The 142,462-nt window shown below is 41.8% G+C and overlaps 3 protein-coding genes and 1 long non-coding RNA gene across 8 annotated transcripts; 3 read left to right on the plus strand and 1 right to left on the minus strand.

The window, feature by feature from the left end:
* Window positions 1-26,113: 26,113 nt before the first annotated feature.
* PLCG2 (phospholipase C gamma 2) lies at window positions 26,114-81,612 on the plus strand. Its single transcript, XM_021541225.2, has 33 exons — window positions 26,114-26,182; window positions 29,700-29,933; window positions 42,158-42,298; window positions 44,869-44,962; window positions 46,068-46,115; window positions 48,511-48,595; window positions 49,355-49,438; window positions 50,783-50,826; window positions 51,908-51,980; window positions 52,860-52,961; window positions 53,115-53,233; window positions 54,118-54,203; window positions 55,091-55,211; window positions 56,132-56,300; window positions 58,124-58,228; window positions 58,453-58,542; window positions 59,066-59,244; window positions 59,622-59,822; window positions 61,089-61,208; window positions 62,242-62,422; window positions 63,623-63,691; window positions 64,813-64,922; window positions 65,715-65,811; window positions 66,780-66,846; window positions 67,100-67,257; window positions 69,872-69,974; window positions 70,907-71,116; window positions 71,707-71,852; window positions 72,869-72,983; window positions 74,173-74,340; window positions 74,654-74,742; window positions 78,073-78,257; window positions 79,062-81,612. The coding sequence occupies exons 2-33, from the start codon at window positions 29,738-29,740 to the stop codon at window positions 79,102-79,104; spliced, it is 3,798 nt and encodes a 1,265-aa protein (XP_021396900.2). The 5' UTR covers window positions 26,114-26,182; window positions 29,700-29,737; the 3' UTR covers window positions 79,105-81,612.
* A 4,279-nt stretch (window positions 81,613-85,891) lies between these two features.
* On the minus strand, window positions 85,892-89,961 carry SDR42E1 (short chain dehydrogenase/reductase family 42E, member 1). Of its 3 annotated transcripts, none has more exons than XM_021541227.2 (3): window positions 89,940-89,961; window positions 88,290-88,391; window positions 85,892-87,084 (listed from the first exon to the last, which is right to left on the minus strand). In XM_021541227.2, exons 2-3 carry the CDS (start codon window positions 88,355-88,357, stop codon window positions 85,977-85,979), a joined length of 1,176 nt encoding a protein of 391 aa, XP_021396902.2. In that variant the 5' UTR covers window positions 88,358-88,391; window positions 89,940-89,961; the 3' UTR covers window positions 85,892-85,976. The 3 variants fall into 3 exon arrangements, with proteins under 3 accessions (XP_021396902.2, XP_077642504.1, XP_031361722.2); XM_077786378.1 differs by lacking the exon at window positions 89,940-89,961 and adding an exon at window positions 88,537-88,805; XM_031505862.2 differs by lacking the exon at window positions 89,940-89,961 and having other exon boundaries at window positions 88,290-88,513.
* LOC110476353 (uncharacterized) lies at window positions 88,086-98,224 on the plus strand. 3 transcript variants are annotated; one of them, XR_004148787.2, is made up of 4 exons: window positions 91,326-91,384; window positions 92,150-92,228; window positions 97,162-97,226; window positions 97,466-98,224. It is a non-coding gene; the product is annotated as an uncharacterized LOC110476353 (long non-coding RNA). The 3 variants fall into 3 exon arrangements; XR_002466398.2 differs by lacking the exons at window positions 91,326-91,384; window positions 92,150-92,228 and adding an exon at window positions 88,086-88,235; XR_013340764.1 differs by lacking the exons at window positions 91,326-91,384; window positions 92,150-92,228 and adding an exon at window positions 88,346-88,405.
* Window positions 98,225-110,175: 11,951 nt separating this feature from the next.
* On the plus strand, window positions 110,176-122,236 carry HSD17B2 (hydroxysteroid 17-beta dehydrogenase 2). Its single transcript, XM_021541045.2, has 5 exons — window positions 110,176-110,428; window positions 115,415-115,627; window positions 115,954-116,139; window positions 118,626-118,763; window positions 120,169-122,236. Exons 1-5 carry the CDS (start codon window positions 110,176-110,178, stop codon window positions 120,516-120,518), a joined length of 1,140 nt encoding a protein of 379 aa, XP_021396720.2. The 3' UTR covers window positions 120,519-122,236.
* The last annotated feature ends 20,226 nt before the right edge of the window (window positions 122,237-142,462 follow it).

Raw genomic sequence — 142,462 nt, forward strand, 5'->3', positions numbered from 1 at the left:
ACCTTGTTGATGTAAATATCTTTTTCCTGTCAATCTCTACAAAGATCCAAACGCAGTTCTGTGTAGAAGAGCAGAGCTCCCAGTTTGTGTTCAGACCATTAAATTGGTCTCAGCACCTAAACTCACCAGTTAGCTTCACAGATCTGGTGGTTGATATAGTAACCAGTTTCTTGTTAAATTTTCTTCCAGCTGGGATAGGATATCAAACATTAATCCTTTAATTCTTATGCAGCATACATTTGAAGTTGAGTTGTTCACAGTAGATACTGAGATACTTTTAAATCATAGCAGGTTCTCCCATCCAGAATCTCCCTTTTTAAATAAGCCTTTGCTGTGAAATCCCTGCCTTTGCATTAAATTACAAAAAAGTTCTTTTAAAAAGTGAAGTTTGCTTTGAATATGAGGTCAGAGACCCACTGACAGTCTCACTTTAATAGAAGCATTGCTGCTGTCTTTGGTATGCACTGTACATCCTTATATTGAAATGCTGAAACCTTGGCTTAGGGACACTTTTCTTTCTATATTTTACCTATAATGATGATATTAAAGATAATTAATGTTAGTGACTCATTTGCCAGGTGCTTTATGATCTTGGGGCTAGGTTTGTTATTTACTGCTGCAGAGGATGAGATTGTGATCCCTGAAGGTTGCAAAAACACATTTATCAAGAACACTTCAAATTTCAGTTTGGGCCAGAATGTTAGAAACACACAATATGTGGTTGATTGTTGTTTATGAAAGAGGAAAGGTATTGTAAACCTGTCTGTTGACTAGGGCTTTATGTTCTCTGATTTTGTTTTACCAGCTGTCTCCCTTCCATGTCTCCAGGCCTGACAGATGGGATGAGCAGTGGCAGGGCTGGGGGAGCATCCCTGTGCCTGGATGGGGCCCATCAAGATCCCCCTCATGGTAAGGAAAAGCTCTGCACGATGGCCTAGCATAGGAGCAGGATTTGTCCATTGTAGCAACAAAAAAATAAATCTGAGCTTTATAAAAATCCCAGCTACAGCTGGAACAAACCTCCCTGTGACCTGGGGGAAGGGCTGTGTGAGGGGCAGCAGGGACAGCTGAGCTCAGACACAGCATTGCTCCTGCCCTCACTGAGGTGAAATTCTTGTTTTAACATTGCAGTGAACTCGGTAGAGTATTTTTGGCTGGAACAGTCTGACCCAGACTTCTGCAACAGTCCACTATTAACTGATAAGTTAAAGGAGGCTCTGGGGGAATTGTGGATGTGGCTAACGGGATGAAATCCATCCCTGGAACAGACCCTGGCAGAGGGATGAGTCTCCTTGCTCAAGCCTGGTAAAGATGCCAGGTCCTGCTCTTTTCCTTTTCTTCAGAAAATATGCTGGGTGTCATTGTCAGAGGGATTTTGGTTTAGAGCTCGAGAGAACCTCCCCTGAGCACTGAGGGCAAAGCTCCACTGCACAGCCAGAGCAGTGCGTGGCTGTCAGATGCTCCCACAGGATCACAGGCTTCATGGAGAGGTGGAATTCCCTCTTTGGGGGTCTGTGTGGCTCCTCCTGACCCGAGAGTGAGTGGTGGTGGCTCTGCCTTAGTGCCTGTGACAGTGAGCTTGTGTTCCTGCACAGTGAGAGCTGCAGGACCCCAGAGTGCCAAGCCTCTGCCCAGGTCACCTCCTTCATATTTGAGAGCTTCCAAGTCACCTTGCTTGGATAATCCTCTCAATTTATGAGGACAGGGAAAATGGGTCAGTGCCCAGTCCTGATGGGTGTTTCCAAAATGCAGCCCCATCCCACTGCTACCAGTGAGGGGCTCCCCAGTATCCCCAAATGACGTGAGGAGGGTCTGGGCTAGTGGGCGTCCCTGGATGTTTTGGCAGACCCAGCACCAGGGTCATCTCCTGTGAGAAACTCTCAAATAAATAAATAAAAACCCCAAATCAGGGTGGGGGAAGAAAAAGAGAAAAAAGTTGCAGTTAAGGTTGAGGCTGCTGCAGAGCTGATGACATCAATGTTTCCATGGTGACAAAATCTTCACTTAGGTATGGTGAGTGCCCTGAGCTTGCGGCTGCCAAGGAAACCCGCCCGAGCTCCAGCACCAGCCACTGCGGTCCTGGGCCTGCCTCCCCCTCCTCCTCCTCCTCCTTCTCCTCTTCCCCCTGCCCTGCTGCCCAAGGGCTCTGAGCTGCACCCTGCTCCCTGTCCCGTGTGCAAGTTAGTTGGTGAAATTGTCCATTTTTTGCCCCACTGCCGTGCCAGCTCCTCCTGGGAATGATGAGGGAGAGCTGCCATCACAGGGACATGGGGACATGGTGGATCTGTGGCTGTCCATTGCCACACTACAAGTCACCTGCTGTCCACTGATGGGCTCCAACCTCTTCATGGTGGCCAAACAGCTCTTGGCTCCCTGCAGCTCATGAGTGAAGTTGCTTTGGGTTTTGGGGTCTGGTTTGGGCTGACACTGTGCTCAGGGAGCCCAGCCTGGTGTGGGGACCCTTCCTGTCCTGGGACATGGTGCGGTGTGGCCTCAAGGCAGCAAGTGGCTGGAGCAGGTGGGTGGATATTTTACATTCCTCCATGTCTTAAAATGCAGCATGAAACAAACCCATCTGTGGCCGCTCCTTTGCTGGGAGGTTATCCCAGCACAGCATGGGTTGGGTCTGGGTAGTTTTTTTTTCCTATGATTCAGGTTAAAATCCTTTGAGTACCCACAGCATCAGAGACCACCCCCAAGGAGAATTAGGGAAATTCATGACATGACAACAGTGTTTATCCTCCCCCACCATCACGTTTTCCCTCCTCTTCATTAGTACAAATGGGAAGCTTCTCCTGAAGTTTGGTTATTCTCTAGAAATACACTGGATTCAGACAAAAGCAGTCATTAGTCACCAGGGTGAATTCAGGGCTAACAAGCAGTGAGTGAAGTGATGAAAAATAATTGGCAAGAGGTTTGGGTCTGAATAAAGTCCTGATTTAAGTGCTGTGCTCAGCTGAAGCCATGCCATAGTTGGCCAAGAGTGGGCACCCTGACCAGTGCTCCCACAGCAGTCCTGACAGCCCAGAAGGATCCCACAGGCCTCTCCACGTGGTGGCAGGCAGGCTGGAGACTGGTGGCCGAGGGATCTGTCCTGCTGTAAATTCATCTCCAGTGAAAAAGTATGACCCAAATCCCACGAAAGCTGATGGAAAATGTTCTTTTCTAGCTCATTTTAGGACAGATCCCAGTGATTAAAGAGCAGTCTGGGAATCTTTGGGTTTGTGTTAAGTGGGTATTGAGTACAGGCCTAAAGGCTGCAGTGATGGATTGTGTCACATGGTGCCACGGCATCACTCCACGTGTGACCATGGCCATCCCTGTGCCACCCCACCAGGGACTGTCTCCTTGCCTGTCTGCACTCTGAGGTACAGCTCTGGCTTTGATCTCAGAAGTTGGGGGTTTGGGTTTTGGTCAAGCTGTTGTTATTTCAGAAAAAGAAAGCAAAAAAAAAGCAGCAATGTGTTTAAAAGAGGAACATCTGGCATGTGAGGCACTGCTGGCGCTCAGGCTCCGGGGTCTGTGATCCATCAGGCTCCGAGCCACGCCGTGGCTGAGCCCAGCCAGTTGCTGGGAAGGAAAGGAAAAGGGCAAAGCAGAGCTGCCAAATTCCAATGGCACGAGGCAGCCAGCCTGGTGCTCCCACCCAGAGCACTGAGGCAGCAGTAGAGAAGGTGACCAGGGATGACAATCTCCCCATGCCACTTTTATTCTGGGGGGAAAAGGCACAATTTACCAGGAGGCAGAACTGTGGGCCTAGGAAAGCCCAACCTGGTGCTTGAGTTTTTAAAGGAAGTCCAGCAGTTTCGCAGTGAAATGGCTTAATTTTATCCCACAGCTGTGGTAGGAGCAAAGGCGATTAACAAATAGCAAATCTCTTGAGAAAATGAAGGATTTTTTAGGCCTGAATTTTTGAGAGTCATTATCAATTTATTGATATCCTTTCAAAGTAGTTATGAATTTTACACAGTACCAGACCTCCACTACCCGATTTCTGGTCACAGGAGAGGAGTGTAGTCAAAGGGAAATGACTCACAGCTGCCTGTGGCTAAATTAATGAGATATTTATCTGGAAATATTCTTGTCAGTGGCTTTTCCTTGTATTTTGAGTCAGGACAACAGCATGGAAAACATCACAGAGATAGTGGCGTCCTCAATGTGGTGGATGCAGGGACAGGAGGATCAGCTCTGGTAAGTGGAGAATCAGAGGACTGATGGGGTGTAAGGCAAAGAAAACCTTGTCTGAATGTTCCAGCTGACTTGCTACAGTAAGCAGCCCATGATAACCCCACAAATGGTATTTAATGAGGACAGAAGGGAGAAAGGAGATGATGAGGAAAACCTGAAATCAGCTGTGAGACCTTGGGATGGGACTTGTCCTTTTTTAAAATTTTTTCTTTGCCCATCCCTAGAAAGCTCTTTCACACCCTGCATCATCTTTCCTGCAAGCAGCAGCTCTTCCAGGAGATTTAAATAGATGTGCAAGAGAATTCCTTCCCCTGCCTGCGCCGGGGGTTACCCCGCGCGTCATCTTCCCGGAGAGGAAGAGCAGTGGCCGTGTGAGCAGGGAGCTGAGCTCTCTGGAGTGCTTCAAAGCCCTGCTCTGCCAACCAGATTATTGATCAAGAGGAAACGTTGGCGTTTCAGAAGCTTCCCCAAAAAGGCACGGAGCCTACTCGGCTCCTGTGCGTCACTGGGGGTTTTTTTATCCACGGATTTTCCGGCGTGTTGAACGCAGCCGGGTCGTCCAGGAGGGACCCTGGCAGAATCTCCCTGCTGAGTGACTCACGCTCGCACATCATGGGAATATGGGTTGACTTCAACATACTGCACTTTTCAACTCTGATTCATGCCACCCCAAGAGAGTAAATAAGGCAACTCCACACACATCTCAGCTGTGACGAGCTGCCTTCCCACTGAAAAGGTGTCAGGATGAATGACACTGCCAGGGAATGGTGTCACCTATAGCTTAGCCAGCAGTTTCCCAAATGGGACAAAATGTCTCTTTGCAGTGCCCTTCAGCCCAGGGTACCTGCCCTCTTGCATGTTGCAGGAGATCTTTACTAAACCAAAGATGCTGAACTAAATCCAGTGAGTTTTTGGCAGGTTTTCTAAAGCCTGGGGACATTTATTAGCAATCTGGTGTTGTCACTTTTCAGGCAGATCATTTCTCTGCAGATCACTTCAGAGGGGTGGCTTAAAAAAGCAGAGAGCTTCACTCGGCTGGATGATTCCCAAATTCAGGGTAAGCCAGGTCACTGCTGCAGAAGGTGTTACGTGATGTGTTTAGCACCACAGAGACAAAAATTATTTTTTAACACGATCTAAATGAATTATGTATCTGAAATCAGTTGTTTGGGGAAAAACTCCAACTGTCGTTACTGGTACCTGAATGTGGTGAGTCACCAAATTACATCCTTGAGTTGGGGAAATGGGGAGCTGAATAAATGGATGTCTAGTTGCCTGTTAAGCCAGTGAAGCAATCCAGCTAAAGCATCTCCTGTACCAGTCAGATGATTTCTTCAGTACATTTTCATTCCAATCCTGGCTTGCAGCTTTGCCAGGATAGCCCAAGGAAAGTGCCCAGGTGCTCTTTACAGCTCCTGTTCAGCCTCTGCAGGGAGCAGCAGCCCCTGGGTCAGGTCTGGCAGCTCCCTTCAGCACATGGCTTTGCAAACCCAGTGACTCAGCAGGAATATCTTGGCAGAAATCATCAAAAGAAGGAAGCCTTAGCCATCTCCTGATAGCAGATTGTGGATTTGTGCTTTTTATTTAGCCTGATCTGTCACTGAGACTGTGTAGCTGTCAGTGTGTGCCTGGAGGGAGCTGGATTACAGGTGATTTTTCTGATTGCAGGTTGCTGATGTGAAGAAGTGAATGTGTTCTTTGGCAGGTTAGCCAAACGGAGGGGCAGAAGCTAATAATGAATAAGCATTAAGTGAATTGGGGGCTTAATTCCCAGCAAATGCCAGCTCCTCCTGTTCTTTTCTCCCTTAGGCTTTAGTAAAAATCTCAGTCTTATCCTGAAAACTGCAAGAGAGAAATATCCCCAGCAGCACAATTAGTGCATGCTATGCCACCTCTTGCAGTGCTGTAATATTGTCTTTCTTTCAAAGTAAATAAAGAAAGAAAGGACCCCCCCTCATTTGATTACATGTTCTGTTCTTTCCTCCAGCCCTGTCAACGTGAAGCACAGGGATTGCCTAATCTGCTCTCATTATTTAATTACGTGACTGCACTGGCTGCTGGCCGTAACCCATCAGGACTGGCACCACATTCCTGCTCAGCCTCCAGGCACCTCCAGCTCCAGTGGGTTGGGGAAGTGTCCTCACATTCTCTGCCTGTCGGGTGTGTGAGTGGGCAGCCAGCACAGACTAAGGCCGTGGCTTGGATCCAGCTGAGGAGTGAAGCGCTGGGTCCCCAGCATCCAGCCCTGTGGTCCCCAGGGGACATCAGCCAAGCCCTCGAGGAGGAGGCAAGTGGAGGCATTGGGTGTCCACACCCTTCCTGGCATGCCCACTCCCCGGGTGTGCCAGTGGGATTTGTGTGGTGGTGTTGTCCTCGTGCTCCCAGGATTCCTGCTGGTCCCAGGGTGTGCCAGGGCTTGGTTCAGCTGCAGGGCACTGGCAGCTCCTGGTGGGAGCTGAGCCCCAGCCCTGGCACGAGCCCTCCTCTGGCCATCCAATCTCTCCTGCTCTCAGGGGACAGCTGCAGCCTGCTTAGGTCTGGGAGTGGTGTCTTAATCCAGCTACTTAAAAAACCACGTAAAAAAGTCCTTCTGCTAAAATGCTGCTGTAGGAAGGACAGAGGAGCCCAGCTGCATCGCTCAGCATCATGGATGAGAGTTGAGCTTCAGTGATGTTATACCAGATTAATTTATCCTCTCACCCTTAGTTAAAATGTCTGCATACCTGGTCTCTAAATCACTGTTTTCATTATCTTGTTATTTATCTCTCTCCCTCACAGCGCTATTAAAGTCCTGGGATTAAGAACATAAAATTTGTCTCCAAGACAGAGTCTGTGCCCTCTGCTGTTAACAGTTTACCCATGGGAGGCCCTCAGCAGTGTAGCTGTGTGGGCCAGATAGAGAAATAAGGAGAACTTGGTCCCCCCATCTTGAGCCTTGAGGCACATGGTGCTTTTCTTCCTCTGCCACTGTCAGGCAGCATCTTCTGTATGAGGTTGGTGTAGCTGTGGGAGATGGACCCTGGCAGAGTGATAAAGGTTTGATGGCACTAAGAAAGGGCCCCTTCTATCACTAGCTTTGCACAAGCCCTTTGGTTCTTTACAGTTTTCATTAGGTGAGCAGCTGTAGAGGCACAGGGTGATGGATTTTCCACTGTCAGTCCCCTTTGCCTGTGTTTGAGCAGCTTTGCCTTGGGGGATGGAACTTGTGGGGCTCCTGCACTGAGGCCAAATTCTTCCAGCACTGGGATGGTAACACATATGTGGTAGACCTATGGAAAAAAAAAGGATTTCAACTGAAATTTGGTGTTAGAGTTTCTTAGGCTTTGAGCATCCCCACCTAGATTCACAGGGCACTGAAGGATGAGGCGCCTGTTTTCCTCTGTTCTCATTTCATTTTGCTTCCTTTGGTCCCCATCATAGCAGCACTTGGGCCCAGGCCCAGCACTTAGCAGCAGTAACACAGGAATTGATTTCAGCAGAAGCAGACAATTTCCTAAATTATTAATGTTAATAGTGGACAAACCACAGGACACAAGCAAAAATATACAGAACAAAGAGCTGAAGAAAAGCAAGAGGATGGCAGCCGAAATCATCAGGGTGGTGAGAGACGGAACAGGGATAGACAGAGATATGTCCTGCATAACTGGGACCAAAATGGAGCACACACAGAGCAGGTTTTGGGAAAATCCACCCCTTGGAGAGATTCCCAATTGCTATGGATACATGCACTGTGATTATCAGGGTTTTATAACAAGCAGCTCACACGCAGAAATGATGAAAAAATCTGTGCCCCATGCCTGTATTAGAAACATGCCGGGGGGCAGGGGAGACTCCTGTGTTGTCCCCATCCTGTGCCCTGCCTCCGGGTGGTCCCTGAGGTTGCCCAGTCCCTGTGGCACAGGGTAGCTCATTGCCAGCCTGCCTGGCATGCCCTAGTTGTGCTTCTCAGAACCCCTCTGTGTTTTCAGCTGATTTGCTTTGACATCAGCAGCCGGCAAGAAGTTCTCTGTGTCGGGGTGCGTGGGAGTGCTATGTGACACCTTAATCATGCTAAACAGGAACACACATTCAGATTTCCTCGGCATTTCAAAGAAATGTGATTTCCTTTGTGCTGCAAAGAAAGAGTTGACTTGATTGCGACTCTCTGTGGAGATCAGCTCTGGTGCCTGCGAATTAGGGTGCCAGGATCTCATTCTGGGAAAGAAAGGGAGATAAAACACACCAGGTTTTTAGTTGCAACTATTAGGGTTAAATTTCTTGCTGGTAACTGGAGTTCATTTTGAGGAGACCTGTTTAGTTTAATTGGCCAATGAATCAAGAAATCAGATTTTGTTAAAAAATTAAAATTTGTATACAAAGTACCATGTCATATTGAAACATACTGAAATATCATACTGAATCCCAACTTTGGAAACAGTTATTAGTCGTTTAGCATGGGCATGGGAAACTAATGCAAAGTCCAAATGAGTGATTCACTTCTTAACTTATTTCTCCTTATATGGGTGACAAATATTTAAAATCTCAGTGAAGACTCAACCAGGGATGAATATAAATGAGTACAGATATAAGTGAGCATTTGCTGACCCAGATGAAATGAAATAATGGTAGGGAGGAATCATGAGACACCTGCTAGCACAGGGCCCACTGAAGAGTGATGGTGGTGATTTTATAACTGGTGTTTTTTGTGCTGTGTGGCAAGGCCATTGGGAAAGCTGGATGTGCTGGTGTGTTCATTCTGCTGACAGCCTCACTTGCTCAGCTTTGCTCATCTGGATGCACAGGACTGCTTGGATGCTCAGCATGAAAATGCTTTTCTTTTTTTGTGATTTAAGAGATAACCTTAAACACAGTATATTTGGTAAACTACCACTCATGGTAATAAGCAAAACTCCTGTTGGATCTGATAAATGAATTTGAATAATTATGCTCAATTTAGCAAAACATTGTGTTCCTGCTGGATATATTCCCAAAGCATGGACTGAAATGTACTGCCCAGGAACCCCTGTCAGGGGCACTGAGGTTTGCTGCGGCGTTCACCAGACACATGGTAATTGTTGCTACCCAAATGTTTCAGTTTTCAGCACCAAATTAACTGTTTCCTAACCCTATTCACATAGCATGCAAAAAAGTAGGTCACTCAAGGCAGCAGGTATTGCTGGGTGAAAATCCACTTCTGCACGTTCACAGTTCAGCAGCTCCTCTAGAGGAAGGATCACATCTGCTGTCACCAGGCTCCTTCCCCAGCTGCTGCCTCCAAAGAGCAGTGACGTGCATTCCTCTCCCCAGTGTAATGTGAGGCTGCTTTTCCTTCCCAGGTGGGCTGCTCTGAGACAGGGAATGTCCCCTTCCATCTTCAGTGGCAATGATCTTCCTGTTTTAATTGAGAGCTAATAATAATCTCAATTTACTCTCTGAATCGGGGTCTGGATTTCCAGTGTCAGACTAGAAAATGTCATCTCTGCTCAAGGGGAAGCTGGAAGGAGGATGAATTTCTCTTCCCATGCCTTGGTCTCCTGTTCCTCTGTGATGTTGCAAAAGCCAGGAGCTGCCCAGTATCAGGATAAGCCCTGCTCCCTGTGGCTGCCAAGGACTGCTGGGCTGCATGGTGATGTCCAGGGACAGCAGGGGAGTCCCCATAGAGGTGGCCCAGGAGCTGGCTGCTGGTGGAGCATCACTGGCTTAAAAGCAGGACAGAACAGAGTGGCAGAAGCAGGGTGGGCTTGATCTGTGAGTCTCTAAAGAGGAGTTCAGCATTGGATTGACAACACTGGATGTTTGTCCACCACGAGCTGCTCTTTCCCACGGTGCTCAGGGATTCTCCTCAGGGGGATTAAGGCAGTTTGCATGATCAGTTCTTGGCACCCAACCCCTAATAATTTGTGTTGTGACTCCTGCCTGCTGGGCTGGGGTTACCTGCCCTGCTCATCTGCAGGAAAGCAGACCCAGGCAGAACCTTTCTGCAGCTCCCTCACTGCATTGCCACACGGTCCCACACCCAAATGGGTTTCTCTCACCTCGTGCTCTTGCTGTATTTAAGTCTCCACATTTTGTGCCTGGCTGCTGGCCTGGGAGGCTGGAGGCAGACCTGTGATCAGACCACTAGCAAACAGCAAAGGGTTCTCAGTCCCTCAGTTACAGCACATCCACTTGCAGTGTGGTACGAGTTGGAAGGCAGCCACTGCTCCTTCTCCCTGGGTGGAGCAAGGGGTTCTCCCCCATCCATTTGTCAAATCAATGTTGTTTTAGAGCTAGGGTTAAGCAGTCACACAGAATTACCTGTGTAAAAATACAGTGCAGGGAACGTTAGCTAAGCTTCACTTAGATCACTGCAGATGTGTTATTTTGGGACACATTCATACTGTGCAGTCCTTATTCAGATGAAACTGCAATTGACGTAATTTTTTCCATAATGTTGCTTTTATTTGAAATCATATCTATACATCTTGTACAAATCAAACTAATAACAAGCATTTCCATGTCAGAGTCTACTTATGGATTCATTTTGGAATTTAGTTTATAGACATGATTTGACTTCAGTGGGATTTATGTCCCTAAAAGGACTGCAGCAACAGGGAACAAATGCTAGAAAGTGGCTTTTTGTCTATAATTCAACATATTTGTTTGTGGAACCCTGAACAGTGTTCTAATCTTCCATTTGAAAACTGCCTTGTCACCTCTTGATTTACAGTATTTTCCTTTGCCTTGCCTCTCTACGACTCAGTATTTCTTACAAGGCAGATATTGTCAAATCTCTTTCTTGAAACATATAATAACCACCTTTTGTATCAAACAGGCATATAAATTACTCAGCTTATATGACAGAACAGAAAATAAAGAGTTGAGTATCTGGCAGAGATGCTGAAGAGTGATGTTATTATAACCTTACTGTGAAATATTTGCCAGCAGAAAGTTACATATCAGTGAGGTAATCAACGACAATATTCCCTTTGTTACAGCAAATACCAGAAAAGATTATTGTAGGATGTATTTCCAGATAAATCACTACTCTCTTATTGGGATGTTCAGTAGCCATCCTTGTGCATCACAGATGGTATTCAGAGCTTAAGTAGACCCCAGGCAATGAAAGACACATGATCACAGGGGTTGCCTATCAATGTTACAGATTATTATTCAGATCTTCTTGGGAATTTTCCCAAGGTGTTTGTTTCTAAGTGGGAAATAATGTACCTGCAGAATTAATATCTCACAGATTTTCAAATTTTCCTTAATGAAAATTATACCAGGAATGGAACAGCTATTTCATTGGAGAATGGTCCAGATGAAACCAAATCACAGTGCTTGGCTTGGAGCAGTTTCAAACAACCCATCCTTGCCTGAGCTGCTGAAAGATGTATGGGATTTACATTTGGATGCTTTGTCCCTCCAGTTCCTGCAAACAGGCTTGGCTCATCTTCTGGCTGAAGAAGGGCATCCACTCTGGCAGCCACCATGTCCCTGGGCAAAGAGGTGCAAGGAAGCAGAATGTACCCTTGTAGGAAAAGCTGAAGGTTTCAGTTGATGGGGGGAAAGATTCTAGGATGGAGAGGCAGTTTAGTGAAAAGGATGATCCATGTATCAGCCTCTCCATGCCCTGCCTGTGACTCTAACTGCTCGGCCCTCTTTAATCTCTGAGCCGAGGGGACTGTGCAAGGGCAATCAGGACAGCCCAACACAGACACGGAAGAGAAGCCCAAAGCATTGTCCTTGGTGCCTGACTATCCTGAAGCAGCCCTATTACCGGGGGATGGTGGGAATGGCCAGCCCTCCCCCAAACATCACCTGCAGCACCCGATCAATAACGAGCACCATTACCGTCAGCGCTTTCTGCTTGATTTATCGCTGCTTGTAAACATCAGCTGACTTTGGATGAAGCCTTAGGATCAACCTGGCTGAAGTGGAAGGAAAAAAGAGCTAAAAGCCTTTGGTCGCCGTTTATTTGGGCCGGGATTTGGTGCACGGCTTCACCTCTCGGTGACTGCGCGACAGGGCTGGGGTTTGGCCCCGCAGGGTGGGAATGACAGCGTTTGCTTCGCTGAGTGTCACCAAATCAAACAGACTTGGATTTGGAAATCAGAGCCAGGTGCAGCCAGGTTAAGGGGTGAAAATCTCTCAGAGGCTTTGGCTGCTCTGTATCCTCTCCCCTCTCTGCACTGTAGGTGGGTGAGTATCCTGGAATCAGCTTGGAAAAGCCCTCTAAAATCCTCGAGTCCAAACATTAGCCCAGCACTGCCAAGCCCACCACTTCACCTTGTCCCCAAGAGCCACAGCTGCACATCTTTAAATCCCTTCAGGGCTGGTGACTCCATCGCAGAAGTTTAAAAGCGTTATCATCTCAAGAGAGGCTTATTCATGGTCCGATCCCGCGGCCACGGGTTGCTCTGGGGCTCGGCGGGGTCCGTGCGAGGCAGGGCGGGGCAGCGGAGCCGCTCACGCTGCCGGCCCGCGAGCTCTGCTGCCCTCGCACGGCGCGGCTGCGGGAGGAACCGAGCCGCGCACTGCCGCCAGTGACCGCCGCAGCTCGGCAAGGGCTGATGGGCATACCGCTGAAAATCGATCGCTGCTGGGCTTTGTCTCATTCAAAGCCGTGTTCAATAATAAACCTGAGCTTTTCTAGAAACGGTCTTGAAATACAGACCTAACAAGCCAAGCCATCAATCTGCACGTGGCCAGGCAGGGAGTCCTTGTCTGCTCTTTGGTAAGTGGTTTTTTAATTTATAATGCCATTTTGTTCTTCACTAATGCTCTCCCATCCAAGGTTATCAGGAAGCTAATCAGCTAGACTTCCCAAGAACAAATCATTACCTAGCAAAACTACTCATCCTGAAGAGCAAACACAGCCTTGAGCCCTGCCTTGAATATGTATTAAAGAAGGCTGTTCCAACCTGATGGTAAGAATAAAAATTACTTTTGCATTAGGGTCTTCTTACTGCTGTTACTAGGAACAATTGTATTTTATAAAAGTATCAAATTATAGCTCTAGCTGTCAAGAAAGTCTGAATAGACTCTGCTTCTCAGCTCTGAGAAACTCCAGTGCTCCAAATTTCTCATATCCAGTACCATTTTTAGCTATAAATTTGTAAACTCTTACTTTCATTTTATTTAAGCTTAATTTTAATACAAGACTGTTCTTACTGTTCACTCTCTGTGGGCAAATCCCACGGTGATATCTGCAGTGTGATGCACACCTGTGTGCCTGCTCTCGTGGCAGTTTCCAAACACCAAGTAAGCTCGTTGTACAAGGGGCAGTAACTACAGCACACAAAAGACTAAACGTGCTGTCCCATGGGATGTGTGCCATATGTAAATATGGGTCACAAGTGCAAGGGCAGATTTGAGAAGATAAACTGCTAAACTGGCCTATCTCTGGGAGAAAGTCAGGCTGGCAGACTGAAACAGCTGAGCTAATAGCTAAACTGATCTTTAATCCATCTTTGCTGTAAACTATCTAGAAAGAGATCACCAGGCACTAGGTAGCCTGCGTGGATAAGGTAAATTATAAAACCTGAGAAAAGTCATTGGGAAGCTGGAAGAAATTATTAAATTTTGAAACATCAAAACTACTGAAATTTTATAATTGTATCCAGTGAAAGGCATATGGCTGTTGATGTGTGGAGGTGACTTTGCTGATGCAGTTAGATTTAGTTGCTCACTTATGAGTCCCCTTTGAAGGAGACCGGTTGAAAAGACCCAGTGGGCAGAGGCACTTAGGAGCAAAGCCAGAAACTTGTACAATTTCACTGAGCAACATTTCTCCTAAATGAGTCCTGAGCTGCTAATACTGGATGTGGGCAGTGAGTGGCATTGTGGTATCACAGAAGAAGCAGCAGAGCACCAAACTAAGAGGATTAGACACAGCAGAGGGACAGATAAGAGGCTGAGGAGGGGTAATTCTCAAGATGGGGATCCTACCTGTCTTTAGTGCCCTGTTCATATGCCCAACACGTGATAAGTTTTATACACTGCAGCTTATGGAAATTAGTACCATTGACCAGTGAATCTTGTGCTGTTCCTTCATCTCTGCCCTGCAGCTCCCAGAGATAAGGAAAACAGGCATCTCTTCTCTCTCTGTGGACTGATGTGTCTCCTGCATGGCTTGTAGAAATGCACTGCACAGCAACAGATCCTAGTGAAGGAAACACCTGGTACCTTTGGACTCACTGAACCATCACTAGCTTGGGAGGATGGCATAAATGGTCCTAGAAGAATGCACACAAACCCTGGTATGAATACCAAAGCAAGTGCCAGAGTAGCATGGATGATATTTTAATGTCCCGGGAAAGGAGAATTTTAGGAATCTGAACCATGCAAAGATGCTTGCTGGTGTTCCTGGGTCACTGGCTTGAAACCACAGCAGCCAGGAGCTCCTGGAAGGTTTTCTGAGGGCTTCAGGCAGGAGGAGTGGAATGGGAACTGGAGCAAGTTTCCTGACTGAGAGACTCACAGTCCACACACCACGGCGTTCTAGCTTGAGGAAGTGTAGTAAAAGGATATATAATGTAACATATATAAATAGGAATATTACTTTGGCAGTCTCCTTCTGTGTTATATTCTCAGTAGCAGCACCTATAAGTCATCTGTTCTATTATCTGTAAGGACAGGATAGGGCCAGTATTGTTTTAAAATTCAGTTTATCATGCTAATTCCAAACCTCAGTGCTGTAATATTGACTTTCTTTTTATTACATAATCCTTTGCCTTTGGGAAAGGAGTATAGAAGGTGTTAAAGTTGCCATCAACAACTGCCGCTTTAAAATATATTTCTTTTTTACCTACATAATTGTATCATATGGTAGCTGAATAAATAGAGGTATGAATAAATATGGTTGGCATAATGGCCTCAGAATTACAAATATTTTTATTCAGTGCTACATTCATGCAGATTTAATTTTTAAGTATAACAAGATAACTTCTGATAGCACAGATTCCGTTTGGAGTAAAGCAATAGCAATGTTAGTTGTAATGATAATGCTGCATTGGTAGTGGGGCCTTGTTGATAAATAGTGTACCACAAATACTGTATCAAAAACACTGCCTCCTGTATTTCTGATGCAAAATCTCAGCAAAGTGAAGTATCTTCCTCTCCATTTTGCAGCTGGGGAAGGTGAGGCACGGAGTGACTTGCCTGAAGTCCCCAAGGAGCAGCTGCAGGGCTGGGGAGAGCAGAGTGTGGCTGCAATCCCAGCAGGAAGCGTGTCCTGCCATGCAAACCCCGGGCTGGGCAGAGCTGCTGCTGCCATGCAGGGATCTGGTAAGGGATTGGGGAGCTCCCATTGCAACGAGATGTTCTGATCCCTTGAAAAAGGCTCAGTGTTTTGGAGTGCTGCTGCTCTCTCAGGATGCTGTGCAGTGCTTTCTGCAGAAAGTCGTCCCTGTCCCCTTGGTGACATCAACCTCCACCATATTTGCAGTCCAAACAATCTGAGGGCAAACAAGGAAGGAAAACAAGCAGCCAACTGCTTCCCATTGAGTTCAAGGGTTTCTCCTGGTTGCTTTGCCAGAGGTTTTTTTAGCCCAGCTCTGGCTTCTGCCTGCAGTGATGTGAACGAGCAAAGGAGCCAGGACTGCTCTCATGAGTGCAGGTGGCCCAGCCATGGCCACACAACAGCAGCAGCTCAGGTGGAGAGGTTTGAGATGTGACCTGGTGCTACAAAACCACAGCACAGCCTCGCTGATGTCCTCTGGTTTATGATTCTGCTCTTTGTTCTCAAGGGCCTGCAACAAACCCTACAGAACAAAGAGGATCTGTTTGCTGTGTTTGGGATTTTAGGGCGTCTTTTTGAACAAATTGTTGCAAATAAGCTGCTAAAAATGTGTCTGTAATTTCTTTAAAAAGGCATTTCCTGTGAATCAGCTGGGATTGTCACTCTGCCAGGGCTCTCTTCTCAACTGCAGTAACCCAACCTTGTATTTGGTACAAGAAGTATGGCCATTTCTTCCTTGTTTTTTTCTCAATTAAAACATACCCAGAAAGACTGTTGGTTTCCTTCAGTCAGAGGGAAGACTAATTAAAAAACATATTTATTATGGTGGTAGGACCAGCCTATCCCTCAAACATTCATCTTTCCTTTTAACAGTAAAAATGAAAAGGAGGTAGTATTGAACTAACATGGTGCAGGGGTTCCACAGACACTGAATAGCAACTGCAGGTTTTTTCCCTCTTCAACTGATCCAAATTTTTCTGCAGTGCCTGATTTTTGATAAAGTGATTAAAAACTGTTTTTGATCAAGCCTAGGAAGGCAGCAAATTTTTTCTCAGTACACACATAAATAACGCCATGATGTCTGAAGGTCTAAAAAATATCTGTAAAACATATGTCAGCAAGAAATAGGATTTCCAAGGCAGCTCTGCTTTCAACTTTTCTGCTGGAATGTTTAAACACAAATTATTAGTGTGGATTTTTTAAATCATCATGGTGGTTTTCAAAAAAAACTCCTGCTTGGAGATTCTTTTTGTGTTTGCAAAATGCTTTTTTTTTTTTTTTTTTTTTTAAGTGAATAATTGACAAATTTCTTACTCTATTCTTTTATTTTTCTTTTTTTCTTTTTTTTTTTGCCACATCAGCTGAGATATACCTTAATGTATTTTAAGTTGTTCATAGATGTCTTGGCACAACAGATTTTTCCTTTGGTCTTTGTCAACACAAGAATCAGTTGTTTGCTGGCTGGTCGGATTTTTCATTAACGAATTTCAAAACACACAGTGCTTTCCTTAATTACAGAGTCTCTATTTTCAGCTTCCTCATCAGAAGGCAGATGTAACCGTGTAACATGCAGATTGAATTCCAGGTATTTCAGCCAGCTATGCTGTTCAAGGACTACTCTTGTGACTTTCTGAGTGGTTCTGTTACATTAATTTTCCATGCCCATTTACAGCAGAAAGATGATCAGCTTGTTTACTGCTAATAAGTAACGACCATGAAAGGCCAAATTAAAAGCAGTTTTGTAACTTAAAGATGTGTATCTCCAGCTGATCCTCTATTTTCCACTACCTGCAGTAGTCACAGTGTCAGTTTTGGATTTGTGTTTTCAGATTTCTTTCTTATCTACATTGGCCGAGCTGGGGCAGAGATGGCAAGAGGCAAAGAAGGACAGCAGAAGCAGGGACTGCCTTTTTCCACAGCAAGTGCTGGATGAACATGTGTGTGAAACTTCATCATGAAACCATTTATGCCTCAGCTCTTCACCGGTGGGAATCGAGTTAATAATCTCTCATTGTCTTCCTGTCCTCCTTCTGCTGTTATCTGTGCTACAATCCAAAGGAGCACTGGTCTTAGCTATTTAGCATTTCTGTAATAACTGCAGCCACAGATGCAAAGTATTCCACTTAAAGTGACATTCTTCAGAGTGAAACATGATGTTGATACCTCAGCTAGCTGTAGGTGAACTCAAAGTTTGCATTTTTTAGCCAAAAAAAGTTTTCTTGAATGCTTTTTCTCTCTGAGAGAACCACAAAACAAAAATGTCTGTCTTTTAAATTCTCAGCCCCACACTTCCTCACTGACCCAATCTGAACCACTGTTGCTCTGCACACATTATTTCCTCTCTTTGAAAAGAAAAAAAAGTAGCCACGGTCTGGCAACACCTTGCATTTCCATTGACCTTATTTCTCATCTTTTAGGGTAGCAAGCTTCTCTTGACAGGAAGGGAGCTAAAAGCAGAGCAGGGTAGAGGTGGACATGGGGTTGGAGACATCACCTTCTGCAGCCCTGCCCTTTCTGATTCTGCTGACTGATCTCCCTGACATCAAAGCACCTCACTGGTGTCCACTGTAGTAGGAGGCTGGAAACATTTTGTTATATTCTTTCTGTTGCATCAAGGATGTTCTTTTTCTGCCTTTTTGTCCGGCAATTTTCTTAGCAAAGCTTCCTGCTGCAGCATTGCTACTATTGCAGTGCCTGCTGCTAAAACCTGGCTGTTGTCATGCTGCAAAAATCATCAAAAATCAACCTTAGCTCTTGTTTTTGCTGTGTGACTGAGCCTCTCCTGCCACAGCAGTGGCCAAGGTCTTCTCAGGCTGCAGAAGATGTCTGTCAGCAAGTCAGCAGCTCTGGGTGTTCCCTCCATCTGTGCTGCCAGACCAGGGGAAAGCTCCTGACTGGCACTTAATGGGAGCAGGATTTTCTTACTTTTCCTTAGAGGTCCTATAAGGAAACTCTTCTCCAGTTATATCCCTGCATGGCTTTTTATTTTTAGTTTTCTGTGTTTTCTTTTTTGTCAAATAGTGTCATGTTTTGATTTCTTTTCATAAAAGATCTCAAAAAATGAGCTCTGTTTTGCCATATTCCAACTCTGCTTTGATATAAATGTTTGTGTTGCATTTCAAGCTGTTAAAATTGTATTTATTTCTAAATAGATTTATCTACAGAACTAATGATAAATTCTGATTACTATTTTCATATAAATAAATTGAAAACTGGTATTATTCAACTTCAATGTCCACTATTAATAAAATTAATGCCAATTATCAGTTGCTAACAAAGTGAACCATCTCCTAATGTATTTCCCTCCAGGATAACAAACCAGGATTTCTTTTCTGGTCTAACTTTTAAATTCTAGGTTCCATGCTTAAACCATTTTCTCCTGACAGCAGGTGACTGAACACGAGCTGAATGTTTGCATATCTATTATAAATGCCTATCTCGAAACAGATGTGAATTTTTTCAGTTCTCAGGGTTTTGGTTTTTTTGCTTCCTAAGGATTAAAGATATTTGATATTTTCCTAAAGTCTCAATGAGCAGAGTCCCTGAGACTTTTAATGTTTGTAAAAAAAGTAATTTATAAGCCCCTTGAATGCAGACAAAAACTTAAAACAGGAAAAAAAAGGGCATCCAAAAGTTTAGAAACAAGAAGGCAAAGAATTTGAAATTTGCCCAAGACAACCAGAAACTGTTAGAATTGCTGATCTCAGATGGGGGCATCAACACGTTGCCATGATGCAAGGGAGTGTGAAAAAGGCCCAGCCCATGCCGGTGTTACAAGAGGAGAGAGTCCTGCTGGCTGGATGGGAAATGTTTCAGAATCAGTGGTCCACTTTTTTCTTAGAACTTCTTTTGCTTTTATTTTTCTTCCCCTGCTAGCAGCAGCCATGACAACATCTGTCCTTGCGAAGAAGTGAATGCCATCGAAGGTGACAACTTCTTTTCTCTTAAATTTTAAATTAGCTAAAAGGCACAGGCTGTTGAAAACTTGATTAGAGATTTTTGTATGCTCAAGGGGTTTTAACAGTGTGCTTTTACCCAGGTGGAGTCAGGGTACAAAGAGGAGGAAACTTCTGTTTGATGCTGCCTCACTAATCTCAGCAGTGCATCACTCATTATTCTGCACAGGATTAAAGGTTAGCTCTCTATTACTGCCTTTGAGGCTCAGCAGGGCAAAAGTGGGGTTAAATAATTCCCCACGTGTGGCAGAAAGGTTCTGGAGAGAACACAGTTGGGTTTAAATTACCTGGCAGAGCCTTCAGTGTTCCAGCCTTTGTCTTCTCTCCTGTAGAATATTCTGTAGCTCAGCTCCAGGATAAAAAGACTTTCTTAATCATAAAGGAAATTTAAATTTTTTTTTTTTTTTTTTTTTTTTTTGAAAGAGAGGGTGCTATTTGAAAATTACTAGCCCAGTCTAAGGGAAAGAGAAGAAACAATTTTTGTATGTGTGCGTGACATTTTTGCAATCATTACAAGCACACTTAAGTCTTGGATGCTCAGCTAAAGTTAACCACGATATTTTTAATTGTAGATCAGGCCAAATAAGCACTTGTAAATTCACTTTGCTAGGTTCTTTATTCTAGACATTGTCTCCTGTTAAATGAAGAGTGTGGTAGAAATTATCCACAGAAAGAAAGTTGGTTGTTTTTTGTTGTTTTTTCTCTGTAGAATTAAAATCTTGTGTCTCTTTTTAAAGCATCTCAGAGAGTGTCTAAATTCAGATTCTCAGTCAAATGTTAGTGATTGATGTTTACAAACATATGGTGTAGTTTCTGAGTTTTTCACAAATACAATCTTTGGAGATGTGAAAGGATTATTTTTTAATATGATAAGTGAAATAATAGGATTCTATCTATATTCATTTTTATACACACACACACACACATACACACACACGTATCTATCTGAGATCAGCAGCCATATGAGGTTGTTGATATCTGCCTGAAAAATTGTTCTTGCTCCTCTAAACCAAGGCTCTTATGAAGCTACAAAGGTAAATTTGCTCCTCAGGATACTCAGAAATCTCTTATTAAAGATCATGGTTGTAGATCACCCTGTACCAGCTCCTACCTCGATCTGTTGGCACACAGGATCTCTGTTGGCACACAGGATCTCTAACACTGCTTGTTGAAAAGATGCTTATCACAAAAAGTGGAACAGAAGGTTTTGACCCTTTTACGTGAGTCACTCAGTTATGACTACAGTGCAGAAAGATAACAGCAGTTGCAGGAGTGATTTGCATTCTATACAAATATGCTGATCCTGGAGATATAACCAGATGGATGCTTTTCCAAGGCACAGGCATCTGGGAGGTGTATCCCTGTAGAGTATCTCTCATTCTATCCCTATTCAGAAAACATCACTCAAGGATATCATTAATTGTTCAATCATATTTTGATTTTAGTGGCATTTTGACACGTGTTTTTACATGACAACATGCTTATCTGCATTAGGACCAGTGTGCTCTTGCCATCCCCAGAGAATTCTTGTGCTTTGATTAACTAGAGGGCTTTTCTAAACTTTTCTGATGTAGCATGTGTCAGATTAAAGCTGATCTATGCATGAGTGAGCACAGATGCAAGGAACTTCTCCTCCCTTCCTGTGTGCCCTGAGGGAAGGCCTTGCACAATAATAAATCCCTGCAATCAGCCATGTAGAAAGTAGAGAAAGACCTGGCCTATCTCTATTTTATGATCCCAGAAAAGCTTCCACCGGCAGTAGCGAGAGCAATGTTAAGAAGGATTCAGCAGAATGGTCGGAAAAAGGAAAATGACCATGGAGAGAAAGAAGCCTCGGTGGTGTTCTGCTCACACTGAGTCCCCCTGGGACAGGCTCAGAGCTGAAGGCTGAGGTCAGCCCTGCTCCTTGTGCCCAGCCTGCCTGAAGATCCCTTTCCTAAACCTCTCCAGGCTTACAGGGATAATGAGTGAGGGCAGGAGGCTGAACAGATGGTAACAGAGCCTTTTCTCTCCTCAACTCACCCGTGGTGCTACTCTGTAGTGGGAAAAAAATGAAAGGCTGAAAGTTACCTGGGGGGAGAACTGGACTGTTTCTTGCTGAGTTACAACTCACTTAATTTGAAACTATTGTCAAATTGTGTTTTTTTTCAGTCCTTCCCACTCAAAAGCATATTATTTTTATGAAAGATTTTAATGTAATTGGCTTAAAAAGCACAGGAGAAAAATGTCTCTGGTTCCCTGCAGAGTCTTGTGCAGTTTTCCTTTTCTGCTGAGGCCTTGTAACAATGGTATCAACTCGTTGATAGTACTGGTAATGAGCTGCTGGCATTTTATCACTGTGGATGTAGTGACTGCAATATATTCATCTGAAGGTGGGATTGCAGGCCCTTTTTAAACGTACTGGTGTTTTCTGTGGTCAAAGCTGTCTCAAGGTGCTGAGTAAATAACTCGTTAGTGTGTGTCTAAAAAAATGCTCTTTGACACTTATTTCAAATATTTTCACATGTGTTTTTTAAAAGGTTTTTATTGAGCATCCCAAACCACACAGCAGAGTTTTCACTTGACTGAGACTTTTGAAAGTATAACTCTGACAAATGAAAAGGTTTCTTCTGGCACAACGAGCTTTGCTATGAGGAAATGCCATTCCAAAGTCAGGACATTAGGATAAAACCTGGAAGCAATGTTCTGCCCAAGGCATGTAACTGCTGTGAGATCTTTGGCAAACCTCCTCACCCTCTGGGCCTGGTGCCTTTGAAAATGTGATATAATGATTTCCATTATTTTTTAAAATTGTTTTGACATCTACAAATGCAAATTGTTACAGAAATTGTAAGGGACAGCACTGTATTTTGTGTATGAGGCCAGTGGGCAGAAACTCCTCAGAAGATTTTTTAAATGCAGATCTTGCAAATAAGAGACAGGGTAACTGAACTGAGGAGTAGCTCAGCTTTTGAGGACTCAGATAAACATTTCAGCAGGCAACAGGCCAGCCACTTATAAGTACAACCTCCCTTCCTTCATGTCAGCTTTTTTGCTAGTGACCTTAGTAGTTTAAGTCAATATTTACTTTAAATATTATGATTAAGTGACAATAATTTACCAAGATTAAAATGCAACTCTGATAAGAATGGAGCCAAGTATACACTAAAACACTTTCTACAAGAGATTGTCTTCAAGGAGCCTGAGTTCTGTTATGCTGAGAAGATGTGCTGGGGGTGTTGGACCTCTCTGTCACACTCTGTGATGGTGTTGAAGGTGGATCTGTAAAACTCACTATTTTAATTGTGCTACTACAGCTGGACATTGCTCTCAAAGGTCAGCTTCATGCTGCAAAGGTCCTTTGAGCCAGTAAAGATGATCAAGGCTTCCCAGAGTAGCTGAAGCTATTGCCATGAGGAACTCAGGTGGCAGAGGACTGCTTTGGGGACATCCTTCCCCTCCTCCCTCCATACTACAGCAGTTGTTGCTACTCAGCCTTAAGTATGAGAGTTCTCTTGACAGGTTTAAAATCAGCTTGAGTCCTGCAGATGAAAAGTTCATAAAGGCAAACCTTAAAAATTAAGTTTTCTTTATGAAACATGTGGTTATAGTTTTGCAGCTCTAACCAGAAAATCTAGCTGAGCTAACATACATCCTGCTAAGGAGTGCAGAGACTCTGGTGGTTAGTAAATCCTTTGGCTACAAAATGTCTGTGGCAGTCTCTAAACTATTTGTTCCTCCTGCCTAATCACTCTTTAACATTTTTTACAATTGATGGGGTAAAGATTTTCAACATCTGTCTTCTGCACAAAAGCTGTTTTTTCTTTGTATCTCCTGTGAGGAAGTGGCACCAGTTTTGTGACCATTATTTATTATATCCACGAGACTGCCTAGCCAGTCCTGTGCTTCTCTTTCATGCCTTGCTTTATTCTTCAGGGGAAGCAATCAACACTTCATTCCCAAATATAAGACAGGGTTGAACTTTTCAATGCTGTAATTAAGAGAGTGTTAGCATGAACACTATAAATTCCCTTTCTGAGGGATTTATGACCAAAATATAAAACTATACTCCTAGTTGAAAAACTCGCTTTTCAGTATAAATAGTGATATTTTAACAATTTAAGGGGTCTTTAAAAATTTTAGGAAGGAAGTTAAACTGAAAAGAAAAAAGAATAAAGGAAGGAAGGAAGATTTTATTCTAGTGGTTAACCTTCTTCTTTTTAAACACACAGGCTTTGCTGGGGCAGATTCTACAACTCAGAGACCTAATTTTCCCACACCTGTTGTCAGCATATATTTCCTCAGAGAAAAAAAGCTCTACAGGCTTTTTTTTTTTCCTACAAAAAGGGACTGGAGATGTCACCTGATAATTATCTGTGACTATGAGATCCATAATCCTTACAGGTAATTATGTTGTCTGCCTGGAAGTTCTCACTTTTGAGGTTTGGTAGTTGGACAGCAGAGCTGCTGATTCTGATAATAACTCAAATCTGTTGGGATTGTGTGGAAGTCTGAATATTCTTATTTTGGGTGTAGTGAATGTGCTGAGTAACAGCTGGTGTTTGTAAGAGTTACTCTTTTATTGTTTTGGGTTTAAGGATTCCTTGCTCCATCTGAGATTTTGTTACATCCAACAATTTACAGGATTCAGTGTTATGACTCTCTTCAACATACATATTTTCTCTGGCTATATAATGAATCTTCAGCTTTAAGAGCATTTTATCAGGTAAGATTAAGGTCATACAAGAAATGCTGGGAATGGGCAGGTTTTTTTGTCCTTCCAAAACACCAATGAGGCACAACCACAAGTATGTTCAGACCTAAGTTTATCTTTGCAGCAGTGTTTTAACTTCTGCAGCACAGCTTTAAATACCATAAAGATGAGCAGCTCTGTGCCTGTGTGGCTTCTGGGTTGTTCAAGGGTGGTTCCTGTGCTGAAGCTGTGCCATATGACTGGTGAGGAGGCTGTTGGTACCTGTCCAAGCGAAGCAGAACCAGGAGGGGCTGCTGGGGCTGGTATTTGCTGGAACTTGGATTCACTCTCAATGGACCCAGATGACTCCTGGATCTGACAGCTGACATGAAGTGAATACTGCCATCTCCTGCTTGCTAAATGCCCAGGATCACCTGCACCCTTCAGCTCTCTGGTGTGGATGAATGTTTGGCTATTAACTTCTGCAGCTGGGGAAATTGGCTGCTTGGTTCTTGCTTTTTGCCACTGCTCACATAATTTCAAAGGCAGCTTCAACATGAAACATTGAAGACTTTAAAAATGAAGAGCTAAAAATAATGTATGGCAGAGACACCATGGTGTGATTAATACATATTCTTCTATTCTCACTAATTTACTGCCATGGTTCCTGTTAGATGCTGTTCTGTGATTTGTAATGGAGTTGCACGTTATAAATAGAGAAACTTTTCCCAGGTTAGACTTCTGGAAAGATGTGAAAAATATTCACAGAATAGCAAACAGTGATAAGATTGCAATGATCATCTTTTTGTTTTGCATTTGAAATGAACCACACCTTTCCCAGGTATTGGGTTTCTTCCTTTTGTGGTGATATATTTTGAGTGTGTTCTTTAGTTCTTTTTTGATAGGTCATACTTATTTGAAACCCTTTGGTACTTTTGAGCATGATAAAAGCTTGTTAGTTTGATTTGGGAAGAGCTTCCCAAATTGCTCCTACACAAGAGCTGGACACACTTGACATTTTCTTCTCCTTCTGTGTAGGGAGAAGAAGCTAGGGAATATTTTTGGTGGCATTTGGTGCAGAACATCATTGCCAATATCATTTTGTTTCAGTAGTTTCTGCAAGTATAGGGTGAAAATATCAATGTTTGATTACTATTCAACTATTTATAATGCTGACTAAAATTATGGAAAACTTTTTTCCCTCTCAACAGAGTAAATTAATCTGTTAAAAGACCTATGCTTTTCACTCCCTTGTGCCAGTCACCAGTATTGGAGGGAGAGGAGATGAAGAATTATCTCCATGAAACTTAACATCAGTGTTTGGGAATCAGCATTTGGAATACAGGACCTGCCATTGTAACATGGCACAGCCCTTTCAGAAATGACCAAGATCTTCCCTCAAAATGCTGTGGCATCCCTAGCTTTGGTCTCTGGGCATTTGTTTTGGTGTCTGCTGAACTGGCATGACTTGCTCCCTTTGATGACCTTGTCTTCATGCCTGTGGGTGTAGGAATTTCCCCCAGATTTATCAAATTGGTCTGGGGCAAGACCGATACATCAAGGAATGGTTGTACCAGGGCTTGACCTGCAAGCAGGGTGTCCTCCTACCACTATTCTTCTGAGTCCCAGTCTGGGAAACACTTTTAGCACTGCCACTCCTAAACTGACGTGCGATACAATCGTAGCGGATCACTGGGAGTCAGTTTTAACTTGACTTTGAGATCATTTCAGCGACAGTGAATCCGCCCAGCCTTTTCCTACGGCTCAACCACCCTCCTCAGACGAGCAGAACCCCAGCTCCGAGCGGCGGGACAGCCGCCCTGGCGGAGGGGACCGCGCCTCAGGGGGCCCTGCGGGACAGCGGCAGCCGGGGGCCCGGACAGCAGCCCCGGGACGGGCAGAGGGACGGGGCGAGGAGTCCCAGCAGTCCCGGCCCCGCTTCGGCGCTGCGGAGGGCGCGGGAGGGCAGGGCCGGTGCCCGAGGGCTGAGGGCAGCCCCCGGGGCAGCCACGGGCGCGCGGGCGGCCGCGGGGCCAGGTGGCGCCGCCCCTTCCCGGTGACGGCAGAAGCGGAGCCGAGAGGCGCCGCGGGAGCAGCGGGACGGCAGGGACGGCAGGGCAGGGACGGCAGCGCCCTGCCGCCGCACGGAGCCCCGCGGCCGCGCAGGTGAGGGCGGCCCCGCGGCAGCAGCAGCAGGTGCCGCGGGGCTGGGGCGGAGCGGCGAGTCCGGGTGAGGGAGGCTCGGGGAGGGCAGGCGGGGGATGCGCGGGTCGGGCTGCGGCGGAGGGTGAGGGACAGTCGTGCCAGTCGCGCTTGGGCTGGAGGAGGGGACGAGGGGCTCCCTGAGGCGGCCCCGCCGCAGCCCGGGGTGAGGGAGAGGAAGGAAGGAAGCCTCGGCGGTGCCCGAGGGCAGCGCGGCTCTGCCCGGTGAGGGCCCGGCCTGCCCGGGCAGGTGGCACCGTCTGACCGCTCCCCTGCTCGCCCCGCCGGGCCGCAGCTGCAGCACAAGGGCTGTGCATCCATTGTTAATAATTATCACTGCTGTGGTACTGCGCTGCTGTCACTGGTGCCCGTCCGGCTGGCGAGGTGATGTCCTAAACCCAAAGGAAGAGCTCCTGGCAGAGGATGCAACAAAACTTTTGCAATGGCCAGAGCACATGGGAAAATTTAGAAATTGACTGGAGACAAACTTTGGACTGCACTTCTTGGTTAACTTTCTGTGTCTGGAAAGCACCTGCTGTGTCATGTTGGTAAAATTATAACAGACCCATCAGTGGTTATCTGAGCTATTCTTTGCTAGCTGCTGTGTTTATAGCTTTCCTTTTCTAGATTTTCCTCTCTGTGTTATCATGAAGAGAGTTATGAACTGTACACTGATCTTTTGCCAAGAAGGGTTTGCTTGTTAAAGTCTGAAGTAAATGAAGTAAAACTAAGTAGACAGGGTAGATTAAATAAATTTGGATTTTTTGGTGGGTTTTTTTTTTAATGTCTGTGTTCACTTGGTTACTTGCTTTGTGTCTTTTAGACTTTTTAGTTTGAATTAGTCAGGCTTTTCAATTAAAACCTATCAGAACAGGTATTAAACAGTAACAAATCATCCAAGTTTTGCATATGGTACAGGACACCTTCAAAATTTACCTCCTGTAGTTCCTACAGTCAAAGGGAAAGTGTCATGGCTTTGTCTAAGCTGAAGCTTGTGGCATATTTTGATGATTATTAACTCGCTTGCTGAGTCCTGTAAGTGATGCTGGATCTTTCCAAGTAAGGCTTCAGTAACTTTTCAGCAGAAGATCAGTGATGCTTCTGTTCCACACAGCATCTCGTAGTTCACACTCTGCTGGGTTAGAGGCATCCAGGTAGCAGCTGATGAAGGTCATCACAGAATTCTGCTGCATGAATGGGTAGAAAGGCTGTTAATTCAAATAGCTGTGCAGTGATGGGTGTCAGGAAGGCTGAGGGGCACCTGTGGGTGAGTGTAAGACAGCTCCTGGTGTGTGAAGGTCTAAAGCCAAGGACTTCTGTTAGTTCTTTTACTATTAGGCAGCTTCATGTGATGTTACTCTTAAAGTGGAGCAGGTAGCCAAAACAGTCTCTAGGAGTGGCCAGTTAGATTGATCATATATTGCAATATTCTTTCCACCTTAAGTCAAAAAGTTGGCTTGTGATTTAGAAGTTAGATTAAATCCACTGTTGTCTCTGGTTTGGGGAGAAAGAACTCCTTTAAAAGGGGAAGTCCAGTCTATTATATTCAGTAGAAACGGTTTAAGAAGCCACCTCTGAGAGGCAGTTCCTTTGTACTAAGGGAGTTACTAAGGGAGTTATCTCTCAGAAAACCTACTGTGTTGCCCTTTATTAAACAGCTGTATTTAGAAACTTCTTTTCGTGTTTTTCTGAATCATATTTCATTTAACAGCTGTACTTTGTACTGTAAAAGGCAGAGCTGATGTATGTTTTTGCCGCGCAACTCCACATGTTTTTTTATCATCTCTTGAAAAACTATACTAATTTAAAAGTTCAGTTTTCTGTTATTCAGTGTAGCACTGCACAAATGCTTAATCCTTGTCACAGATCACAGCATATTTGTTTTATTATGATTCTTAATGAAAAGAGCAAAGTGAGAAGACAGGGTTTCTATTATTTTTTTGTTAGAAAACAGACACTGTTCAAAGATTTTAATTTCATTTTTTATTTTTCTCTCCTTTCATTTCTTATCTTAACAAGTCATTGTAGCAAGATGACCGTGGATGTTTTTTTAGGTGTAGGCCTGGCATAATTTAAATGATTACTTGATTATCTTCAGGTAGTCTAAAAGGATCAGTTACATTATGGCTAAAAGTAAACAATAAATCTGCTGTTAGAGTATTTCCAAGTTGTTCACTCCCTCCCAGCTATAGGATTGGGGTACATAAATTTTTTAAATAGTATAAGGGAAGAATACTCCATTTTTTTCTTTACTGTAATAAGACAATATAAAACACCAGATTATGTGTATGTTTTGTAAACTATGGAGTGGTTCCTGCTGTAGAGCACTTCAAGCTCACGGTTGGCAGTGTAGAGGTAAGAAAGGACTTCCGTGGCTTCTCTGTTAACTTGCAAAAAAAAAAAAAAAGTGTTTATTTGAAGTGGTAGAATTCAAGAAGGGATTGGAAAGATTGCACCGGACAGCTTCAAAGTCAGGACGATTGCTCCTAAAGCAGCTGTGACACGATGGTAAAAGGCAATTGAGCGCTGCTAGTGAGAGGGAGCAGCAAAGAGGAGTCAGGAGACAGCGACACGGGGTGAGGGGGCCAGGGCTGGCAGAAGTCACGAAGGGGAAGCGAGAAGTGCCACGGTCGAATTAGCCATGAACACGGAAACTGAAACTGCTTGTGATGGAGAGCAGTGACCTGAGGAGAGAGGAAGAGAAGCAGAGGAGACGCCGTGGCTGGGGGCAGCATGCACAGAGCTGCTTTAAACGTGTCCTGCTCAGGGACCGGGTAAGGGGGATGGCTGGGAGCTGTGTGGCAGCAATCCCTGCGACTTGTGTGACAGTGATACTATGGGTGACAGAGCAGGTTGCAGACCATCCTGTTTGTAAGTAATCTCACTGAGGAGTAATCAGGCTTGTAATTAGCTGTTTGATGCAGTAATCTGGGAGACCAGAGAGCACAGAAACTTGCTAATATTTGTGAGATTTGCTCTGAACACATCTTTCTTTTGGCTGGTTTGTTCCAAGATGTGTCCCAAGTGTATGCACACAAATATCTGCCACCCAACATGTGGGTGAGAAAAGGCAGACTGTGTAGGAGAAACCGAGCCATGAAGTTTTAAAAGTGCAAAAACTGATGTTTAGATGTTGCCAGCACTTCAATGTTTGTATTACTCATGTTTTCCCTTCATTACAGTTCTCAAAAGGACAGTTACCTGCTTTACATTCTTATGTAGATCTCATCTAATTCTAATACAGTGCAAGAGTTTACACACGCTGATGTTGCTGGAACTGCCCTCTGTGAAGACTGTTTGTATCTCCTTTCAGGATAAACCAGCAAGAGTTAATGTTGGCCAGGTACCTGCCTTGCATTTGCATGGGCAGGAGTCTGTGTTAGGTATCTAACTACATTAAATGTGATCTTTAAAGAAATCAAAATGCTGTTTTAAATATTGAATTTTCTCCCTTTTCTTCCTTATATTTTTTTCTCATCAGGACACTGAAGACCATAAAAGTTTGATTATAAAGAAAAGATGCCCAGAAAGACTATAGACTATGGAGTGCTGCCTGAGTATGAGAAAAGCCAGATCAAAAGGACCTTGGAATTGGGAACTGTTATGACAATATTCAGTCTTAAGAAGAGCAGCCCAGAAAGGAGGACTATTCAAGTCATAATGGAAACCAGACAGGTAGCATGGAGCAAGACAGCTGACAAGATTGAAGGTTTCTGTGAGTATTTGCAATGTGCACCTGAACTTGGAGTTACTAATAAATTGATGTACTTGTCAAATATTAATTTAACACATCTTTTGTTAATATTATGAAGATTTTGGCTGACAGAGTTTATTTATGCTGAGAATATTTTGAATTGTTGTAATGTAGACAAAGAATCTCCTGCAGCTCATTATTTAGGTATTTAACACTACTTAAATATGATTAATATGCTTTTATCCTTAGCTTTGTTCTTGAAGCTTTCATCTTTGAATATGATGGTGTTTGTGTTCTCTGAATTGACAGATTGTTTTCCATCATTGTGTCATATAAATTCAAGTGAGTAATTAAAAAAAAAAAAAAAGAACAAACCAACCAAACACCTTCAAATACAAGGAAACTGAATTCACATTTTGGTATTCTTGGGCAATTTGCTGTCTCAAGATGGAAGTCATTATTTAGAACCATTATTGGAAAGTACCAATGGCTTAGGAGGATGAAGCTGTGAGATATGAGGTGGTTTCAATGCCCTGAGTTGGTATTGTCTCTTTAGTTGATATTGGAATTGACTAAACCCATTATTTCTAACAAGGTCAGGAAAGAGAAGGGGTGTATAAAGCTAGATAGGGCTGCAAAAACTAGAATAGAAGAATAAAGTGAGACTAATCCTCAGTTTTTATGAACATAACTGATGCCAAAAAAGCTCAGCTTGGGCTTTCTGTGATTTGTGCAGATCAGCGTGGTGTAATGTAATTATAGTGCTTGCATAGGACTGTATGGTAACTTTTTAAAGTTATTGTGAGCATGATTTTACTCTACAGCTGCTAAGTAGAGTTTGTTCTCAGTAAAGGAACAGAATAGTTTGTCTGAAATACCAGAATCATTTATTGGTCTGTTGATGTGTGGATTTTTAGGAGGTTTTGATCTTTTTTGGTAAATACACTGTGATTTTTAAGTTACTTTGATCTGTAAGGTGGCAAAGACAGGCACTGAGAATTTGCATGATTTTGGGTTTGTGTGAGCAGTTTCTTTTCATGCTCCTGACTTACAAGTATTAAATCTCTGCTTCTGTTTCCATTGATTCCTGTCTCATTCCTTGTGGAGACTGGAACTGCAAATTGAAATGTGATATAGTGGAAATAAAAGACTGGTTGTCTGGGAGGATGTTTTTATCATTGGTGGTGAAAATATTGTCATATTCAGTATTCTGGGGTAAAGCAAATAGGTCTGGACAGCCAATTAACAGGTACTCTGGATTATAATCTTTTATTGCCCCAGTTTCTTACTTGACAAATGAGGGTAATTATCCTTTCCTATAATGATGTGTGTGAATGCAAGTACAAGTGTATTGCTGGTACTGTGCCAAAAAAGAAGTCCTTGGAGGGCATGTAGAATTCAGTTATGAGAGCACTGCTTGAATATTGTTTAGCAAATAAAGCCTGGGGTTTACACACAGAGCAATAACATTAAAACATAGCAGAAAATGACCACACAGTGAGGGAAGGAGACCTCAGAGTCCTCTGGCCAAACCAATCTCTGACCGTGTGTAAGTCTTGCCGTAGCCATTTGCACAGAGGGGACAAATTTAAAGCTGAACAGGCTGTGCATTCCAGATGTTGGGGTCAACTTTTTCAGTCTTGTCTTGTAATCACCTTTTATCAAAGCTTTCTGTGGCTGGTATGTGTTTGTGGTAATAAATTAACTAGTTTGCTCCGTGCATGGATTTTAATGCTTTTAAAAGAAGGTGAATATTGTAATTTGACACTTAAACCTGGGTGATCCAGCAGGGTAATGACTTTCTTCCAGACCCACAGGCTATAACAGGGAATATAGCTCCAGACCTGTGACTTACCCAAAAGCCATCTGCCTCTCCACAAAAATTGTAGCACTGTAGCAGTTTTTGAAATTGAGCAACACTTCAGTGACACATATAACGCTGGGAGCTTTAGGTCTGAAAATATGTCCTAGTCTAAAGCATAGATATGCAAAATACTGTTTCATTGGCTTAAAAAGCAATGAATCTGCCCCAACAAGGTGTATTTTATAGGTATTGTTCCAGAACATGATGTGAACAGTTGTTCTGAGTCACCATGAACTGTATCTGGTCTACTAGAAATGAAAGTCACTGCAGTTTTAGCTTGCTGACAGTGTTTTTGCTGAAGAGGAAGGAAGTATTTTATTTAGTTAGTTATTTGTATGTTGCTGTTGCTTCTTTTGGCTGAGACTCAGGCTCTCTTTTTGCTTGAAAAGTGGAAAAATGCTGTATTTGAAGCTTTGCTATTTGAGAATTGAACGGAGTAACCTCTTGAATATAGATGTATGTATGAATGTACCCAAAAATATGCTGGTGGATTGTGTTGACTTTGTGACAAATAAAACCCACAGTTTTGTTTCTTGATTTTTTAAAAATGGTTGAGGGCAGAGAATTATCATCTCAGGTATTATAATATATTAATACACTTATGTTGTACAAAATCTAATATTCATGACGTGTTCTTAATGGTTGCTGTTTGCGTGTGTGTCAGTCCAAAAACAATTAATATTCAGTACAAGTGGGAAAGTTAAGATGGTTTCCTGTTCCGTGTGTGCTATTTTAACTCAAGTTTGGCAACTGCTCTTTACAGAAGGCAGAAAACTCAATGTTTGCATCTGCTATGGGTTTGTGTTTCTAAATCAGATAGTGAGGAGAGTTCTTTAACTTTGGGACACAAAATTAGGCTGCCAATAGATAGCAAAGATGAAGTACAGCTTTTATACTTTATTTTAATACTCTTCCTTTGGAGATCAAGAAAAAATGTTTTGTCTTTTTTTCTCTCCCCTTAACTGCCCTCTGTAGTGTTGGGAGTTTTGGATGTCATAGTGCTGATTTTCTTGCTGATGGACTGTAAATGTTTGAAGAACACTCAATTCCTTTAAGCCAGAGTTGATTGTAATTATTACAATGACCTTTTTCAAGTTTAGTTAATATTATTTTGGAAATGATTTAAGTAAAGCCTCACAATAACAAAAAGGCAGCTACTCTTATTCTGGAATAAATTGACTGTAACAGGGGAGAGATATAGGATTAGCTATACTTACATAAATATTTACACAACCCCATGGGCCCAAAAGTGGCACTACTGTGTATTTTAAATTGCATTGCTCATAAAAGGCCCCTTTTGTTGAAAACCTGCCAGCATATCTGTTTAGAATAGAGTGAAAGAGTTGCTAAAATTAAGGCTATTTCCTGCTCGGTGCAGATATGTTTTTCTGGATGAGAAACTTCAGAAAGCTCTTCTTAGATCCAGGTCTTTGGTGTGGTAAGAAGTGAGGATTTACAAAGGCTAGGAAATCTGGTTTAAACAAGCCTTGTCTTCATTGTGTGGTTCAGATCACAGTGTCCAAGTACTGGAGATTTTACACTGAACTTCTGAGAGACTTTTACCATGTACAAAAGGAATTTCTAACATAAAGGGACTGGGGAGAAACCTCTGCATTTGCCCCTAAATGAAAGAGCACAGGTTGGTTGTGTCCTTTAGAGAAGGATATACTATTTCAGCAGTAGATCTAGAGGCACTGTATTTCTGACTGTGCACAACATAAATTTGAGGCGATGTTTTCACAGCCCAATATTGAACAGTTAAATTCCAAGTTAAGCTCCATCACCTTTCTACCCAGATAGGCATTTGAGGTAATGAACTTATTTTTGCTTGAGAGAAGGCAAGTTTGGTTTTCTTGTACAGAGGGATTTGATTTGCTTGTTTAATTTGTCATGGACCCTTTTCCTGCAGAAACAAATCCCTGGATTCTGGGTGGGTAACAGTGAGGCTGCCAGCGTGTTCTGTTGCAGTGTTGCCTCCTTATGATTCTGCTGTGTATTTTTATTGTTTAACCTTTCTGCTGTGTATTTTTATTGTGTGTTTAACCTTTACAACTCTGTGTGGGTCTGGAGGGGTGCCCTGGGTCACACAAACCCGAGGCAGGTTCTGCCCACGTCAGACTGTCCCAGGGGGTGTTGTGACCCTGGGACACCAGTGACAGGCAGAGGGGAAGGGAGAGGTGGCCAAGGGAGGACAGGATTTGCCAGGACTCTGCTGAGACACACAGCTGTGTGTGGCTGACACCTGGGGTTTGCTACCTCAGAGGACAATCCAGAGCTCCCAAATAAGGCCTCCCAAATTGTGGTACAGCATTTATATGCACATGAATAAATTAAGCCCCGAAGTTAGGATATTTAAGCTTGTAGAGCAAGCAGGTGGCCAAGGTGTAAATCTCCAGGAAGCTGATCAATTATGGGCATTCCATTATTTTTCAGATGCAAAGTGCTTTCAGGACTATTATTAAGGGAAAGTTCATGGTGACTAGAGTTGGATTAGTCACTGGAAAATGTGTTTCTGCATATTCTTCCAAGAATCCCTTGAGTGAAGGGATGATTCACAGCGAGGAGAATTTATACTCTCAGCAATCTGTGGTGCCATCCTTGAATGTGGAAGTGTGTGGTTCTCTGTAATTCAAGCATGCTCATTTCAAGGAAGATTCTATTTGAGGCCAGAGGATGATTTCTCTGTTTTTCAATATCTAGGATTTTTTAAAATGTGGTGACCTGCTTTTGTAAAATTATATAAACCATATTTTAATAGCTTATTTTTTTTTTAAAGAAAGATCACCTTTTCATGTTTTTTTTCATGTTCATTATTTATGACTCCATAATAAAAATATCTAGTAACAATTTAGTTTTGCAAACTCATTACAAGAAATATGTTTAAAGCATTAGAGGGCCACATTTAGAAAAAGTTATGTAATATATCAGCTGTGAAACTGCTCTTCTGTATGCAGAGTGAGAGGTCTGGGTGTAGATAAGGTAGGAAGGGAAATGTTAGTGTTAATTTATTCTGAAAACTTTCTCAGAGGATGAAGTACCTGGATTGAGGAATGGCAGAGATGCAAACATCATATCAATATTATTGCAGAATGATGAATAAAAGCTATACTTAAATAGAAGCTTTTGATGCTCGTGACACACCACTGTACAACAATAGCAGCCATTTCTATTTTCTGCAGCCCAGACCTTTATTAATGCAATAGGACTATCTTGTATCTTTTTTCCATTTATAACAGGCACCTGTGTTTGACAATGCATAACATGTTATTTTAGAATTAATGTGAGCTGCTCATTTCGCATTGTCTCACTGCTCTAGTTTAATGGGTAATATTTTCCCAGAGTTTGTAGGAAAAACATGACCACTTTTAAATAAATGTGGCATCCCAAAGTCATTTAGCATTGCTGATTATTCATTTAAACTACTGGAAAGAATTATCAAGTGTTAAGTTCACTTAAGACTTTCTTCCCTGCTGAAAAGGGGAGATTTTATAGAATCTGTCCTCTAGAACATGATTTAAAAACCCAGACATAAAACAAAGTTGAATAGTAATGTTTCACAGGTAAAGGGTGTGTGAAAACTAAAATCAGACTTAGTAAATTCATGTTAGAAGTCGAATTAGAACCTGTGGGAGCTGCTCTGCTTTTTCTCAGTCTGTAAGATTGTCCTGTGCTTTCAGACTTTTTACACTGCCAAGCAGGAATCACTAGTTTCTGCCAAATGTTGCACCTGGATATTTAATGATCAAAGCTCATTACAGGAGCCATGCATCTGTAGTAGAGTCATGTAGATACCAGGTCAGGCCACATTCAGCTGACAGGGTGAGGGGAAAAGCAGGGATCTGGAGTTTAATTTAATGGCAACCTTCTGTGTGTTGCCACAGGCAGTGCTGTTCTACCTAACAAGGGTTAGGGTTTTCTATATTTGTTTTATTTTGTGAATTTTATCCAGCAGCGTCTTTGCCTTGAAATTAAATTTTGATAATGTTGCTTTAAAAATCTTTGCTAAAATGACCGCCAAATAGAGCAAATTTTTGTGCTGTGCATCCTTTTGGCTGTCAGATCCATTGGGGAGCTTCAAAAGCTGACACCTAAGAGTGTGTTCATGCATGTGGCTCATGTTCTTAAGCACTGAGTTTTTTTCTATGTGCTAAACAGGTGAGTCATTTATATAGTAGAATTATTAATATCATTATAAATTTGTTCTGTGGTGGAAAACTTTTTTTTTTTTCCCATTGGAGAAGATGGTATAAACATTTACAGATTTCTACCTCTCTGGGAGAAGTGATGAACATCTATATATTATGGTGAGGAGTGTGAAATGATGCTTAATTTGGCTTGAATACTGGACTTGATCTTGCTAACTTCTAGTAGGGACCTTTGTTTTCCTTATTGCTAGCAGAATTTTTATCTAAAATTTCAGACAAAGTAATAAATAAACTGTTTCAGACTTAAAGTAGTAAATAAACTTAACGCAGATCGAAAACCCTGAGTCTCTATTTTGTCATTCGATTTCTGTTAAAGAACAATATGTCATTACAAAGTGAATCCACTTCTTGCTGTTTATGGAGTAGCTTCACAAAGGAACACTAAAATTCACCTTTTTTGGTGTGTTTTGAAATGGCTGTATTTCAGTTGTTAGCCAGGGGATCTTTGTGTAAGTCTTCAGCTGAGTACATGAAGCTTGGTTTCTGTGGTCAAATGAAAAAATGAACATGTGTAGCCTCTAGCTCCTTTCAAATAATGTCTTCCCTTTAGCAGCTCAGTTCTGCAATGTCTGATGCTAACTTACAACGACCAGACTTCCTGTCATGGCCAGCCAGCAAAACGGGGATGGAATGAACTGCACAGACCTCAGCACCCCTAAACTGGTTGATCAAAGTGAGTGTGAGATGTAGGTACTCCATCCTTTTCCCAAAGTCAGGTTTATATGCCAACATTTTTGTTTTGTATTGTTTCATGGAGCAGAGTGTAAACTTTTATGAGAACATAAGTAAATTTTACCCTATTTTTTTGCCATTTTGTGGAGGTGCCCTTTAATTTTTAATATGAAAGTAGTAGCCAGGTGTACAGCCCGTGAATTCAGAGCTCAAACTGAGAAGCACTGTAACATGGTGCTGTACTGAGCAATCCAGTGAGGAGTTATTGATTTAGTAGTAATTTGTTGTTACTGTATATGCCAGCTCTGTGTGACCTGATTATGTAAAGCCCTGTGGGTTTAAAAGGTGCACTTCTCTAAACCTTATGTCAATCACTCAGCTAAACCCCAGAGGACCCCTTGGAAAGGTACTCACGGGTGCTTTCTCAAGGTGCACCACACTGTCTCTCGGGTTTCATCCTTGTAACTGTGTTTTCACAAGTTTTGTGGCTTATCTGTAATGACTTCCTTGTGCCTCTGAATGTCTCAGTAGACATCTCTGTTTATATGGGCTGAATTACTTTCCCTGCCACATCTGGACTGCCATGCTGCAGGATATTTCTGCTTTCTTGTGACTTTGTCCTCCGAGAGAAGTCTCACCTTGTTCCCTCTAGAGTCACATACGATTTGTTTCATTGCTACTCTGAAAAAAAGAAGCAGTTAAAACACACCTTGGGTAGTTAATATTTAATTCTGCAGAAGTGAGAGCAGAGGCATTGTCCTCTCTAACCACCATGAAGTACATTTGCAAAAGGATACTAAAGGCTTTCTTCATTCACTGGGCACTCATTTGCACACAGCCTCTGTTGCAGTTGGCAGTTTCTGCCTTTCTAAAATGGAATCTACTTTGGAATATTTTGTGATGGAAATATTTGGGAAAAAATATCTGGTTCTGAGTGCGGAATGTTGCTAAACATATATACACATGAAAATGCAATTTTGTTCATAGAGAGAATGGCTAACCCATGTCTTGGTGCACACAGCTTGGGTGATCAGAGTCCATCATCTTCTTCAAAACATTGCCAGTAGTTTCCCTTAAGCCTTCTTGAGACTTCCTGAAATAATGCTCACAGCATGATTTCTGACTGTAAGCCTCCTCTGAAACTCTCTGTAGGCTTTTCCTTTTCCTTCATTAAGTACATGACTGAGTTTTGAGCTGAGCACCATTTGTGGCCACAGACGCTGAAAGATTCTGGGGACTCTGGGTTTTGAATCAGGAGTGTTACCTTACAGAACTCTAGTCCATAAGGGCAGACTCAGGTAAACTTTTACACTGTTAATGTAGACTTTTCTATCAAGGGTACCTCGTGGTTGGGTTGACAGCCTCTAAGGTTTTTTGACCCATGCATTTAAATGCAATGAGCCTGATGCTGCAGCCTAACATGACCTGACTTGACCAAAGGTGTTCTTGCAAACTCGCCTTCCTCCAGTGAACTTAGATGGGCACTTCAGCTCACAGAAGGTGCTCTGCTGGTGGCACTGGCTGGTTTTCAGCAGGGTCTGCTCCCTTACCCACCTGTGTGTTCAGGTGCTGGATTGTTGTGTTCCCACCCAGAGGTGGGAGATAGAGGCAGAACTTCTCTCTTCAAATATCAGTGCAGCACAGTATTGTGTATAACAATGTAGTGCTTTTTTCAGAGTTCTCTTGACATAGTTTTCTACCTTTGGTTATCTTGTATCATATCTTCCCTTCAGCTTGCACAGCACCTGCTGTAGTGAAATGCAGGTTCTGTTTTACCATCTACCTCCAAGTGTGGCTGAAGGAAATGTAACAGGAATTTGTACCTGCAAGTGTGTGACTGAACATGATCGCTGCTGCTGGGTTATTTAAATGGAGATCAGTGGAGGTGTTGAGGATCAAAAGTTTATTGTTAAGTTCATGGCAGTAAAGAGCTCTGTCAGGTGCCCTGGAAGGCACTTACAATTAATCTGTGCAGTATTAGGAAAGTATCTATGTAATAGTGTGAGGATCCATTGAATTCACTGATTTGCCAAACAACACAGCAGCAGGAGCTGAAGTTCGGCAGCTTCAGACTCTGAACTGCCTCGAAACGTATATCCAGATCAGAGCCTGGGACAGCGTGGTAATTGAAGGTGCCTTGGAGTCTGGTCTTAAAGAACCACTTGAGGGAGTTGTCAGAATCAATCCGTGACTGATGAGGCTGCTAAGGAGATCCTTTCAACCTGGGGAAATAGTCACATAAAGGAATAGATGAACTGTAAACTAATTTTGGGTTTTAGAGTGGCACTAGACTTTTATAAACTGTTTGGCTGGGGACTGGCTGTGCTGGGGGAGTGCTCTCCTTGTCTTGCTGGATGTGAGTCAATTACAGGGCATACTTTGATTCACGTTTCCTTAGGAAATGTTTTAATCTTTCTTCACCTTTCTTGTGGAAATTGAACCTGCAAGTGTATTGGATTTGATTTGACATGGCAAGGTGCATCTGTCCAGGTCTGTGCTTTTTTTGCATGTATCAGACCCCAGGAATATGTCTGTGAAGCCAGGGCAGGATATGGCTCTGCAATTTGCATGTTGGATTGAGAAGGAGGAAAGCTCCAGTACTTCAGGGCAGTGCAAAGATAGTGTGTCTGAAGTGCTGTGCCTGCAGTTCTGGCATAGGTATGAAATTCCATTTTAATTGTTCAGTGACAGATTGTGCTGGTAAAAATGTTCACAGTAACTGCGTAACAGCTACGTTGGTACAGTTGATTTACTAATCTGAGTCTGAAACGTGTTGCAGCTTTCCTGGCCTGCTCCTTTCTCAGTATAGTTGGAATCAGCCATTTGCAGTTACTGGGCATCACGTGGAGGGTGCCAGGGGACTCCAGATTATCTGTGGAGAATGCAGGGTTTAGTGCAAGACCAGAATTAATGCTTGGTGTTCATATTTCTCTTTTCTTCCTTTGATTCTCTACATTGGCTTTTCTTTCAATAGTGTAGACTAACACATCCTAACCAAAACTATGAAATGTCATTAAAATACATACAGGTAGTTTCTGTTCGTTTTCTGCAACTATAATGTGTATTACATCTTTATTTCTGTAAAAATTTAAAGAATGTTTAATAAGACTTGTGTTTTGTACCTGTTTAATTTATTTTATAAGGAAACATAATGATATCTTGCCCAAATTCTGTAGGATATGCAGAATATGTTCCCTGAAAATAATAGAGATGTTAAATTTTGAATTTAAGTTTTTTAATATAAATATTTCTTTCTCGTTTCTTTCACCCAATTTTGTTCTCTTGCTGAACCATTTCTCTATTTACTGAATGTTTAGCAATCAGGCTATAGTGAAGCCCTTTCTGAAAAACCAGTTGGAGGAGCAACAATATGTCTGTGCATACAAAAATCCTTGTGCCAGTATGTACATACACATAGGTTTGTGCAGGAGAAGGGGATGCTGGGGGTTGAAAGGCTGTAGTGCAAGGAGAAGGACTGTAGTGAGTGTGTGTAACTGAGGGGAGACATTGGGTAAGTTTGTGTGTTTATTTCAAGGTCAGCGTGTGAGGTAAGAGCCCCTGGAAATGACAACAGCAATGCAGCTTGTGAAATCTCTTTTATCACTGTTTCTAGTTTGTACTTTTAGAGGGCCTTTTGTTGTGTTGTTCATGTGTGTGGATTTAAAGGAGTCTGAGAAGAAAGGTATGATTCACTTTGAAGTTAAAACAGTGTTTTTCAGCAGGGATTTGTTGGGTGAAGGGAAAGCAGATGAGGTGACTGGGGTTGCACTTGCCAGTGACTGGAATGAGGCAGCATGGTGTGCAGTCCCATGCCATTTACTGCAGCCATGCAACCTCCTCCCCTCTCCATCTGGGTACTTTCTATCTCTGCATTCTGATTCTTCTCTGTCAATATTAATGTAAATTTGTGGCACAAGATCAACTTTTTTAGATGGTGACATTTAGGATGGTAATTTGGATACATCTTTAGGGATCCAAGTGAGACTTTGAATGGTAAGAGTATCAGAGTCATCATTAGGAGCTTTTGGTTCTTTTTAATTTATAGGCACAATGTGAATTTATTTTTGAAACATCCAAATTTAGGAGTCTTCACCAATCAGATATGCAGATCTTAGGAGATGTTTTCGTAGTTTGAGAGGGACGCTGAGACATTAAAACTTCTACCTTGAGAATAATGATGCTTGGAAAAATGCATTTAAGAAAGATGCTTGTATCCTATGATTAGTTTGGGTTAACCTTTGAGGTCTCATTTTCACAGTGTAAGTTGTTTAATGACTGTGAGAAAGGAGTGTCTAGTAGAAATTTGACCTGGGATACTTGGCAGAGAATAAGAAGTTCCTCCATGATCAAGATTTTGCTGATGAACTTCCTTGCTTGTCTGTCCATGCTGGCATCATAGAAATGCAGCATTACACAGGTGGAAGCTTTGCTCAGCTCACCCATGTCTGGCAGCAGAGCTGCTGTTTCATTATGTTGTTAAAGGTCTTCTGTTACTGATGAGGTGCTCATTTAAAAGAAGGGGTTTATATTGTGGCATTCTTAAATGCATGGGCAGAAACTCTCAGCTGTTTTCCTTGGATCTTGCTAGGTCTGATAAACACATTTCAAAAGCAGCCATGAAATTTTTTTCTTCACTCTTCGTCATATAGCTCGTAAGTCAAGACTGTCCAGAAGTGGGAAGAGCTGTTTATTTCTCTGGTCAACAGGCAGAGCAAAACCACTTCCTCAATTTTCTAATAAGTATCTTATCTTGAGAACACACATATTTCTATTTCAGTGCTGTCTCCCTCCTGTTCTGCAGGCCTTGTAGCCTGGGTTTGAAAAAAGGGAGAGTGTGTGCTTGTGCAGGGTTCCCATTCTGCTGTGCTCCAGTGCATACCTGTGTTCTCTGGAGAGCTGCAAGGTCAAATGATACAACTATGAGGCTATGTTAAATAACACACATCTCTCTGGAGCTGGCCATCACAAAACTCACCAACATTTTAATTATTAAGCTTGATTTTCTGTTTATATTCCTGCTTCAGATATTTTTTTGAAAGTACCAGTGACTGTACTAGCTGACAAGGTTAGATGGCTATGTAAGATATATGTGGATGGCTTAGGTGGGTAAACTAGAATTGTATCTTTTGTTTTTTGTTTCTGAACAGTTGTCATGGCAATTGGAAAATTACTTGATTAGAGTTAATGCCATTACTTGATTAGAGTTAATGACATTTGTGAAAGGGCCATGTGTATGCACCTTGTCCATGGAAAATCAGTGATAATGAAAGAATAAAAATATGACAGATTATTTTTCTTCTTCTACTTTTCTACTATTGTCTGTCACTATTTATTTGTGGATTTATGGATTGAAAGCTGGCACAATTTGCATTTCTTTTCCAATACAGATCTGCATATATATATATATATATGTAGCTATTTCATATGTGTGTGCATACTTTGAGTTATCCAACTTACCATTTCAGTCTCTCCAGCTGTACTGACTGAATGTTGTTTCCTTTCAGTGGATCTGATGGAAATAAAAGAAATTCGCCCAGGAAAGAATTCAAAGGACTTTGAACGTTGCAAAGCAAGGCACAGAGAAGAACACTGCTTTACTGTTTTTTATGGTACCCAGTTTGTCCTCAACACCTTAAGTTTAGCAGGTACTTTTATCTTCTTTCTTTCTTCTTTAAGGTTACTGATTGAACAAGTCAAACACATTGATGGAACAGGAATGCACAGAATACTATGGTTTTAACTTCTGCAGTTTAGAAGTGCACCAGATGCTTAAAATCTGGAGCCAGACCTTTTACTCAACCCTTCTTGACTGTGACCTGCTGCATTTAGAATGTTTCACTTTCAAGTGGTGTGTTGTGCAAGTATCATTTCTGATTTTTCTAGCACGATAGACTTTTGCTGGTTAAATAACTCCAGTAAGGTTTTCAGCACTGAAGGCAGAGATAACATTGCCTCTTTAAAGACAGCTACTCAGTGTATCCAGAATATTGTCCTAACACTTCTAGTCTGGCCAAAGTGAATTTGGATGTAATAGCCATAAAAAGTTGCACTGCAGCTGTATCACAGAAATTTTCCTGTTGACTATAAGCAATTGCAGACTAATTTTGAAAAATGAAGTTTTAGTTTGGGTTATTTGTGTGCATGTCATCTGATAATACTAAACCTCTTCTAAATAAGTACTAGGGGACCATAAATAAAATTGGAAAGTGATTAATTTAAAAAGAAGAGATCTATGTGAAACAAAGGGAATTTGTACCTATAGAAAGGGTCGGAACAATTTTTATTACAGGCAAGATTATCTAGGTCACAAACCCAAAGATTTTGAAATTAAAAGAGATATAAGTTTTTACAGTATAGGCTGAATACAATTTCTAACTGGTGGAATTTACAAGGAGATTTCTTTTCTAAAAAGTTTGTAATGGGTTGTTGGTTTAGAACCATACAGACAATTTATTTGGAGTAGTAGTTTTCTCTGTCCTGAGCAGGAACATGCTTACCCATTTAAATCTTTAACTTAATTGCAAAATCTTAACGTGGGAAAAGGGGAATGCTTTGTAAGTGTTTAAATACTGACAACTTTTACTTTTTATTATTTATGGGATGAATTTCTTATAGATTGCAGTATTAGAATACCAGTTTTTTGCAGTCATATGCTTTTGAAATGAAAGACTAATCCTTTCTTAGAGGTTTTTAAATAAGTTTTACCATTGTTGACTGAAGTCTGTGGAAAATTTTGAGTAAATGGCTGTGCTTACGTGCCACTGTGCCAGGGACTTCATCTTGATTTCCTCTGACAGCCCCTCCAGTCCCTCCCCCATGGCAGTTCTCAAAACAGGCCACTGCCAATACTTTGAAAACACTTGGTACCATGAGCTGTTGCTGTAATGCTGAACTGCAGAACAACATGATATAACTTTCAGTTAAGGGGAAATCCTTTTCCTTGTGGAAGGGATTTGTAATGGTTTCTTAAAACAATATAAAAGAATTGTTCCTTGTAGGGAATGGTAGCTACCATTAGGGGTGGAATTGTCTTGGGAGAAGAAGTGATTTGGCAGTGGTAGTGGGTGTTCTGTCTGAAATGGTAACTAACTGAAAAACATTTCAATGGGGAGTTGAGGCTGAGCTCCAGCTTCATCCTTGGGGGATAAAGTATTGTTTCAAAGTATGTTTAAATAAAATGTAATCTTCACCTTTTTAGAAACTTGTTTGCTTTGAAGGCTGATAAAAGATTTCAGCTCCTGAGTGAAAATAATTTTTCGGAGCTGGTTTAATTGAAGAATGCCTTCATGCCATTTCAGAGCCAGCCTGCTAAATCAAATGGACCTTGCCCAGCTGAGGGCTGTAAAGATCACATCTCATGCAAGGTTATTGCAGTTTAGCTGGTATTTCCTAGGGAAAGCTGAGCTGCCCAGCAAGCAGTTCCTCATCTTGCTTCTGTTTGGTTGAAGAATTACTAAATATAATAATGATAAGTGATGAGGACTCTTCTGGTTTGGGAAATGGAAAGGCAAACTAAATTTTAAACAAAACAAAGCAGCGATATACTAATTTAAATAGCAGGGAGGAAGATGTACCTGGCTTCTAGCTAGGCCACATAAAGAATTTGATACCTTTTTTTGACTTGTATTAAAATGTTTTGTATATGCTACACCATTTTTGTACATGGCTCCCTTACTGTTTATCTTGCAGAAATTTAGTCTGGAACAATCTGTGTTGAGAGGCATAGTTAAGATAAAATAGTAGGTGATTATGTCAAAAGCCAGTATATTACAATTTTATTGTAGGTTGCTGGGAATATAATGAACCAGCTTTATGCTATAGCAGTACTGAGTTCTTTTTCCCTGTGTCCTTCAAATTGCTCTGATCTGGGTCCTGGGCTTTTGCTGCTTTGGAGACAGAAGATAAGAAAATTGATTTTGATTGTGCTACCAAAGGAGCTCAGCAGTAGTTTTATAGTGCTTTTGCTGAAATACTGAAACTCTCCTACTCTGATAAAAGTCTTCTAGAAGCAGGTATTTTTTGTCAGAGCTTACCTACCCCCAAATTTATGCTGTTTTTATTAGCTTTATTAGTAGCAACATGAAGCTATGCAATAAGATTTATCAAAGACGGTTAGTCAGCAGCTTTGTGTACTAGGTTTTATCTAGACAAGCTATATCTTGGTTTTGTGTTGATTTTGTTTTGATATTTACCATAGCATATTATTTTTTTTCAGCTGACTCTAAAGATGATACTGATAAATGGTTGTGTGGCTTAAATATCTTGTATCAAGAGGTCATGAGTGCTCCCACACCTGCAATCACAGAGAGGTATGTGGACATATTTTCACTTTGTGAGAATGGGAATTGAAAGAGGAAAATCTGAATGAAATTTTTAAGGTGGTTCTAAACAAGAACACTTTTCTGTTAGTGTATGACACTGAAACCTCTTATGGAAATTCTCAATGTCTATTTTGCTACGTAGGTGCTCTGGAGTCACACTCTGCTTCATACACTAATGTGAACTTGCAATTCACCTTGTTCTCTGCACCCAAAACAAAGTCTCTACATGAGGTCACAAGAGCAGCAGGTGTTTGTGTGTTGGCTTCTTGGGAAATTCAAAAGTCAGTCATAGGAAGGTGAAACTGCACCTCTGTCCTTTAGAGGATATTGTGTGTGAAACTACCCAGGCTCAGATTGCCAGTTCTGTGGCCAAGGTTTCAGTAATGTCTCCATACCCCATTGCTTTCCATCACTGCTGGCATTTTTGTTTGTGACCACTGCTGTTAGTGAAGATACTCTGCTCCCTGACCAAGTTGTTGACACTGGTGTTGTCAAGCAAGAATAATTCCTGTTGAGGCTCAAGATCAGCTTAGCAGTGCATTCATCTTTTAGATCAAAACTGAATGTATTTATTTACTATTGTGCAACTAAAAGTATTTTACTGTGCATCTAATGCTGACATGCACTGTAATGAGATTTTTTTTTTTTAAATTCTCGAAATCCCTCTCCCTTCCCTCTAGGTTTTAATTTTTAAGCATCTGACAGATATTTGAGCCAACAGCTCGAAGATAAATCTGGCAGAAATCATTGACTTTATGGAGTTAATCCAGTTTAGATTAGCTGAAGTTTTGGCTCTTTTATCCTCTTACTTTTTTACAGCTTCTGGTTACTCATTCTTTTCTGTCCTGCCCACCCTTCCCCTTCCTGTGTTGTTTACGTGACTTTAAAATGTAGCAAAGTACGTGTTTACAAATGTGGTTAAAAAAAATTGGCTGGATCCTTGAATGCTGCACTGGTAATGTTTTTGCTTTGCTAAAAGAGATGAATCGTAAGACCTTTAAGTATTTCTATTGAGTTTTGTCTATAGATTTTGAAATTTCATTGGCTGTATATTCTTTATAATTCTTAGATTTTTTTCTTCCTCTTTTACAAGCTGGCTGAGAAAGCAGATCTATTCTGTTGAACAAACTAGAAAAAATAGGTAAGAAGCTCTGTCCTTTTTCAGATGTTTTTAGTGATTTCTTGCTGCAGATTCTAACATGGAATGAAAAGAAATAAATAATTCATTGTCCAAAATGTGGAGTATGAGATCCCTGAAAATGGCATTTGCTCTTGCTTTAGCATCTTGAGTTTTGCCTTTTGCTAAATACCATGTGTTCATAGCATTCCCTCAGGTTTATGTACATGGTATAACAAGAAAACAAATGATGACAGCTAAGCATTTTAAATTTTAGCCCAGAATTTCTTTTCCAGAATGAGCAAGGTGTTATTGTAGAGACTGAGCTCGGCTGGCAACTGCCTGGCCATGGGCTTGTCTCTGCCTTGTATTTGAGCAGATCAAAGCCAAAGAATCACCTCTGACCTGGTGCTTCACATCTGAAAGAGGTCCCAGGGGTTCTAGCTCCCAGTCTGATGTGTGGCTTCATGTGTTTGGGTTTCAGTAGTTTCTTTCAGGTCCATGTGTGATGTGGCTTTGTAGCTCTTACACACAAAGGAGACTTTTAAAAAAAAATTAATTCAGCTGCACACCTCTCCTTAGAGTTGCCAGAAATCATGTGACACTGAGAAGAATGCTAACTTTTCCTCTCTTCAGTGTTATAATTTCACCATGATTTCTTCTCTTTGTGTGGAACATGCATTTTATTCTAAAGTACAAATCAGTGTAGAAAAGCTCATGCTTTTCCTCTTGTGTACACCTTTTCCCAAAAGCAAACTGCAGTGAGGTGTTTGTGTGGCTGAGGCCGTGGTATTGCAGGAAATCACACCTTCGTGCAGACAACCTGTGGCACCGTGCAGGGTGAGCTGAGACCCCATTTCAGAGCTGTGTTTCCTCAACTGGCCACAGTCCCATTGTACTGGATATTGACTTGTACCCCCTAATGCATTTTCAGAACTAACCCAGCAATGGGGGTGTAACAAAGCAAAAGCAAATGTTAAGATGGAGCAGCTGTGGCTGACAGTAGGGGTCTGCTGAGGAGGTTTCATGTGTTGCTTTAGGATTGTTTTATTGCTACAAGGCAGCTTGGTTGGGACCAAGGAGACTTGCACTGTGGAGAGGGCAGTTTTTCCTTCTCTTCCTAGATTATTCATGCTTTTAGAAAAATTTAGGAAAGGAATTTGGACTGAGGTCTGTTTTGTTCAGAGCTGTGGTTTTTAGAGAGGTTAATTGTAAAGGTTAGGCTACCAGGCAAGTCCTGTTCCACAGGTTGAATTTTTTTCCAGTGGTAATGAAGTCCTAGCTCTTTGTTTTGTCTTGCCCTTGTCTGGCCAGAGGAAATTGCTTGTGCTTGGTGCTTAATGTACAAATGGAGTTCTCCTTCTTACTTCTAATAGTGTTTTTTTCCAGAGGTCTGGTGACGAGGTGGAAAGCCAGGAATTTCCTGAGTTCTAATCTGGCTTGGGCATGGATTTTGGCTCAGGTCCTTCTTGCTTTGCCTCTTTCCCTCTTACACAATGGAGATGAGAATATCTCACGGGGTAGCTGCTTGCATGGACAATGTACAATGGAAGTGTTACTTTGATCTGTGTGCAAATTGCTTTTGCTGCTTCCAAGCAGCACTGTTCTGACTCTGTTTGCAGAGGTTTAATGGCTTCTGAATTGTCCTGTAGGCTAAGGCAGAGTCCCTCAGTCTTTTTTTCTTGGGAGCTTGTTGGTATTGCTTTAATATTTTGTGGGCTTCAGCAATAGAACCCACAGGTCTTGTACCTGTGCTCCCTTGACTTGCTGCCTTGCTGTTATCTAGAAAACTTTGGTTTTTGAAGTGTTGCTGGGATGTCGCTGGGCATTCTGAAACTCTGTGAAAAGAATCAGCAGGTCTGTGTAAATGGAACTGGAAGGGAAGACTTGGCTGGGAGAGGAGAATGAGATCATGTTCAGGTCTTGCAGAAGGGAAGAGTCTTGCTGCTGCAAATCATCATTGCCAGACTGAATAACATCTGGAGAAAAAGGTTAAAAGGTTAAAATGGGCCTTTTTATTTTCTCTTTATGCTCATGTGTTCAGTACAGCCTTTGCATGATGTTTTCTATGTCTGTAATCCAGTTTCAGTGGAACAAAGGCTGCAGTTCATCTGACATGTATAACCACCTACATTTGAGCTACATCTAGATCTGCTTAATTGCTGAGAGAGAAGTATATATCTATAGAGCATGGTTCTTTTAATTCTAAATTAATTGAAATGCCTGTTTCTCCATGTCTGCCTTGCTTCCATGTAGGTGTTAAGTTTATGTAAGTTTACAGGTATGTGAGATGAGCCCTATGCAAAATGTTTCAATAGTCTCATTTTTGTGTTGGTAGAAAATATATGAGTAGCTGACTAGGCACAACAGAACTGTGGTGATTCTGCTATCTTTTATTTTCCTCTTTTTTTTCTCCCAGTATCAGTCTTAGAGAGCTGAAAACTGTCCTTCCCCAAGTAAACTTCAAAGTGAGCAGCATGAAGTACTTGAAGGATAAATTTGTGGTAATTACCTGATTACTTTAATGTCTTTGGTACTATCTGATAAGTGTTGATGTTTCTTTTTAGGACACTTCCTTTTTTTTTTTTTTTTAATTTGTATCATGTATAGTTAAATAATTATACTGATTAATCTGTCATCTTGGAATTGCCTATATCTGAGGGTATAAGAAAATACAGACATAAATGTTCCTTCTTTTCATTGTGTGGGTGACTAAAGCCAACACTGGATTTTGAGCTCAAGTACTGAGCAAGTACATAGAAAAGTATTTTATCTTTCGTTTTCTTCTGTGTGGATTTCATCTTATTTTTTTTTCAATATGATCAAATAATAACCTCTTCTCTCCAACTAATGCCAATATTAATAATTTTGAAGGTCATTCCATTCCTACAGGAACCTTGAATATCCCCACCCTTTCCTGCTTTCCAACTCTCCACCCTTAAAGCAGACATTCTTGCTTCTGCTGGCCCAGCTAACAACGAATAAATGAGGCTCTACTTCTCTCTCATTGAAATGGAGTGAGGGTGCAAAATGCAAGGCCAAAGATGGGGGCTAGGAGCATTATGTCATAAATCAACATCTGTTTTCTTGTTTGTATTCTTAAAAACATTAATAAATTTAAGAATTCAAATGGTTAAAAAATAATAAAATTGGAGTAGAACAGAATGCATGAGAGAATGCCAACTGGAATAAGAGTAACTTGTTCACTGTGCAAGGGCAGTTTATGGAATTGTAAATTCACTGTGTGCTACTTTGTGTTGTAGGAAATAGGTGCACACAAGGAAGAGCTTACTTTTGAACAATTTCACTTGTTCTACAAGAAAATCATGTTTGAACAGCAGAAATTGGTAAGCTTTCCATAAATAGTCTTCATACTGTTCAGCTTCTGCATCAGAATAGTGAGAGCTGGTTATCTTTTAGTTTGTTACTGATTTTCTTTTTTCCTCATTCTTGTACCAGAAAAAGAGTGAGTGCTGTAATCAATGTGTAGATAACAGATACTATCAGCAATTGGCCTAAGGAGATGAACAAGTCATTCATGTTTCTTCTTGTGTGTTGGTAGTAGAGACAGGCACAGACATTAGTGGGTTTTTAGGAGGAATTATTTTTGTTCAGGATGCTAAATGTCTTTTCATTAGGTTTGGCTGGTATTTTTTACTGGTAGAAGCAATTCCATATTCCAGATTACCAGGAGCGAGTCCATTACAGGACATGCATGAGACAGTCCTTGGGAGGCATAAATGCAGTGGAATTACATTTTAGCTAATTTAAGTAGGCAACTGCCTGGCTACTGTTTCCTTGTATTTGCTGTACAGATTGATGAAGCTGCTGGAAACTGCATACTTTTAGTGACTCTGAAAGTTAGAACCCTTTAAAACTGTGTGAAAACACATAATTTGAAATTACTTGCATGAATGTCTTTCTTGACTATGTGCTTATTGTGGATTCAACTTTAATTTTGCAGATGCTAAAGTAGAAGCTTTGATAGTCAAAGTCAATGCTGATTTTCTGGCAATACAGCTTGTGCTGTTTAAAAGTGATGCTGAAATCATAGTGAAGTGATAAAAAACCTAGATTAACCGACAGGATTTTAGTTTTGGCTGTGAAAGTCCTGTTAATTAGCTTGAACAGAAAGCTGAAGAGTAAAACACACAGCAAGGAGCCTCTCTGACATCTTTAAGCTCCTGTTATTGCCCTGTGTGAATCACTGCAAAGAAATGTCTCAATTTGCTTACAAGTGCTTTGGGTCACTTGATAAGTTTCCTGCAATCTCTAACGATGCTGTGCCAAGCTAAAAACAATTTAGGTTTTATATACACTTGAATAAATGTGATGGATGATACTTAATTCCAGTTTTGCTGGGATATCAAACAGTAAAAGCTCCCCAGAAATGTGACTGCTTGTATAAGGTGCTTTATCAAAGCAAGTATTTTGTTTGAGAATTGTGTTCACATTGAAAGGCTGAAGTGCAGTTGATAGCCTTGGCAGTGTGTTTTTTCTTATACATTTAATTAAAAATGTGTCTTGCCAACTTGTGTGCAAGGTCTCTAGAGCAGACAGGCATTTATTTCCCATCCAAATCAATGGACATTATTAGATGGACTTAGAAAATTGGATATTATTTTATTATTTATATTTTCCCCTTTTTATATTTATTTTTCATTTTTTGTTTGTTTTTTGCTTATTTTAAGATTCTTGATGAATTCAAAAAGGATTCCTCTGTTTTCATTCTTGGGTGAGACTCTTCATTTGTATTATTTTTCTGCATTTTCATATGGTTGTAGTGTTGCAGGACTGTTTTTTAATTACCTTACTGTTTTTTTTTTTTTTTTTTTTTGTTCTAATGTTTTAGTAAGTGAAAAGAAATCATGAATATTTTTGCATTCAGAAAGGTGAACTTATATTGGAAGTAAGTCCTGGTGATTGTCTTTTACTTTCTGAGTACAAAAATGGTATGGACTGAAGTTGCCTGTCCTCTGATTTTGTAAAGAGCTGAACAGAGCTATAGAAGGACAATTTGATGCAGAAAGTTTTGCTTCAGTCTGGAGCTCAGCCTAGAGCTGAGCTGAATGCTGATAGCAATGGTTCTGCATCTTCCACTTGATGGACTTGAAAGTTTAAGCAAGATGTGTACAGCATGAAAAAGGTCCCAGGCATTGTTGATTGTGGATTAAACTGGTTTATCTTAGTTTTGAATAACACTAACAGATTAAGGAAGTAACTGTAAAAGTCTGCTCTCAGTATACTGAGTATTTCCTTTGCTCTGGGTTGTGTAATAATTTAACTGTGAGGCTGCTTAAAAGCACAGATTTCTTAGCACCTTCCTGGCACCAGATGCTGCTGTGTTTGTGACTTACAGAAAGTACATCACGGATATCACTTTTCCTTGGTGCAGCTGCACCTTGCCCCCTTTTTCAGAAGATTTTGGTCTATCACAGTAGTTCATCTAAATATTATAAAGAAGGAATTGTGAAGTGTGGCTCTGTGATAATTTAAAAGAAGCTTTTCCATGTGCCTCAACTAAACTTACCAAAACTCTGGTCAAGTTAATGCAGCTCATTTGCTACAAAGCAATGACTGCAGGTTTGGTGCTTTTCCCAATGAATCCCTCTCAAAAGTACATCAGGAATCCAGGAGGCTCAAAATACAGTAATTGGATAATACAAGCCTACTCTTAAATCCCACTGAAATCTTTTGCTGGTGGCAGCACCTTTGTACTGTAAATCCAAGATACAAGCCTGTGTCATCTTCTGCTGTAACATCTGATTAACCTCTCTTATTTCTTTAGCTTCACTTTCCCTTTCTTTTTTTTAAAGAAATACTGACCGCCCAGATGCTTCAGCAGTTCACCTTCATGACTTCCAGAGATTCCTGCTACACGAGCAGCAGGTGGGAAGGTTGCAGAAATACTGAACTCTTTTTCTTGGGGTTGTATCACAGAATTCTGTGCTCATTAAACAGAAATGTGAAGAGTCATGGAATATGATTGATGCCACTGTAATACTGGACCTTGGAAAGATTTCTCCTTGTTGCCATTGAAGTCCACAAGAACTATTATTTTTCATCTTTATAAAGCTTCTGAAGGTGCACCAGAGGACAAGAGGGAGGACAAAGTAAATAAGGTTTTAACAAGCCTTCACTTAGTCATGTAGATAGACAGGGTTAGAAGTAAATGCTGTGTGCAGTCAGAAATGAATGCCTGGCCTGGTCATTGCTGTCACCAGAGGGGCACTGGGGTAATGCCTTGGCCATAGCCCCATTTTTGCAACTCCCACATTGCTGCCTGCCTCCATCCCATTCAAAGGTAATTTCCTATTGAATGGAGCCTGTTGGATGTCCCAGATGTGCCAGCAAACAGATAAGGACGAGGGTAGGGACTGGAACTGTGCCTTCATGGATTTCTGTTATGTAGCACAGACTCCATGTGAAAAAATGGTGCAATATTTGCTAGGCACTGCTGAGCTCCAGGTTTGCAAATGTGATTGAAAAGTGAGACCTACACTTCCTGTGTAAGCTTGCTACTTTCTTTTTCTCCCAATTTCACTGTTTTCAAAGGATGTTTTCTAAGCCAGTGTTTTGTAAGGCACTTAGAAACGAGAGAGATTATAGTTGAGGCATGTCCAAGGAGGCCAACATTTTTCTCCCTGTCAATGCACATATGTACTTACATAGTGGGTCTCTGTAGATCTCTCTGTTCCTTGTTTGATTTTTGTACTCAATAACACAACTTCTAAAGTTTGTTTTCTACTGTACCGCAATTATCTGAAGGAATCTTGGGCACTGGATCTCAGTAAAGTCCGAGAACGAATGACAAAGTTCATTGACGACACTATGAGAGAAACTGCTGAACCTTTCCTCTTTGTTGATGAGGTGAGATAATGGTGCTTTGTAGTAATTGACATAGACTTCTTTCACAGAATTTTCACTGGGTGGCAGGATCTGTAGTCCTCTCCTGCTGCATTGCTGGTTTTCTTTTATTCTCATAGGGTAAAAATGTTTAAATTTAGTCTCTTTGTATTGTAGTTCCTCGCTTACCTATTTGCAAAAGAAAACAGTATTTGGGATGAGAAATATGATTCAATAGATGTACAGGATATGAATAACCCGTTGTCCCACTACTGGATTTCCTCCTCTCATAACACGTAAGTTACCAAAAGTCCTGTTGTCTATCCCAGTTCAAACAAATGTGGGAATGTGAGAGAGACAGTAAATTATGCCAGAAATGTGCTGTGTGGATGTGTGAAACCTTCCTGCAGGTCTAAATGTGGCAAATGGAGTTTCTGTGACTGTTTTTTCCCCTTCTCATAAGGTTTTACAGGTTTTGAGATAGAACTTAGCTGCCAGAAAACCCAAGTCCTGGTAAAAAATATAATGTATTGAGTTGAAACGGTTCTGAAAGCCTCTCTGCTTTCAAAAATTTAAGTTACTGAAGGGACTTCCCTTTTTTTCCAAGCACCAACAGCCTCACTGAGCTCATCAGAATTCATTAATTGTGCAAAGTATGTGATGATGAGTTTGAACTGTCTTCAAATGAAGGGGATTTGCTCATCTGGCACTGTAGTGGAAAAAAAGGTGTAAAGAGAGGGAGGAGAAATGAACAAATAAAATAATGCAGGGAATGCAATAAAGTGGATATGGATATAGCATACAGGTGTGTTTTGAAGTATAAGGTGTGATATTACACTAAATACCTCCCACATGCTCATGTATGAGCATGATGAGGTTTAGGTGGGTTTCAAATTTCATGATTTGCTCTCTAGAAGGATGTCAGGGTTGGTTGCTGTTTAGATTGAGCCTTTAACCTGCTATAATTTGATCGGTTCAAAAACCTGATACCATCAGGTTCAGCGAAGTCTGGTTCTTCCATCAGAATTAGAATAACTGAAACAAACCAACAACAAAATGACAGCAAAAAAAAATCAACATACACTGTCCATAACAGGAGGCAAAATGTCATCCAGTGAGTGAGTGAGAACTGGTTGAAATTGACTGCCTGTGTTTTTTTAAAATTCCTTTTGCTCCTTAGATACCTGACAGGAGACCAGCTTCGCAGTGAATCCTCCCCAGAAGCTTACATCAGGTGCCTCAGGATGGGATGTCGATGTATTGAGTGTGAGTAAAGAGCTTGTGGAGTGGTTTGTAACATTTTGTCTGTGCAAGTAGTTTCCTCTCTTCACTAAGGAAGAAGAAAAGAACTGAAATCAAGAACTGTTTGCTTTCTGAATTTGAAGTTAGTCATATAAAAATCGCTGATTCCTAAATTGTTTTTCTTATGTCTCACCAATGCCTCATACACTTCCTCTGATTCTTGTTCCCAGGCTGTTTTAAGAGAGTGTTCCTAAATCTCTTCTCACTTTACACCAAAAATTCAATCCTGAATCTATATGAAAGCTTAGGATTTAAGCTGAAGAATTTTTACCTTTATTGTAATACAGACAAGCCTAAGGCAGAGATTTTTATGTTGTGCCTTTTGTCATCCTGTTTAACTTGCTTGTAAATCAGTTCATGTCTTTGTTCTCCAGCAATTGTGTATCTGTCTTCAGCTCTGTGCTTGTGTTCCTTATTGAGAATTTCCACTTCAATTTCATGTTGTTTATTTGACTAATGCAAAATGTATCTCAAATTAGAGTTTCAGGGTTGAAATCAACAAAAGACAGAAGCTCTCAGCTTGTCACTTATTGGAGTGTATTTATCCATGGAAAATTACTGTAAACTAGTAGATTGACGCTATAGTTGCCTGAATCTCTTATTTACAGATTCCCACATAATAATGCTTTGGGAACATTTTGTAATGTATTTTATTTGTCTTGCTCTTACTTAAGCAAACTCAGTTTCCTCTGTGAGAGAATAAATTCATCTGATAGAATGTTTTATTACAATATTAAGATCTATGAATCAATATACAGGACACTGAAATTTTAGATCTATTTATTCTTCTTACCAGAGTCATTTAAGGCTCTACCTTGTCTCTTCCTTTTTCCACTGCTTGTGTTTCCTAGTGGATTGCTGGGATGGTCCTGATGGGAAACCCATCATTTACCATGGATGGACACGGACAACAAAGATCAAATTTGATGACGTAGTGCAGGCAATCAAAGACCATGCCTTTGTTACATCTGAGTAAGCTTTATTTTCCTTCAGCTTGTTTTCATATGCTTAGACCTTTCTGAAATGAATTTCTCAGTAATCTAGAGCAAAAAGTAATCACAGAATAATGCATTCCAGTAGCCTTCATTATTGCTACATGTGGATCTTTAATAGATGCTGTTTTGAGGAACAGTCTCAGTGCATAACCATTTGTTGCTAAGGAAGATAGTGAGTACCCTAAAGTGGTTTCCAGCTCCTTCTTTGGGTCTACTTTTATTAAGTTGAAAGTGAAACTTCAAATGCTTAATAGTATGTCTTAAATCTTATAAAAAAATAACAAAAGGGTACAATTGACAAATAATATGTCTGTCATGTGGTGTTTCTGTTGTAGGGACGGTCTTAGCTGAAAAGATAACAGAACTGGTAACATTGGCTTAGATCTGCATCTCTACCCTTCTTTAACTTGTGCTGAGATGTCCTTGACATGAAAAATATTGCCAAATAATTGGGGAAGAAATCAAGCTGTCAATCCTGTTTTTCCAGTATACATGAAGGAAAACAGACATGATTTTGAGGAGAGGAGAAACAAATTTCCACATAATGGTGCTTTAGCAATGAAACTGTGCCCAAAGAGCTTGGAGGGAACCTTTGGCTTGCAGATATTCAAATCTTGGTTGGACAAAGTTCTGAACAACCTGATCTAACCTAGGAATTGGGCCTTCCCAAAGAAGGGGTTTGGATTAGATGGGCCTTCACAGGTCCCTTCTGCCCTTGGCAACTCTGTGATTGCACATCTGTTATTATTTGTTGTGTTTGTATCTTCCTTTGTCTTCCTTGTTTCTTCTAAATAATTTTCTCTCATCTGGGGGCTGAGGGAGGGTGTTGTCTTCTTTGCCTTGCCAGCTGTAGCAAAAAGAAATTATCTTCGTTCACCTTGGTTTTGTTCACCAAAGATACCCAGTCATTCTGTCAATTGAAGAGCACTGCAGTGTGGAGCAGCAGCGACACATGGCCAAAGTGTTCAAGGAGGTGTTTGGGGATCAGCTTTTGATGAAGCCTGTTGAAGCCAGTGCAGATCAGCTCCCATCACCAACCCAGCTGAAAGAAAAAATCATCATCAAGGTAGGCTTGGTTTGTGTTCTGGGAGATAAAATAGGAGAACAAGGGCAGGGCCCTGAAATACTGTTCCTGACTTCACAGATTAGTTTCAAGAAGCCCCTTGCTTGAAGTTTTTACTGGTTACATTTGCCAGTAATGTACAGTGTCCTGTAAACCTCTGTATTAAAGTGCTTCCTCTTGGTTTCCTTTGCAGTGTTGGCAGTTAAAGTGCCAGATCAAACGTCAGCTCTTTTCTAGAGGTCTTCCACCTCCTGAAATGTCTCTGCTAAATTTCAGCAAGGGTTCACTGCTGCAGATGTTCATCACAGACGTTTTGCACCATGTGGCCTTCTTAAAAATGATAGAAGTATGTTCTTGAATAGGAAGATAGATCAGTATTACTATCTTTTTTTCAAAGACTGCCTTTCATTCAAGTGAAACCCAAAACTCTTGTGGGTGCACATTGAAGTTGTAAGGATTTCACAAATTGTTGAGGATTTGCTAACTCAGTGTGATTTAAATATGCAGTTTAGTGAGCCACTTGTGAAACACAGAGGCACTGCTCTGAGAAGGCACTCCCTGTTAGTGTGGGACCTTGTGGACAGTGCAGGCGTTTTATGAGCTCTGTTGTGCAACAATAACACAACCAAAAGATTTCTCAGACTGAAACTGTGGTAAACTTCTCAAATGGCAAAATTTGGTGAAGAATCTCAAGGCTTCTTGTGATCTCTGTAGTAAAATAACAATTACTTTTGTCCATGCTTCTGTTTTCTTGCTCTTGTTACAGTATTGCATCCCATGTATTAGACATCTGAATGGAAGAGATAAGGGTGGATAGGTATAAAAATATGCTCTTGAATGTAAGATCGGAAATAACAGAGCCCCACTATAAGGTGGAAAGCTTCTGTGCTTAAGTTTTGGGGATTTTTTTATTCTCCAAACTGTCTGTTGTTTCCATACAGAGCAGAGAGGGGACTTGCAATAGGCACATGATTAATAATAATGTGACAGATCTGATTTAAAGGGAATTACAAACCATTATGAGTGTGCACAAGAGAACATCCATATCACTCTTTGCTGTCTAAAAGAGCATTGACAAGTCTTTAAATAGATCAGCACCTGCCAGTGAGCCAGTTGTGTTGTTTGGCTTTTGTTTGGAAAATGTTGTCAGTAAACAGAGGCAACACCTACATCACTGGCCTGTGAGATTTTTCAGACAGGCCTGTCAAACTGAAATCAGCCAAGAGTAGGCTGTGCAGAACTGAACGTAGTTGAGGTCTGATATGAGATGATTAATCCCATCATTAACTGCAGTTAAGTAATTTATATTGCCTGTGGCCCCTTGAGACTCTACTGTGAACACTCTAAAGAAAGTTGAACTTGACCCCTTTTTTCATAAGGGATTTTCCTTGTACTCATTTTTCTCGTAAAAGGGTGAATTCCTCATTTATTTTAATTACTTATCTTTTCCTTTTGTTTTTTGTTCCTTATGTCCTACTTTCTATAGAAAGATTCTTGTTTATCCTTATTTCTTGGTATGTGTCACTTCATATTTTCTGTTCTCCAAAGAATGGTGAGATCTTACCAAACTACTTGTTTCTTCACTGTTTCTATGATACCTCTGCTAGTTTTTTTTAACCTTTATTAATGGGATCTAAATTTTAAAGAAGGAAGTTCCAGCCCTGTTGTTCCTTGTGGAACAGCTGCTGTTATGATAATGACAGAAGGTGGCTGTACAATGGAAGGAGATACTTCCAGTAACTCTGAATGTGCTGAAAGACTATGACCAATTTTGTGTGTGATTATCACTGAGTGTATGAATGTTGATTTTATTTTCTGGTTTTAAGCACAAAAAACTGGGGCCAAAGGGAGACATTGATGTGAACTTGGAAGAAAAGAAAGAAGAAAAGAAGCAACAAGGAGAACTTTACATGTGGGACACAATAGAACAGGTATTATTTCTATGACATCTGCTACAGGTTGTTAATCAGTTCTGTAATACTGAAAATTTACATGAATTTCCTTAATCTTTCTGTAAGGAATATTGTCAGTTGAAAAGGTGTGGATGAGGGGAAGAGAATCTTTTTTTTTATTGTTGCACTCTGTTTTGAGATTGTGGTTAGAGTGGTTAGGGAGTTTCCCTCTGTTAATGGTTTTGATATCTCCCAACTTTCAGAAATGGACTCGGCACTACTGCGCTATTGCTGATGAAAAGCTTTCATTCAGTGATGATATAGAACAGAGCGCTGATGAAGATTCATCCAAGGTGATGGCTGTTTTTTATTGTTTAAGCATTTCAGATTCTTTCAAGGTCTACAGGTGTCTATTTTTTATGATGATGAAATTTTAGAGATTCTGAATTAGATAAGTGTGGGGATAAAAAAAACTATAAAAGGGTCTCTGCCAAGGTCAACTCTCATTAAACCCTATTTTTAATAAAATAACTTTTTCCCTTCGTTAGTGGAGGGTTTGCAAGGAGGAGTACAAGGACAATGGATATAACTTCAGTACTTCTATGACAATGCTGATGTGTGCACTAAGTCTTTTAAGTATTACTGCTATTCTCAAAGTAAGCAGAATGAACTAATGTATATTGTGTTACTAATGTGTTACTTGGCTCTTGTGGGTGGTAAAGCAGGCTAATTATAAAGTTGATTGGCTGGAGAGCTCAGGCCTAGGAAGAGCTGAAATCCTGAAGTAGTTGATTGTTATATATCACCTGTAACGAGTACTTAGTTTCAAAGTGATAAAATTAGAAATGTTCTATAAAACATTATTCTTTGGTCTAGGATTTGAAACAAACTGAACTGCACTTAAAAGAGAAATGGTTCCATGGGAAAATGAAAGGAGGGAGAACAACTGCTGAGAAACTGCTGCAGGAATATTGTGCTGAAATGGGTGGCAAGGATGGGACATTCCTGGTTAGGGAAAGTGAAGCTTTCCCTGATGACTACACCTTGTCATTCTGGTATGGTCATTGTCATACAAATTTAATGGGGGATTTGTTTGTCTGGGTTTGGCGTTTTCTTTTCACTTCTGGTTGGAACATTACGAGAAATAGTGTCAGATGGATTTCTAACCTAGAGAGCTGTCAGACCAGATTTTGCAGAATGAGTTTATGCCAGATTTTAAACTACTGTCTGTTGAAAATTACTGGTTTTGGTCCTGTAACCTCCCTTGTCAGAATGTTTGTTGTTACTTTAGGTGTTTTATGAAATGACACAGATTTCATGCCTATTCACAAGCTCCCTGAGTAGCTGACCAGAAATGGGTGGGGAAATGCTTCAGAAAAAGAAAATCTGTTACAAACCCTGTATTTCCCTTATGCCCCCTCTACTCTTTCAGGAGGTCAGGCAGAGTCCAGCACTGCCGGATCCGTTCCACCAGTGATGGGGACACTGTGAAATACTACCTGACAGACAACCTCACCTTTGACAGCATCTATGATCTCATCCAACACTACAAGGAGACCCACCTGCGATGTGCTGAGTTTGAGCTGCGCCTCACTGATGCTGTGCCCAACCCCAGCCCTCATGAGACCAAAGAGTATGTATAGAAGCCAAGCACTGCTCTCATGTCAGTGTCCTTGCCTTGCTTTAGGTGGGATTTTTGCATAGAAAATTCCCTGGATTGAGGAGCACACTTCAGTGTTGTTTGTCTGTGGAGGTTTGAGGAATAGGCTTCTGAAAGATGCTGAGGGAGAACGCTGACTTTGTGAGAACCTGGTATGGCAGAGTGCTCATTGGGAAAGCAAATTTCCTAGCAGCAACTGGAAGATCAGTGAGAACTGTAATGCTGTGGAAATGTGCCAGTTCTTCCTTTGTCTGTGCAGTGTTTTACAACACCCAGTAGGTTGGGTTGGATGTTCAGGAGTTGGCTGTGGTTTGGCAACTAAGTGGTCATGGTCTGTGCCATCTGGAAGCTCTTTTACCGGGGCAGTGAGCCCAAACAGCTACATTTGCCTAACGCCACCCTCCACCTCACCCTGTCAGAGCTGGTTAAGCTGACTTCACCCCATGTGATAGGAACTAAGCATTGTGTTTATTTCCAGCTGGTTATTGTCTGCCGTAGATCCTGGGCAGAGCTTGCTCTTGTTTTTTGGCAGAACATTGTTATCGCTGCCCTTTGTTCTGTTTTCTTTGCAGTGGGCAAAAGTAAATCTTTGCATGTAAAATACTAATCAGTGACTTTAAAATTATTTTTTTTTTTGCCCCTCTGGGATCTGGGAGTCACTGACCACCCATAGATAACTTTGGAGGCTAGTGACATGTGAAGGGGAATTTAAGGGTTAGACTTTCCTGCCTTTCTGCATCAGCTGGAGATACACTGGCACTGTAAGTGGCCACAGCTTCACTGAAGGCACATTGGATCCAAGACAGGTCCATCCCTATGGTGAAAGATAAAATCAAGCTCTGAATAAAAATATAAATCCCTCGTGTCTTTCTTTTGTCTGTGTTTAGGCTTTATCTTAGATCTACTCTGTCAAAATGGAATAAATGCTGAAAACCGAATGGCAGACTAAAAGCAGGATGCAGTGCCTTTGTTTCAGGAACAAATGCAGATTTATGTTTTGTGATTCCAAAAAGACAAGGTGTTCTGATATATTCTTGATGCATTCATCCAAAATAAACTGCTGTCTTACAATGTTTCATAATAAACTGCTGTCATAGGTGCCAAGGTGGGGAAAATCTAATGCATAATTTTTCTTAGAATGTTTGAAACTCTATTGTTAATAACACTCTGTTATTCTCCAAAAATGACATTTGACAAGCCTTGTAATGCTTTGCCCATCCTGGTTTTTCTCTGTTGCAGCTGGTACTATAACAACTTGAGTCGGGGTGAGGCAGAAGACATGCTCATGCGAATTCCTCGGGATGGAGCCTTTCTCATTAGAAAGAGAGATGAGCCTGATTCTTTTGCCATGACTTTCAGGTAAGAAGACAGATAGGATTACCTTGCCTAGCAGCCCAACAATATTCTGTTTTTTATTTTAAAAAAATAATGGTCTTTTTAGAGTCATGCTTTTCTTGCTTTCAAACTTTGTATAATTAGCGTGGCTGATTTGTGGAGCAAGTCTATGTATGAGAGTGTGTTCAAGAGTTAATTTGTGCATGGCCTGAACCTTAATGCTTTTATAAAGATTGAGCACCAGCTGTCTCCTTCCTCCCATACAGAGCTATGGGTGGCTCTTCTTTCATTCCCTGACACTCCTTGGTAAAGAGTGTTGTTTTGAAGTTTCCTTCAAAACTGCAGTGCAGGTGCAGGTTCATGTTCATCAATGATTCTATGTCCTTATCCCCTAAAAATCTTGACCTGTCAAAAAATGGAAATATCAAAGTGAAATTGTTGGCTCCTCTTGCCAGGGGAAATATTTTGAACAGTTTTGTGGTTCTTGTAAAAGCATAAATGAAATACATAGAATTGTGATGTTCTGCATCATACCTTCAGATCAAACTGTGCTTCTCTGAAAATGCAGTTTAGCAAACTATAAGGTTGCTTACTTGCATGCCTTATTGTGTATTGAAGTTGTCCAAAATTCCCCAGTCTCCTGTGTACTTCAGAGTGAAATTTTCTGCTGTTACCAAGGTGGACACTGAAGTAACTGGAGCTGCAGCATCTCAATAAAACCATTTCACAGGGAAAACAAGAAGTACCAAAACTTCAGCAGCTTGAAAAGGATGTAGAAATCTTTTTGGATGGGATGGTTGTCAGTGGATGGTTTTACTGCAGCTATCAATGCAAACACAAACTTTGTGTTCAAGCTCAAGAGATATTTTTTTTCTTTAAAAACTGATTTCTGTAACTATCAAAATAATGATAATAACCATAATAATTGAATAAAAGAGGCTTTGCTGGAGTCATTTCACTTGGTGAAGGTGCACAGAGCAGCTGTGGGGCAGTTCAGAGCCCTGCTGCTCTGCCTGTCAGCACTGGCACCTTTCCCAGCTGTGCCCTTGTTCCGCAGAGCGGAGGGGAAGGTGAAGCACTTCCGAATCCAGCAGGAGGGGCGGCACTTCGTGCTGGGAACCTCGGCCTACTTCGAGAGCTTGGTGGAGCTGGTGACCTACTACGAGAAGCACCCGCTGTACAGGAAGATGAAGCTGCGCTACCCCGTGACAGAGGAGCTGCTGGAGCGCTACAGCATGGTACTGGGAGCGACTGGGAGGGACTGGGCTGGGCTCTGGCTCTAGTACAGGATCTCTAGGGGAGCTTAAGCAGGTCACTTTCTATGAAATTGAGATGGCTATACTGACTTCTCTCACCAAGGTATAAAGAACAGGTTCATCTTTAATTAAAAGTCAACTCTTGCCTTCCTCATGATTTGATTAGAAAAGCCCCACTGTGTATTTGGGGTCGTTGCACTACCCAGATGGGTTTTTGATAATAGCTTTGCCTACAGTTGGCCCTGCCTCCTATTGCTGAAGTGGGCATTGATCTTAAAATAATCATGCAGATGCTAAGTGCTTCAGAAAAAATGAAATATTCTTCTGTGCTTCTCACTCTGGACATTTCAGGAATGGTGTCCCACTGCCTTCTGTGGTAAAAGGTACCTCTGAAAGCTCACTCTGAGAGAAGCATGAAGAAATCTCTCCAGGAGACTTGTCTCTAGCCATTGACTAAACAAGGAGCCTGGATAATTAACTGAGGATAAAGGGCTATTTTCAGGATGGATGTGTTTCATTTTGAGGGAGCTTTGCTTTGGAAAGCCTGAGGTGCTGTCTTCACTTTTCAAGTATATATCTTTTAGAAGCTGTAGGAAACTACATCTGGCAGGTCTGCAGAAATCAAAACCTGGGGATTTTGTTTTTTCTGGGGAGACTAAAAGACTGAAAAGATTTTAGACCTCAGGAGTTTTTATAATGTTGCCTACAGCAAAGGTTCTGTATCTTAGGAGTGGGTTCAAATGGAATCACAAGGAGAGGATAAAATTAAAAATATGACCCTGTATATTATTGTAGAGTTATCTAATTGTGCAACCAATACTGGTACTAAAGTACTGTAACACAGAAATCATAACTGCAGGTATTTCTTTTCGGTTGCACATAGAAGAGTACTCACAATCAAAAAAACCTTTTGACTGATTAAGAGATACCTTTATGAGGTATTGCTGTTTCTTTGGGTTTTACTGTTCATTAAACTGAGGCATAGATAGATTACATAACACATCTTCAGTTATGTTCAACTGTAGAAGTGAGCAAAACAGAGATATCTGGCTTCCCCTCTCTTTTGTTGGCCTATATGCTGTCAAAAAGGTGGTTTTCAGAAATAAATGTTCTATGAACATGAAGTACTTTTATAACTTTTTGATTCCTGAAATGTGATTATTTCTTCTTCCTTGTTTTTAGGAAAAAGATATTAATTCCCTCTATGAAGTCAGGATGTATGTGGAGCCCAGTGAAATCACCCCCACAGTGGTATGCTTTCAGAGACATGTTCACACTTACTGTAGACTTCTCAAAATTGGACTTCTTGGTTTCCTGTTGGCAGTAATGAAAATAATTGAAAGCATCAGGCTGCTTGGTTTAGTGGGGACTGGACAACAGAAATTTAAAGGGTGTGACCTTTCTCTAGCTTCTTGTTAAAATTTGTACCCACACATTTTTTTGTGTGCACATCCTGTAGTGATTCATTCAGATTGGGAGTTTGGGCACTTTCTTCTCTTGGGTCCGTGTAGATGATTTGATCTGTGGGCTCCCAAATTAAATATCTGTGAGAGGGTTCAATTTGAGAAGGCCACATCTTCATGGAAAGAAAGTACAACATGAAAATTTCTGTGTTTGTGGGTGTCTGTGCACTCTTGTTCCATTAACAAACATCTTCTGCATGCACAAGTAAGTGGGGAGGTTATTATGTGCTTTCTATAAAAATTTGGTGCCTTTGGTCTATTCATGAATCATTAGAGTTTTTATCCTTTATATACTGTTTTAAAAACAAGTGTCCCAGCAAACATTACTTATCTGTAATTCTTGCTAGTGCCTGCCTACTTGTGAATTCTCATTAAAATCACCTGCTTGTAAATTTTGTGACTAATTCCTTTTAGTCTTTTTTTGCCAGTGAATTTGCATTGCTGCTGAAGCATTTGGGTCTTAGTAAATTCAAGATAAATGTTTAGCTTATCCTGCTGAAACTGCATGTCTTCCTAAAGGAAATGTGGCCAGCAGGATTGCTGATGTGGTTTTGAAGTAGAGGCAAATAAGCCTGAAAACTTCAACATGTTATAAAAATGAAGGATTTATGTTTCACTTTGGGTTTTTAAAAATTTTTTGGTTTTATGCTTCTTACCTTAATTATGTTGCAGCACCCAAGAAAGATTTTTTTTCCTTTTCTTGAGGAGTATCAAAGTAGCATCACTTACTTCCACCAATAGATGTCACTCAGGAACTTCAGTATTTTGTTTTCTAAGCTTCACAGCAACAACAAAAAAAATCCAATGTACCTTATTTTTTTATTTTTCTTTTTTTTTTTTAAGATTGCATTATTGATTATTTTATGACCTGTCCCCCCAGATGACCCCTTTGCTCTGTTTCTCTTAAAGCCTCAGAGAACAGTGAAAGCCTTGTATGACTACAGAGCCAAAAGGAGTGATGAATTGAGCTTCTTTCGAGGAGCTTTAATTCATAATGTCACAAAGGAAACTGGAGGCTGGTAAGGACAAAGATTCCTCCTGGGAGGGCTTCTGGTGACTTACTAGATGGAGGAAAAAATGAGCTTTGAGTAATAGTTTTTAAAAACTGCCTGCTGTCTGATTGCTGCTTATTAACTGTGCCCTTACAAATCTTTATGCCAGTGTATTATAAAAAAACCCAAACACAAAATCCCCTCATCTTCAATTCTCCTTTCACATTTTTTCATTTTTCTATCCCACAGTAATAACCTCAGCCTGCAGAACCTCCATAGCCTGGTATATCCCATATTTTTCTCTTAATTCATCCATCCTTCCTGAGCAATTGTGTGTTCTGGGAAGTCATTGCAATCATTGCTCTTCTTCTGGCCTTGCTCTACTAAGCATTTCTCAGGAATCAAATACACCTTTTTTAATGCTCTGTACAGTCTCCTTTTATAACAGGCTTTCTTTTTTAGCTGGCTTGCAAATTGCTTGGAAAGCTTGGGAATCTAATGTTTCCCTGTAGTTTCTACAGGGTAATCAACCACATAATAGTATTTTTAGTACTGGAGGGGGAAAAAGCCTCTTAAGTCATTAATTGCAGTTTACAGTAACTGTAATCCCTCTGAAATCATCTGTTACTACAGTTAATGATTGCTTTGTTACAGCTCTTAGCTACTTCATCATTGATATTTTTGGTGATAGGTAGCTAGACAATCTAGTATGGGGTATTAATGACCAATTTCTTGGGGATTATTGCTTCATTAATGGCCTTTTGAAGCTCTTTATCTTTTTTTTTTTTTCATTTTCTCTACTTGTCTGTTTAAATTCAGGTGGAAGGGGGATTATGGAGAAAAAGTCCAACATTATTTTCCATCTAATTATGTTGAAGATCTGTCATCTGATAACTCTGCTGATCTTGAAAATCAGGTGAGGGTTATGATTTGTCTGCTACGTTTCCTTGACTAGCTGCTGAAGTGGAAGTCTGGTTTATACACTCACAATTCCATGTGCTGTGATTGAGAGAGCAGAATAGAGGGATTGATGCATTCTTCATTGTTCTCTGCTGCTGAATATTTTTGTCAGGACATACCCCTTGCTGAAAGCTACTTAAGGAGATAGAATATCTTGAGTTGGAAGGGACCTCCACATAGAATATCTTGGGTTGGAAGGGACCTCCACATATCTATGATTTTATGATAGCTGAATTGGCAAGGCTTTAGGAGATTCTGGTTGTTTCCTGCTAATAAAAATCATAAACAGTTCAGATTTTTCGTAGTTTGGCTAAACAATAACATACCTGAAACATAACTAGTTTTCCTGTATAATCACTGTCGTAATATTTACAAATAAGAAAATTATATGTCCAAACACATCTCACTAGTTGTTTTACTCTCCATTATCAAGTTTTTATGCATAAACCAATCCTGTTTCTCAAAAGAATCTAAAAAAATCTAGTCCTGTGTCTTGGACAAAGAACTCTTGAACAAAAGAAAACAGAACTGAACAGTAATAAGTTTTGACATCTTTGAATTTCAAAAATAAAACATTGAATTCTTATGTTCTTCTGAAGCACTTCCAATGATTTTCCAGAAGTCTTTGGAGAAAACAACAAGTATTACATTTCCTCCCCCCTGGTTATTGTAACCTTAAGCAGACTTGAAAAATGAACAGTTATGTCAGGACAGAAGGTACTACAAAGTAGTCTTGTTTTAACTTCTCTCACTGAAGACATTTTTGTGTGCCTTTTAGATATGCAAACTGGCTTTTAAACATTATAGTGAGCATGCTTTCAGTAAAGATGACATTAGATTTAATGATGCACATTTATTATTTGTTCATGTCCTGTGCATGTTCACTTAGGAGATTTAGGGTCAGATTTAACTCCTGTTTTTCAGATCATTGAGGACAACCCACTGGGCTCTCTGTGTCGTGGCATCCTGGTGCTCAACACGTACAACGTTGGTGTGTATTTTCTGATGCTTACATATGGACTACTGACCTTTCTCTATTGAGTAGACTCTTTTGTATTTAGCAGGAGAGATTTTAAAAAAAATCTAACTCAACCCCGCAAACACCTACTTGTGTTAATATAGCTAGCAGAATTAATTTGTTTAAACTTCATAATACTAAATGCTGCAATAAATCAACAATGACACCTTAGAAAAAGAGCTGTTGGATTTCAGTATAAATTTCTTGCTATGCTATTACCTAACAGTGAAAATGCCACAAGGAAAACACAAAAAGCCTTTTGTCTTCATTCTGGAACCTAAGAATCCAGAAGATCCATGTGTTGAGTTCGCAACTGATAAAGTAGAAGAACTCTTTGAATGGTACCAAAGTATCCGTGAGATCACCTGGAAAACAGCAGAAGAGGTATTACTGCAAATTTATGTGTTGTTGTTTTAATAATGAACTGCTATAAATTTACAATAGCTTTTGTCTTTAGCTGCCCTATACTGCTAAATGTTGCTCTCACATGATCTTTCACCCTCTTGCATATTGCTGTTGTCTGCTTATTTTATTGATGCTGTTCATCTTGTTCCATAACCTCTCTGGGGAATGGTATATGAATTAGCGTTTTATGTAAATTGATGTTAACAGGAGTTTTCCAGCAGAGTACTGTCTGTATTGCACCCTGCCCCTCAGTGAAGTGTGTTTGGTAGGCCTGAGTGAATACCACTACAATTTTCCACCTGGTCACACTTGTTCATCCCAGTGTTAAGCAGCAGAAGCTCTGATATCAGACTGTTCTTTTCAGAACTGTGAATCCACCAGTGAGGGTGTGTGAAATTTGAGCTGCCATTCCCTAAACTCTTCTTATCCTCTTTGCTAATTCTGTTTTCCAGTGAATGCATTGGCACTGATAGACCATTGTTTGACTAATACTTTATTTGTAACTAATGACCACATTCTGGACTTCCCAGTTCTTCAATAGTAGTATTTCCAAATACTTGCCTAAAGATTCAAGGATTCTGCCTAAGTTTAGCTTCTATGTCCCTCTACTGCTACTTAAAGATATTCTTTAGGACTTGCTTTTTATGTTATGATGTACTAATATACCTCTCTGTAACCTTTTCTAGTATTTAAGTCTTTGGCTTGACCAAAAAGTCTTACTTTGACTGCGCTTAAGGATACTCTTTTTTTTTTTTTTTTCTTTTGTTGCTTTTATTCACCTTTTATTGTTAAGTGGGTGATATGGTTGATGGAAAATGTGTTTCAGGTTCATGCTGTTTATCTGTCATATGGAGTGGAAGTGCTCTAAGGGTGCTCCTGATCCTATTTATAGCAGACCAGTTGATATCTCAAGCAGAAGACTGTAAATGCAGCAAGGGAAGAAGCAGCAGGAGCTGTTGACCTATTGTTGGGGGAGGAGAGATACAGTTCTTGTACCAGGCTTTCATTTAGAAGTAAAAATGAGAAAAAGAGAAACATGACCTAAAAGAAGTGTCTCCAAATTGAATGTTTTTTATGCTACAACAATGGCTCTTCAGGAGCCTGGCAGCTTTTTCTCTCTCCATCCAGTTGGAGAAGTATTAAACAGTCTGTGTTCGAAGATGCTTTAAAACTCATTTCTGTCAGTTGGGAGGCTTTTCTCACAGCGTGGCCTCTACAAAGTTCACATGACAGACTGACTGCTGCATGGGGAGGGGATGAAGATGAGGAAAGGCCCTTGTTGCCAGTACAGTTAAGAGGCTGAATTTTGGGGTAGGAAAAAGCACAGTGAGTTAAGACTGTGCTGCAGTGAGATACAGGGGGATTTTTAAATGAGTTTGGTTTTGGACAATGTCTGTTATGCACAAAAAATAAAACTAAGCTTCATGTCTCTTGTAATCTCTGCTCAGTACTGATGCTTGCCATGCTCCCTGGGGTGGCTGTTCCTTGCTCTCCTGCTTGGTTATCTCTAGAGGGTTCTGGCTAGAAATGAGCCCATGCCATCAAAAAGTGATCTTTTGCTGCTCAGAGCTCTGGTTACTGTTGAGCAATATCTGGGAACTGTGGTGGATCACCAAGTACAATGAGGTTTGTACAGATTTTTCCCAAGTCTAAACACTGTATTCCTCTTTCTTTTTCTTTGATTTCATGTATAATCTCTGGTTCAGTGAGATATTCTGGAAACCTGTGGCTCCCTGGTACTGATTTTCATTCCTTTTATGTTTGTCTTGTTGAGGGAATTCTTTTGGAAGGCTTCCAGATTGCTGCTGCTTCATGATCTTTTATGCCAAAGCTAATCACTGTTCAGTATGGGACTCTTCTTCTGTTCTGTTTTATCCTGTAGCTGCTTCTTACGCTGAAAAGCCTCCAGCCCAAATGTCTCCACTCAGGACACGTCTTGCTGCTTTTAGCAGTTCCCAGTCTCTGCTGGCAGGGAACACTGCTCAGCTTCCACAGAGCAGGTGCTTGCAAATGTGGAAGTAGAGAGAACAGGTTTGGTACTGGGGATTTAACAAGCTTGCACATGATTTTCCATGCAGAACATGATGGGTTTGGTGCACAAATAGAAAACGATGCTCAGAGAGTTTGAATTTCACTGTTTGGGAGTTACTAACAAGACTCAAGTTCTGCCAAGGTTTATAAATAGATACAGAAACACTTTACTACCCTTTGCATTTTTTCTGCATACATTTGCATTTATATGAGATATAGGGTTAAGAATGTAACTAAAATTGGGTTGAGTAGAGCCACGTTAAAAGAAAAAAAAAATGTTGCCAGTATTCTGAGCATGACTGATCAGGGAAGAACTGAAGCCCTTGCTTACAAAACAACACCTTTCTCCCCATCAGAAAAAACCCTAAAAGTACATCCCTCACCGTTTGGTTATTACCTGTTCTCTGAGCTGGGTCTGGAAGTGCATTACATCTGTGCAAGTGTCTAAGGTATCAGATAGGAATCTGGGCACCAAAGAAGGCATTCATTAGAGTGCACCCTGGAGCTACTGTGCCATAATACTCAGTGTTCCTAGAATCTAAAACTTCGTTATGTTTTCCAGGAGAACAGGAGGAAATACTGGGAAAAGAATCAGTTAATTGCTATTGAATTATCTGATCTAGTAATCTACTGCAAGCCAACAAGCAAAACAAAGGACAATTTAGGTATTGCCTTTAATATTACATCTGATTTTTACCCTTTCTCCTGTCTTTACAGATGTTAGTTGGAATTTTAGGTCTGAAGATAAAATCTGTCCTACTGGAAAACAAAGCTCTGTTTCACCCAGGCAGTTTTCAATAGCACTTTGAAATTGTACAGCAGGGAATTTGGTGCTGTTCATCTATCACAAAAGAACTGTCACAAATTTTAATTAGTTAACTAGAGACATCCTCTCAGATGTATATTCCATGGGGAAGCTTACTAGTTATGTGTCAATTGACTTTTTTGAGATTAAAAACTATGGCTGAACACTTGTGATTCGTTTACTGTGCATTTTTAAATTTTACTGTAAGAACATGTTTGCCAGGACTAAGCTGTTGGAATGATGTATGGCTTCATAATATAACTGGGCCTGTGTAAGCACAGCTGTGGATTCTGACACTGAAATATGTACATTTTTATTCCAGTTTTTTGTCATTGCTGCTGGAGAAGCCAGTAAATGTGCCCTTTTTCTTTAAGTTTCTTTGCAAATGTTTTTAATAAGCTGTCACTGAATTTAAGACATTATAATTATAGTCATTTTTGAGGCATTGGCTAACCCTGGCTCACCCTTTCTTCTCCCCATTTAGACCCAGGAAAAGATGTCTCATTTAAATATGTGTTATAGTGATCAGAAGTACATTATTAGCAATGATGAGATGAGAACATGACTGCAGGCTCTTATCTGCCCTTCTGTAAAGCATGTGGCAGGAAGGCAATTTTAACTTTCAGGCATGATTTTCAACCACTTTGCTGTGACTGCCTGAAAACATTGCCAATTACTGCATTAAAGGACAAGGCAAAACAAAGTAAAACAAAGTGTTGGTGAAAATACAGTATAAATGTCAACTTCTTTCGTCCTTTGGTAACCATTCTTTTTCCTCCTCTCTCTATGTAGACAATCCTGATTTCAGAGAAGTCCGTTCTTTTGTGGAGACCAAGGCAGAGAGCATCGTTAAGCAAAAGCCACTGGAGTTGCTGAAGTACAACCTGAAGGGCCTGACTCGTGTCTACCCCAAAGGACAGAGGGTTGACTCATCCAACTATGATCCATTTCGCCTCTGGCTTTGTGGCTCCCAGATGGTGGCTCTGAACTTTCAAACTCCAGGTAATATTCCCTTTTAAAAAGAATCTGATCCACCTTCTGTTTCACTGTAAATGAGCCCCTTTATGGCCCTTCTGCCCTTCTAATCACCATCCTAATTATTTGAACTTCTCTGCAAGAAGCGGTGTTTGAAGTTTGCTTTTTCATGTGTGGGTTGTCATCCAGAGCTGGGCTCCAGAAATAGGTCTCCAAAAGCCCTGCCTCTGAGCCTAACTGCCCCCAAGCCCTAAAAGATTTATTTGACTTTGATCTCTTTGTAGGAAGCAAGCAGACTTATTTACAGTGAGTTTCAGATGGATGAATGGTTGTGCAGTCACAGGGAAGGCTGTATTGCACTTCATGGTGAGGGCCAGCTTGCTTGTGATACACTGATAGGAAGCTAATTTGGGATGGAGATGGGTTTTTTTGGGATTAGAATTGGTGAAAAATGGCCTGCCAGATTCAGTTACTGAAGGAACCGAGTCTCCCACCTTTCCAGGTCTTTCTGATGGAGTGGTGACCAAATAGAATTGTAGAGAGTAGCCATTAATCTGGTATTTCCTTAGCTTTATTCCAGGGAATCTTGTGTTGTGACTGTTTAACTCTCTCCCCAGATAAATACATGCAATTGAACCATGCCTTGTTTTCCCTGAATGGGCGCACTGGCTACGTGCTGCAGCCAGAGAGCATGAGAAATGAGGAGTATGACCCCATGCCAAATGACTCCAAGAGGAAATTGCAGATGATTATGACAGTGAGGGTAAATCTCTTTTTTTTTTACATTTTTTTACAAGTCATAAATATCTATAAAACTAAATATAAAGCTATTATGTTTCAGAGCAAGATCTGACAGATTGTCAAAATACTGTTTTTAAATGTCAGTGTGTGTGAGAATAAAACTAACTTCACTGGTTCCTGAAAAGAAATACACGTCTTTGTCTTTATCATGCTAATGAAGAACGTGCTATAGGACTGAAAACACAGTCCTGGGATGATTTTGTGTAATTGCTAACAAATACATCAAATGAACTAACTTGACTTTCCTATCAAATGAGTTTTTAGTAGAAGGGTCCTATTGGAGATTGATTAGCAGCAGACTAACTAGTTCAGGGATTTTCAGTGTGAAAGAAAGATAGTTATAATGAAATATAGAAACTAAACAGAAAACCTAATAGGCTGATCCACCACTTCAAATTTAATACACTATGACTTAATCTGACTGTCATTCTCATTTGTCTTCAAGAGATGAGTTTATCAGTGGAAAATGTTGCCATCTTGACTGGGTGCCAAACAGGGTTTAACTTGTTTCTGTTCTCAGTTGCTATGCAGTAAGACAGGTTCTTTAAAATTATGTTTTCTGAGAAAGAAGAAACACATAATTGCTCTTCACTACAGTTTAAAGGTGAGGTAAACAGGGCCTGTGAATGCAAAGCAGAAATGTCTTGAAATGGGTATGTAATAAACACAGCAGAAAGATAACAAAACGTGCTACAGGCCTGGCCTGGAGCTGCACACTGTGTGTAATGAATATCAGCTATGTTGTCTTTTTTTTTTTTTCCTTTTTCTTACAATGAAAATAATTGAGTTACCCAGACTACTGGATGTATTGTTATTGTTAGCACAGATAATACATGCAAACATATTCAAGAGAGAGAATGTGTGCTTTTCTATGTTCTGGATTTTCCCCCCCTCTAGTTTTGTAGGCTACCTTCTGTTCAGCAAAAATGATGCCAAGTTTCCTTTGGAGGTGGTTCTAATTTACAATTGCTTTTGCAGGTTTTAGGTGCTCGTCATCTCCCTAAACTTGGTAGAAGCATTGCCTGTCCCTTTGTAGAGGTTGAAATTTGTGGGGCTGAATATGATAACAACAAATTCAAGACAACAGTTGTGAGTGAGTATCTGTGGGTTTCTGTGTTGCAGGGATATGGTTCTACCTCTAGGGTACTTAAACAAAGTGAGCAGAGGATGAACATTATAGGGGGAGTAAGTTAACTGTAGCTCTAGACTGATGAGTCACAAACTCTTGTTCTTTTGCTTATCGTGGGGCCTGTTAATTTGAGAAATTTTGATGTATATCAAATTTAGAAAAAACAGTACTGTTGAGGTTTGGGGAAAAAAAGTCCCATTCTGTTATGTTGTTGCCCATGCATAAGTTTGTGTATTTGCATATTTTAAAAAATTACTGTCTTGAGAGTGCCTCCAACAGTGCTTGTCAGTTCCCAGAGTCTGGCCCAAATGGGGAGTTACTATTGTGAGCTCCAGACTGTGTTTATTTAAACTGAGGTTCTAAGACTGGCACCCCCTTGGAGGCAGCTTGGGTGTATAGGACTGTAAAATATTTTAACTTGAAATGCATTAGAATTTTGATCAAAGCTTAGTCCTGGGGCATTCTGGATAAGGAATGTGTTTGTGTGTGCATGAACTTAAGCTGAAATGGGGCAATATTTCAGCCACTTAATATTTCACCATTTAGTATTTCTTGATACAACAGTGTTCCTCTGGTAAAAAACAGGCTTTGGTTCTGGTTATCCAATCCAGTGATACTAGTGGAAAATAGATACAGCATCAGGAGCAGAATGTGCATTGTGGCTCCTCAGTACTTCAGAGGTGATTATGATTTAAACTTCCTGTGGGAAGTGACCAAGACTTTACAGACCAAACTTCCTGGCTGTATCAAATATACCAAATCTTGGTGTTCTGGGCATAACTACAAAAATTGAACCAAAATACATGAGTCTTCCTAGAGCTTTTCCTGCTTCTCTTGGATATGGAGCATGAGGCTTATGAATGTGAGAAATTAACTTTTTCTTTTCTTTACAAATACATGTCCTAGGAGATTTTATGTGTTTGAATACAATAATAGCTCTTCTTCATGGATTTTCATCCCTGCCAAGTTTCCTCCCACTCCCACCACCAAGTAAACAAATACAAACTTTCTGAAGCAAGGTTGCAACATGAGACAGATGGCAAATAGGAGTTTTGGGCTTCTGTATTCCTAGAAAATGTCCTGGGATACATACTCATATGTGAATGAAGTGAAATTATTGCTTCATACTACAAATGTTTCCTTTTCATTACAGATGACAATGGCCTTAATCCAATTTGGGTACCTTATGCAGAACAAGTGAAATTTGAAATTTATGACCCAAATCTGGCGTTCCTGCGCTTTGTTGTTTATGAGGAGGATATGTTCAGTGATCCCAACTTCTTAGCACATGCCACTTTTCCCATCAAAGGAATCAAATCAGGTGAGCAGCAATTATAATGAGGTGCTGTTGAGAATTATTGAGCTGTGCCTTCCTCTCTGATGCCAGACGCCCTCCTGCCTCGATGAAGCTCCTTCCTCTGGCTTTACTTTTCAAGAGCATGTGAAATCAGGTGTTGCTCAGTTTTGCCAGTCTTGCCTTTTGCTTCTCTGTAATTGCCATAGCAGAGCCTGCTCTCAGCAGAGAAGCATTTGAGCACTGAAGAACGTTCAAAGTGTGCACCATTTCTGTGACTGCAAGTTCCCCCTTGATGGACTCTGTAATTGCTCTTTGTTTTCTTTTCCCCCTGCCCCAGGCTTTAGGTCAGTTCCTCTCAAGAATGGCTACAGTGAAGATATAGAGCTGGCCTCGCTTCTGGTGCACTGTGAGATGCAACAAGTTTTGGTGAGAAGCACTGGGGTTTGTTGTGTGCATTTAGGGTGTCTGTTACCAGTTCGTTGTGGAAACCAGGGACTGAGGATTCAGTTTTCTGTGTCTGATGTGCTGTTGTCAGGCATTTCTTCCGCAGGTACTGGGGAAGACAAATAGCACAAATTGAGTTACTCTCCCTCTGGGTGGACAGATTACACGGTTGTTAAAAGAAATAACACACAAACAAAGCCTCATTACCTCCAATAGTTTTTGCTGTAACAGCATGGTCATTGTCTTTCCTTGTTAACTGACTGATGACGTGCAAAGCTAGCTAGAATCAGCTTTGGCTTCATAGATAAATATTTTTTTAAAGGTCCTATATAAAAAGAAATCACTTCAGCAATAGAAGATAGTAATTTCTCCCACTATTTCATTAAAATAAACAACCCATCAAGTACAAGACATATCTGGTTCTTAAAGAATTGCTAATCTCCTCCTTTTTAAGCCTCTCTAAGCACCTACTTAAAATAGTAGTATTTTAAAACACGTAGGGGAAAAATAATGATGCTCATAAATTCAGGCATTAAAGCAGCTGATCTGTGAACAGTATTTGTTGGTGTTCCAAGGGTGCTGCTGTATATGTTGATTTGTAGGATATTTCTCAGACCCTTTCTCAATAATATATTACGTAATTTAAATACACTTGTGATATGATGGAAGTTTAAAGATGCTTCTGGGAAGTGGCTATTTCAGGGTGATTTCCAGCACCCTTCTGATTCAGAGAAAAAAAATGTTCAAGTTCTTATTTTTAGTAAGTCAAACCATTCAGGCCCACGCTGCACTTCACGCCAGTTACATTATTTTCCTGATTGAAACATCAACTTCTGCGAACTCTAAGTCATTATGTCTCTGGAGGGATTTATGCCTGCAGTTGCATACACTAAACTGGAAATTTTTGAATTCAGTCACATTGTTATTCCCAAAGGAGTGGAAGCCTTTTTCAAACATTCTTTGTGGAGGTTTTTATGAAGCCACCTTGTAGCACATGATGTAAAATGACTGTGTGTGCAATGACAGTGTTTGAAAGCTGTGGTAGGTTCCTCTAAGTTCCTTCTGTGGGCCAGCCAAGGGATCTGAGAGCAGGAGAGGATTAGAAGCTGAGACCAGGGATGTGTGTGTGAAAAGGAGACCTATATCCTTTCAAGATAATATTTAAATTGTTCATATTTCATGGACTCAAGGCTCATAGGAGAGGCCTGGTAGACTGCTGTTTTTGGGCTTGCTCCCTTAGAGAAAAGTGACAAAGTCACCATTTCCTAATGCTGAGCATGGACATCACTTGTGAATACATTGCAAATCCCTCCTGCCGTGGTTTCTCTTCAGGAATCCAGATCATTACTGCCTGGGGCCGGAGCAGCTCTCAAATGTTGTTCATAGCAGCAGTCTGTCCCCCAATCTGTCAGCACTGACTCCTTTGACAGTAGCACATTTCACACTCTAGAATCCCCTTCTGCTTGTTAAGCCAAATGAAGATGCAGCTCAGCTCGGTGTTTTTACAATGCCTGGTGGCAATGCAGTGCAGGACAACTTCCAAAAACTTCCTTTTGTTTGGCAGCCTGCAAAAAACCCAGACTCACCAGAGCTGTCAACTGTAGAACTTTTGCCAGATCATTCAAGAAGCATCAGAAAAGATCAAAGCTGCCTCTCTTCCTCTGCTTCTTTTAGAAAAGTGATGGCCTTTCATAAAATAATGCCATTTAATAACAGCCCTGTTTATATACAGAGCCCATCTGCATGTGCTTGGAGATGAAATACAAAATTGTAATGAGGAATTACAGATGGCTATGGAGTTTATCAGGACTAGTAAAGTGAAAACATTGTAGACATAAGCATGCACACTTGTGAATTATTATGTGGGGTGTTAGTAGTTCCTGTACAACTTAAACATGTTTTTTGATACTGTCAGAATCATACTATACTGAGGTGGTTGTTGCACTTAAAGGCATGTCTTATTTGCTTGAAAATTGATTTGCTTCCTTCAGAAAGTGCATGTATTTCTTCAGCTTTTTCTGACTACATATATGTTCTTGATTTAAAGATTGAAGGGGACATCTTAAAATGCAGTTTAAGCTGTATCTTTGTGGATACATTTATTTAAAAGAACTAACAGTGGTACATGTGCATCTTGATGATAACACCTGCAAATTGGTAATTAGCAATCTGCATTTCTTTTGTGATTTGGGAATACAAAATTTCCTACCCCTTTACAAACAAAAATTAAATAAGTTACTCTTTAAGTCTTAATTAGCAGTGTCGCAGTGAAGCTGTTTCAGTTGCTCCAACCCATGCCTGCATAGGAATATTTCAGGAGGAAAAAAGGTTTAGGAAAGGATCTTGTTGCTCCTTGGGTATGTTGCTATCAATTTTCCTGGGTCTGGACTGAATGCAGAAAGAGGCATTCTTATTAGTATGCTGCCTCTGAAAATGTTTGGATTTATTACATTTATTGATTGCATGTCATTTCTTGTAGAAGGAGTATCTTGTTTTGCTGCTGATGTGAAAATTAAGACTTCAGTCCTGCCAGTTCTATTCCCCACTAGTAACTCTATAAAGAGACAGCTTTTGCATCCAAAGTTTTGAAGTATTAAAATAATTTGAAGTCCTAAAGGGAATCATGAGGATTGCTTATGGTTGTAGAATATTTTGAGACCTTCTACTGTGGGCTGCAATAGAAACTCAGACCTACTCAGTTGCTTTGCAAGTTCTGAATTGCCCTAGTTACATAGAAATACAGGATCTGTCCTTCTTTCTTGGTACATCTGAGTACTTACTGCTGTATGGGGTCCTATTTACCAGTCAGCATTTTGACCTTTAGTCTGCATTTAAATAGAATATCCCCAGGATTGTCACTTTGTCACATGATACACAAATATGATGAAAGACCCAAAGCCTAAACATTTTAAAAATGTATTTTTAATATTATTATAATCTGATAAGCCATCATGATACACTATTTTCTGTTCTTTCCTCAACAGACTGGCATGGTCTATTAGGGAAAAATACTCCAATAGTAGTGTTTAGATACACAAAGTTTGTGACCTGCGCTAGAATGTCCCTGATGTCCCTGTCAGAGGGTATGGCTGGTCTTACTGTGGGGCTGAGGAGTTTTTTTTTTAGTGCTTTCTAAATTAGTTTCTGGAATGTTTCTGGAAACATCCTATCAAACTAATTTTATAAAATATTCTGTGCAGTTATTAAAATGTGGTTAGAGAAACAAACTCATCCCCCAAACTCCGCTGGTTCTGTGTCATTTTGGGAACGCGTTTTACAAAATCACCTTGATTTCCAATATTCCTTTGAAAGGAAAGTGAAGAAGAGCTTTATTCCTCCTGTCGGCAACTTCGGAAGCGCCAGGAGGAGCTGAATACCCAGCTGTTCCTCTATGACAGCCACATGAACCTGAGGAATCCCAACAGGGATGCTATTCTGAAAGAATTCAACGTCAATGAACACAAACTACAGATTTATCAAGACACTTGCAACCGCAGGTGGGTTGATGGTCATTCTCCCTTCCAAGGCAGCTCTGTCTAGACTTATGGTAGGATTTATGGTAGGAAAGATTTATGGTAGGAAAACCTCAGACATATCAAAAGGAGCATCTAAGGAGTGGTGAGAGTAGAATGAGCTTATCTGGAATGAGGAAGGGCTGTAGAGAAGCTAGGCTGGGCCTCAAGCCACTAGAGGCCAGCAGAAGCTGAAGAATTGTGCAGTGGAATCTCAGTCGCAGTGATCACAGTGACACTTGTAATCCTGTCAGGTTTTATATCCCTCTCTGCTGCTCTCTGGGAGGAAAGCCTGGAAGTATATACAGACAAATAAATAAACCTCTTCACTCTTGCTACACTATCAGAGTTATGTCCCTGGAAATGTCATGCACATATGAGATATGTGGGAACAGATACAAAACAACAAAACCACAAAAGATAAAACCAGTATTGAGTTGAAACAGCACAGCACTGTCAGTTCAGTGTCAGTGCTTTATCCAGAGTTTAGGGGCAGGTTCCTTCTCCTTTGCTGACACTTTTAGGCTGGGGGTGAGGGAGATAGTGAGGCTTCATGTAGCAAGAGGAAATTTTGAGTAGATCTCAAGATTTTAAATAATCTTGTTCTTTTTCGTGTGTGCTGAACAGCTGCGTGAATCACTTGTTTACTCCCATTTATTGAGGGAAAAATTGCAGTGCTCATTGCTGATACATTACTTGCCATTGGTATCCAAGTTCATTGAATTTTGTAGACTGTTCCTCTGAGAAATTCCTATTAGGCTTGACTTTTTCCTTTTCTTTTCCCTTAAGATTAAAGGAGAAGAAAGTCAGTAACAGCAAATTCTACTCTTAGAGCCCATTACTCTTTGATGTGTGCTTTATGGTGCAATTCAGGAAGAGATGAATTTATCCTGGTCATCCTACTCAGTGACGGTCTCATCAGACAGAAGGACTGGAAGAAGAGAAGGAAGAGGAAATACGGATTTCTTTATAATTTCCTCTTCTAAGAAAAACTGTTTTAACACCTAATAATTTATATTCTGTACAAAGCATGCCCTCTGTGCAGGCCAGAACTTCTGTGTATTCAAGATTTATAAAACTTGAGGATTTGTAGTTGGATGGACCTCACTTCTCATTATCAATACATGAAGTACAAATCATCTCCTGTATGTATGTACACAGGCTGTAGATAAAGACAGTTTGCATGCATGGAATCACACCACTTTAACAACCTGGCTCCTCAAGATTAACTAGTAGTGAGTTTTTAATTTATTAAATGCTGTAAAAGCACTTCTACACCAGCATTGTCATGTCATGTATGTTACAGTCCTCAAGACAGCAGATTGTGCTGCTGATACTGTATAAAATATTTTGGGCAGCTATTGTCTCTTATTAAAAATTTTCTGTTACATTTTTGAGAACAAGATAATATGTTAATTTTGTTGAAAGCAAATACCCTCTGTTACTGTAGTTGTGTTTTTTCTGCTGAGCTCTCTTTAAAGGTTTAAGAAAGGAGCAATGTGTGAACCTCTATTCATAGCCCCTGTGAACTTCTGTTCACAGCCTTGAGGCACTGGAAGGAAAAGTTTTAAGATACGCAGTAAGAGCTATCTGTTTGTTTGCAGAAAGGGAAGGTATTTAAAATTCTGAGGAGCACTTACTTTTGTACAGTATCATTTCTGCAAATCCTTTCAGCTGCTAATGTGCTTAGAAATGAATTTTTAAATGAACTGTCAATTTTTAATCTTGCAATCCTATGTAGACGATATTCAAATGATAGTGTTCTGTAAATGTAGACTGTTTTCCCAAAACGTAACTAATCCAAGAATGATAGTGTGCACAAATATAGAGGCACATTCCTCTGGTGCCTTTAATCAAATCAAGAACATGAAACTGCAGATGAGAATACTTGTTAGATTAGCAAGTGTGTTTTCCTGCCAGAGCAGAACTGAAGGCCTTCGATGGAATATTTAACAGCAGTTTTCATAATTTGTGTATGTGTTGGTCCTTTGTGCTAGAGCTGTATTGTTACCATCAAATTCTTGGTTGTCTTATCTCTACATGGGATGAGTTTTGCTATCTGTATTCCCAATTTCAATGTTCAAATGTATGCGGAGGAGTTTAGTTTTCAGAGTGACTGCCTGAGGCACAAAATGCTGTTTCCACAGAGCTGTACTTCTGATCACAGAGGACCTGCATGGATTTGGGATTCATGGCCTGATGCAGCTGCCTCAGCAATTTTCAATTTCTCTTGCTCCCCACGCTGTGACTTCTGTTGTTTCAAGAGGTGCTTAATTGATGCCATTGTGCATTCACAGATGATGGTTTGAGGAACCCCCTTGAGGTCTTAGCTATTCTGTAAAGACAGTCTTGTATCAAAGATGAAAGTGTTACAATAGTGTATCCCACAATGGGGTGGCTTCTGTAAATTTTTTATTATAAAGAAATTAATTACTAATCACCCAACTGAAAATCAGAGAAAAGTTAAAGGCAATTCTCTGCTTTTCATTCTCCTTCTTGAAATCTTTTCCGTACCCAGTTGTGATTGAGCTGTTCAAAGATTAGATGGGTGTAAATCCTGCTCAAACAAATAAACAAACAAACAAAAATCACATCAGTCACATCAACTGTGGATTTGAGAGGCAGAGCTATAACCTAGACTGCTGTATGGAGCTGGCTTTATCTTCATTATCCAGGTGTGGATTGTTCTGCCTGTCAGAATTCTTCTTAAGCTCAGTTCTAGAGCAGACCAAACCAAACTGTCCATTTGTCCTGGCTTCCTCCACTGGTGTGTGTATTCCCTACACAGCACAGCCACTGTGTGATGGACACAGGAGTGAGTCCCTCGTGCTGCTCTTGTGCAAATATTTAAGAATTAGCCCATTTTGTAATCCTCTGAAAAGTGCTGTGCACATTCTCCACTCACGCATAATGTCAGGGGTCATAAGAGGCACTCCATCAGTATTTATGCAAATGCATTTTGTTTTACAGTAAAACTTTTCCCCAGAATATGATACTACACTGTGTGCAGAATGAAAATACTGCAGTGACTCTTCTGCTGACTTGCAAGTGGTGGGCAAGGCTGTGTTCTAGCTCTTCTCTTGGCTCTTGTATTCTGTGTTTTATGTCCAAGACCTCACCTCTCAGTTCTTTCTGGGGGCAGACTCTGTAGCAACTTTATCACAGTTGCAACTGTTTGAGTATGAAAGTAGAATTGAATGTGTGTGTTAATTTTTTTAATCCAGGAGAGAAAGCATTTATAAATTTTTGAAGTTAACAACTGTTAAATTGTTACATTCTTACAGAAACTGTTTTAAATCATTGAAATAACTTATTTTAATAAATAATTGTTGATATCTCACATTGATGTGTGAGTGATGTCAGGTGCTTCTTTGTTTAAGCATTGCTCGTTGAATTTCATGACTTTTGCCAGTCATTTGAAGCAGTGAGTTCTTACTGAAAAGTGATCTGCTGGTGTGGCATGGTGTGCTCTGCTAGAGGTTGGAGGAAGGGCATTTCTGTGTTTTTAAGATGAACTGACTCAAAGATTATTTCACTAGACATGGTTATCATGGCACTTCCTCTGGCTCCAAACACATGAGGCAGAAAGAAAAGGTCAAAGATTGAGTTTAACTTGTGACTCCAAACCAACCTTTTTCACTGAGAGGCAAATACAAACTCCAGCTCTAGTGAGATTCGGATTTTTATGGGCTTGAACAATGAAATCTGAGCAAGGCAAAGATTAAATTTGTGCTAATTTGGAAGGACAGTAATATTGATGTTTACAAAAAAAATTTATCAGAACACTTTCTGCCTGTGAGGTTGCACAGGGAGAACTGCTGCTGAGTGGATGCACTCTGTCTTTATGTGGTGATTTTTTTAATTGTTGGGAGTCTTGGGAACAGATTTTTTCTCATCTTTTGATCAAAATTGCATGCTTGTTGAACATGAATCTGTATGAGGTGTCTGCAGCCTAATTCTTCTAGAATGTCATTAAACCAGCCAAACTTAGGGAGTTTTGGTATGCATGAGTTCTGGAATCAAAAACATTACTACATTTAGGTATTTTATTACCTGTATTGCCACTTTTTTTCCAGTCCAACATACCTATGTATTTCTCTGTTGAAAGCATTTTGTTTTGCAGCTCTTAAACCTCGGGGATGGTGAGGTGTGAGCAGTGTACCAGCCATTATCTTCGAATTCTCCAAACCAGTTGGAAAAATCGGAATGTGGTGTGGAAGCTGAATTGCAGTGGTTGAGTTCTGCTACAGTGATGTGTCAGCATTTTTAACTGCAGTCCAACTAGCTGGCTTTGTTCCAGACTGGAACTCCCTTTATATAATGAGAAATGGAAGTTAAATATAATGAAAATTAGCCTTCAGAATCAGTTCAGAGATGAATTTATCTTCTGATCCATAATAGTATTTATAAACATGCCCAGCTATTAGTTTTAAAATAATTTAAATTAAATTAAAAGCAGTTTAATTCATTGCTAGTCTACATATTTAGCTGTTTTGCCAGCAAAACAGAGAACTGTGAGCTTGACTAAAGTAAAGCAGTAGTTCCCCCAACACTTGTGTATTCCTGAATTACAGTTTAATCCCCAGATTTTTTACAATATATGTAAATTATCAGCCTTCAGGACCTTTTCTCTGAAGAGCACATAGTAAATTATTATATATGCCACTATAATTTGGAAAGTATGTGGATAGATAAATAGAAACAAAGGGACATTTTGGTTGGGTTCCCTTAGGAGAAGGGCTTTGAAGAATCTGGTTTGATTAAGCATCTAAAATAAATACATTTAAATACACATGAGAAGTATAAGTTTTCATATATATTTTGCAAATTTGTACTTTGAAATGCTGTGTCTGAGGTTAAGTAGCTGACCAAGTACTCTAAAACTATTCACTTTAAGCATCAGCATCATTCTTCATAGTGAGGCACCTATCAGTTCAGTAGTTTTGAGGACTAGGAAAAATTGAATCTGAGCTATATTTTCATTTTGCTCTTCCAGTTTTTAGGTGCATTTCTGGTAATTCAGGAAAACAGGTAAGATGAAAATTTGAAATGAGACACAACACTTGAATTAATTACCCTAATTTACCCAGTTATTCATGCACAAGCAGTAATAACAAAAAAACAGGAAAAATGAGAGAGAATTCTCCTTGCAAAATACTTCAAATAGAGCAGCTGTCACTGTCTTTCCAGGGCTGGAGTTTTCAAGCTATTTTAGAGTATCTTTAAGCCACAGACTGCCTGTTTTCAGGAAAGAGTAAGTGTATCCTTCACCTCTGCTGTGATCAGGACTTTGGTTTTTTAATAGATGGAGCTAATTGATGGGGAATTAATGAACCCTGTGCACTGCTGATGGCTCTGGGTGTGTCCCTGTGCTGGAGCACACTCTTGGGCCATTAGGACAAACAGTGCCTCGTGCTCTGTTATCGCAGAGTTCTGTCCTTGACTCCGGGCGGATGAAAAGCTTCATGTGTTGAGCTCAGCTCCTGCAGGACTTCTGGGATCTGGGGTTTTGTTGGGCTATTTTTGTCTTGTCAGGAGCTGCTGCTGCTCCTGTACCTCAAAAGCTGACCAGGGCCTGAACCTCAGCTGGTATTGACAGTGTGGATTTAGGATTCATGGCTTAAGGACCCTTCCATAGATGATTTTCACTAAACCCATCACTGAGATAATTATAAATACCAGTAGCTGAGTTTTGCTAAAAGATTACAAATAGCAGAGAAATTTCCTCTGTGGCACAGGAGTTCAATTCCCTACGTTAAAACCAATTTTTTTTTTACAAGACTTGGCATGAAATACCGATGCTGCTTCTGTGCAACAGGGTTGTTCAATTTCTTTTACGTTTTGGTTTTGTCTTCTGCTGGCATTAGAATATTGTAATCTCTTTCTGATAACATTGTGTCAAAGCCAGAGAACTTAAAGGGGAAAAGAACAAAGTGGTTTCCACTTGAAAAAACAGAGCTGTTGGAAAGAAAGCATCGGTCCAGTGCTTTCATGAGGTCATGGTTGTCTTTTTTCTGTTTTATTAAAAAGAAGATTTCTTCTTTCTGCAGATGATCTTGTATATTAATGACTCCTGGAGAGTGTCCCTTGTGCCATCAGTGCTCAGTTGGAGACACATAAGCTCTTTATAAGAGTGCAACACTCCTGCTACAGAAAGAGCTTATTTGCTATTAGAGAGGGGGAAAAAAAGTGACTTCTCTCTTGAGCTGTCCCTCAAGCTAAGTATTAAATTTAATTTCTTTCATGGTGTACTTACTGGTAGGGGACTGAGGGAGAAAAATCAGATTTGAAGCATAAAAATACAAAAAGTTATCAATAGTGTGGGCTCTTTTTTTTTTTTAAGGTAAACTTATCAGGAAGAGAACTCAACAGGCAAAAAATAATGCTGTCTTCAGTCATCATGAGCTGTAAAAATTTGCTTTTTCTAAGCAGGGGTGACTGTGGATTTCTAGCTTGGTTCCTCTATTTAGGCCCTTTTGTTTTCTGAGAACCCTTTAGCAGTGCAATGGAACTGCTTTGCTTCTTATTCTTTACTTCCCCATTTCAGTTGCAGCAGAGTTGAACAGAAGTATCTGGGAGTTACTTTTAATTTAAGATCAGTATAGCTTCAGCCATTCAAATGGAAAGACTAAAGTTGAAAGAGAAGTTTTAAATCCTTGAAGGATTTTGCTTTGAAGGATCAAGGGGTACAGAAACTGCCATGCTGATGAGTTAAGGGAAAACAACTTCGTGTTTAACATTTGAGGTGAAGTTTCTTAGTTTCTGTATTAAATTGACAGGGGGAATTGCATGGGACAGCAGTGACCTGTACTTTTATCTTCTAATCTTAAAATTCCACAAAATTATGAGTTTCCTTGTAGCAAGTGTTTCTCTTCCTATCACAAAGCTGAAATTCTATTCAGACGGTGTCAGGTGTTAAAGAAATATTATTGAAGCTAAAAGTGTTTTATAAATAGCGGAACGTGAATGCAATCACTCACCAAATGTCTTTGATGAATTATTTGTTTAACCATTAAATAATGCTGAGAAAAATCGTAGGTTTTATTTATGAATGCACTTCAGCTGGCTCATTCATTTTAAACAGGCATATTTTACTGTTAGAAAAATCTACAAATCTGTGGTGCTTCAAGCACTTTGCTGTAATTTAGATTAAGCATGGTGCATTTTCCAGAAATGTCATTAGGTATCAGAGTTAACTCAGGAAAGCATACTAGAATATATTCATGTGAAAACCTCATTTATTTATTGCCTAGATGTTTATCAGTTAATCTTGGTTAGGCATATATACATCCAAACTGGGGTTTGGAACGTGATAAAGGAATAAGTTTATTCTCCTCTGGATCATGTAACACAAACTATTAAGGAATAAAGGGCAGGGATCAGGAGTATAATCCCATCAGAGAGGAAGAGTTAGCCTAAGGACATTTGTTCCATTCACTGTATTGTGCTGTTGTACCTGAGAGTAAAATGCTGTTTGCAGTAATTCTGAGCTTCATCTTGTTAGTGAACTGATCAATTTTACTTTGAAGAGAATGAATATATAAAAAATTGCACCTTTTTACTCAGCAGTTCCATTCCTTGGGGATAAAACTGTGATTTACCTCAATCACACAAATATGTATTTTTTACAAAATCTTTTATTATTTGTCAAAACCAAGAGTAAGCAGAGAACATAACTAAATTCTGTCCTCAGCATTTCATCTTTCAGAGTGAAAATGTCGCTGCAGATGGAAGCCAAGAGACCAGCACAGCAATCAGCACGACAAGCAGTCCTCCATCCCTAACCAGCTGCATCATGGTATAATTTCTTGCCTTTGGTCCACATCCCTGGGATCTAAACCACTCCACCACTTCATCCAGGCTGTACTGCTGGGGCTCATAGCCCAGCTCCTCCCTGGCCTTCTCCATGCTGAAGTAGTGTGTGACACCAGTTTTGTAAACCTCCGTGCGAGTGAGGAGGGGCTGGAAGTTATAAACGCGCCCCACAAGAAAATGAACTATTTCAGTGAGGAATGCAAAAAAATAGACAAGGGAGAGGGGAAGGCGCCAGGTTGGGAATTTGTAACCCAAACCTTCCACTAGTGGTCGGAAAAATTCAAAGTTATTTACAGGCTTGCCATCAGAAATAAAATAGGCCTGGCCTGCAGCAATGTGCTGCTTGCTGGCTCTGAGTGCCTCAGAGGCAAGGACATGAGCCTGGACCAGGTTGTCCACGTGTACAAACTCTACCAGGCTCAGAGGGTCTCCATACACAAATTTAAACAGTCCCCTTTCAATGTAGCTGACTATTCTTGGCAGGTGTCTCTGCTCCCCAGGCCCGTAGATCCCTGCTGGCCGGAGAGCACAGGTCCTCAGGACACCTCTCCCATTTCCCAGCTCAGCACCGTTTGCCTCCAGCACCTTCATTTCAGCTAAAGATTTGGTTCGGGAGTAGTGATCGGGGTGAAGGTGCAGAGGTAGATAAGGCAGAGACTCGTCCCCATTTTCTATAATCTGGCCTCCAAATATCACGTTGTAGGTACTTGTATAAACCAGGCTCGACACTCCCCTGCTCTTGCAGGCCTGGATGACATTTTCTGTTCCTTTCACGTTAACATCTTCTATAAGTTTTCGGTTCAGCTGCTCCCTGCCAGACATTCCATAGGAAGCGATATGGAATACGCAGATTACATCTCTGACAGCTTCTTCCACTTCAGACAGGCAACAGATATTCCCCTGCATGAACTTTATCCCTTCTGGCACGGTTTGAAGTGGCTTCACGACATCAAAGAGGATCACATCGACTCCCTTTTGATATATGGCACAACCTAAACTGAAACATGACAGAAACCATACGTTAGGATACAGCAGCATGGTGCATGAAACATCTCACCTGGAAGGGAGAGAGGACTGTTAACTGTTTTTATGCTGATTATTTTTCTGATCGTAGTCTTTTAAATGCTCAGCCTCCACTATAGGGAAGATTCAGCTGTGATAGTTTAGGTACTGAGCAGATTTCTCACATTCCATCAATATTTGGAGGAAAAAAAGAAAAAAGAAGCAGAACTGCTGTAAATGAAAGTTCTGAAGAAAAAGAACCAAAGTTCTGTCCTCTTCAGATCAGCAACTTTTAGATGTGCAACTATTGCCAAATATTTAAAAAAACCCAAAACCTTTACTTGTTTTATCTTACTGCTTTTGTGCCATCCTAGTTTCAGCAAAATAACACGTTGGTTTTCGCTGTTGTGTTAGAAATTTATGGAGGAGTGGGCCAGATGCTTGTAAGCTGCTATGAATGCTTTGCCACATGTCTACATTTTACTCCAAGTCACAGGTATTGACACAAAGTGTAACTCTGGTGTTTCTCTTCTCCTTTCCTACATTTTTTATGTCTGTTGTGCTTTAAGGGCATGAGAATGGAGGGGAAAATCAAGCAGAAGTCAGATAGGCATCTCCTGAGATTTTTTTCTTTCCTTCCCCTGACTTGAAATTTACTTTATTTTCTGGTCCTGACTGTGATTTCTCTTCCCTCTGTTAGCAGTTATAGTCTAGGGCTCAGAATAGGATTTTTTTCTTTACAGGGTCTGCAGAGCCAGCTACAGCAAGGGAAAATAGGTTTCACTGAAATGAGCACCTTATTAACAACCCTAATACTAAGCCATCACTGTTCGTGAAAATAATATATTCTTGAGTGTTCAGCTGGAGTTGTTAATCTATGGAACTAAGCACACGTGTAACTATTTGCATTTCAAAAGAAAAATGTGTGTACAAGTGTAGGCTTGTCCTTCAGAGCAGGCTGATCGAGATCCCACCCCTCTACAGAGGTGCGCACACAGGTAAATGTCTGCCAGGCATTTGGAAACGGGATACTAAACAGAGTAACTGAGGTTCTTTAAAACGGAGACCCCGATGAACCAGAAGATGGGATCAACTGGATCAGGTGTCTCAGGCCCAAAGGTCTCCATTCTACAGATGGATACAAATGTAAGCAACCGCTTACATTCATTCCTGTATGTAATAACTATTTAATGCACTAACCGGAAGCCGAAATAACCCCCTCCTCCAGTTATGAGGACTCTTTCCTTGGCAGCGTTTCCTTCTTCCATCCTCTTTCCTTCCGCACCGTGCGCTGGAACTGACCTACAAAACACACGGCAAGCACACCCATTACAACCAGTCCTCGTTCCAGCACGGGCGCACATTCCCGTCCCTATTCCCTGCTCTTTGACCGCATCCCTGCGCTGCCCCGGCCGGCGGGGCCGTGTCCCACCGGGATCCCCCGTACCTGCAGCGCTGCCGGATCGCCGGGGCGGTGCCGAGCCGGGAGACCGAGCCGGGAAAGGGAGCCGGGAAAGGGAGCCGGGAAAGGGAGGCAGGAAATGGAGCCGGGAAATGGAGCCGGGAAAGGGAGGCAGGAAAGGGAGCCGGGAAAGGGAGGCAGGAAAGGGAGCCGGGAAAGGGAGGCAGGAAAGAGAGCCGGGAAAGGGAGGCAGGAAATGGAGCCGGGAAAGGGAGGCAGGAAATGGAGCCGGGAAAGGGAGGCAGGAAAGGGAGGCAGGAAAGAGAGCCGGGAAAGGGAGGCAGGAAATGGAGCCGGGAAACGGAGCCGGGCGGGGCGGGGACGGCCCGAGGTGGCGGCGCGGCGCTCGGGCTGTGCCGCCCCGGGGCTGTGCCGCCCCGGCCAGCCGTGCTCCTGGGGATTCCGAGCCGGGCCGCTGGTGCTGCTGCCCTGCCCTCGCAGCCTGAGGCGCTCTGGAACGGGGCTGGCGGCTCGGTGGTGAAATCAGAGCCTGTCCCGGCGCCGTGTTCGTTCCGCAGCCCCCGGCATCGACCCGGGTCGGGGCAGCCGTGGGAGAACTCGGGGGTGATGGTGGCTGGGAGCTGGACCGGACCCGGGCTGATCCCCCCGTACCCCGGGCTGAATCCCCCATGCCCCAGGCTGAATCCCCCCGTACCCCGGGCTGAATCCCCCCGTACCCCGGGCTGAATCCCCCATGCCCTGGGCTGAATCCCCCTGTACCCCGGGCTGAATCCCCCATGCCCCAGGCTGAATCCCCCCGTACCCCGGGCTGAATCCCCCCGTACCCCGGGCTGATCCCCCCGTACCCCGGGCTGATCCCCCCGTACCCCGGCCCTGAACCTCCTGTCCCCCGGCCCTGAACCCCCGTATCCCGGGCTGATCCCCCCATACCCCGGGCTGAATCCCCCCGTACCCCGGGCTGAATCCCCCCATACCCCGGGCTGATCTCCCATACCCCGGGCTGAATCCCCCCGTACCCCGGGCTGATCCCCCCGTACCCTGGCCCTGATCCCCCCGTACCCCGGCCCTGACCCCCCGTACCCCGGGCTGATCACCCATACCCCGGGCTGAATCCCCCCATACCCCGGGCTGAATCCCCCCGTACCCCGGGCTGATCCCCCCCATACCCCGGGCTGATCCCCCCATACCCCGGGCTGATCCCCCCATACCCTGGGCTGAATCCCCCCATACCCCAGGCTGAATCCCCCCGTACCCCGGCCCTGACCCCCCATACCCCGGGCTGATCCCCCCGTACCCCGGGCTGATCCCCCATGCCCCAGGCTGAATCCCCCCATACCCTGGCCCTGATTCCCCCGGGCTGATCCCCCCGTGTGGGCAGCAGGGAAGGGGGGATTCTGCCCCTCTGCCCCACTGAGGTGAGACCCCACCTGCAGAGCTGCCTCCAGCTGGGAGAACTGGGATTGTTCATCCTGGAAAAGAGTGACCTAATTGTGGTCACTCTTGCTCCAGGGCGACCTAATTGCGGTCTTCCAGTAGCTGAAGGGAACTCAGAGACAGGATGGGGCAAGACTATTTGCAATAGGGACAACACAAGGGAGAATGGCTTCAGACTGAAAGAGTAGGGTTAGATCAGATACTAGGAAGAAATTCTCTCTGAGGGTGGTGGGGTCCTGGTACAGGTTGCCCAGAGAAGCTGTGGCTGTGCCATCCCTGACCTTGGAGCAACCTGGTCTAGTGGAAGGTGTCATTTCCCACGGTAGGGGACGGAACTACGTGATCCTCAAGGTCCCTTCCAACCCAAACCACCCTGTGATTCCCTCAGGGGGTGCCTGCAAGTGTCATCCCAGGCTGTGAGGCTCTGCAGAGGTCTGGGACACTTAAGAGGGGCTGAGGAGCCCTTGACTCTGGGTAATTTGGGTGGACACAGGAGTTTCTGGACTTGCAGCTGAATGTTTCTTCATGGGAGGGGTTGTCAAGCATTGGAATGGGCTGCCCAGGGAAGTGCTGGAGTCACCAACTCTGGAGGTGTTCCAGAAATCACTGGACATTGCAATGCTGTGGTTTAGTTGACAAGTTGGTGTTAGGTCAAAGGTTGGACTTGATGATTCTGGAGGTCTTTTCCAGCCTTAGTGAGTCTGTACTTCCCTGGTGCTGTGAAGGTACCACAGCTGCCTTTGAATGTCCACCACATCTGGGAGAGCATCTCCCTGGATCAAAGTGGCCGTCCCACATCCTGTAGTGTTTATTATGAGCCTGAACCATGGAGCACACTCTCAGGAGTCTGCTGTGCCCCGTGCAGAGATTGAGATGTTTTTGGCAGTGGGAAGACTGCACAGCACTGCCTGGCTGCAGCAGAACTGCTCCTGAGTTCACATCAGCAGTCCCAGCTGTCTGTGAGAGAGAGCTATAATAAGAAAACAATGAAGAATTACATGATCAAAGCCTGGCTTGTGGTGTATTCCATTTTTCATTTGCAGAACTGAGCCACTTGGGGAATACCAGAGAATGGATTCAGTGTCAAAGCTACTTAAAACTCTGCAAAACTCCTTTCTGTTTTGCAAAACCTTGACAGAAGTAGATGCAGTAGGCTTTATTGTATTTTTGATGGATGGCTGGCAAGAATTAGAACTAAGCAGATTCTAAGAATTCTGCAAGTACTAAAGTTTTTTTTTTCCTTTAGCAATGATTTCTTGCTGGTGAACCTCTAGGACTCTTACATAGAAATTTCAAGATGGAGCTGGTGCTGTACCTGGTTATACAGAGCTGCTGCACCTGTGGAGATGTGCAGAGTGTTTGGTGTGGAGGGCATCCTCAGTCATAGCAAACAGCCTTGAGGCATCCCCTGAGATACCATCCAGACATATAATCAATGGTGTGTTCACAGAGGTATAAGAATTCTATCTCACAAGCAGAAAAATCCCTTACTTTTTCCTAAATACTAAATATAAGGATTCTGTATGGCTCCATATGCCTTCAGGATTAATTTATAATCTTGATGAAGGTTTTGAGAATAATTTCCCAAGTGTTAAATCACCTGCAAAGTCCAAAAGAGTCCTGAACTTTCCCTGAGATCTGTAGACACAAAGGGTTTTTTTTTTACTTTTGAGGAGTTTTACTGAGGCTGGGGCACTTGGTTTCTCTCTTTTGATCAAAGAAATTGTGTTTCAATGGAATACTGAAGGATCATAGAATATCTGAGGCTGGGAGGATCTTGCCCTGTTGAACCCCTGTGAAAAGCAGGTCCAGCCAGAGGGGTTCCAAGGGGTTGTGTTGGCATTGAGTATCTCCACAGATGAACTCCATGTTCAGCCACTTTCTCCTCATAACTCACAGAGCTTTGTGCTCTCTCACCCTCTGTGCTGTGTGAGTAAATCCCTCTGTTTGCACAAGCAGCTGTTAACCTCAGGATGATGTTTGTCCCCTGGACTTTGTGATGTGTCCATCCAGGACAATTTGCAGGACTGAGAGCCCTCTCTGTACTTTCTGCTTTATCTTGCTCTCTGTCTGGTATGTCATCTACAGAGAGTGACTTGTGACAGGTTATCTCATAATTATGGACATTGTGACTTAAATAAGGCTGTGGGTTAGATACTGTAAAGATGTTCTTTTAAGCCACTATAATTTTTTTTTCTCATAGTGAGCTGTCCTTTTATGGCTTCAGAGAATAGTGAGCAAGATTCATTCCTTCAAAATGGTGACATCTGTGAAAGCTGTGGGTAAATATTGTCCTCCTTTGACATTTACAGATGTGGTGTTAAGACTTGACACTCTCAGATATCAGTTTTGCACAACCCATTTATTACTGTTTTTTCCTTTCCTGTGAGACTCTGCTTTTCCTAAGGTTTTATGGACTTTCTGAATATATCACAAGTTCTGTTATGCCATCAAATGAATGGACTCCCAGTTTTATTTTATACATAATAGAATGTTAGGCCCGAGATTGTGTCCTTCTTAAAAAAAAACCATGTAAACCCCACTTTTTGCTTTAAAGATCCAGGATTTTTGGAGCATGCCTTGCATGTATCTCAGCATGCAGGCAATGAGACTACTTGAAGAGATTGCATTGATACCTTGAATTACACATTAGGGCAAGATATGGCAGGATAGAAGGATTTGCAGTGTAACTGGGAACCTGAACCTGAAATGGGCTGCACAGGAATCCTTAAATCAGCTAAATAGGCAGCTGCTGTAAACAGTGCAAGTTAGAAAGAATAAGCAATGAAATAATTAATTATTCTTTCATAGTATATTAGTTCATCTGGTTCCTTTTGCAATTTAAAATACTTAGCTAGTAAAATTATTTTTGTCATCAAAATACAAAGTGTGCTAGCAGTACTTTTTCAGGAAGCAGGGCAATATTTCATCTGAGGAAAAAACCTTAGCTTACTGTTTTCTTACTATTTGATTGATTTCTTTTGGGTATTACTTAATTGTAATTTTTTTTTTTTTCATTGAACAATGCAATGAGAGAAGAGAACAAGATTTAAAACTAGGTAGCACCAACCATGTTTATGGCCTTGTTAAAACATATAAAACCAATTGGTTAAAATAATACTAAAGAGTTGAAAACAGAACACAGAGAGGGAAATCAGAATTGTAATGTTCAAAATTAGAATCAAACATTCAGTCTAGGTGAGACTGGAATATGTTTCAAGGGGAAAAGTGTTATGGATAAAATGCTATTCTGAGTTTTTGTCTTGGCTCTGGCAGAGGTTTCCTTAGAGACCTTCAGAACATTGATTTGTGTTCTGTGACAGAGGTGTCATTGAACTTTCTCCCTGCCTGAGGTTATGGTCGTGCTGGTTTCGTTTGTGTTTCTGATGCTCAGATGGGAGCTGCTGTAAAAATAAACTAGGAAATCAGATTTATGGAGCTTAAAGAGCTCAGAGAAGTGTGCAAGTTACACCCTTTGAAAAGGTTAGCACTGATTTCTTAGGGTAGCTGTTGAGTGTACAGTGTTGCTTGTGGAAGTGTCATGCATCTGGTGGTGTGGAGATGACCATCCAAAGAGCTTCTAGTTGCTTTTTCATGTGAGTTCCAGTAATGGAAAAACTTAGCCTATTTTTTCCACACTGAGAAAGGAAAAGGATTTCAGTATTAATTGTATTTACTGCTTAGTGAACACCATTCACTGAATTGTTCATCTGAGCAGTTGCTTTATATCATTTTTATAATCTAATTCTGCTGTGCTCCCTCACTTTAGGAGATATGACTTTATAAACATTTTAGTCCTGACTAGAAGGAGGTGCAAGGAGTAGTGGATTCTTTATCAAAGTGGGAATTCACAAAATGGAAAGTAGCCTCTACTCAGCAGTCTTGGAAAGGGTCAGACTGTTTGCAGAGTGTTTTGAGATCCTTGGATGAAGGAAGATTTTTATGTTGTACTGAAAGGCTTTGTTATGTAATTCTTTCTAGGCTGTCAAAAAGAAACAAAACTCCATTTTATTAGAGTTTTGGGATCATCTTGAGTGTGGATGTGGATTTTGGGGTGAATGTTAACTGTAGCTAACAAGTTCCTTTCCATACATATCCAGAAGCAAGATCCAGTGAATAACCCGTGGAGGGAAGGGGATGTGATGCTGTCCCAGCTCACAGGGTTCTGTCCCTCCTCAGTTGCTCGAGGCAGCTCTGCTCAAGGCTCTGCAGGAGGGAACCTTCCATCCTCCTGCTGTTCCCAGGAGCAGCTCTGCCTGGGAGTGTGGGTGTAGGAGGTGCAGTCAGCTTTCAGAGGGGACAAACTGCTCAGACTTCACCCCAAAAGAACAGGTTGGGCAGAAATACCAAGCAGCTGTCGGTCAAACCAACTGCTTTGTGTCTGCATGGTTCCTTCTGCAGTTCCATACTCAGATACCACCCGTGCCCTGGGAGAAGGAGCTGCTGTAGCACTGCTGCAGCACTGACAGCATTAATGTCACTGTTGTATTTGATGTCAGGGCTTAGTTCCAGCGAGGTATTTCACACAACACATGTGCCCTGTGTGGTGTAAACAACTGGCTGGCACGGGGCAGCCTTCCTTCATGGAGTGATGCCTCAAGGGGGGAAATGATGTCTCAGGTTTTAGCTTTTATATTTTTCAGGTTCTGTACTGCTTTAGTGTGTGGTTCTGGGCTTCATATTAGGTAATCTCTCTTCACAGAGCAGGGAGACAAAACAATTTTTTCTCCAGCTGGGGACCAAGGACAAATGATCCAAATCTCAGGCCCAAGAGCACAAACAATGGTGGAATGAAGAGAGAAAAGCAAGAAAGATGGGACTTCATAACCTAAAGCTGTAATTGGACAATTAACTCCCATTTGTAAATGGACCAGAACTTATAAAAGTGAGAGACCCTGTGACCAGTCATCCATTTTGTGATCATTTTGATTAATCTTGGGTGCAGCCCTGGCTGGGCTCTTGTACTGCCAAAGGTGGATCCATTGAGGCCTTTTAATAAATCCCTGCTTTATTTTTTAGCTCTGTTCAGCCTCTGTTCTAGGTCAGCCTTCAAGACATCAAGAGCATAACATTTTAGTAGTCATGCCTTGGCTAATTTGGATTTTCTGTGTGGATTTCATTGTGGTCATTCTCATTGTGTTAGTTATGAAAAAATCATTACTATAAAAGACACTGAAAATGCTTTGAATTCTCTTGGTGAAGATTCTTATGGAACAAGCTTGATTCTGAGGTGTCCAGCATTAGGAAGTGATGCATATATTCTGTGGAGCCATCAGAAATTAACTTATTTTCCATTCTGTAATGCTTTGAAAAATGTAGATTATCCCATTTCCAAAAGTAGCAGTTATTTATCCTAAAGGGAAGGGAAGAAACTTTGCATATTTTGGGATGAGTGAATGGTTGAGCATAGGACTGTGTTCTCCCTTTTTACTTTGATGCCAAGTTGCTGTTTGTGGTCTCTGTGTCTCTTTGTCTACCCTGCAGGGCACATCAATAACCCAGTTATTAGAATGAGTATATTTTAATCTTCATAACCTCCATGGAGCTGAACAGAGTCTGCAGGGACTCACCCACTGCTGAGCTCTTCAGTCCAGGTGTCTGAAGTCAGTGTTTGCTCCTGTGATATTGATCTTAAGCTCCCTTAAGCCTCATGTGTTTTTTTAAGTGGTAATTTGACCTGGTGTCCCAAGGTGTTGGTATCTGTTTGCATAACATGTTGCACTGATATTAGTCCTTAGCAGTACCAGGTGATGCTATCCAATGTAATTGCAGCACCTTGGAAGTAAAAGCCAAATTTTAGCTCATCCTGTAACCTCATTAATAATTTCAATATTGCACACGGCACTGCATAGGCTTAAGGGTTGAGCCTCTTTGTACCTAAAATGATTATATACTTTAAAAGTTAGTATGTTAAGAAATGCCTTATGGAAAGATTAGTAAAATATTATTGAAAATACTCTCACAGATGTTTTTGCTCTCAGAGTAGGGGAGGACAGGTTTTGGAATGCAGTGCTGAATGTCTTTGTTACTTAAAGCTAGACTTCTAAAATCTCAATAAGAGGCTATTTCAGAAGGTAATTATACACTTACATTTCAGTAATTCTCTGATTCAGTTTCAAGTGTGATTGATGTACATTCAGATGCCCTTATTTACCACACTAATAACAAGGGAAGCCTTCCTGTTCAAGTAATTATAATTTAATTCAGCTATCCATGGGTTTACAGAAATCTTACCCTCCAGCAAAAGGAAGATGAAGTTGATCTGCTATGAATCATTGACACTAATAATTGAACACCCAGTTGATGTTTTACTTTGATCTTTTGGAAGGATCTGAGGGATCTTTCAGCTTCACAGGCAGCTAATCATGTGCTGTAGATACCATATGTAGAACAAACTCAAGGCAAAATGTGTTCATTAATCCAAATCTTGTACTGTGCTAATTTTCTCTGTGTGTGTAAGAAGTCTGCAGACACTGGTGGTGAGGATGAGATGTGTCAGCAAGAACACCAGGGCCTGAATTTGTTGTGCATTTCTGTGGTCTTCTCAGTGGAAAATGCAGGGGAAAAGGAGTATGTTTGCTGAAGAATGTCTTATGTCTTCACACTCCTGGTGCTTTCATATTCCTGGTTTTGTGTTCAAGGTCTAGGCAGTAGTCTCCCATTTTCAGGCACTTAGATCTGCATGAAATCAGGACACTGGCTTTAAAAATGTTACTACCCTTTAGTTCTGTAATGACCTTGAAAACATTCCAAAAATTACATAATTTTGCAGAGGAAAGATTAGGTAAGAGTGGGGGAAGTAGGGGAAAGCAAACTCAAAAGAAGACAAAATCTCTTGCTTCAGCTGTGCTTAAGCAAGATAACCTTCATAAGGCTTCCTTAATGGCATCTTGGTGTTTGCAAGAGCACCACACTCTTGTGTATCTTTGGTACTGACTTATTCTGTTCCATGAAACTAATGATTACAGAATTCAGAATTCATAAGCATTTTATCATGGCCTGATGTGTGACTCTGTTCTGAGCTAATTCAAGATAAGAGATTCTGACACAAGCCTGAGCTTTCCTTTAAAAGGGATTTGTTCAGAACCAAAAATTTGGAAGGTTCAAAGCACTTAGTCAAAACAAAATAAATCCAGTAACTCTAAAATGGGGGGAAAATTGCTGATGTTACAAAGATGAGATAGTTACAACATGCATTTTTCTTCTGTTCAACAGCCTTATTTGGACATGTTTTATCCTGGAATGATAACACAAAGAAGGTGGGATCTGTTCAACTGGAGGTATGCTATAGCTTCAATAATTTACTGCAAGCTATTCTTGCTCCTAATTTTTACTCTTCGTGGCAGAATTTGTGGGTGCAGCATCTGGTTTTAACTAATTTTGATTTTTTGCATCTCTTGAAGGAGAAGCAGGATCTGAATAACGAGGGTATTGAAATATCTGATTTTTTCTTTGATTCCTATGGTAAAACAGTTCTGAAGGAGCTTTGCATTTGAAGTGCTGCTTCAATGTCTTTCAGAGAGTATCCAGCCCATGGAAACAGAATTTGTGCCAGTGGAAAACCTTGGATTAATTCCAGTCATACATCAGCTTAATTCTTCATTCATCATAAGATCATGGAAGAATCAAACATCAAACACATAAGCTGAAATATTCTTCTCGATGACTTAGAGGAACAACATGTTCTAGTAATTGGCTTTCTTGTATAATGAAGATTTCTCAAGTTGAATACATAATCTTCCAGTTACCAAAAAAAAAAAAAAATGTAGCAAAGAAGGCCTGGTTTAGCAGTTGTTGTTTTAACACTTTCCATGAGAAAACATTTTCTGGTGCAGTTCTTTCCCTAAGTGTTTGACTTTACATTTCCTGAGCTCCTTTGCTATTTTTAAAATTGCTCTGGGAAAGCCTGTGAGAGCAGTTTGGGTGGCCACTGAGAATCCCTTCAGTGCCATATTTTTAATGGCCAAACCAGCAGATTTCACCATTTGTGTTTCTTGTATTTGGTCCTGGCTCCTTTCCCTTCTGCCACAAATAAAGGTAATTTGTGCTAGGAACAGGCATCAACTCAAGCAAGCAGTTAATCACACTTCAACAGCATGCACATTATTAGCTTATCAGGCAGAACCATCCCATCTCCCATCATGTTTTATCTGTTTATGAAGAAAATGCCTTCCATAATTATAATTAAGAAACCAGAATGACTCAGAGTTTGGAGGTGTCAGTAAGAATATATTTTGTGCAGCCAAACTCCCTGTGTCTTGTGTGCAAATGTGTCACACTGCTTCTGTCATGTCAGCAAGGGTTTTGTTCATTATGGGCTTCCCCTGGTGTCCTGAAGTTTATTAACTTGAAGAGAATTTCAAATTTGGGATGTCCCTTGTGAGATCAGGCTACAGTCATTCTTCCCATTTTAGTTGGAAACTCCCTCATTATCTCTGGTATAAAAAAAGCAGTCCAAGCAGGGCTGAACAAGGAGGCAGGGCTCCATCTCCTGTAGCTTACACTTTAAAAAGGGGTCTCAGTTAACATCTACTGCCTCCAAATCCAGTTTTCCTAGGTAGTCCTGGTGCAGTATTACATTGAGTTCCATAATTTAGACTTCTTCAAATTAGAATTATTAGATTATTTGGGTTGCTGAATTTCTTGAACAAGTTGACTGCCTGGTGCTTCTGGCCATAACAGCTGAAGTGATTATCATCATTGGTATCTTGGGGTGAAGGTGCTGTATGTTACAAACTTTTAATTTACTTTCTTCCTTTATGGAATAAATAGAGAAATATTTAGTGTATAAACTAAAGCTAAATCAAACATATGTATGTGAGTATTACAGAGTATAGTTCACATGAAATAGCTGGAGCTTGTTTTGTGTCTCATGCTGAAGGCTTCACAACAGCACTCTTAAGAAAAATCGTCAGAGTAATTTTTTTCCCTCTGGTGCCTGTTCTTTGCTGCATCTGCAGCCTTTGAGTTATGACTGTTGTATTCCAGCTGCACTCTCTGAAGTCTCTGGGTGATGGAGCTGTCCAATTTTGACTCTTTTAGTAGTTGAACTGTTCTCTTGCAGGTGAGGTATCAAATGTAAACCTTTAACACCATTCATCTAAGTCTTCAAGATCCCTTACTGTAAATACTGATTTTATAAAAGCTTTCTATGTTCTTTGGCACTTTAGACACTTTAGGGATTACAAAAGGACATATTTATAGCAGCACAAACCCAAGCATATGATGGCATTCAGAAGAATGGATGAAAATAATTGCTGGATGAAAAACAATATTGTATAATAATAACTGTTGGATGAAAATAATTAGAAGTCTTTATTTCCCTCTTTATTTTGTGTCTTGCATTGCTGTAAACTTGGAGCTTTACATTCATGGATGATTTGATGAATGTATTCCTGTTTGTGCAGGTGTGTACAAGGCTGGATTGTGCTTTAGCCTCATGAGGTTGCAGTAGCTGTTTAACACGCTCACAGAATTTCACAGAGTGTAAAGTTCCAGTTTTAAAGGCTCCAGTGTTACCAATTCCTGTCATGAATCTGATGATCCTGGGGGGTCTTTTCCAACCTAAATGGTTCTATGGTTCTTAGCCCTTAAAAATACTCATCTGAGACTCAGCTTTGTACTTTTTCCATCTGTGAGGTATCTCCTCTCTGACCTCTGTTGCTTAAATCCAGAGTTTTTCATGGAACTTCTGTTCTCAGGAGGGATACAGTGAGTGGCAGGGTCCCCCTCAGCTCCTTCCAGCTGGACTCGGAGCAAGGAAAATGTGTGAAAGGTGGTAGGTGATAGAAGAGGTGAGAGTGGGGTGCAAAGAATCCTCCCAGAATTGTGAAACTGCGGCTGTATTCAGGACTGAGCCTGCAGCAATTCTGCAGAACAGCACTCGGTGGGAGCCTTGCCTGGATTAGCATCTCACTGCTGCTTTGTCCATAAATTCCAGCTCAATGTGCCTCTGCTGCAATGCAGGCACAGGCTGTGCCTCACTGAAGATCTTGGATTTGAGACTTGTTTTGTTGGCAAGTTGGATCAAGTTTGAACGATCTGCGCCTTCAAAAGAGTAGGAAGAGTCTCACCTTCAGAATTTAAAACTCCTGTCATTTTTAGAATTTAGTTTATTTATCTTCAGTAATTGTTCTTGGATTTATCAATGCTGAAATTTTGTTTCTGATAACAAACATGCACCAAGTGAGGATGATAACATCAGTTAAGTAGATAGAAGAGGATTATCTTGTTTGTAAGAAACACTTTGTGAATCACAACACTGAGGCCAGGTGTGTCATAGTTAGTTAGCCATGGGCAAAATCTTAATACAATATTTTTATTCATGTTTTTGGCATGATTCCCATGGATTAATAATATATTCTTTCCTTGTCTTTGTAAAAGCAATTTTTTCTGCACCTGTATCTGCCCATTCACATATGTTCATATTTAGACATTTCTTACACTTCTCTCTGGTTCAGAGAGATGCTGACACCTTTCTGATGAGCTCTTCCAGTCTCCACTGCCCACTTTGGATTTTCTCAGCTGGCCATCTTCCTACTTTTTCTCATTCTCCAGAGAAATTCTGTATCAGCATCTCTAACACAATTGTCAGCTGACCTTTGTTGTGATGTCTATGAAGTGTTATTTGATGGGGTGTAGCCTATGTGTGCTCCAAGAGCATTTCCCATTTCCCATCAGGATGATCCCTGAGTGTTTGAGCACAGAACTGAGAGCCACAATCCAGGAGTTCTTAGCTGGGATTTTTCATTAAATAAAATATGAACTCGCTGCTTCAGTTCATTGACGTGTTCTGTGGGAATGGTATTCACATCTTGGAGCCTTTATGGCAGCTAAGTAGTTAAATATTCTGGTGGAAAGAAGTGCCATTGAAAGGGAGATTGTAACAACAGAGTTTTTCTTCAAAATATCTCTTTCTTCTCTATTTTCTGCTGTAGAGTCTGGTATCTAGAGGTATTTAATTCTTTCCCACTTTTCCATATGTAGGTGGGTGCCTCATTTCCATTTGCCATTTTCAATATAACTGTGGGGACAGAAGATTGAGGATTAATCAGTTATCAGCAGCTAAACATATGAGGGGAAAATGATACCCCTAAGGATACAAACATACTCCATATAATTTTTTTTATTTAGTTTGAATTTTTCTAATTAAGTTTGATCAATATCTACTGATTTGCCTCAGTACTTCCTGGGGTCCAGTTTTAATGGCTGCTTGGAAAACCTTCTCACCTTGTCTCTCTGCTGCAGTCATTGAGTGGCTTTCTCTGGGACCATCTCTAATTATTTGGCACATCTCATTTTCAAGCTGCATTATTTTATGAAATGTAACAGTAACTGCCTCTTCTTTGTAACCAGTTATAATGGTAAGAACTTTTAAACTTTGAACTTTTAAATGTCATTGAAATACTTATTTTATCAGCATGAAGATGTATTTGATATGATCTTTTACTTTCTTTAAAAACCCAGTTTGAAGGGAGCAAAAATTACTCCTAGGGTCTTTTAAATTCTAGCTTCAGTCCATAAATTTGACTGTAGACTTAAATTGAAAAAACATAATATTTAACAGGTAACATAAAATCCTTAAGAATTGGATATGCTCTCTGCTTTAAAATGTTAGAACTCAGAAAAAGGGAATCAACCCCCCATATGAGCTCATTGTTAAAAGTAATTGAGAACTAAAAGCCTCCTTGGATGCTTGTGTGTATTCTTTTAAAATTGATAGAAACTGTCTGAGAACTTTCCTGAGAGCATGTGCCTGGAATAGCTCTTAGGCATGAGCTATTTAATGATATTCCAGCCTGTTATAATAGAATTCCTGTAATCTTGGACACCTTTATGTTGTTTCAGAACACTATCAATGTGTTTACAGAATTTTTTGCCCTTCAGTTAAAAGTGTGGTTCAGTGGTGAGCAAAAGTATTTCCCCATTTGCATCCCATATTTCAGCTCAGTTCCTGGAGATATTTGTTCACTGCTGAGGTTCTGTCCTGACTCGCATCCCTAACAGAGAGAAAAAAGCTCTACCACATGATAGAGAATGGGATAAGAATTATAAAGGGTTATTAATTTTAATATCTGTGTTCTACCCATATATGTAGATATAAATATAAAAATTCCAGGGACAAGACACAGAACCTGTCTGCCATCTGACATTTTTGACAAGCTCTCTAGAATTAATCTGTCTAGGAGCTACAATGCTCAACTTAATTATGGAAAGGCTGCATCTGTGTTCAAAGCTGTTGAGAGAGAAAGAAGAAAGTAAAAACGTCCACTAGGTTTGATTAACTGCTTTCAGCCTGATGAATAAAGACAGATGGTTACTAGTTATTTTTCCTTAATGGATTTTGGAGCTCCATTTGGTGGATGAATTAATGTTATAGGTCCCAAATCTGCCTTTGAAGCTACGCCTGCCTAACCCTTAGTGATTCCGGCAAAGTTTGCATGCCTCCAAGAGAGACGTTTGCCCTCAGGCTGTCATATATATTGTTAAAAACAGTTTTAAAATGAAAAAATAAAAGTGAAGCAATAATTTACACTATTAATAAAACAAGTTATGAGCTCTGCACAGCTCAGGAAGGGATCTCTTACAGGGGATGATTATTTTGAAGTGTCTGCACAGACTAATCCCCATAGAATCTGTGCCTGTTTGGGAATGACCTCCACCTGGAGCCTGACAATATTTTAATACTGACTTTAGAAGTTGGAGAAGTTCACTTTAAAGTTGCACTTGCTAGTTGTGTCACCTGGAAAGTAGAAATAAATAGTTTTATGGTGTAGGTTTATTTGCATGAATCAGTTATCATATCTCAAATCCAGGTGGGGAAGGTATTTAGGCAGGCTCTAATTTTGCAGGTGTGCATGTTTAAAAACATAGCTGTGAATATTTCTTTCTTTACTTGCATGTGAATATCTGTGTTTATTTTTAAGAATGTGCATAAGTGTCTGTGAGTTTGGGCTCTCAGGGGACATTTAGGCCTAATGAGTCTCAGGACTGTCATTCAGCAACCTGTTAAATCATCTCTATAGTTTTATGAGTGGATAGTCATGGTGATTTTAATGGGATTAAATTTGCTTACATCCAAACAGTTTTTGAGTCAGGGTAAAGGTTACTGAATGATAAAAAATGTTTAAGATGGACAATGTAATAAAGGGAAGCAAAGCAACCAAAAAATTACATTGAATACACAGATTTTCCACAGTCAGTGGATTGCCCAGAGGAGAAACACCATTTAACTAAAATGCTGCCTGCCACAGAACCATCAAACCCCCCCAGATCCTGAAAGGGACCTTGAGGGGTTGTTGGTCCCCCTGCTCCGTGGCAGGATCATCTGTCACCGAGTCATTCCTGACAACGTTTGAATGCAACTGAAGCACAAAAACAGCTGAAAACCGCCAGGAATGGGAACGTCCTTCAGATCTCAGCGCTGAAGGGGAAACTGGGGACATCCAGTACATAGCATTCAATCACAGCAATAATTTAGGCCCTTGCTTACACACAGAGTGAGGTCACAATTCCTCAACAGGAAGAATACATGGCTGCAGCCTTTGGAAGTGAGGGGCTTGTCCTTCAAGTGACAGCAAACAGAGAGCGCTGGGGGCAGGTGACACTTTGTCATGGCTGATTGCTTAATGCTTTTTGAATCATGGCTCGTTTTTCATTTCAAAAGCTGGCTGATGTAACTCTGAGGAAAATCTAAAAATAAGCAAATTCCCCTGCTGAGAGGTGGAGATGTTTTTAAGAGTTTGCAGGTGGGGGGAAGGCACGTGGCAGATGCGTGTAGTTAATAACCCAAATGACAACGGGGAGGTGCTACCACCCATTTTCTTTCATCCCTTTTGCAGAATCCATGCTCAAAGCTCAGACATCTTCTGGGGCTCTAAGTTGTGTGTGATTCATTTTTAATGTCACTATCTACAGTGAGTGACAGGTTATGCTGGTGATGTTGTAAATCCCTCCCTACTTTGAAGTGGCTCTTTGAGAGAGTTTCTGTTTGTCCACACATGCTTTAATCAGACTTTTGATAACCATGCTTGCCTGATTTTCTGGGTTTACTTCTATATTTACATTGCTATTCATTAATTTAATTGCACCAAAATTATGTGACTTTTGCATAGGTAATACCTAAATGTTTTAAAACATTTTGTGGTCTGATATTAAGATGTAATGGAAAAGGCTGGATGTAAACCAGATGTGTCTCCAACCTGGCAATGTTTGAAGACAGGCAGGAGGAACAGTTACAGAAAGATGATGAAAAGTGTGGTTTTTATCTGATGTAGATATGGTTGGTATGACTTGTGGTTAGGGCAGAGCATCAGAAGTAAGGCAGGCAAAGCTGCATTTGCTTTTTAGGAAGCACCTGCAAAGAAATGATCAGGCTGTGGGCTATGAAACTGCAGAAATCCTTTGTGTTCTAAGCACAGAGATGCTGAGATGCTGCCATTAACTTCAGAGAGGCAAAGCTGCAGAGAAGGGAAGGGAGATATAATGAAAATCTAGTTGGAAAAACAAACTAAACTTCCTGTTCAGAGTACAGCTTATATCTTTATTTCTCATTTATTGAGGCAGCACTATGCTGTGCTCTGTCCTAGGCAGGGCTGGGATGTTACTCTGAATATACCAGAGGAAATTTTAGGGAACAGTCTGTGCTGTCAGAGAAGTGCACTAAGATAAAATGGAATCTTTTCTTCTCTCATGGATGGTTCTCTGAAAACTGGTTCATGTTACTGGATGACAGAAAAAAGGCAAGCAAGTGTAATTTCTCATGAGGATAACCTGGAGATGATTCTTGGCTTACTTCCCAAGGAGTGCCTAATTGCCTTTAGGTTTTCTGATTCCTCTTCTTGGAAAATAATCAATAAAAATTACTTATTTTGGAAAAAGTGAAATCCTCTTTTAGCTCTTCCTGGAAGCCCAGAGACACATGGATGTCTGGAGAGTTCAGGGGGAAAACCTCCCTTGCAAATACAAAGGAGTGCTCATAGTTTTAATGATTTCTCTGATGCTTTGTCTATTGCAAGAAATTTACAAAGGGTGAGTAGAGTTCTTGTAAATACTGAGGCTGATCTTACAGCCCTTGGCTTAATTTACAGGTCCAAATTTGTCATCAGTACAGACATTCTTCACTCTGAGGTTCTTTTTTCCATTTGAGAAAATAACAGGAGATTTAGCTGAGGAAATGGTTGTTATTGTTGCTGTTGTTATTATTATTTTCTTCTGTTAGTATTGAATTTTGAGGAATGATGGGCTACAGTTTTTTGTTCACTGTCAAGGGATGATCTTCAGGATCTATTGTCTATCTCTGAATTTACAATATTTACCATTATTATATTTCTAAAAACAAAATCTCCAGCAGCTTTCTTTAATAGATATACACTTTATTTGACAGGAATTATTTTCCCTAAGGGTCTATTAAATAAGACAAAGGAGGGGTTGCACAGCTTTATTTTCACTTGTACATAATCCTTTTTTGCTTTAATTCAGTTTATTCCTGTGAGTTCAGAGATCTTAATTCATAAAGGTACTTGGCTGCATTTCCAGCTTTAGGCAGAGTAATGGTTTTGTTGTCTTCACTGGGACAATTCACATGCTTCAAGCTCAGTGCATGAACAGAGGACAGGCTGAAAGAAGAGGATTATTTCAACCTTCGTACAGGAGCTCTACAGAATTTATAAGAGGAAAATCTGTTTGCCCAAATGAATTTTGTTTATGGAAGTTCAACAGTTTCTGCATCCAGGACTGACATCCTGACAAGTGTTCATATAGACATTAAATTCACCAAAATACAAATGTGTGAAGGTGTTTGTATTCTCTCAGAAGCTGCAGCAATAAAAGTAACTTTTTTTCCCTACAGGTCCTATATGTACTTAATCCCTAAAATATTGTTTCTGTCTTGCTTAATGACTCATTTGTTGAAACAGATTCCAACCTGTTTTATGCTGAAATTATTTTCTGGGAAAAACCTCGTATAGCAGAACCTCACATCAGAACCTGAAATGCAGAGCCCTGATGCAAGCCAGGAAAGAACAAGAAGCTCAGGGAGCAGGAGCTCTGAGGAGCCACAGCTGAAAAATCCTGAATCAGCAGGCACAACAAAACAGTAAATTGAAGAGTTCTGTGGGAAATTATAACCTGAAATGAAAAACAAATCTCTGACTAGCAGAGAAAGCTGAAACAGAGATTGGAAGCATAGAAAAAGTGCTTCATGCTTCTAGACAGTGTAATTGATGTTCCACTTGGGACAGAAGAATATCACTTGTATCCTGTTGGGACAGCAGCTATTGGATATGACACATGGTACTTCTGGCTGAAGGGAAAGTGTTGAAAGGAAAAAATACTGACTAGTAAATAATTGGAAAGTGCAAAGAAAACCCATGGGAAAAGTGCCAAAGAATTGAAAAACAATGCAGGATGAGGTAACGGAGACACGCCTGAAAACCTTGTGGTTGAACTGGAAGCTTCTACTATGCTGGAAAGTCAGAGAGGCTTAAAAAAATGATAAACATCAGGAAAAACACTGAACTCAAAAGGGAGCCATGAAAAGCAAAGACAGAAGATAACTCATTACCAAGGAAAAACCAGGAAAGACCTTGGTGGTGTGTTGTAAATGCAGGTGAACCTGGTGGGAAGAAATGATGATGTCTGACTTCAGTTCAGAAGGCTGAAAAATTTCTTTATTGTAACTATGCTATAATAGATTAATATATAAAGGAGATAGTAAAACTACATACCTACTTTCTAACTATCACATCTAACTCACAACTCATGACCTTCTCCTGAGAGTCCAGCCCCAGGTGGGTTAGATTGGCCATCAGGCTCAAACAATCCTTATCAGAATCCAATCAAGCACTCACCCCAGGTAAACAATTCTCCAAACACATTCCACATGGGAAAACAAGGAGCAGAAATATGAATTGTTTTCTCTTTCTTCTCTCTGTGCTCCTCTATGAAAAATTTTGAAAGAGAAAAAAATGTGCCTACCACAGTGGTGTATTTTAAAGAAGTTGTGACGAGGCTCAACTTCACCACATTTCAAAGGAACTGGGGAACCTGAACCTTCCTTCTGCCCTTTTTTTTTTTTTTAATGTTAAGAACAGCAATCAAAAGCACAGGCTGCATACGTCATGCTGAAAAACATAAAACCAGCACAGTATGACAGGACGAAATCTTGAACAAATGGGGAGGAAGTAAGTGAATGTCTGTGAAGAAGTGATTCAGCCTCAAGAATGGGAGGGTAGAGTCAGCAATTTGATGTTTGTGATAAAGGTCCCACACACTGGAGGGGTGTCCTTGCTGTGTCCTGGGGACAGTGTTCTGCAGGGATATTGCAGCAGGTGAAAGGTGCTGTGACTGTGGGATTTGAAGGAAGACAAACTGAATTCTTAGAGACTGGCTGTTCATGCTGCTGAATACCATGGAGTGATTGTTCTCCAGGAAAACCATCTTCTTTTGCCATTGAATAATTGACTATCCACAGTCACCATGTATCATAAAGAGATTTAGATGGTAGGGCACATGTGAGATCTGCAAAGGCCCCAGGAGCAGACACAAAATGCTCAGTGAGGGCCAGCAATGGCACAGCTGCCAGGAGGATGCTCAGGATCATTTCTCTGCTGCTGTTTGCCACTGGCATGGACTGACTCTGGAATCAGGGTCCAGACTCTGTACTTGCCATGGTATAAAAGGACAGGGCACTGAGTTATTGTGAGGTGGCTCTGAAAAGCCATCCCTCTTCTCTTGGAAGAAAGAACTGTCCTGGTAAAGGGTAGGGTTAACTTAGCCCCACATGAATTAACTTAAATCCATTCTCATTGTAACACAGATGTCATGGTGATGTAAAATCCTGACAATTTGGAGGAGCCTTCCTTTTTGCAGGAAACTATAAGAAGAAGGTGAGATAATGGTGTATATTTATAGCATGAGTAAGCAGGGCATAAAGAAACAGGAAATAATGCAAACTCAATGGCAATCCTGGGTTACTGTACAGCTTTTAGAGCTGGAGACATCTCAAAAGCATAAAGAGAAAAGTAGGTATTTTTTCAAGATGAGTAGTTGGCACAGGATGATAAAAGTTGTCTTGTGGCAAAATTGTGCTGAAAAATCCTCAAGCAGCAATCTGTCATTGCTGGTGTTAGAGAAGTGCAGAGGCTTTGTGAAGTGGGTACTCCACGCTAGCATTTTTCAGCCAGTTTTGGATCATAACTTTCTTTCTGGTGTGTATGATCTACACATTTACACAGAATTAAATTCACCCACCTGGCTGAACACATGGTCAACTTCTCATTAAAAGATGCCTTCAGTGATTGTATTTGATATAAAAATTATAAACTGAGCATTGATCGGTCCCCTCAGCTGTTCTGCAGGGGTGTGGGTGCAGACAGGTGGTGTGTCTGTGCACCACAGTGGGTGAGTGTATAAGGAATGCATGTGCCCCCTCCAGCTTTCCAAATATTCCTCACCCTGCCAGCTGGGTCTGAGGGAGGGGCTGTGCACGAGCACAAACCACATTTCAGTGGGAGATGTGGTAGGGGAGCCTGGAGCAGAGGGGGAATCTCATGGAGCTTGCTCTGCAGCCACCAGGCATGGTGGCCATCCCAGCGTGGCCCCTTGCCCACCTCTGCCTCGTCCCCACAGGATGAGGGGAGTCAGGGCAAACATCAGGCTGGAGGTGCTCATTTCTGCCCCTCAATCCACTATGGAAAACTCCATTTCTCTGTACACTCAAGTGTGAGAGCTCATGCACATTTGTGATCATCTAAGTCGTGTGACAAAGACCAATAACGGAGAGAGCAAAATTCTCCAGGAAGATATTTAAGAAGATGCCTTGATGGACAGCAAGGTATAGCTGACCTCAAGAACAGCATGGTAATAAAAGCAGAAGCAGCAAATGGCAAAGAGAAGTGAAAATATTTTTCTCTTTATGCACTGGTGGGAGGATGGGTGGATGAGTGTTCACAAGAGTAATGAATGAAGGGCAGGCCTTGAGGGTGATGTTCCTTTAAGAAAAGGACTTAATCTCTGATGTAAACTACCTGCAGAGGTATTTATATAAAATTTTTCACTGGCTGGAAAAGTGTATATTCAACAGATTTATAATCCCTTAAACCCCCAAAGGCATAATGAAATGGGAACGTGCTCTGTTTCATGTCAGGTTTGCACCAGGTGCTTCAATTTTCCATGTCTGAAATCAGATAGATCAGCACCACGTTGTCTTAGAAAACCAGCTACATCATGGTCGCTGTGTCTGTGGAAGGGAGGCTTGTCTCTCAACTCAGTCACCAGGGATTTTTAAACGGGGTTAAATATGCATGGCTAATTTGTATCTCAATCCCTTTGGCTGGCTGGCTTTTAATTTTTTTTTAATTGTTTAAATAACTTCCAGAACACAGCACAGTAGGTATTAAATCTCTTTAACATAATTGATTGATTACTTTTTCCCCACACACAACTTGCTGTGTCTATCAAGCCGGTGACTCCTGCCAATCCCAAGGTGAATGTCATCACTGGAGGTTAGCTGAAGACTCGATCTCGGGTGTGCTACTTTTGTTCACCTAACAAAGTGCCCCCATGGCAAACCAGCAATCATCTGTTCCCAGCCTCCCAGCACCCTCTGAATGTCAATTTACTGTAGGTGTTTGCTAAGTGTGGAGTAGGTAAATAGGCAAAGGTGGGCACTAAAGCAGAGAAGGTAATTTGGGGCTTTTTATTGAAAGAGGAGGGTTATCTATATGTGATAAAGCCCAAGACAGTTTGTGTTCTAGAGATTAAATAACCCTGGCCTGACTAATTTTTGTCATTGCCCATCAAAAACTAGTTCCACTGAAACTACACCTTAAGTTTTTTAAGCAGGAAAGCCTAACTATTCCTCATAAAAGAAACTGCTCCTTTTCTCACTGTCTAGGAAAGTGTACTTTAAAGATGTGAAAAAAAAAAATAAATAAAGAGCAGTTAATATTTTCCTGGAGCCAGTGCCTGCTACATCATGTCCATTCCTGGTGCTGTCAATCATTATCCAGCCAGCACATTGTTCAGAAGGTGGAGCTGTCAGGCAGAAAGAATGAAAGGTAAAGAAAGGAAGGCTCCTGCTCCTTGCTGATGCCAAGGGTAAGTGAGATTATGTCAAACCTTTAAACAGAGTCCCCTTTCTCTGCCCCACCCCCTGCTCCTATATAACACCCTGCATTCAGCAATGCCTGCTCCCACCCGGCCGGCGTGGGGCGAGCGCCGCTGGCGATGCTGCCCCCGGGCTGGCTCCGCTCGGGTGTCACCGGCCTTTTCGGGGTGCCCCCGGCCCCGAGGAGCCCGCTGGGCAGGGCGAAGGCGCTGCTCTGCAGCCTCCTGCCCGCCGTGCTGTGCGTGGCCGCGCTGGGGGCCGGCGAGGGGCTGGGGGTGCTGGCGGCCGTGTGGCTGCTGCGCTCCGTGTGCCCGGGGCACGGCGGGCACCGCGACCTGCTGCCCGTGCGGGACCGAGCCGTGCTCGTCACAGGTGAGCTGTGCCCAAGCGCAGACTACCAAAGCCTGCTCTTCGTGGCACGAGTGGGCTGGAAAACTTCTTGTCCTCGGGTTAGTGCATGCTTGCGAGAGTTCTTTTTATCCTTTTCTTTTTTTGCTGCTTGTTTTGTTTGCTTTGCCAGAGATTTACCCCCCCCACCCAGGTAAATAAGTGCTCTAAAATTAAGTAGAAAAGCATCTTAATAGATGCTATTATTTTTTAGTGTCTCATTTAATCTTTACAAGTAGCTTTTTAGACATACTTGTGAAATTAACTGGTGCAAGAAGCATAATACTTATGATGGTCTAATTTTTTAGAAGAGGCAGTAATTCCCGGGAGCCCTCAGAACACTACATTCATACATTACTTTTGTTTGCTTGAATTAGTTGTGCTGGTTATGGATGTGCAGTTGTCTTTTGGGGGTGTGTGTGTGTACATACACTGTGTCTATCATGCACATATTTCAAGACACTGGTTTGGTGCCATCTCTTTGAAACCGTCTGTGAAATCATTTAGGAGGGAGTAATTCACTAGCAGAGAAAGTTCAGAGCTAATTAATTCAGTCTCTATTACCACTCTGATCTACTCAAACCCCACTTTTATTTTGCAGGGATGGCATTTTTGTAGTTTTATGGCTTTTCTCCTGTTTCCTCTAAAACTTTAGGTGTTGTTTATTTAGATGTTGCTTATTTGTGTTAATCAAACCTTTAAACTGGAGTGCCTGCTGACTGCTTTTTGCACTCTTAATTTGCTGGGTTTTGTTTTATTTTCTGTGGTTTTCTTCCCCACTGGAATGCTGAATTAAGTTGCTTTGGTTTATATATAGCAATTTCTAGCAGAATTTCATTTTGTTTTATAGAGACACCTGGAAATAATTTAGATTTGCCTAGCAAGCTTTAATACAGGGATTAAATATAAAAGTTGAGAGAGGACAAGATCAGAAGCAAGAGCTCCCCTTGCAGTTTATCTGCAAGCTGGGTTTCTCCCTGCAGGTGTGTCAGGTGAAGATGGATATTGGTGTGGGGAATAGGGAGCAATCCTTCCCCACCCCTGCAGACTCAGGGGATGTGCTTGCACTTGGGCATCTCGTTGCTCCTTGTAAGACTGCAAATCTTCAGGATAAAGCACTCTCTGGGAGCTCATCTGCTCTGGAGTCTGAATTAGAGAAATATAAGGGAGTTAGGAGCATTTGGGTAAAGTCCAGTAAGGGAATGTTCTTTCCTTGTACCTGTGCTGCAACTGTCTTGAAGAAATGCAAGTTTGGACATCTCTGATAGCTGACTAATTTGAGGAGTCTCTTCTTTGACTTTATTGGAGTCCTATGTGATCCATCAAACCCTCCATCAACTGAAACAGAAGTTTTGCTCAACCTGTTTTGATTAAATTGCTCTGATTGTGGTATTTTTCCCCATACCAACTACAGGATGTATGGCCCTGTTCATTTGCAGGTGCAAGGTGCCTTTAAAGTAGATTTTGGTGTCATTTTCTCCAGTTTAGACAAGACCTCATGCAGGCACTGTTGGAAAGCAGTGATTTTAATTATCTTTTCATTTCCCCTCTGCCTTTCAGCCCTGCAGGGCTGAGGAATGTGGCTGTGTCTGAGCACCTGCCAGGTATTTCTTGAGAGCCTTTGGCCAGAGTTTGGAGCAAGCTCTGCTGCTCTCCTGGATTCTGTCATGGGTTGTTCTGGTCCCCTTTGGATGTTCCTTGTACCAGTGCTGCTCTGCATTATTTATTTAAGCCAGCAGTTCACTGGAGTACCAGCAAAAGGGAAGAACTGTGCCCAGTGGTCAAAATGCTTTTTCACATGGATAACTGGGTATTTGAGCAGGCTCAAAGCCATTGCAGAAACTGCTGTGGATCCTCTGGGTGGGAGCAAGAGCTCCAATATTCTTAAAAAGAAGTTCCTGGCATGCAAACACTTTAGTGGTAAATGCAATAGCCACCTTCCTTAAAAATTAAATTACAACCTGAGGTAACAGGAGTTGTGAAATTCTGTCTCTGGTTAGTCTGTGTGCATTGGGATGAATTTCTCCAGTTAATTTGGTCTTTCCATTCTTTGGGAGTGATTTGGTGCATGTTTGGCATGAGTTAATTGTAAATTCTCAGTAATGGATCAGTCACAGTCAGTAGTGACTGCTTTCTGTAAAATAAGTCTTCTCATAACCCACAAAATATTTTTGGGGTAGAAGCAAGAGTGGGATTGGAAAGCAATTATCTTCTTTTTTTTTTTTTTTTTTTTTTTTTTTCCCCCTGTGGAGACTCTTTGAATTCTAGGAGTTGGAAGAGTCTGGACTTCAATAACAAATCTGAAACTCAAATAATATTTGTTTTGGAATAAAAAAAGCCAGGGACAAACCCAGCATCAGGCAATGATCAAAACAACTTTTATTGCTTTCTTGGAATTGCTGTGCCCATCCCAAGTTGAAGTTGCATTCTATTCTGCCTATTTTCAAGTTAAAGCTGCATTGTAAAACTTGGGTAATATATAGCTGTAGGTGTGGACTTTCTGGAAATGATGAAAGAAGAAGGATTTGATCTAAAAGTAGGATTTTTCACTGAAAGAGAAAGAAGGGAAATCACCCCATCCCCAAACTTAGAAATCTGTAGTGTCCGGGATATTTGCAGGCCTCTTCATGGCTCTTTAGGAATTCAGAGAATGTAGGTTTATTCAGTCAGGTTGGGACTGGAGAAGGTTAATGTGATATTTGTAGTGTTCTGGTGCATCTTCAGCAAATTGCAGACTTCAAAAATGCCAAAAAGCTGATTTTTTTTTTCTTCCTAGGAATTAAGTAGAGCATGAGCAATTATTTTCTACTTTTTTCAAGATGCACTGTTTGATCCAGACATTTAGTACGTGTTTTCTTCAAGCCACCTGGAATTAATATTTTTCACCAGTCAGGACTAAAGCCTCAGTTAAAAGACAGAATCCAGAAAAGAGGATCTAACATGCTTATGAGGGGTCTCTTTAGCAATCTAATTCTATTGACAACATACTTTGAATGTAGGAGCAGACTTGTGAATAACTCTGATGCCTTTCTTGGTGTGCCAAAGTCACACCAAGAAACCCTTGGAATTTTATAGTAGGGTTAATAGGAAGTATTGCAGCTCTTCCACAAACAAGAAAATAGTAAAATATCTGGCAAGAGTTCCAGTCCTTTGTCTCACATTCAGATTTCCAGGGTTTGGGAACTGAACATTGATGTAGTAAATTGTCACTGCAGGAGATGCTGGATCCCAGTGCACAGCAGCACCCAGGACCTTTCTCTGCTGTAGTCACAGTGGAGGATCTGGTGCAGTATTGTGAAACAGGCTGATGCTTTACAGTGTAAAAACATGTATTAATTTATTACACTCCTAATTTGTCCTTTGCAAAGCTCCTGAAGCACAGCCCCTATGAACTCCTTCCCTGTCACTCCTGTGTCACTGCTCTGGGAGGCTTGGTGGGGACATGGGTGATGTGTTTCTTTATTATGGAGTAAGTTTCACTGCAGGTGGGAAGAATGGAAACCAGAATTTTAAAAATTGAGAGAAAACACTTAATTTTAACTTAAAATATTTGGAGGTGTTGGTTGATGAGAAGCTGAATGTGACCCAGGACCATGTGCTGGCAGCCCAGACATCCAAATGTGTCCTGATCTCCTTCCAAAAACACGTGGGCTGCAGGGGAGGGGGGGTTCTGCTGTGGGCCTGCTGAAGTGAGTCCAGAGAAGGCTACAAAAATGATCAGAGGACTTGCAACACCTCTCCTGTGAATAGATGAAGAGAGCTGGGATGGCTTTGGGGAGACCTTGGCGGCCCTTCCAGGGGCTCCAAGAGAGCTGGTGACAAGGGCATGAAGTGACAGGACAAGGGGGAACGGCTTCAAACTGAAAGACAGCAGGTCTGGATCAGGTATTAGGAAGAAATTCTTCCCTGTGAGGGTGGTGAGGCCCTGGCACAGGTTGCCCAGGCTGCCCCTGGATCCCTGGAATTGTCCAAGGCCAGGTTGGACAGGGCTTGGGGCCACCTGGGATAGTGGAAGGTGTCCCTGCCCATGTCAGGGGGTTGGAATGAGATGATCTTCCAGATCCTTTCCAACCCAAACCATTCTGTCTTTTAGTCTGCAGCAGCAGCAAAATACTCTGTCACAGGAAGAGACTTGTGAATCAAATTATTTTCACTATTGCCTGATGGGAAGAACTACACAATTGTGATCCCAAAGAGCATTGTTTGTTTGCTCTAATAGTGCTACCTGCAGGTCATTCCTTTATCTAGACAAAGGTTGGGAATAAGTGTGGAAGAGGATGGAGAGGATAAGAAAAATTCTGATGTAAATTTGCATGAATTCAGTAGCTGACTTAGCACAAAAATGTCATTTGGAAAAATTCTTAGGTTCTGAAATCATTGGAATGCTTTGCAGGTAAAGCAACAGTTGCATCGTTTTGGCTTGGTTACAGTCTGTAATAAAAAGTGCTTATCTGAGGGATCTTGTGTGGTAGATGTGTGAATGAAATAATCCTACTTTCTGGAAGGTAGAAATAGAACCCAAGAATTTGAATCTGAAAGCCCTGTAATGGCTTTGCCCATTGGAGACTTCAAATGAAAACATTAGTGTGGTGGGTTTTTTTTCCTGTTTGTTTTTTTTCTTTCATGCTTTTGTTATCAGGTTTCGGTCTGAATATTTGTATAAAACCAAAGTATGGTTTTATTTCTTCTCTATGTATAAAGTCAGAGCATCTGTCAGTGGCAGAGTGAGCTGATTCCACCAGCTCTGAGTCAGGAGAACATGACCTGTCAATCTCTGAGGAACATTTAAAGGTCCAGCTCCTCAAACTTCAGGTCTGAACCTTTCTTTCTACTGACATATGTATTTCAGGGACTTTGTCATCATATTTTTGTTTATATTGGCATGGCTTTCCAATGCGTGTATTTATTTTTTAATTTTTTTTAATGATGGTGTAGGACAGACCTACTTTCCATATTTTTTGATGCTTTCAGGAAGTGACACTGGGATTGGACATGCACTGGCTAAATACCTGGACAGCTTGGGTTTCGTTGTGTTTGCTGGGGTTTTGAACCAGGATGGCCCTGGAGCTGAGGAGCTGCGGCGCTCCTGTTCCCAGAGACTCTCTGTCCTGCAGCTGGACATCACCAACACCACTCAGGTCCAGGAGGCCTACCTGACAGTCTCAGAGAAAGTGCAAAATGCAGGTACAGCTTTTTTTCTCCCCTCTTTACAATGGAAGTCCTGATGTAGCAGCTGAGCAGGTGAATCTCCTCACTGTTGGCTGCACCATGGCTTAGGTGTAGGATGTTTCCAGGGTGAAGTCTTGGGCAGTCAGGGCATTTCCATCCATGACTTCTGTTTTGTGGGATATGGGAAGATGGTAGTGACTGGCCAAGGAGTGGGGGGATGTGCATCTGAAGCTGCAGATCATCTCTGCTTTGGTCTTGAGTCATCATCCAGCTCACTGGTATAATCCTTATGGAGTTGTTCTCCTGCTGTGTTGCAGCCTTGTGCTTTCTCCTCTTCCCAGGACTCTGGGGTGTCGTGAACAACGCAGGAATCCTGGGCTTCCCTGCCGATGGGGAGCTGCTCCCCATGAGCACCTACAGGCACTGCATGGAGGTGAATTTCTTTGGGGCTGTGGAGGTGTCCAAGACCTTCTTGCCGTTGCTCCGGAAGTCACAGGGGAGGCTGGTGAACATGTCCAGCATGGCAGGTGAGCTGGGCCACAGCACCACATCAAGCCCTGGGGCAAGTGCCAAGGAAGGTGTCTGTCAGTATATCCAGGGAATAAGTGTTAGGATAATAAATCCAGTTTTTTCTTTAGTTTGGGACACTACTCCCAGAAAACAGCCTTTAAATAAGAGTTTAATGTGGCTAAAATATGCTGTGACAAAAATCCCAATAGGATTCAGATCTTGTGTTCTAGATGCTGTGAGAGATAACATTGTGAGCTTCCATAAAGATGACTGGTACAGCACAGGTATTTCTATAACATGTTCAGGCAGAAATCTCAGTTTGTGATATCTGTTGATAACTTGGGAGTTGTGTGTCTATATTTCTCTAAAAATATTTTGGATGTCTTACAAGTACTTAGGCCTAACTTATTAGCAAAGTGGTATTTTGCCATGAAAAACTTTTAAAAAAGGTTTTGGATTTTAACATATGCTTTTCATTTCTTTCCCCATAACTTTTGATATATATGCATGTCTTCATAACATGACCTTCAATTCTAGGAGGACAGCTGAGATGCTAAGATGTAGGAACTAATGTAATACAGTAATGCAGTATCTGGTAGCCAACAGCTGAGGAGCAAGAATGCTCCTTTGAAAATGAGACCTGCTAGAAGCAGGAGGTCATGCTGCTAGAAAGTATTTTGGAGTTAGAGCTCTTAGGGATTTGCTCATGTGTTCCCCACATTTTTCTTTGCCCTTCTGCATAGCCACAGTCCCCCTGAATGCTGCTGCTTTGGTGGGGTGACTCTGTGTAGGTGTTCCCCTTATGCTGAGGTGTGGCTGCAGTGTGGCTATCAGGCAATTCCTATCTGGCATTGTTTTCTCTTTAAAATCCCAACTAGGCTCTGTATCTGCATGTCTGTGTGCACGGTTTATTGATGATACTCTGAGAAACCAGGACTGAATTATCAGAAGAACCTCTCTGCTGCTCTGAGGTCAGAGCCCTGTTTCCTCTGTGCACCCAAGTGAAGCTCTCACTGTGGGTGCTGTGGGGCAGGTGTCTTAATTCCTTGTGAGAATCCTTGAACTGCCTTGAAGGAATAAATGCATTTATCCCTGTGCTGAGTAGTGTGCCCTTACAGGGGCTGATCATGACCCTGCTTAAATTCCAGCTGTCTGCAGAGATGTTGTTGCACACAGGCTGGTTTGGGTGAAGAGTTTCCTCTTAACTCAGGGTCTGGGGGTCCTTTGGTAAAACATTAATGGAGAAGTTAGTGAGGTCTCACTGTGCTGAATCTGTTCCTGTCTGTGTAGGGCTCATTTAACTGGGCTCAGGTTAGCCTGACCTCAGAGGGGAAAGTATGTGATTCAATTGGCTCAAACCAATTCAGCTTATTCAGATGCATACAGAAGAATAATTAACATATAATTGACCTGACTTCTTTAAGGGAATGGCTCTGTGTAAACAGCTCCTTGGTCATCCCAGTACAATACCCAGTAGCACCAGTGGCTTACCTGAAAAATCTCCCTGTATCTGAGGTATTTTCCTTTAAAGTACTCGGGCACATTGAGATGAAGGTGTAGCATGTGAAACAGAGGCAGGATGTGCCCATGCAGGCAGGAGAAGGAGGGATGTGTCTCAAGGCAAGGATTGTTCATTCTGTTCCCTCCTCCCTGCTCCCAGCACAGCCTGTGGTGGCTGTGATGATCTTAAACCTGTGTGCTGACAACACCAACCTTGTGGGGAAAGTGAGAGGGCTGAAGAAGATTCTCAAATCAAAGCATGTTTGTATTTTTCTAGCACTGAAGAAGTGACAATCTGACAGTTTTTGGGACAGAGGAAGACTCTGCATTTGGAAGATGCTGTTTTCTGGAAGCTTGCTTTTGTAAATGTACTGGATGTTCTCTTAGCTTTCCCATCTGAACAAATGTTTCTGGGATTGAAAAAGATGGGATATAACTATAGGCAGAGGATCTGCCTCTATGCTGGGTCTCAGGGAGTCCAGTCACTCATGGCATGTGATTCCACCTTTGGTTTGTCCCCAGAAGGTTTCCCCACTCTTGCATTATTTCTTCTGGCCTTTCTGGAAAGAACAGGAAAGACAGTTGGTTTTATAAAGCTAGAACTGAGATTGCTTACCCTGTTCTAACTGTGGTTTATTACAGGAGATTGAAGTGACAAGAACAGGAGTATAAAACTCCTACTTCACTATTTATATGAACTAAATAATTCTGTGTTTCTCAAACCAAGTCATAACTTCCATCAGTTTTTACCTTTAAATGCAGTCCAGTATACTTTTTATGCCCTACAAGGTGTTCCTGAGTGTAACTTCTGTAAGCAACTGTTCATTTACAACTTTCACTCTTTTTTAACCTCTAGCAAGAAGTGGTTTCCTCACTGACTTGTCTTTAACCTTAGGGAGAGAGGCATAATTTTGGTTGTGCTATAATCTGCCTTCTAAATCATGAAAATAAAGGCTGGGAAGAGCCACTGTTGAGGTTGATCAGGTTTCTATTGCTCCTGCAGGAGGCATTCCACTACCGAGGTACGCTGCGTACGGGGCATCCAAAGCAGCTCTGTCCATGTTTTCTGGAGTAATGAGGCAAGAGCTTTCCAAATGGGGCATTAAAGTCATGGCAATTCATCCATCAGGCTTCAGAACAGGTTGGTGCTTGACATTTTGGGTTGTTCTTTCTGCCTCTTCTCTTTCCCTGTAGTTCAGCAGCCACAAACAGAGCCCCGAGTGATTCTCAGGGGTCGGATGTATTTTCCCATTCTTTATGTGGGTTATGGAAATGAAGCTCAGTGTTTTTTGTGAGAGATGCTCCCTCCAGCTCTGCACACTGCCTGCCTCCCCTCTCCTGGGCAGAGCTTTGAGACTGGGCAGCATTCAGTTGGTGCCTGAACAAAGCCTTCCAGCTTTGTTGGAGCTGATGAACAGAGCTGCACTGTTTGAATGTTGTGGCTCACTTGTCCTGCTTGGGAGCTTCAGGTCCCCATCACTCCTCCCTTCCTCAATATCAGCACTCTCTTTATTGAGCTGCTGTGTCTTGCTTGGCAGGATCTGCAGCAATACCTGTCATCCTGCTTGCTTGCTGTCAGTATCCTCTGATCTTTCCTCTCCACTCCTTCCCCGTGTGCTCCTGCTGCTTTCTGTTCCAAATTCTCCTCCTCCTTCAACTGAGCACTTTTTGCAGAGCCTGTCCAGGTTCCAGACTCATCTCCTGCTGCACATGCCCTCACTGCACCCCATGCCTGCCCAGAGCATTTTTTATGTCAATGTAAATCAAATTGGCCTTTTTCATAAAATGCTGCTTCCCTGAATGCTTCTCTCCTGGGAAGGGTCCTGGGAGGCTCTGGGCTCTGACTTTGTATGGTCAGTGGAACCTGCCTGAGGCTTCACCTTCAGGGCCCTTCTTAGCTGTTCTCAGGTTTATAGGTAAAACTTAGTCCTGGGATTTGAGACTTAAATATTTTTTAAAAGATTTTTCTTTATTTGCAATGCATAAGTTTTGGTAGCTAGGCAATAATTCCATTGGAGAAGCCCCTGCTTTCATTCCTACATTATGAAGATAGGGTGAACAAATAGATTACAGTTTTAAATCTGTCTTAATAGAATACTAATCCTTCAGGAAATGAGTATTGAAATACTAATGTCTCCTGTGAAAGGGCAGCTTAGCACTTGGCCAACCCAAGTGAATCCTGTTCATCTTAGTTTGCCTGTCCTCAGTTGTTTATAATAAATACTGATTGGAAACCTCCACAAAATGAATTGGCACAGAATGAGAAAGTGGGGAGGAGGGGGAAAGAAAAAATGCTGATTTGGCTGTGAGAGAGCATTTTTAGGTAGAGCAGGGAGCCAAATGGGGCATGAACTTTGTGCTTTTTGTGTAGCACAAAACACTCATGCCTTTCCTCCTCTTCCAGCTAAAAGCACTGGCTGCTGACCAGCTGTGGTGTTTGTTCTTCACTGCCCCAGTTTAGATCAACTCTGACTATTAATTACAGATTTATTCCTTTCAAATCCAGCCCCAAAGCCACTTGCTCTCCTGTGATGTTGCTCCTGCAGGTATCGAAGGCACAGCAGAGCATTGGGACAAGCAGGAGAAGGAGCTGATGGAGAACGTCCCTGCAGACACCAGGCAGGCCTATGGAGAGGAATATTTCCTGGGGCTGAGGAATTACCTCCTCCAGCTGCCCTCCCACTGTGCCCCCGACCTGTCCCCCGTGCTGGGCTCTGTCCTGCATGCTCTGCTGGCCAGGAGACCCCAGGGCCTCTACACCCCTGGCAAGGGAGCCTACGTCCTGCTCTGCATCTTCTGCTGCTTCCCCCTCTGGTTCTACGACTTCTTCATTAGCAAGGTGCTGAGGGCTGGCTCTGAGCTGAGAGCATCAGGAGATGAGAGCAGGAGCCTCTGAGGTGTCCACTGGTGTTTATCTCACTGGATGAGGTAGCTGGGAAGAGTTCTGTACAGACACTGCTGCTTTTTGTGCTGTCTTTGTTAAGTTGCATTAACATGAAATCTTTGTGCTAAGAGTTGTGTTTGGGAAAAGGAGTGGATAAACATAAATAGAAAGCTATTCCCAGATGGGGCATTTTTTGAGGAATTTCAGTGTTCTCCTGTTGTTTTTGTATCCCGCTTTCTGTTTAAGGTACCTAATGAAATTATATAGTTCCTGTCTGCTTCTAAAGGCATCACCAACACACAAAAGATGCAGAACGTATTTTGTTAAAGCAAAACAAAAACTCCTAGAGAGTCAGCAACCTTAAATCTTGCAAAAAGAGTAAATATTTTCCTATTGTTGAAGAGAGTTAAAACTGTGTAATGCAGGTCTTTCTCTCTACAGCTTCAGCCTAATATGTTTGGGGTTTGGTGTTTTTGTTCAGTTGTTGAACCTGAGAAATGATTGTCCTTTCCCCCCCCAAGTTTTGTAATGTATGCATTCAGTTTCAATGTATAGTTTTAATGTTTGTAATGTGTTCTCTTTGGTAGAATAAGCAACATAAATTGGCTGGGGGTAGGGGAATGAATGAAAACAGATCAAGATCTTTATGAAGAGATAATTTCCTTCCTACAGTACTAAAAATAGTCATAGTGGGTGTATCAGATGCTAATTTAGGTCTGTCTGGGTCATTCTGTGCATTGTCTGTATATGCCGGTGCTTATCTAATTTAATTGTTAGTAAATATAACTAATATAACTTCTGCTTTTTTTACAATTCCTTACTCAAATCTGGGTTTACAGAGAATTCATATTTTTGTTCACTTCTGATACCTTCTTGTGTCTCCTGCTTTGGGGGGGAGTTTGTGCTCACTCGTCCAAGATCAGTCAATCTTCATGTGACATTGCTGGAGTCCAGTGCCCAACTTCTGATAGAGTGAGGTCACCCCCCCTTCCCTAATTTCATTCCAGGAGCACCAGGTGCCCTCCCTCCACTCGCCAATGGCAAGTGGTTGGGCAGCTCACCTGTATTTTTCCTGCCTTATTCCCTTTTTGCATTGTCTGTCACATCCTTGGGCTTTGAAAGGCTGTGATACTTTGAAAGAAATCCTCATCCCCTCAAGTCCCATGGTTTGCCCATGTGTCCTGTCTTTGACAAGATGCATTTCTTTTCCAGTGATGAAAAACTGAAAGTGCTCACATTCTGAGCTCTAAATGTAGCCACACTTTTTTCCTTTCCTTCATGAGCAACTTCTAACTTTTCTGTCATAACCCTACTTGTGTGATGTGCTGTTGCACCCAAGTGGACAAAATCCCTAAATTTGCAACTATGGTATTTGTTCCTCACTGCCCTGTGTCTGTCACATCAATGCCAGGCTCCTGTAGATGCTCAGAGGATGCTCAGAGGGCTGGGGCCATCCTTTCAATCTGTGTTCCAGTGGGGGAACCCTCCTGCCCTGAACATTTTGTCACAAAAGCTGCTTTTGCCACTGAGGTTTATCACCTGCTGGGTTTGTATCAGTGCCCTGGTTGCAGAGTTCTGCTTTTCTTGGAGGAAGTGCACTAAGTGTTTTGAACTCGGGAAATCTGAGACTGTTTTTCTCTCTCCCAATTTCTTCCTTTATCTATTTCCTTCATTTTTTTTTAATATGTCAGCAAAAATGTGTAATAAAACAATACAATATTTAGTAACCAGATGGTTGTGACTCTTTGTCTTGTCTCACCCTTTTTGGGGCTCAGTGCTACATCCCCTGCCCTGTTCCCACTGAGGGGGAAGGGGTGGGGAGCTTTTCCAGGGAAAAGGGACAAATGGCAGCTGGTGCCCTGGTTTGGGCAGGATGTGGTCCCAGTTGGCTCAAAGGGAGCTGGGAGGAAAGGTGAGTGTGGAGCTGGGCTGTGCTGGGTGGCAGCCTGGCAGTTTTGGCTGCCCCAGGCTGGGGAGCTTGCTGCAGGGAGCCTATCTCCATCTCCATCGTGGCTGTTTTGTCCCTTCACACCCAATTTGGGTGTAAATTTTTCCCTTAGGCACACTATACAACCGAAATTTGTCTTAGCAGTCAGTCAGCTGCTTTGCCTAGCAATCTCCATAACAATCTTTAATTGTTGCTTTGTTATTTGGCTGTGGTTATAAAATATAATTTTTCTTTCTCCCATTGACTTTCCTAATAGGAATATTATCTTGTACATTGCAGACATATTAAATTAGGCATTTACTTGGAAGATTTGACTTCATTTTTTTAAAAAAACATTTATTTCCTGGGAAATTTCTATTCTAAATAGTCATTTTATGTTTCTTCACCTAAGTACAAAGATATTTTAGCAGGTCTCTAATAATTGCGATATCAAAGATTGCTATTGTTTTGTTCCTACAGGGATCTTACTTTGTGTTTTAAAGATAATTCTGTTGTAACACATTATTGAATTATGTGTCATTTAATGGGCTGTAGTATTAGAACTAAATTTCTTTTGCTAATGGCTTGCATTGCAAATAATCCCAACTGTGAGAGTGGCAAAACTGCAGAATAAATTGTAGGTGTTTGTGGCCAGGATGTTATTGAGGATAAATGTCTGGGTGTTATGGTCCTATGCCATAAAGGCTGATCTGATAGAAAGATATTTGGGGAGTGGGAAGAGAGGATGCTGAGTTCTAGCAGTGGAAACTATTCTATTAAAAACCCAAAATTAATTCTTATGATTTGGGCCTATTTTCAAAGATAAGATCTTTTTTAGAAAAATGCCCATGGTGTGAGGAAAACCATCTGAGAAACTGAGGAAATTGGCTGTGGTCCTAAAAAAGGATGATGAATAATAGACTGAAACATCATGTAATGCCCCACAGTACTCAAGTGGGTATATATTGCAAACACGTACAGAGTAAAAAGGGGTTATAAACTATGGAAATCATTATTAAAGAGAATGTTTTATATACATCCCTGTGATCCAGCCTCTGGAATGAAGTTTGTGACCAAGAAGTAAATGCTGTTGGATGTTTTTCACAAAGGAATCCCCTGGCTGGTGTCCTGGGGGGGTCCCACTCTCCTGCTCTGCATTCATTGCTTCCTTCCTGTGAGGAGCTGATTTGAAGATCTGCAGCTCTGGGGACACAGAAGGTGAGTTAAAAAGCAATTTGCTTTTATATCTTCTTTTATTCTGGCTCCATTTCCCCTCTTTGTGGGGCCCCTGCTGACAACCCTGCCTGATGTATGCCTGCATCATTGCAGGATGGGGAAGATGGGTAAAATATTGTGCATTTCTGTGGTTGTGTCACTGACTTGTCCTGGCAGGGAAGTTGTGGTGGCCACTTGCCAAAGGACCAACATTAACATGGTGCTCATGTGTGGGGCTGCCACACATGGGCTGGAGGTAAGGAAAAGGGCTGAGAAGGTTTAAAGTGTGCTCAAATGAGAGCTCTGACAGGGGTTTGGGTTGGATAGAAGAGGTGGTGTAGGAGAATGGGGAGCTCCAGGTCACTGAGTGTTATGGACTCATGCAAGGACAAGGATAAATCCTAAAACTGCTTTCAAGTTCTGTAGGAACTTGGTCAGACCCATTTTTCACTAGGAGGGACCAAAAACAGCAATGGGGAGAAAGGTAATAGTCACTTTGTCTAATTAATTGAGCATGAACAGAAATGAATGATTTCTAAACTAAAGTATTTCAGATTTTGACAGTTTGAGTCCCTGCTGTCTTCAGAAAAGAGGGAATAATTTCCATGTTCCTCTGACATGTGTGAGTTTTTTTTGTTTATAGTTGCATATGTAAAGTTTTTAGAATTTTTGTATGTGCATTTGTTTCAAGAGGATACTTCCAAGGAACATTGAGGTCTCAGTGATGTCAAAACACTCTGGTTTTGCTGTAAATTTACTCACCTGGCCACAGCACTGCAGAGGTACCACCAAAATGGGTCACGTTTCATTTGCTTAAAGCCAAGAGTCCACATGTAGCACCTATCTGGGCACCAATCATATTTACAGCATGTTTGGGACAAATTTGTTAATTTGGATATTTTTCCTAAAGAGACTGATTATGGGATCTTTTCTGGGTCACAGTGTTGTCTGTTTAATCCTGTTTATGTTTGTGTTTTGAAAGTCAACTGGATTCCTAAAATGATGCAACCCCTGAGGGCATTGTGCATCAGAGAGTCATCATATTTCTAGGAACACTCAGAGAAATTAATTTTAAATCCAATTCATGCAGGCTTCAAAGGAAAAGGGTTCAAACAAAAAAAAATCTTGGCACTTATGAGGAAATTGGGTGGGGAATTTTATTTTTTATTCCCAAAAGTCTGAGGATACATAAATGGAAAGTATTGCCACTGCAGGGAAACACCCTGCACAAATGCACAAATGCATCCTGGGGTGCAATTTCCTGACAGAATCTGTCAGCTGGCCCAGGGCTCCCTGGAATGCAGACACCTTGGTGGCAGGATTTCAATAGCCAATGCTTTTGCCAGTCAAGCTGAACAGCAGAGCTGCTGCTGTTCAATTAGAGATGAATTCTGCTGACCTTGAGGCAGTGGGCTTTTACCATAGCAAGAGAGGTAATTGCTTTTATTTTTAAAGCATGACCAAACCATAAATCAAGAATCACTGACATCTCATGAAAGGAGGTGAGTTTTAAATCCCTTTAATAGGATAAATGGGTTTTAAGCATGTTGTATAGGTCATTGTAACCTAAGCTAATGAATCTGACTTTAACAACCTGTATGAAAGTAATTACAGATATATAAACAGTCTCCACAGCTTTCAGGTTTGGAATATGTAGGTTAAATGATCCAAGTTTATATCCCTGTTCATATTGTTGCCTGTAGTTCTGGAAAGAGCACTGAACAAGCTGGGAACTAATCCTGGGAGCTAAGAACCTGGATCTCAGCCTCTGTCATGAGTGAGGAAAGGGGGGACAGCTCAGTGGTCCAAGGATGGCTCTCAAATCTTGGTGGAGCCAGCGTGGCTTTCATTCCAGTCTGCTAAATCAGGAGGGGTCTGGAGGTGCAGAGTGAGTTGCTCTTTCCACTGAACCTTTCAGAAATAACCTGTTAATAGACTGTTTTTCTTTTATGAGTTGGACATTCTGGCCATGTTTCCCTGATTTGGGACTTTTCCCTTGTGGTATCAAAGGACACATTTCAGAATAAGAGCCAGAATATGGAGCAAAGATCAAGGGGTGTGAAGATGAAAGATATAAAGGAAACAAAATTATAGTGACTGGTACAAAGGGAGGGAAGGAAGGCAGCAAGAAGGATGATTCTCAGGAAATGGGTTTGGGCAGATTCAGCTCCAGTGACATGTCACACTCTGGGTCAGGCTGACCTACCCTCTGTCTTCCACTGCCTCCTTCAACACCTGACTTTTTAAAGTGTCATTTAAGAGGCTGTGACCTGTAAAAAATTTACTTACTTTGATGTCTTACATTTCTTGGTCTTGTAGCGTCCCAGCCCATGAAGAAAGAGGACATGGGGTGTTGTGGAGAGGACAGGGGTGGATGCTGCTGCTTTGGCTGGTAATGGGAGACACGAGTCTTATATTTCCACAGCCCTGTGAAAGGGGAGATGGTGGTGAAGCATTACCCTCCCACACCCAGCCCACACAAGCCTGGCAGTGCTGACTTCCTTGCTCTCTTTCTTTGGGGGAAAGAATATCACGGTGTACTTGGTTTCATAATAGAAAAAAGAGAAATCTTTGGCCTTTAGCCATAGTAATTTCCACATCAGCAATCTGTGAGAGAAGGCACTGCTGTCTGTCTGTCTGTCTGAGCTTCCTGTGGGCTTGCACTGCTAGCAGCCAGTGCTGACACCGACCCACTGGTGTGTGGGGAAACCTTTGGTGTGTTCATGACACAGCCAACAAAGCCCTCGGGATGAAGATGATGTGTCAGAGGATGGTCCAAGGGTGATTTATTCCCTGCTGTGTGGGGAAGTCCCATCTTGGTTCGACAAAAGGTTAGGAATTAATGTTATGGCTTCTACGTATCTCAGAAAGCATCTTTTTGCCTTTAGTTTCTCAGAAAAACTCAATTCATAGAATCACAGGATGGTTTGGGTCAGAAAGGACCTTTAAAGCTCATTTCATTCCGCCCCTGCCATGAGCAGGGACAGCTTTCACTAAACCAGGTTACTCAGAGCCCCATCCAGGAATGGGCATCCACAACTTCTCTGGACAACAAAAGAGCAAAATCCTAAAGGACTAATTTAATTAAAAGGATGAATTGGGGAAAGCAGAGCAAACAGTCTTAATTAACAGTGTTCTAATGTATAGACAGCAATGTAATCATGTTGTGTGTTTGGCACAGATGAATTAAGGGAGTGATAGGCATTAAAAAGTAGCATTTTTGGAAATGTTTTATCATGTAGAAATGTGTTAGTAGTTCATGTTGGGAGCTGGCTGTTTCATAGTGTGATTTGAATTGCATGCTCGTGCAATTCAATAATGTGGTTTATACCCCTTTTTCCCAGATGTTGCCACTATGCAAATGTGTTGCCTTAGAGCAGGAAGCACTCAAAGGTTAAGAAACCCCAACCAACCAAAACCCCACAGAAACATCCCCAAAACAGGATCCACTCACCAGCAGTGACCCAAACCCATGACTTTGGGCCGTGCATTTGCTCCCTCTGTATTTTGCAATGTCCTTAAGGGTAGAAAAAGGCTAACTGCAATTATAAAAAAGGACTGATGTTAAAACCAAGAAGAAAAATGATTGTGCTCAGCCTCCAGGTTTAACATATGGTGTGGAGAAGCAAATGGGACGTGGTGAGAGACCCACGAGCACTGTAATGATGGTGGTGTCCAAGGGGAGCTGCAAACAGCCCAGCTCCACTGGAGTCAGCTGAATTTGGGCACCAGGGAGGAAAGGGTGCCTCAGCTTGAATCAGGGCAACGTGATGGATGTGCCATGTACCAGCCAGAGCTTAAAGCTGAAATCTAGCAAGGTGGTTTTGTGCAAAGGAGATACAGGAACTCCTGTGTGGGAGAGGTTGTGTCCTTGCTGGTGCTGAGGTGCACAGGCTGGGGCTGAGTGAAGTGGATTTTTTGTTTTTGTTTGTGTTGTTAGTTGGCTTAAAGCCTCTTGAAAACATTTTTAAATATCACAGACTTACTGTGTGAGGGAGGAAGGAATTATGGGCTTTCACTCTAATGCTGTCTGAGACTTTTAACTGTAGGATGTGATGCTTGCACACCACTGTCTGTCTTTTAGGGGATGAATGAGTGAAGATCCTTGTGGCTGGAAGGAAAAGCTTAAGGTTTCCTGACTCTGTGAGCTGAGAGGCAGCTCTTGAAACCTTTTGCATTCCTTACTCCAAAAAAATATCCAGTGCCCACAGAAAATAGTTCCAAACATTTTGAGGGAATTGGCTTAGAAAAACACAATTCCTCTGAAAAGGTTAATCTTCCCCATGAAGTTTGCACAACCTCCTGGTCCCCACTGAGTGCAGGCCCTGCTTTTGGTTTTCTTCTGTCCATAGTGCTTGCTCAGCCTCGGGGATGCTCTGTTCTGGCAGTTCTGTACCAGGGTGAGGGGGGAAACAGGGCTGATGAAAAAGGGTTTGCCCGTCTGTTAAGGTCTGATGGTCTCATGTTACTGGGACATTCCCATTCTCTGGACAGAGACATCATTCTGTCTCTCAGGAGAAGCACAGAGAGAAGAAGAGGAAACAATCTTTATCTTTGCTCCTTTGTTTTGCCCATGTGGGATGTGGTGTGGGGATTGTTCACCTGCAGTGATGGCTGGGTTGGGTTCTGGTGAATTTGTTTGGGGTCAGTGACCAGTGGGATCCAGCTGTGGCTCGGGCTCTCAGCAGAGTCACAGTTTGAGTTAGATAGGTAAGTAGGAAATAAGTATATAGAATAGGATAGTATCTCTTTAAATAGTATATTAATGTAATATAGTATAGTTTTAATAAATCAATCCTTCAGCCTTCTGATCTGGAGCCAAACATCATCATTTCTTCCCTGAGCTGGGGTTCACCACATTTTCACTGTATGTTACTGTGATTACTTTTGCCACCATGGAAACTGGCTCCCCAAAGCTGCTTCTTGGTCTTGATTTGGGCTGGTCTTGAAGAATCCTTGCTCCTGTGCTGTTCAGCCTGCAGCTGTACATCTTGGAGCAGTGTTACTATGGAGAACATGGAGGAGCAGCCGCTGTGAGGCTGATCCTGGCTCCATCCCAGCCTGAGGCAGCACTGAGGGACCTGGCAGGATCCTACCTGGATGTGGGAAAAACCTTCACAGCCCTTTCTCTTTCCAGAGTGACACCAGTGCTGTTTGCACAAGCAGGACAGCATTTGCTCACCAGAGCTGTGTCAGACTCTCTCCATCTGAGTGCATTTATTGCTGGGAGTGGAGTCACTGGGAATGGAGACAAGTGCTGGCTTTCCCTTGGGGAATGGGCATTATTTTACATCCATTGGCTTGTTCCTGGCACACACACAGCCTGGCAGGAATGCTGCCACAGCACCAGTAATGCCTGCAGGATGGCCAGGGCAGCATCCCACGCTGCTATTGAGGAGGCCCTGGGCACAGAGCAAATGCTTCCACAGAGAACTGGGAGCTCTTCAGGCTTGGTTTCCTTCACTTTTGAAGCCTCGTTGTAGCTTGGGTTGTTCCTGGTTCTTAATGGATGGGTTCTACATTTAAGAAATTCCTGGTGCAGTAATTAGGTTTTCAATACCAAAGCATTTAAGTGTCTTAATTTTTAGGCTAATGAGCTGGGATTCCCCACGGGTTGTCTCACAAGCTGTTTCAGCATCACAGAATTTCTCTGTGCCAAATATCACTGTTATCTTCTGTGAAGAAGGAGTTTCTGTGTCCCCTCCATGCCATTAAGCTGGCTGCTCTCTGCCCGTGTCAAGGGTGACTTTGGCAATCCAATTAATTCCAGGCAGCAGAGCTGCTCACTGGTCTTCCCCATGAGCAGCTTTCTACTCACTTCCAACCTCAGCTAGCTGAAGCTCCTCTTTCCCCTTGGTCTGAGTTATTCAGCAGCTTCAGTGTGACTTGGGACCAGCTATAGAAGTAGGTGTTGCTGGGGCACAGCCCATCTCTTGTGTGCCATATTTAGAGGAATGTTGCTGGCACCTCTGTCAGTGCTCACAGGGACCTGGAGGTAGAAATCGTTGGTAAAATCCCCCTCTCCCTAAAATCCAGACAGCAGAACATGCTGCTGCCTGCTCAGCTGCAACCACTCTGAAAACTGCTCAGGCAGCAGTCAGAGGCTGTGCATCTCTGCCAGCATATTAACAAGACAATTGACTATGCTTTGCTAAATATTTACAGCATATTTACACCTGAATTTGGGCAACAAATCCTCTCACCCACAGAGATGCTCTGGGCTGTGAGGAATGATGCAACATAACTGAAAAAAAAATAATCCCAAGAATTCCTACAAGTTGTGCCAGTTTTACCCAACAAACAGACCTCCTCTGCTGTTGAGCTGTGGTCTCAACACCAACAACTGTTGTAAGATTTAACCCGGAGACAAGCAGGTGATTTAGCTGTTTTTCTGTGGGTGATGAAGATGAAAATCAGGTTGGGGTGGAATGGAGGTACCAGAGAATTTGGAGGTACTGGAGAATTTGAAGGAAAGCAGGGATTTCCAGGGCTGAGCAGCATCTGCTGAGACGGGTGTTTTGAGGATGTCATTTTGATGTGCACTGCCAGGAGGGACAGCTGGAACAGCGCCTGTGTCTGAGTGACAGAGGTGAAAATGATGAGGAGCAAGGCAACGGTGTGCTGTGAGGTGCCATCAGGAGCAGGTAATGAGGCATCCTGAGTGCCAGGAAATCTGGAGCTGGCTGCAGGACGTGTCCCATCAAACCCAATGCTGCTTTCCCAAGTGTCAGCTCTGCTGAGCACAACCCATGGAGGCAGGGGGGTACCAAAGGCTTCTCCTGGCAATACTGCACCCAGCCCAGACTGGATCTTACTGCTGCAGTAGCCTCACAGCTCTAGAAAACAGAAGAAGGACTCTGGCAGCTTTGAGATTGTGTATTTTGTGGAAAATTTTTGCTGCTTTTAGGAAAACATCATTGCCTTCACATGCATTTTTGGACTGAACATGTGGCCAGTTGCTGTTGTTACAGTGATGGACCTGCAGCAGGGAATTCTTACCATTTGCAAAAACAAGTCTGGGCTGCATTTTCTTGTTAAAAAAATTATGTTTGTGCACTCCCTGAATGCAAACTTAGTGATAAAACTAGTGGGAACCAATCTGAATGTACTACGGAGGTGGTTTGCAATAAAGAGCACGGTACACACTGTCCCAGCCTAGAGCCTTAATTAGTTTGAACAACAACTAACTGCAAATTTTCCTCCCAGGTTAAGGAAAGAGAAGTGCCAAACTATTTTACCTGCTTGCAGATACACAGTGTCCCCTTCTTTAGCTAAATGCACTGATCTAAGGAATCTGATATCCTCATCGTGAGTAAATGCCTACTGCCAGGAATATGCAGAGTGAGATTCACAGGATGTTCTCATTAAAATCTAGATCTTTGTAAACAGCAAAAGCCAAAGGGAAAAAAAGATTACAGGGCTTGAATTTACAAATGAAATCATATTTCATACATAATTAAGAAGAAATTGTGAAATCTTCCCAGGCATGGGAAGCACTGCAGTTGGATGCAGATGCAGTTGGCTGTCCAGGGCCTTGCCAGGGCTCCCAACTTGTTTATCCTAAGCAAAAAGTATTTGAAGGGGAAGAAGCCAAGCCCCAACACCAGCAGTCTTTTCTTGTGGTCATCTATGTTGATTGGAAAGCATGAAAGGTTTGAAGCCCAGCAGCCCCTTACCAGGAGTTAGGTCTTTTTTTGTAATGTCTGAGTAAGTAACACAGGTAGGAATTAAACAAAACCAAAATGAAACACGAAGAAATGAGGAAAACTGTCAAGCTTGCTGCACTAAAACTAAACTGGAGAGAACTCTCTCCTTCTCACCTATCCTTTCCTGACACTGGGCTCTGTTTCTTTCTTTGTGCCCCTGATGCCCCTCAGGCTGTATCTGGTAGGGGTTCCCACCAGACAGCATTAATTAAAGTGCACCTCTCCCTCCAGAGCCCTTACATTCCTCTCTTGGGTCCATCTAGGCAGATTCAATTTTTCACCTTGAAACTTCTTTTTCTTCTTTTTAATCTCTGTGACTGCCTGGCTGCGCTTCTTAATTAGATGAATTTTATTCTTTTAAATCTTATCCAGAAATACAATTTTATCAATTCTGCAGAGGTTCAGAGAAATATGAATGACAGCTTCTTACTATTCCATGATTTCACAGCAGCTGCCACCAAGGACTTGTGCAGTGATGGAGTTTATGAAGCCAGGAGGGAAAGTTGTTCTGCAGTTAAAGAGGAGACGCTGTAGTTGTGTCACAATCTGCCATCTGTCATGAAAATACAGCTGAAAAAGCAGAAAAGGAGGCACTTGGAGCATGGTTGCACCCTAGCAGCACCTGGTGTGTTCTCTGTCCTGCAGAAGCTCTCCTGGGGCTCAGTGAGGTGAGGCTGGGGCTGGCCAGCAGTGGTGGATGAAGGTGACAATGGCCATGGGGTGGTCAGAGAGGGGTGCTGGCCATCTGTGGGCCAAGGAATCCTATGGGCTGCTCCTGAAGGTCCTGCCCATGGCAGCAGGAGAGGCTCAGCCTTCCTGTGCCCAGCTGTGCATGAGCCTGGCGTGGATCAATGGGCTGGGTGAGATGGGAAAGCTGAAGAGAGATAATCCTGTGAGAGAGCAATTCCTGCTTAGCCACTGGTGTGAGGAAGTGTCTTGGACTTCAGAGCAGAATCATCTTTGTTTTGTCTCACGCAGACACCCTCAGCTGGATCAGGGGTATAAATTTTGGGTGTCAACAGACACTCCTTAGAAGAGCCAGATGCAGGAAAGCTCCTAAAAGTGCTGTCAGGGCCAAGCTGTGTCTCCTGCTCTGAATGTGGGATTCAGAAAAGTGAATATCAGCTCCAAGGTGTCAGGTGTGGGATTTGTTTCCCTTCTGGGACTTGCCAGGAGCTGCCACAGACACTGAGGCTTTCTGATGTGCCCTGTTTGCACTGGGACACTCTGGGCTCTTTGCACCTGATCTTCTGAAGCGGTCCTGTTATTAAATTTAAGGTGAAATTATTTAAGAGGTCTGTGCATGCCAAAAGTTTGATATTAATGTGACTTGGGAGTGGTAATTCAGCACTTCAGCACAGCAAATGGCTCAGGAGCTCCTTCCTGTGAGTCCTGTGGCGGCTGATCTGCACCAGCAGGCAAGTGGCTGCCTCTGAAATGTGTCTGTACAAGACATCCCTGAGCTCCCTCTCTTCCTGTCATGGGAGATGGAACTGGGTGTCTCTCTCCAAATCCCATCTAATATCCCTACCACCAGACCGTTCTCACCCCCAGCTCAGCAACAATGCTGGTTTTTAGCAGTCAGATTTGTTGTTTTCAAGCATGGAGCCAAAGGAAGCTGGATAACACAGTTAATTCAAATGGACTAGTACACTTAGAAAATCCTCTGCTAATTCCTGCTGTTTTCCAAGCTGCTAAAAATTTTAAGAGGACAATAATGTATGTCACTGTAGACAAGTAAAATAGCACAATTACTTGTGTTTTAATTTTTCTTAACCTCTTTTGTCTTACAAACTTGAGAGAAGGTTGAAAACTAGGATGTTAAAGAGAATAATTAAAAATAATTAGAGGGAGGATTTGTATCAGAACGGTTTTACAGTGGGATAGATCAAATATCTGCAGGTAGGAACATGCAGACCATCTACTTTTTGCTTGTCCAGGATCAGCCTGAGCCTGTGTTTTCTCCCTGAGCCTCCACCTCTGGGTACAGCACTGTGGCTGTACCTGTCTTTTGTACAAGCCAGCTCCAGCTGGGATGTGGAGGCAAAAGGAAAATATCGTTTCACCTGGCTTCTCCAGTAAATCTGTCTCCTCGATGTGACTGGAAATCTCATGATGCACTTCAATTATTCAGCTAATTGGGAGATGAGTTAATTGTTGTGTCAAGCTGTGCAAATACGTCAATGGGTTTAAGATCCTCCCAGCCCAATACCAGTCTTTTTGACATGCCTCTGAAAGCCTTTTCTTTTTTATGCTTTCCTCTACACTAAAAGAGAGGTTAATATTATTTATTTTTTCCAGAAAGAAAAAAAAACAATATCAAGTGTTTTGAAAGCTGTGACCTGGAGGCTTTCATTGTGCTGTGCAGTCAAGGGCAAGGCTCATATTCAGAATTGCAGAGAGACAGACAACAACATGGATCAACATTATTAAAGTTATTCAGCTGAAAGAGAAAATAAAAAACTACACCAATACCCCAGACATCAAATATTTACTGGTAAGTGCAGTGAAACAGATATAAAGAGGTGGTTGTGTTCAGAGTTTAAAGACCAAATTACCTTCCCAGCAAAAGGGCTGCCAAGAGAGGTTTCCATCCCACCAGCAGCTGTGGCTTTTCTGTGAAATAATGGGGCAATTATGCCTTGTTGACCTCAGGAGTGTTTGTGGGGAACAAGAGGAGAAGCAGGAGTTGGTCAGTGCACACTGGCACAGAGGGAGAGCATCACCCATCAGCAGGAGCTCCAGACTGTCTCTGGGACAGGAAAGATGAATTTTAGTTTGTTTTCTTGCAGATAACGCCCCAGGCTGCTCTGGCTCTGGCTGCTGAAGCACGTTCAGTCCCACACGACAGCTTTGACTGTGCCAAAAGGGTGAGTGGGTGCTCAGGCTGAGCAGGGGGATGGAGGCAGCTGAGTCCCCGTGCTGAGGAGCTGGGTGCTGCCAAATCTCCAAATCTCCAAATCTCCATATCTCCCTTTCCCAGCTGCAATGGGAGCGTGGCAGCAGCGCAGATGGGCTGAGCTGCAGAAGGGAACAGAGCACTTCCCCAAATTTTCCCTCCAGTGCCTGAGCTTCTGAGGCTAATGAAGCTTTAAGGGATAATGTGAATTGCTGCATAAATTGATATCCTTTGCTAATTGCATCAGCATTTTGCTTTGATGAAATTCTAGTGTAAGGTGCCAAGAAACAAATAACATACAACACTGATAGCTATTTTACAAAAAACAAAAGTCGATGATTGACTGATTGATTAATTGATTGATTGAACATCTGATGATTCATGGAGCTGTGAGTCAGGTCATCAGCAAAGGTTTTTAAAAGTTCAGTGGAAAAGTATTTCAACACAGTAAAAGATCATCACTTTAAAAAATCAATCCCCAAACATTGTCACAACAGGATTCAGGCTACTTTGGAGGAAGGTCACCTTGTTCTGCTTGCTGAGATGAGACTTATCACCACCCACAAGTCGCTTCCATCCTCTCTTGCCTTTCCCCCTCTTTGACTGCCAGCCAGTCATCTTGGCCAGCTGCAGGAAATCGGGTGGCCAGAAACACTGCTGCAGGTCTTCAGAGCCAAATGGCTCTCAGGCCAGGGCTGCTGTCAGTACCTCACCAGCATTTTCATGGCCAAATTGGATAGAGGCACACTGACTCTTTTTAGCTTGGGGTCTGACAGAAGGAAAAGCTTGGTATTCTTGCACACTGATGCCTCTGCATCAGATGGTTGATAGCAAACAAATTGTTATTACCTGGCAGTTGGTTGGAAAGAGAAACTCATTCACTCAAGCTTTTTAAGGACATAAAAAAGCTCATTGGAGTGGTGCCATTCCCTGAGATCCAGGGGCTATGTCCTGCATGACTGTGACTTCACTGGTGCTCCCTGCCAGCCTGGTTATCTTATTTTGGACATTTCTCCCTTGACCTTGTGGCAATCTCCTCTTGCTGCTGTGCTGTTGACAAATGCATTTCATATCTCCAACTCCTGTGCTGCAGTGAGGCCCCTCCCCATCCCCACTGTGTGAACCAGAGGTGTTTGCAGGGACAGCAGGGTCACAACGGTGACACCAAAGCCAAGAGCTGAGTTTGCTGTCCTGCTGAAGGCAAGGATTCCATGCCTTTATTTTCTTGGGTGTAATTTCTGTTTGTGATGGCTGTGAGGACATGGCTCCACTGGTGTGGGAGGCAGGTGCTCAGCCAGCAGTGCAGGAACAACCCCAAATATCCTGACTGATCCTGGGGACACATAACTCCTGTAAAACATGGACAGAAGCACTGCTGCCTCCTGAAAATATACACAGTTTGTATGAGAAGAGAGTAGGGGTGAGCCCAAAGGTGCAGGGCCAGGGGATGGTGTTCTGGGGATGTGCACACACCCACCTCTTTGTCAGGGGTTAAAACACATCTCAGTGGTCAACAAAAATCATTCAAGTTGCATAAAAGAATTGCTGTTTTCCAAATGAAGGAAGAACTGAAGAATTCCATTGAAACCACCTGGGTTATCCACCAGGATTTCCTCCTTTTTCAGCTCCTGCCCCTCTTCTTCACCTGCATGACTTTTATTCCCATGTGTTCCTTTTCTCCATGGCACCAAGCATGTCACTGGGAAGACTCATTGAATAATATATAAATGTCTACAGGAAAATACATTGCTAAAAAGATTCCTGTGAGAAAATAATTTCAAGCCAATTGAATTTACTTCTGAGATGGAGCTGCATATGCATAGATCTGTGTTTATCCTCACAGGACTTTAGATGTTGTGCTTGTGACATTCCTTTAAACCAGTGGAGGAAATACAGGCTAAAAAAATTTACCACAAAGTGGATATATTAAAATGGCAAGGATGAGAAGAACTCTCATGATCTCAGCTCTGCATCCCTGAAAACTATCTAGGGAAAACTTATGGACGTTTTGTCCAGGCTGATTGTACTGGAAGGAGTCAGGCCTCACTTGCATAAAGGATAAGATCATTAAACTAATGATAAAATTATCAACTGTATTTGAAGTTTCTGTGGTTGTGGGCAGCAGTGTCTAAATCACACCAACATTTGCTGTTAAGTCCTGCCAACATGAAGAATTTGCTTTTGTTTAATCTGATTCCACTTTCCACAATAATTTAGCCAAATGAATGCAAGTCACAGTGTATTGAGCGAGTGGCTTCTTTTAATTAATCTTAAACCAGTTCCAGGTCAAATGCAATAACTAGTAAGAAGTCACTAAAACTGATATAAGTGTGGCTGTATAGGGATTTCCCTGTTTAATTAAATGGGGTTTAAATCCTGCTTTTGTATGAAATGATGCAACTTTCATGTGCAAAGGTTTGGATCAGTTAAGCAACCTTAAAAATGTAATTCTAAAAAGTTGCAAATTAATAAAATAATCAGAGGTGCCAGCAGGAAAAAACATATGAGAGAGATCCAGGACATTATTTTCATTATTCTGTTGGTCAATCATTGGATTTCCCTGTCCCTGTTGGCCCTGCAAGCCATGGCACTGTGCAGCTGCACAAGGTAGGTGTGAAGCAGCTGAAATCTCATCTTCAGCTTCTCCTTTCCTCCACATTCCTGAAATATGATGAATTTCTCTTGCTTTTTAAGCAGTGTGAGGAGAGCAGTGGCACTGCAGATCCTTGGATTTGGTGCAGCTGTGGGGATGAGGCTGAGGTAAGTGTGGAACACTGATGGATCATTTGCTAATTCAGGATGGGTGCTTTGTGCCACAAGGGTGCAATTCCCAAAAAAGTGAATCCTAGACCTTGTTCCCTCACAGCCAATTATACAGCTCTTATCAATTTTATGCATTGTTGGGTTTTTTTTAAATCAGCCCAAAGCAACTGTGTATGTCTGGAAAATAATTGCTAACAGCACCGTTCATAACTCTTCCTCTGCTCCCAGTTTATGCCTAAACACTTGATGTTACCCATTATGCAGAGATCAATGTGTCAAAATGAGGTAGATTTACAGTGAAGATAATTCTGCTTCTGAGTTTGAAAAAAAAAAGAGTGTGATATTTTCACTGAGTTAATCAAAGGAATTCAAAGGGGGTTTAAATCTTTCAATTTTCCATGGCTCATGGAGGAGATGAAAAGTGTTTGACCTCTAGTAAACCAGCTGAATTCATGTGGTGGCTCTGTAGATAAATAAAATGTCCACCCAAACAGAATATTGATTACTTAGGTGCTATTGGCTGAATCACAAACAGGACCATCAAACACAGCAGCAAGGAAGTATCATAAAATACATCAGGGCATCCGAAGTGGAGGCTTAATGCAAAAAGACAAGTTAAATAAGTGGTATTAAACTAAGAGGGCTGGGAAGTGGCAAGAAGCATTGTTCCAGTGCATTATTCATGGCAGTGGCAGGTCCTTTACACCAGCCACCACTCACACTGGACTTGCTTTAGGGCCAGCTTGTTGAAGGGACTGAGGTTGTCATGGAAAATTTGGCCTCCAAATGCTCTCCTTGTGCACCTGGCACTGAGACAGGAGGCCCTGGCCAGGTGATTTACCAGAGGAAGGATCACCCATCTGTGCCATTTGCAGCTGCATTTTTTTAAAGTGTTGGTTGTGGATCACAGACTCTGAGGTGACCATCTCCTGGGGCTCCTGGTGACACTGGAGGTGTCACTGTTTGGGACAGGGGCCACTCTCACACAGTGGTGGGGTCAACACACAGGAATGATCCATCACCTCTTGTTAGACACCAGGAATGAAAGAGCTGAGTTTTTCACCTCTTAAGAGAGCATAGCCCTGGATGGATATATCTGCCTGGTTTTAACCAAAAAACCCACCAAAAATCAAAACAAAACAAAAATCAAAAACCACAAAAAACACCCCAAACAACCAAAAAACCAAAAAGTCCAAACCCCAAAAAATCCAAACAAACCCACAAACCAAAACCAAAACAAAGTAACAGGCAAATGTGGGGATTTTGGGTAGTATCTGATTTCTGAGCAGAGATCTTGTGGCTCTGATCCTGTGAGGGCACAGAATCACCTTCCCCACATGTCAGGGGGATCTCTCAGGGTGGTGGAGAAGAAAGAGAGGAGGATTATGGAAAATGTGGCCTGAAATATTCACTTCTCTTTGCCTTCCTTATGCAAGTGAGCTCTGGTCAGTCCTTCTGGGTATTACCTTGGTTTTACTATCAGAAAAAACAGAACCAGAGACAAAGTTACAGATATTCTCACATGAAAGAAATTAAAATAAGTAACTTTTGTTCTTTTATGCTTGTGCAAGGAGTCACCACGAAATGCATATCCTGTTTCACCTTCTTTCTACAGAAAATACAAAACCTGCAATTAATTCCAAGCGTAGCAGCACTGCTGGAAGGAGTGATCATAAGCCAAACCTCAGACTAGCAATCTGGTTAGTAAAATTTTTAAGTTGAGATAATTTTGGACTTGTCATCTTTGGCCAAAGTTCCAAGCCAGGCATATTTTTTTTTTTTTTTTGTATTAAATATTTTATGTGTAATGGGGCAAAAATTAAAATAAACCTGGACTTATTTCATAAAGCTCTCTTCAGACAGAGCTGTGAAGACTGTTTGTTTGGCTTTTCTTGGATAGCAGTGGACTTCAGATTGAAAGAATATGTGCTGTAGGAGGCCCAGAATAATCCTTTCAGCAGATGTGGGTATCTAGTAATTCTTGTAGTAGAGTATAAACCTTTGGATCTGAGCAGAGAAATGGGGTGGATCTGGGCCTGATGGGGGTATGGACACTTTCACCCTGCTATGGAAATCCTGAAGGGAATTAATTCATAAAGAGACCCCTATTTGCAGCAATTTATGCCTTTCAGGGCTTACCCAAAACCATTCTTCCAGGGATCTGCTGAATTACTGCATTGGTCCTTCTGAAGGGCGTTTTTGTTGCTGGGTTTTGGGGTGTGTGAGGGGGATGGACCTGCACAAACATCTTGGACCCAAAGAAGTAGAACAACAGGACAAGGATGAGCTGGGCTGAGAATCTACCAGCCAAAGGGGAACCTGCAGGAATTATGGTTTGTGTATTTGGCCATAGGGGGAGGGTTGTGAAAGTAGCTCTGTTAAAAAAACCCAGCAGTTGAAGACCAAGGTTTTTTTTTGAGAAAAAGCCCCCAAAATAATTTTGTTAATTCAGTATCTAAATATCTGAGAAGTCAGACTGTGGGTTCTATGCCCACTGGGCAGACACCTGAACCAGCACCAGCTCCTTGGTGCTCATGAGGGAGAGAATCACCACAGGCCAGGAGGGGTTTTTATGCTTTGGCTTGGGCTGTGCTGCTGCCAGGGCAGAATTCAGCAGGGACCTGGTGGGATTTGCACACAGCCCTTGCTCTGTGTATCTTGTGTTTGAGCACATACCTGGGGAGGTTTCCTGCATTTTACACCAGCACAGGTTTGGAATTTGGGACACTGGAATAGGCTCCAGTGCTCACTGAGCTGGAGGTGGATTGCTAAAATCCCATGTTATGTGATTTTGTGCCTGTGAGGTGAGAGATAAAGTGGATTTTCCTGGGGTAACGAGCACAATATCTAATCTTTATCCCCTGGATTATGAATGGTGTGATTTCAGGTTAATAATTAACAGTGCAGGTTAATGGAAATAAATGTGTCAGCTGCACTGATTGCTGGGCCCTTTGTTTTCTTATGGCTTCACACATTTTGGAAATGGAGGAATTCCCAGAAGTGGCTTTGTTGATCTGTTTGTACATGGAGTCCTTTGGTCCATCTCATCCCCAAATCTTCCCTTGTCCACTTTAATGCCCAGGTGGTGCTGCTCTCCTTTAGCTGCTTCTTTCCAGGGGGATATAATTTCACAGATAACAAGGTTGGCTAATTAAACATTGCTTCTAAAACTGCATTAAGGTTTAGCCTGATGCCTGGTTGGAGAAAGTTGATTTTTAAGATATCAAACTATCCTTCTGCCATTAAAAGACAAAAGTCATATCCATCCCAAAGATAGGAGACACAAAAGCAGGACTCTGGGTCACTTCCCCCCTCCTAACAGGTGGATAATTTTTTATTATTAATGATTACTTATTTTCCTCTTATTTTCTTATGGTCCCAGCTGGGCACAGACTACCAAGGAAATAAAATCCTGGTGACATCTAGTGGCTGCTGGGGCTTCTCTGAGGCTTTAGAGGTGAGAGTGCCTCTGCTCGGGGCATTTCAGCAGGCTGTGCACAGAACACATATGGAAATAAACCTTTCAAGACTAACAGACTCCCACAGCCTGAATTTAGAGGCCTCCCCATCTTGCTCAAGGACAATATTGCTGGACTTGCTTTGATTTGTGCAGCAGTCTAAGCAGTCCTGTCCCACCTTCCTGGTCACACCCAGCAGCTGTGATGCTTTAGAAAGAAATCAGAAATGGGTGATGTCACCAAAGTGGCCTTTTGTACCATAAATCCTGCTTCCCTTTAGGACAGTCCCCGATGTCTCACTGCCTGGCTGTGTGCTCAAACGTATCACAGGAAGATTGGTTTGCAGATGCCTGGTGAGAGAAATTTGGGCCAATTACAGAAATATTTTGAAAAGCCAGTTTGCAAGGAACATAACGTGGCGCTACATGTTAATTAGCAAGCCCTAAAGGAAATACTGAGAGAAGCTGGAAGATTTTGGGTGGGTGGTGGAGCACAGGCTGCTTTCGTGCCAAGTAAAGCTGGTGCTTAGAACATTGATGTGATTTCAGTTTGGACAAGTAGTTTGGGCAGCCTGCAAGAACAGGCTGCTGCCAGTGTGCATCAGCAGTTGTAGGTAAATGTGGCTGAGGAGAGGTTTGCAAGGAGCCACTGCAGAGGGGAAGCAGCACCTGTGTGCTGCAGGGCTGGTGGCAGCTGTGCCCTCAGGGCAGGCTCAGGACAGGGTTACCCTCATTAAGGCTGAGCAGATGCCAGCTTGGTCTTTTCCCATTGCTCTGTGCCTGGAATGGGGAAACAGGCTTTGATTTCGTGATAAATGAGTGAAATTGTATTTGGGTTCTGCTCGAACAAATCAGCAGTAATTTCAGAGTGCCTGAGCCAGGGACAGGGCTGGCACGTGTGGCAGAGCTGTGTTTCTGCTGCTGTGCTCTCCAGGCAGCCACAGCCTGGCATGAGCTGGGCACTGCCTCACCCAGCCAGGACTCCTCCGAGCCAAACACAGAACCAGCACACACACACAGACCCAGTTTCCATGAAATAAAAAACACCAGAGGTGTAAGGCCAGGCAGTTCATCCCTTCCCACGCACCATCTGCCCCTGCAGTCCCACATCCCCTCTGCTCACCCAGCTGGCCTGGCCTGGGCTGCTGTGGGCAGCTGGGCAGAAGCTTGCACATGTCCTGCACTCATGGCTTGCTGGGGAAGTTTGAAAGTGTTATAAATGAAAATTTGTCCAGCCAAATTAATATGAAAAAATAGAATATTTATTTGCAATCAAATTCTATCTAGCCAGGCACAAGGAAAGAACAGTGCCAAGCCCGGGGTCGGTCCTGGGTGTGCAACAAGGAGTCAGCTTCAGCAGAGGTTTTCCCCTGTGCCCACACACCCATCCTGGCACAAGTGGGTTTTATAGGGAAAATTCCACCTGAGGCCAAGAGTTCAGCAGTCAGTCTTTTCTTCTATTCAGAGTCCATAGGTTAATAAGATTTTATTTTTTGGTGATGAAGAAGAACAATTCAGTGTCAGGAGTTGGTGAATCTCTTGATGAAATTTATGGGAACGCTGCATTCACATGGATCTGTCTGAGGATTTCCATGAGATCCATCTCGGGTCCATGGTATCCATCTCGGGTCCATGATATCCATCCCAGGTCCATGATATCCATCATCTCAGGTCCATGATATCCATCTCAGGTCCATGGTATCCATCTCAGGTCCATGATATCCATCTCGGGTCGTTCATGCCATGATCAGCACCTGGGGTCCCCCATCTCTCCAGCCATGGCCCATCCCCATCTCCTGGCCAGCCACATACTTTTACTTGTAAATCAGGTTTCAACATACACCAGGTTTCGCCTGTGAGGGTGGGGGACAGTCCTAATACAAACGTGTATACCCCAACAAATATTCAATATCACATATATCATACTAGAAATGGCATGAATTATATCTACTACACATAACAGAAAGAAAGAAATTAAAAGGGAAACTG

The sequence above is a fragment of the Lonchura striata genome, chromosome 13 (assembly GCF_046129695.1).
Source record: "Lonchura striata isolate bLonStr1 chromosome 13, bLonStr1.mat, whole genome shotgun sequence".
Lineage (NCBI taxonomy): Eukaryota > Metazoa > Chordata > Aves > Passeriformes > Estrildidae > Lonchura > Lonchura striata.

What these genes read in the sequence shown, in the direction of transcription:
- HSD17B2 (XM_021541045.2), top strand. Translation starts at nt 110,176, where the DNA reads ATGCTGCCCCCGGGCTGGCTCCGCTCGGGTGTCACCGGCCTTTTCGGG. An exon ending in CCGAGCCGTGCTCGTCACAG is followed by an intron (nt 110,429 to 115,414) that starts GTGAGCTGTGCC and finishes TGATGCTTTCAG; the next exon opens with GAAGTGACACTGGGATTGGA. An exon ending in AGAGAAAGTGCAAAATGCAG is followed by an intron (nt 115,628 to 115,953) that starts GTACAGCTTTTT and finishes TCCTCTTCCCAG; the next exon opens with GACTCTGGGGTGTCGTGAAC.
- PLCG2 (XM_021541225.2), top strand. Translation starts at nt 29,738, where the DNA reads ATGCCCAGAAAGACTATAGACTATGGAGTGCTGCCTGAGTATGAGAAA. An exon ending in TCCTGCTACACGAGCAGCAG is followed by an intron (nt 51,981 to 52,859) that starts GTGGGAAGGTTG and finishes AATTATCTGAAG; the next exon opens with GAATCTTGGGCACTGGATCT. An exon ending in GGGATGTCGATGTATTGAGT is followed by an intron (nt 54,204 to 55,090) that starts GTGAGTAAAGAG and finishes TGTGTTTCCTAG; the next exon opens with TGGATTGCTGGGATGGTCCT.
- SDR42E1 (XM_031505862.2), bottom strand. Translation starts at nt 88,453, where the DNA reads ATGTGCGCCCGTGCTGGAACGAGGACTGGTTGTAATGGGTGTGCTTGC. An exon ending in GGGGGTTATTTCGGCTTCCG is followed by an intron (nt 87,085 to 88,289) that starts GTTAGTGCATTA and finishes GTCATGTTTCAG; the next exon opens with TTTAGGTTGTGCCATATATC.